The sequence below is a fragment of the Pseudophryne corroboree genome, chromosome 7 (genome assembly GCF_028390025.1).
Source record: "Pseudophryne corroboree isolate aPseCor3 chromosome 7, aPseCor3.hap2, whole genome shotgun sequence".
Lineage (NCBI taxonomy): Eukaryota > Metazoa > Chordata > Amphibia > Anura > Myobatrachidae > Pseudophryne > Pseudophryne corroboree.
This window is the reverse complement of record NC_086450.1, coordinates 101,912,481-102,056,659: the sequence shown is the minus strand read 5'-3', so window position 1 is coordinate 102,056,659 and position 144,179 is coordinate 101,912,481. Positions and strand designations below refer to the sequence as shown.

The 144,179-nt window shown below is 47.4% G+C and overlaps 1 protein-coding gene and 1 long non-coding RNA gene across 3 annotated transcripts; one reads left to right on the top strand and one right to left on the bottom strand.

The window, feature by feature from the left end:
- The first annotated feature begins 26,488 nt into the window (after positions 1-26,488).
- ERICH2 (glutamate rich 2) lies at positions 26,489-120,064 on the top strand. Of its 2 annotated transcripts, XM_063933497.1 has the most exons (7): positions 26,491-26,761; positions 32,794-32,836; positions 48,921-48,954; positions 91,533-91,666; positions 95,205-95,262; positions 116,759-116,830; positions 119,486-120,064. In XM_063933497.1, exons 1-7 carry the CDS (start codon positions 26,724-26,726, stop codon positions 119,629-119,631), a joined length of 525 nt encoding a protein of 174 aa, XP_063789567.1. In that variant the 5' UTR covers positions 26,491-26,723; the 3' UTR covers positions 119,632-120,064. The 2 variants fall into 2 exon arrangements, with proteins under 2 accessions (XP_063789568.1, XP_063789567.1); XM_063933498.1 differs by lacking the exon at positions 32,794-32,836 and having other exon boundaries at positions 26,489-26,761.
- On the bottom strand, positions 72,278-73,900 carry LOC134943428 (uncharacterized). Its single transcript, XR_010181526.1, has 3 exons — positions 73,861-73,900; positions 73,573-73,785; positions 72,278-72,954 (listed from the first exon to the last, which is right to left on the bottom strand). It is a non-coding gene; the product is annotated as an uncharacterized LOC134943428 (long non-coding RNA).
- Positions 120,065-144,179: the final 24,115 nt, after the last annotated feature.

Genomic DNA, 144,179 nt, shown 5'->3' with positions numbered 1-144,179 from the left:
AAAATAATAAGAATTTACTTACCGATAATTCTATTTCTCGTAGTCCGTAGTGGATGCTGGGAACTCCGTAAGGACCATGGGGAATAGCGGCTCCGCAGGAGACTGGGCACAAAAGAAAAGCTTTAGGACTACCTGGTGTGCACTGGCTCCTCCCCCTATGACCCTCCTCCAAGCCTCAGTTAGGATACTGTGCCCGGACGAGCGTACACAATAAGGAAGGATTTTGATTCCCGGGTAAGACTCATACCAGCCACACCAATCACACCGTACAACTTGTGATATGAACCCAGTTAACAGCATGATAACAGAGGAGCCTCTGGATAGATGGCTCACAACAACAATAACCCGAATTGTTAACAATAACTATGTACAAGTATTGCAGATAATCCGCACTTGGGATGGGCGCCCAGCATCCACTACGGACTACGAGAAATAGAATTATCGGTAAGTAAATTCTTAATTTCTCTGACGTCCTAGTGGATGCTGGGAACTCCGTAAGGACCATGGGGATTATACCAAAGCTCCCAAACGGGCGGGAGAGTGCGGATGACTCTGCAGCACCGAATGAGAGAACTCAAGGTCCTCCTCAGCCAGAGTGTCAAATTTGTAAAATTTTACAAAGGTATTTGACCCTGACCAAGTAGCAGCTCGGCAAAGTTGTAACGCCGAGACCCCTCGGGCAGCCGCCCAGGATGAGCCCACCTTCCTTGTGGAGTGGGCATTTACAGATTTTGGCTGTGGCAGGCCTGCCACAGAACGCGCAAGCTGAATTGTATTACAGATCCAGCGAGCAATGGTCTGCTTAGAAGCAGGAGCACCCAGCTTGTTGGGTGCGTACAGGATAACCAGCGAGTCAGATTTTCTGACTCCAGCCGTCCTGGAAACATATATTTTCAGGGCCCTGACAACGTCTAGCAACTTGGAGTCCTCCAAGTCCCTAGTAGCTGCAGGCACCACAATAGGCTGGTTCAGGTGAAACGCTGACACCACCTTAGGGAGAAACTGAGGACGAGTCCTCAATTCCGCCCTGTCCGAATGGAAAATCAGATAAGGGCTTTTACAGGATAAAGCCGCCAATTCTGACACGCGCCTGGCCGAAGCCAGGGCCAACAGCATGACCACTTTCCATGTGAGATATTTTAAATCCACAGATTTAAGCGGTTCAAACCAATGTGATTTGAGGAACCCCAAAACTACATTGAGATCCCAAGGTGCCACTGGAGGCACAAAAGGAGGCTGTATATGCAGCACCCCCTTGACAAACGTCTGAACTTCAGGAACTGAAGCCAGTTCTTTCTGGAAGAAAATCGACAGGGCCGAAATCTGAACCTTAATGGATCCCAATTTGAGGCCCATAGACACTCCTGTTTGCAGGAAATGCAGGAATCGACCCAGTGGAAATTCCTCCGTTGGGGCCTTCCTGGCCTCGCACCACGCAACATATTTTCGCCAAATGCTGTGATAATGCTTTGCGGTTACATCCTTCCTGGCTTTGATCAGGGTAGGGATGACTTCCTCCGGAATGCCTTTTTCCTTCAGGATCCGGCGTTCAACCGCCATGCCGTCAAACGCAGCCGCGGTAAGTCTTGGAACAGACAGGGTCCTTGCTGGAGCAAGTCCCTTCTTAGAGGTAGAGGCCACGGGTCCTCTGTGAGCATCTCTTGAAGTTCCGGGTACCAAGTCCTTCTTGGCCAATCCGGAGCCACGAGTATAGTTCTTACTCCTCTCCGTCTTATAATTCTCAGTACCTTGGGTATGAGAGGCAGAGGAGGGAACACATACACTGACTGGTACACCCACGGTGTTACCAGAGCGTCCACAGCTATTGCCTGAGGGTCCCTTGACCTGGCGCAATACCTGTCCAGTTTTTTGTTGAGGCGGGACGCCATCATGTCCACCTTTGGTTTTTCCCAACGGTTTACAATCATGTGGAAGACTTCTGGGTGAAGTCCCCACTCTCCCGGGTGCAGGTCGTGCCTGCTGAGGAAGTCTGCTTCCCAGTTGTCCACTCCCGGAATGAACACTGCTGACAGTGCTATCACATGATTTTCCGCCCAGCGCAGAATCCTTGCAGCTTCTGCCATTGCCCTCCTGCTTCTTGTGCCGCCCTGTCTGTTTACGTGGGCGACTGCCGTGATGTTGTCCGACTGGATCAGCACCGGCTGACCCTGAAGCAGAGGTCTTGCTTGGCTTAGAGCATTGTAAATGGCCCTTAACTCCAGGATATTTATGTGAAGTGATGTCTCCAGGCTTGACCACAAGCCCTGGAAATTTCTTCCCTGTGTGACTGCTCCCCAGCCTCGCAGGCTGGCATCTGTGGTCACCATGACCCAGTCCTGAATGCCGAATCTGCGGCCCTCTAGAAGATGAGCACTCTGCAACCACCACAGGAGAGACACCCTTGTCCTTGGTGACAGGGTTATCCGCCGATGCATCTGAAGATGCGATCCGGACCATTTGTCCAGCAGGTCCCACTGGAATGTTCTTGCGTGGAATCTGTCGAATGGGATTGCTTCGTAAGAAGCCACCATTTTTCCCAGGACCCTTGTGCATTGATGCACTGAGACTTGGCCTGGTTTTAGGAGGTTTCTGACTAGCTCGGATAACTCCCTGGCTTTCTCCTCCGGGAGAAACACCTTTTTCTGGACTGTGTCCAGGATCATCCCTAGGAATAGAAGACGTGTCGTCGGGATCAGCTGCGATTTTGGGATATTGAGAATCCAACCGTGCTGCCGCAACACTACTAGAGATAGTGCTACCCCGACTACCAACTGTTCCCTGGATCTTGCCCTTATCAGGAGATCGTCCAAGTAAGGGATAATTAAAACTCCTTTCCTTCGGAGGAGTATCATCATTTCGGCCATTACTTTGGTAAAGACCCGGGGTGCCGTGGACAATCCAAACGGCAGCGTCTAAAACTGATAGTGGCAGTTCTGTACCACAAACCTGAGGTACCCTTGGTGAGAAGGGTAAATTGGGACACGGAGGTAAGCATCCTTGATGTCCAGAGACACCATATAATCCCCTTCTTCCAGGTTCGCAATCACCGCTCTGAGTGACTCCATCTTGAATTTGAACCTCTGTATGTAAGTGTTCAAGGATTTCAGATTTAAAATAGGTCTCACCGAGCCGTCCGGCTTCGGTACCACAAACAGCGTGGAATAATACCCCTTTCCCTGTTGCAGGAGGGGTACCTTGATTATCACCTGCTGAGAATACAGCTTGTGAATTGCTTCCAATACCGCCTCCCTGTCGGAGGGAGACGTCGGTAAAGCAGACTTTAGGAAACGGCGAGGGGGAGACGTCTCGAATTCCAATTTGTACCCCTGAGATACCACCTGAAGGATCCAGGGGTCCACTTGTGAGTGAGCCCACTGCGCGCTGAAATTCTTGAGACGGGCCCCCACTGTGCCTGAGTCCGCTTGTAAAGCCCCAGCGTCATGCTGAGGACTTGGCAGAAGCTGGAGAGGGCTTCTGTTCCTGGGAACTGGCTGTTTGCTGCAGCCTTTTTCCTCTCCCTCTGCCACGGGGCAGAAATGAGGAGCCTTTTGCCCGCTTGCCCTTATGGGGCCGAAAGGACTGCGCCTGATAATACGGCGTCTTCTTATGTTGAGAGGCTACCTGGGGTAAAAATGTGGAATTCCCAGCAGTTGCCGTGGCCACTAGGTCTGATAGACCTACCCCAAATAACTCCTCCCCTTTATAAGGCAATACTTCCATATGCCTTTTGGAATCCGCATCACCTGACCACTGCCGCGTCCATAACCCTCTTCTGGCAGAAATGGACAGCGCACTTACTCTTGATGCCAGTCGGCAAATATCCCTCTGTGCATCACGCATATATAAAAATGCATCTTTTAAATGCTCTATAGTCAGTAATATACTGTCCCTATCTAGGGTATCAATATTTTCAGTCAGGGAATCCGACCAAGCCACCCCAGCACTGCACATCCAGGCTGAGGCGATTGCTGGTCGCAGTATAACACCCGTGTGAGTGTATATACATTTTAGGATATTCTCCTGCTTTCTGTCAGCAGGTTCCTTTAGGGCGGCCGTATCAGGAGACGGTAGTGCCACCTGTTTAGACAAGCGTGTGAGCGCTTTATCCACCCTAGGGGGTGTTTCCCAACAAGCCCTATCCTCTGGCGGGAAGGGGTATGATGCCAATAACCTTTTAGGAATTATCAGTTTTTTATCGGGGGAAACCCACGCTTCATCACACACTTCATTTAATTCTTCAGATGCAGGAAAAACTACAGGTAGTTTTTTCTCACCAAACATAATACCCTTTTTAGTGGTACTTGTACTATCAGAAATGTGTAAAACATTTTTCATTGCCTCAATCATGTAACGTGTGGCCCTACTGGAAGTCACATTCGTCTCTTCATCGTCGACACTGGAGTCAGTATCCGTGTCGGCGTCTGTATCTGCCATCTGAGGTAACGGGCGTTTTAGAGCCCCTGATGGTCTTTGAGACGCCTGGACAGGCACAAGCTGAGTAGCCGGCTGTCTCATGTCATCAACCGTCTTTTGTAAAGAGCTGACACTGTCACGTAATTCCTTCCATAAGCCCATCCACTCAGGTGTCGACTCCCTAGGGGGTGACATCTCCATTACAGGCAATTGCTCCGCCTCCACATCCTCCTCATACATGTCGACACAATCGTACCGACACACAGCACACACACAGGGAATGCTCTGATAGAGGACAGGACCCCACTAGCCCTTTGGGGAGACAGAGGGAGAGTATGCCAGCACACACCAGAGCGCTATATATATATACTGGGATAACACTATACAGAGTGTTTTTCCCCTCATAGCTGCTGTTTATATTATTACTGCGCCTAATTAGTGCCCCCCCCCCTCTTGTTTTACCCTTTTCTGTAGTGCAGGACTGCAGGGGAGAGTCAGGGAGACGTCCTTCAAGCGGAGCTGTGAGGGAAAATGGCGCCCGTGTGCTGAGGAGATAGGCTCCGCCCCCTTCTCGGCAGACTTTTCTCCCGCTTTTTTCTGGAATCTGGCAGGGGTTAATATACATCCATATAGCCCTGGGGGTTATATGTGATGTATTTTTGCCAGCCAAGGTGTTTTTATTGCTGCTCAGGGCGCCCCCCCCCCCCAGCGCTCTGCACCCATCAGTGACCGCAGTGTGAGGTGTGCATGAGGAGCAATGGCGCACAGCTGCAGTGCTGTGCGCTACCTTGTTGAAGACTGATGTCTTCTGCCGCCGATTTTCCGGACCTCTTCTTGCTTCTGGCTCTGTAAGGGGGCCGGCGGCGCGGCTCTGGGACCGGACTCCGAGGCTGGGCCTGTGTTCGGTCCCTCTGGAGCTAATGGTGTCCAGTAGCCTAAGAAGCCCAAGCTGGCTGCAAGCAGGCAGGTTCGCTTCTTCTCCCCTTAGTCCCTCGATGCAGTGAGCCTGTTGCCAGCAGGTCTCACTGAAAATAAAAAAACCTAAAACTATCTTTTTTCTAAAGAGCTCAGGAGAGCCCCCTAGATTGCACCCTGCTCGGTCGGGCACAAAAATCTAACTGAGGCTTGGAGGAGGGTCATAGGGGGAGGAGCCAGTGCACACCAGGTAGTCCTAAAGCTTTTCTTTTGTGCCCAGTCTCCTGCGGAGCCGCTATTCCCCATGGTCCTTACGGAGTTCCCAGCATCCACTAGGACGTCAGAGAAATCCTATTTACTTTTCTACAATTTCTTTTACACATATCACCTTATTACAGGGACGTGCAGTCAGGGGAGGCAGTGCCTCCCTTGTCATAATGATTAAAATAATAAAAAGAAGATATTTATAACACAGTCTGTTATAAATCTTTTTTTATTATTTTAATAATTCCCCCCCCTGTGTATGTGGCTGCGTGTGAGGGTGGTAGGCAGCGGGAGAGGTGCCTCCCGCTGCTAACAACAAATTCCGGGCAGCAGGGGGCGGGCAGAGGGCGGGGCGCAGCAATGGGCTGTGAAAGCCCATTGAAAATGAATGGTGAAGCGGCACCTTTACTGGTGCCTCAATGACAGGGGCGTGCAATCAGCCCCGATGAATGCACGCCCCTGTCAGACCCCCAGATGTGATTGGCCCAGCGGATCCAGTGCTGGATCCGCTGTCCAATCACTAGCTATCCCCCTTCCTGGCTGCAGCAGGCGCCGTGGGCTGTGTGGGCGCCCGCTGCAGCCGGCGCCGCTGACTGACACTAAAGGTCATAATTGACCCCTAGTGTCTGAGCGGCACTACTATGGGAGAGACGTCATGAGTCATGACGTCTCTCCCGTAGTAGAGAGGAGCCGGCGGCCGGAGACGGAGGCAGCGCTGCAGGAGCGGTAAGTATGTGTGTGTTTTTTTTTATAAATGTGTGCTTGTTTGCGGCGCTACGGGGGCACTGGCACAGCAACTGGGGGCACAGCAACTAGGGGCACAGCTACAGGGGGCACTGCTACGAGGGGAATAGCTACAGGGGGCACTGCCACAAGGGGCACGGCTACAAGGGGCACAGCAACTAGGGGTACAGCTACAGGGGGCACTGCTACAAGGGGCACAGCAACTGGGGGCACGGCTACAAGGGGCACAGCTACAGGGGGCACTGCTACAAGGGGCACAGCAACTGGGACACTGCTACAAGGGGCACAGCAACTGGGGGCACTGCTACAATGGGCACAGCTACAGGGGGTACAGCAACTGGGTGCACAACTACAGGGGTCAACTACTGGGGGCACAGCGAGGTGGCACAGCAACTGGAGTCACAACTACAGTGGTCACAACTACTGGGGGTACAGCTACAAGGGGCACAGCGAGGGGGCACAACTACTGGGGCACAGCTACAGGGGGCACAGCGACTGGAGGCACAACTACAACTTTTAACCCATTCAGACCCTTCTCCATTAAGTTAATGGAAGCCCGGGACAACAAAATTGCATTCATGTCCTCCTACCACTCCCTTCCCAGTCCCAAACACTAATTTTTATTTTTTTCTATAAAAATGTACAATATATCACAAGTATGATGAGCAGGCAGGCAGCGGGCATTGGCGGCATCGGACTGAGATGCAAATTAGTAGCGGAGGGCTGGGTCAGTTGATGGTGGGCAAGTTTGTAAGCCATTGGCGGTGGCATCGGCTCAGAGGCAGTAGCGGGCATTGGCTCGGCGGCGGTAGGGGTCATCGGCAGGATCCGGTGGACATTATGGCTGTAGTGCCTCATCAGCCACTGACCTCACCGCACGCCACTGCCTTATTACAAGGGAGGATATAATGCCTTCTATATTTTCACCAATTTACAGCACTTGTTGAATTGCCTAGATGTAGCTCAATAGCATAAATAATGCATCACAATCACCAGCTCATTTGCATAAATAACGCATCACAAGCTCCAGCTCCTTTGCATAAATAACGCATCACAATCACCAGCTCCTTTGCATAAATAACGCATCACAGTGATGTCACAATGCCTCAGTAAGCAGAGAAAAGCTCTACCTACAACCTGCTGGACTCAGTTGCTGCCTAGTGTTGAACCAGGCAGCATCACTTGCTGGAAACAGACCATAGCTATTGGATTACTTTCTACAATCAGACTCACCACAGATCACAGCCCCCGGATTTGCTGGCATTCCTTCAATAGGGATGTGGAACTGTTTGACATTCCCGTGCTGCAACAAGGCGAGCCGGCCTGATGAGGACTCATCAAGTGGGAACCATCGCACTGAGAACAGCGAGACTGCAAGACCCGTCAATAGACATTCACTCATCGCGCGCTTAAGAAGATTCATGTCTAAGAGGAGGCAAGGCAAAATGGGTGGTACCAACATTACCCACCTCATCGCTGAGAACACAAAGGATTCACTGCTATCCTGTGTAGATCTATCAGCCTTTGTACATGCCTCACATGAAGCTCCTGCCAAGGAACCTGGTAACGACTAGGAAGTGTGCTCAGCTGAAAAATCCAAGACAGTGCTGGCATCCACCAGCAAGCTGCTCAGCTCAGTGTCGGAACTAGTGAGCGGTGGGCCCATGTGCGACAAAATGCTTTGGCCCCCCCCATAACCACCCCCCATCCAAGTCCACCCCCTCCCCCCTGGAGAGGATCTGGTGAGGGGGACCTGCTCAGGGCCAGGGAAATGGATACCTAGCAACAGTGCCGTAATTAGACATTTTAGTGCTGTGTAAAAGAAACGGCATTGGAGCCCCCCCCCCCTCTATGTAAAACAGGAGCAGTGCACGGCGTAGGTGCGCGCATAAAAAAATAGGGGCATGGCTTTGTGGGAATAGGTGTGGCCACAAAATAATACCAATTCATATAACGGTGCACAGTAGTCTCCATTATTCAAATTACGCCGCACGGTAGCACCACTACACCAGGTAGAGCCCCTTTTGCACCTTACGGCGGACAGATTCCCCTTTTTACACATTACAGCAGACAGCGTCAACCTTTTACACATTACGACAGACAGCGTCCCATTTTTACACATTACGGCAGACAGCGTCCCATTTTTACACATAACGGCAGACAGCGCCACCTTTTTGCACATAACGGCAGACAGCGTCCCCTTTTTTACACATTACGGCAGACAGCGTCCCCTTTTTACACATTACGGCAGACAGCGCCCCCTTTTTGCACATAACGGCAGACAGCGTCCCCTTTTTACACATTACGACAGACAGCGTCCCCCTTTTTACACATAACGGCAGACAGCGTCCCCTTTTTTACACATTACGGCAGACAGCGTCCCCTTTTTACACATTACGGCAGACAGCGCCCCCTTTTTGCACATAACGGCAGACAGCGTCCCCTTTTTACACATTACGGCAGACAGCGTCCCCCTTTTTACACATAACGGCAGACAGCGTCCTCTTTTTACACATAACGGCAGACAGCGTCCCCTTTATTACGGCAAACAGCGTCCCTTTTTTACACATTAAGGCACACAGAATAAATAGATAGAATAGATAGATAGAATAGATAAAATAGATTTACTTACTCTTTCCACTGGCCTCGTGCAGCTTCTGGCAGATCCCGGGCAGGGGGGAAGGAGGAGGATGGAGCCGCAGCAGCACAGGGTAATTGGTGAAGGCGCTGCTGCTGCTTTCCCTCTCCTTCACCATAGGCTGCCCTCCACCGCTGTGAATGCTGGCATGCGCTCCTCAGCATTCACAGCGGTGGAGGGCAGCCTAAGGTAAAGGAGAGGGAAAGCAGCAGCAGCGCCTCCACCAATTACATAGCGCTGCTGCGGTTCCCTCCTCCACCTCCCTCCTCCTCCTAAACCACCCCCCTTTCCCGTAGCGCTCCTCTCCTCGGCGGCGGCTCACAGTGGCAGCCAGGCGGCATGTAATGAGTCAGTTTGACTCATTACATGCCGCTCTGGCTTTGGGCCCCTGGACAGTGGCGGGCCCCAGTGCAAGACGCTGCTTGCACTGGCGGTAGTTCCGCCACTGGCTCAGCTGTCTTACAGAGTTCATCTGCCGCAGGTGTAAGCAGTCCCATCTTATATCACCCACAGACATTGCTGAATGGATCACCGCTGTAGACAGCTGCCTCTCTGAAAACTGGCAGACGGTCGGTTTCATCACTCCGGCCAATATAGTGTTTCTCTACATGCTCTGCCGAGAGGTCATGTCATCAGAGCTGCTCAGTGGGCAAGAACTATTGGCATATCTATCGACATGCCTGTATTTATCCTACGCATATGTGGGCAGTATGACCACCTACCCACTGGAGACGTTCCTTGATGAAAGCTCGAAGAAAGCCTTTTGGAGCCGTTGCCTCTATGTTATCAACCTAATGAGGGCAAAGATGCTCTGCTTCCACGCTGACCCCCAGTATTTTGCCCAGGTCTTTGAGGATCTTAAAGCTGAGGGTGGACAGCAGGATATAACATCAGCTTAAAATCGTTACCTGAGCCGGCGGAGCGGTCAGCCTCCCATCAGAGGTGGTAGAGGCTAATACAGTAACCAGCAACTGTGGTGAGCATTGATGAAAATTCTGTTGCCATGAATTAAAGCAACAGCTCTGGCTTGAGAACCATAAAGAAGCTCAAATTCAGGCTTGGGAATCTAAGGCAAAAGAAACCCTATTTAAGGCTCGGTAACCTAGCCTTGGTGATGCGGTTACCAGTTCTTTAAGAACTGGTAGTAACACAGCCACCATGGACCAACAGAATATTCATTTTTTTGTTAAGTTAGAACAGTCTATGGGCTTAATTCAGGCTTGATCTTAGATGTGCGAAAAAAATGCACATCTACGATCAATGTCTTTGACATGCTGGGGGACGCCCAGCACAGAGCAAGTTGGCCCCACATGCCACACACACACACACACACACACACACACACACACACACAGATATGCAGTAGCATCGCACTGTGGCAATGCTTTTGCATGTGTCGAGTGGCCCTCTACCTGCACAGCCTAGCTGAGCTGCAAAGGCAGATGGCTACCCGCCAAGTTAAGGGTCGCAGTGGCTGCATTTGAGGTCACACAGCCACCATGGCTCGCTTCCAACGGAGGTGTGGCCGGACTGCGCCCATAAAATGGAGTGTCAACACCCACAAAATGCAGCAGCGATGCCCCGTTCCCGCCCCCCTCCAGGTCTTAAACTGCATTCTGAAGAGAACGCAGTTTAGGACCTTGCACATGCGTGTACCGGAATACGCGCATGCGCAGAAATGGCTTCATGGCAATTTTTGCACGCCAAGGTCTCAATCGACCACATAATGCGCTGTCAGACTTGCCATGACAGACTTTCTGGACAACTTTCAGCTGAATTTGCAAAAAGAGGATTGTGGAACACGAGACCATGGGATTGCAGGATTGGCTTGAATTTGGCACTCAAATTACTGCAATTTTAATTCTAAGATCCTCCCCCTGCAACCCCACAATACTAGTACTTCTTGTAAAAGAGTCCGGTAAGGAGTAGCAGTAACACGGTGAAACTGTTAAACACACAAACCAGCAGGGAAATTACATTCAGGAACCTGCATGTGAGGGAGGGAACATATTGTCACACAAACTGCTCCAAAGAAAAGGATTCGATGGGAAGTGGCCAAAAATTCTCTTTTCTGTGTCAGCAAGGCTAGTGGAACACTGGCAGGGCCATCTTAACAGCAGTGTAGGCCCTTGGGCAAAGCAATGCACTGGGGCCCCTACCCATCCTCCAGGGGTAGGAGCGACAGGTGCTATCAGCGGCAGCTTTGATGTCCCGCGGGCGGTAGGGGGTGTTCTATCTTCCGCTCAGCATGTAGGACCTGGAGCAGTAATTTCTGCTAATTACTCCTTTACTGCACAGATGGGGCGGGCGGGAGAAAACTAAACTGTAGAAGGGGGCATTGGACTGAATGAAGGGGCCCTGGTACATGACTTCCATGGTGGTAGGGGATGTTTAATACGTAGGGGAGGGGTTTATAATGGAGTGTGCTTAATATTAGATTTCTTTGCTTTTAATGATGTAAAACACTAGAGAGTCCCACCTTTCAGGGGGTACTGGGGACTTGGGGATCAGAGTTCAGGAGCCAGAGCAATCCATCATGAAAATATAAAACTGCATATTAGGTGTGTGAAGCTGGAGCAGGGACCAGCTGCTGGAAGGCTGATATCTCTGGTTCTGGGCATAGTAGAGACAAGCTGTCAGCGTCCACTGACAGGGGAGACCCTCAGCTTTTAGAGTATATTTTCAGAATAACTCAGAACCCAAGATATCTGTCTGGAAAGATAAAATAAGAATTTACTCACCGGTAATTCTATTTCTCGTAGTCCGTAGTGGATGCTGGGAACTCCGTAAGGACCATGGGGAATAGCGGGCTCCGAAGGAGGCTGGGCACTCTAGAAAGATTTAGGACTACCTGGTGTGCACTGGCTCCTCCCACTATGACCCTCCTCCAAGCCTCAGTTAGGACACCGTGCCCGGACGAGCAGACATAATAAGGAAGGATTTAGAATCCCGGGTAAGACTCTTACCAGCCACACCGTACAACTCGTGATACAATATCCAGTTTGACAGTATGAAAACAACTGAGCCTCTCAACAGATGGCTCAACAATAACCCTTTTATTAACAATAACTATTTACAAGTATTGCAGACAATCCGCACTTGGGATGGGCGCCCAGCATCCACTACGGACTACGAGAAATAGAATTACCGGTGAGTAAATTCTTATTTTCTCTAACGTCCTAGTGGATGCTGGGAACTCCGTAAGGACCATGGGGATTATACCAAAGCTCCCAAACGGGCGGGAGAGTGCGGATGACTCTGTAGCACCGAATGAGAGAACTCCAGGTCCTCCTCAGCCAGGGTATCAAATCTGTAGAATTTTGCAAACGTATTTGCCCCTGACCAAGTAGCTGCTCGGCAAAGTTGTAAAGCCGAGACCCCTCGGGCAGCCGCCCAAGATGAGCCCACCTTCCTTGTGGAATGAGCCTTTACAGATTTTGGCTGTGGCATGCCTGCCACAGAATGTGCAAGCTGAATTGTACTACAAATCCAGCGAGCAATAGACTGCTTACAAGCAGGAGCACCCAACTTGTTGGGTGCATACAGGATAAACAGCGAGTCAGATTTTCTGACTCCAGCCGTCCTGGAAACATATATTTTCAGGGCCCTGACAACGTCTAGCAACTTGGAGTCCTCCAATTCACTAGTAGCCGCCGGCACCACAATAGGCTGGTTCAGGTGAAACGCTGACACCACCTTAGGGAGAAATTGGGGACGAGTCCTCAACTCTGCCCTATCCATATGGAAAATCAGATAAGGGCTTTTACATGATAAAGCCGCCAATTCTGACACTCGCCTGGCTGAAGCCAAGGCTAATAACATGACCACTTTCCACGTGAGATATTTCAGATCCACGGTTTTTAGTGGCTCAAACCAATGTGATTTTAAGAAACTCAACATCATGTTGAGATCCCAAGGTGCCACTGGAGGCACAAACGGGGGCTGAATATGCAGCACTCCTTTTACAAAAGTCTGAACTTCAGGTACTGAAGCTAGTTCTTTTTGAAAGAAAATCGACAGAGCCGAGATCTGTACTTTAATGGAGCCTAGTTTTAGGCCCATATCCACTCCTGCTTGCAGGAAATGCAGAAATCGACCTAGTTGAAATTCCTCTGTTGGGGCCTTATTGGCCTCGCACCATGCAACATATTTTCGCCATATGCGGTGATAATGCGTTGCCGTAACATCTTTCCTGGCCTTAATAAGCGTAGGAATGACTTCTTCCGGAATACCCTTTTCCTTTAGGATCCGGTGTTCAACCGCCATGCCGTCAAACGCAGCCGCGGTAAGTCTTGGAACAGACAGGGCCCCTGCTGCAGCAGGTCCTGTCTGAGCGGTAGAGGCCACGGGTCCTCTGAGAGCATCTCTTGAAGTTCCGGGTACCACGCTCGTCTTGGCCAATCCGGAACCACGAGAATTGTGTTTACTCCTCGCTTTCTTATTATTCTCAATACCTTTGGAATGAGAGGCAGAGGAGGGAACACATAAACCGCCTGGTACACCCACGGTGTTACTAGAGCGTCCACAGCTATCGCCTGAGGGTCCCTTGACCTGGCGCAATATTTTTTTAACTTTTTGTTGAGACGGGACGCCATCATGTCCACCTGTGGTTTTTCCCAATGGTTTACCAGCATCTGGAAGACTTCTGAGTGAAGTCCCCACTCCCCCGGGTGGAGGTCGTGTCTGCTGAGGAAGTCTGCTTCCCAGTTGTCCACTCCCGGAATGAACACTGCTGACAGTGCTAGTACATGATTCTCCGCCCATCGGAGAATTTTTGTGGCTTCTGCCATCGCCATCCTGCTTCTTGTGCCGCCCTGTCGATTTACATGGGCGACTGCCGTGATGTTGTCTGACTGGATCAGCACCGGCTGGTGTAGGAGCAGGGATTTTGCTTGACTTAGGGCATTGTAGATGGCCCTTAGTTCCAGAATATTTATGTGAAGGGAAGTCTCCTGACTCGACCATAGTCCTTGGAAGTTTCTTCCCTGTGTGACTGCCCCCCAGCCTCGAAGGCTGGCATCCGTGGTCACCAGGACCCAGTCCTGTATGCCGAACCTGCGGCCCTCTAGAAGATGAGCACTCTGCAGCCACCACAGTAGAGACACCCTGGTTCTTGGAGACAGGGTTATTAAGCGATGCATCTGAAGATGCGATCCGGACCACTGGTCCAACAGGTCCCACTGAAAGATTCTGGCATGGAACCTGCCGAAGGGAATTGCTTCGTAAGAAGCCACCATCTTTCCCAGGACCCGCGTGCAGTGATGCACTGATACCTGTTTTGGTTTCAGGAGGTCTCTGACTAGAGATGACAACTCCCTGGCTTTCTCCTCCGGGAGAAACACTTTTCTCTGGACTGTATCCAGAATCATACCCAGGAACAGTAGCCGTGTCGTCGGAACCAGCTGTGACTTTGGGATATTCAGAATCCAGCCGTGCTGGTGTAGCACTTCCTGGGATAGTGCTACTCCCACCAACAACTGTTCCTTGGACCTCGCTTTTATTAGGAGATCGTCCAAGTACGGGATAATTAAAACTCCCTTTCTTCGAAGGAGTATCATCATTTCCGCCATAACCTTGGTAAATACCCTCGGTGCCGTGGACAGTCCAAACGGCAGCGTCTGGAATTGGTAATGGCAATCCTGTACCACAAATCTGAGGTACTCCTGGTGAGGATGGTAAATGGGGACATGCAAGTAAGCATCCTTGATGTCCAGGGATACCATGTAATCCCCCTCGTCCAGGCTTGCAATAACCGCCCTGAGCGATTCCATCTTGAACTTGAATTTCTTTATGTATGTGTTCAAGGATTTCAAATTTAGAATGGGTCTCACCGAACCGTCCGGTTTCGGTACCACAAATAGTGTGGAATAATAACCCCGGCCTTGTTGAAGTAGGGGTACCTTGATTATCACCTGCTGAGAATACAGCTTGTGAATTGCCGTTAGCACCGCCTCCCTGTCTGAGGGAGCAATTGGCAAGGCAGATTTTAGGAACCGGTGGGGTGGGGACGCCTCGAATTCCAGCTTGTACCCCTGAGATACTATTTGCAGGATCCAGGGATCCACCTGTGAGCGAACCCACTGATCGCTGAAATTTTTGAGGCGACCCCCCACCGTACCTGGCTCCGCCTGTGGAGCCCCACCGTCATGCGGCGGACTTGGAAGAGGAAGCGGGGGAGGACTTTTGCTCCTGGGAACCTGCTGTTTGTTGCAGCCTTTTTCCCCTACCTCTGCCTCTGGACAGAAAGGACCCGCCTTTTCCACGCCTGTTTTTCTGGGTCCGAAAGGACTGAACCTGATAAAACGGCGCCTTCTTAGGCTGTGAGGGGACATGGGGTAAAAATGCTGACTTCCCAGACGTTGCTGTGGAAACTAGGTCCGAGAGACCATCCCCAAATAATTCCTCACCCTTATATGGCAACACTTCCATGTGCTTTTTAGAATCTGCATCTCCTGTCCACTGGCGAGTCCATAAGCCTCTCCTAGCAGAAATGGACAATGCACTTACTTTAGATGCCAGTCGGCAGATTTCCCTCTGTGCATCTCTCATATATAAGACTGAGTCTTTTATATGGTCTATGGTTAACAGGATCGTGTCTCTGTCTAATGTGTCAATATTTTCTGACAGTTTATCTGACCAAGCAGCGGCAGCACTGCACATCCAAGCTGACGCAATAGCTGGCCTAAGTATAATGCCTGTGTGTGTATATACAGACTTCAGGATCGCCTCCTGCTTTCTATCAGCAGGTTCCTTGAGGGCGGCCGTATCCGGAGACGGTAGTGCCACCTTTTTTGACAAACGTGTGAGCGCTTTATCCACTCTAGGGGGTGTTTCCCAACGTGACCTATCCTCTGGCGGGAAAGGGAACGCCATTAGTACCTTCTTTGGAATTACCAATTTTTTATCAGGGAAAGCCCACGCTTCTTCACACACTTCATTTAATTCATCTGATGGGGGAAAAACTACGGGTAGTTTTTTCTCTCCAAACATAATACCCTTTTTAGTGGTACCAGTAGTTATATCAGAAATGTTTAACACCTCTTTCATTGCCTCAATCATACAGTGAATGGCCTTAGTGGGCATCAGGTTTGACTCATCGTCGTCGACACTGGTGTCAGTATCAGTGTCGACATCTGGGTCTGCTTGAGGTAGCGGGCGTTTTAGAGCCCCGGACGACCCATGCGACGCCTGGGCAGGCACGAGCTGAGAAGTCGGCTGTCCCACATTTGGCATGTCGTCGATTTTCTTATATAAGGAGTCTATACGTGCACTCATTACTTTCCATAAGCCCATCCACTCAGGTGTCTGCCCCGCAGGGGGTGACATCCCTTCTAAAGGCATCTGCTCCGCCTCCACATCATTATCCTCATCAAACATGTCGACACAGCCGTACCGACACACCGCACACACACAAGGAATGCTCCGAATGAGGACAGGACCCACAAAAGCCCTTTGGGGGGACAGAGTGAGAGTATGCCAGCACACACCAGAGCGCCATATAATGCAGGGACTAACTGAGTTATGTCCCCTATAGCTGCTTTTTATATTATATATGTATTGCGCCCAAATTTAGTGCCCCCCCTCTCTGTTTTTACCCTGTTCTGAAGTGTAGACTGCAGGGGAGAGCCAGGGAGCTTCCTTCCAGCGGATCTGTGAAGGAGAAATGGCGCCAGTGTGTCTGAGGGAGATAGCTCCGCCCCTTTTCCACGGCCTATTCTCCCGCTTTTTTCAGGATTCTGGCAGGGGAATTTACCACATATATAGCCTCTAGGGCTATATATTGTGGTATTTTTGCCAGCCAAGGTGTTTTTATTGCAGCTCAGGGCGCCCCCCCCAGCGCCCTGCACCCTCAGTGACCGGAGTGTGAAGTGTGCATGAGGAGCAATGGCGCACAGCTGCAGTGCTGTGCGCTACCTTGGTGAAGACTGATGTCTTCTGCCGCCGTTTTTCCGGACCTCTTCTTGCTTCTGGCTCTGTAAGGGGGACGGCGGCGCGGCTCCGGGACCGAACACCAAGGACTGGGCCTGCGGTCGATCCCTCTGGAGCTAATGGTGTCCAGTAGCCTAAGAAGCCCAATCCGGCTGCAAGCAGGCGAGTTCGCTTCTTCTCCCCTTAGTCCCTCGCTGCAGTGAGCCTGTTGCCAGCAGGTCTCACTGAAAATAAAAAACCTAAAACTATACTTTCTTTCTAAGGGCTCAGGAGAGCCCCTAGTGTGCATCCAACCTCGGCCGGGCACGAAATCTAACTGAGGCTTGGAGGAGGGTCATAGTGGGAGGAGCCAGTGCACACCAGGTAGTCCTAAATCTTTCTAGAGTGCCCAGCCGCCTTCGGAGCCCGCTATTCCCCATGGTCCTTACGGAGTTCCCAGCATCCACTAGGACGTTAGAGAAATTAACAGGCTCAGATGGGGACCACTGCTTTGAAGTCAGATATCTCCGGTTCCCCAGGGACGAATTTCAAAAACCTGGTACCCCTGGAAAGAGGAGACCCTCAGCTATCAGCCTAGGGACCTTATACTCCTGGGGCCCTTGGGCAAGAGCCCACTGAGCCCATACGAAAAGGCAGCCCTGGACACTGGGCCATGGGGCGTTCAACAGCCACCCCCAGGGGAGAGATCACTCAGGCTGCTTGACTGTAGAACTGTACATCCAAAGTCTGACGCAGATAAAAATGAGTTAACGTGTGGACAGAGGACCAGGTAGCTGCGTCATAAAGTACAAGCAAACAATCTGTACGCCATACAGCAGAAGTCTTGTCCAAGTAAAGCAACGGAGCTCAAAAAATGTCTGGTAGAGCCACATTATCCAGGTCCCGGGAAGTGGGCGAAGGAGGAAAAGCCAGAAAGACAAGTCCCTGGTTTAAGTGAAAAGTTACAAATGAAAAGAAAAAGATCCATCTACAATGATAGTGTTAGGGTCTCCTGCCCTGTGCTGCCACGTCGTCGTGGCAACCGGGAGACAAGTGCTAGCGGAGTAACCATTAGCGCAGCTGATACTCCGGTTCGGGTCTTTTGCTGTGCAGTGGTTACAGGCTCTGTGCACGGCAGGGGATCCGGTGCTGGTTTTTGTGCTCACAGTCTGTGAGGTCTGAGTGGGGCGTGGACAGCACCTGCTATATAAGGCCTCTTCTCAGGTTAAGCAGATGCTGCTGAATCTTTGTTGGTTAGTCAGTTCCTAAAAGTTAGCCAGTACTGTGTAGCTTTGTATTTGTTGTTGCTTACTGCAAATAGGCCTGGGGATTTGGTATTACACTCTGCCAATCCAGACCTAGCAGTAAGACTGGAGTCAGTCGTTTAACTTGCTGGGGTTCTTTTGCTACTCTGTGAACTTAGCAAGTTTGCGGCTGTATTCTCAGAATTGCCTGCCTAAATCCTGTCTCACTGTGCAAGGTGTTCAGGGGTCAGTTTAGTGGCAGTAAGCTGAACCTGTGCACTGCAAGTGAGGATTAGGATTGTGGAGACTCTCCTTGTGTCTATCATTCCATCTCTGACCAAGGAGTTTACTGCCACACCCGTTGGTAACCCTTTAGGGTTTTGCTGTTGCCCTTAGCAACAGCATTTCGGGTTCTCTACGTATTAAAACACAACATCTTGCTTTTTCCATCTGAGCATTATTAATACTAGGGAGACACCCAGTTTCTTAGCCTCTGGGCTTCTCTGTTCACTTTGTGTTTATTTTGTTACCCTATCACCTTCTGTGTACGTAATGTCATATTCCCCAGTCTGTCTGTGAGTTCATTTGTTTTGCATCCCTATCCGTTCAGACACCAGTACATTCCTGCAGGCACTGGTGTGCATAGCAGTTCAAACACCAGTACATTCCTGCAGGCACTGGTGTGCATAACAGTTCAGACACCAGTACATTCCTGCAGGCACTGGTGTGCATAACATATTCAGCAGCCTAATACTCCTGTTGAAATTTTGTGGGAATATGGAGCATACCCCTCAAAATACGTTGCAACAGGTGGTCGATCAGGTGCAGGTCCTGACTCGACAATTTAATGATTTGTCCATTAAAATGCACACCTCCCAGGCCGCTGGCGAAGCTCCCGCAGCAGCAGCACCTTCAGGGGTTAAGGAGCCGAAAGTAAATCTCCCGGATCGTTTTTCTGGAGATCGCTCGCAGTTCTTTTGTTTCAAGGAGAGCTGCAAGCTATACTTCCGGCTTAGGCCTCAGTCTTCTGGGTCGGAGATTCAGCGGGTGGGCATAGTGATTTCCTTGCTACAAGGAGACCCACAGGTCTGGGCATATGGGTTGCAGCCTGACTGTCCGTCGCTTAAAAGTGTTGATGCTTTTTTTACGGCACTGGGCATGCTGTATGATGACCCTGACAAGACGGCCTCAGCCGAGGCTCAGATTTCGATCCTTAAGCAAGGGCGAAGGCCAGTTGAGGTTTACTGTACGGAGTTTCGGAGGTTGGCCCATGATACCCAGTGGAATGACCCAGCCCTGAGACACCAGTACCGAAGAGGTCTTTCTAACCAGATAAAAGACCAACTGGTACAATATCCCTTGCCTGATAGCTTGGATCAGCTCATGCAGTTATCCATCCGGGTGGATAGACGGCTGAGAGAGCGTAGGCTTGAAAGGGAGACCGAGGTTTCCTTCTTTCCCAAGGGAACCTCAGACTCTGAGGAATTTTCCGAGGAGCCTATGCAGATTGGGGCTACCCGCCTCTCCTCGCGTGAGAAGACGCGGAGGAGACAGCAGGGGTTGTGTTTGTACTGTGGGAATGGAGGTCATGTGGTAGTATCATGCCCAGAAAAGCCGGAAAACTTCAGGGCCTGAGGGTGATGGGAAATATCCTGTCAGGCCAGAAGTCAGAATTTCCCAAGAAGACTTTTATCATTCCGGTGACCTTGAAGATCCTCGGTCAAACTGTCAAGCCTAAGGCCTTTGTGGACAGTGGGGCCGACGGGGTTTTTATGGACCGCCAATTCGCCCTGAAACACTCTGTTCCCTTAGTACCCTTGGCATCGGAAATTGAGATTTGTGGGTTAAACGGGGAACCATTATCCCAAGGTAAAATTACCTCTTGCACTAGCCAGATTTCTTTGTTTATTGGAGCCACACACTCTGAAAAATTGTCCTTTTATGTGACTGTCTGTACTTTTGCCCCATTGGTGTTGGGGTTACCCTGGTTAAGGGCCCACAATCCTCAATTTGACTGGGTCTCTGGGGAGATTCTTAGTTGGGGTACTGATTGTTTCAGGAGTTGCTTGAGCCTTCCAGTCAGGCTCTCGCAGCTAAGTTTGCCAGGATTGCCAGGGTGTTATGCAGATTTTGCGGATGTGTTCTCCAAAAAAGTTGCAGAGGTACTACCTCCCCATCGCCCCTATGACTGTGCCATTGATTTGTTGCCAAATGCTAAGCTTCCCAAGAGCAGGTTGTACTCCCTGTCACGTCCTGAGACTCAGGCTATGGCAGAGTACATTCAGGAGAACTTGGCTAAGGGATTTATCAGACCTTCACAGTCTCCAGTTGGGTCGGGGTTCTTCTTCGTGGGTAAAAAGGATGGTTCGTTGCGACCCTGCATCGACTTCAGGGAATTGAACCGTATCACGATTAAAAACTCATACCCACTGCCTCTCATTTCGGTCTTGTTTGACCAGCTTCGTACTGCCACCATTTTTTCTAAGATTGACCTACGCGGTGCGTACAATCTAATCCGAATAAGAGAGGGGGATGAATGGAAGACTGCCTTTAATACCCACTCAGGGCATTATGAATATTTGGTGATGCCTTTTGGGCTCTGTAATGCCCCGGCAGTCTTCCAGGATTTCATGAATGATGTACTCAGGGAATATTTGGATAGATTCTTAGTTGTATACTTAGATGACATCCTAATCTTCTCCCATTCCCTGGAGGAACATCGGAAGCATGTACGCTTAGTCCTCCAGAAACTCAGAGACCACCAGCTTGGGGCGAAGCTGGAGAAGTGCGAATTTGAAGTTCAGCAAATCGCATTTCTAGGATATATTATCTCCCCAGAAGGTTTCCAAATGGAGGGTTCCAAGGTACAGGCAGTCCTGGATTGGGTGCAGCCCACTAGTTTGAAGGCGCTTCAGCGTTTCCTGGGCTTTGCAAATTTTTATAGACGATTTATCGCTGGATTTTCGTCTATAGTGGCGCCCTTGGTGGCACTCACTAAGAAAGGGGCGGATGTTGCTCACTGGTCTTGTGAGGCTAAAGCGGCTTTTGCCCGTCTCAAAAGGGCATTTGTATCGGCCAAGGTGCTGCGACACCCAGATCCAGAGCGTCCTTTTGTGGTGGAGGTGGATGCCTCTGAGATTGGTATTGGGGCAGTGCTCTCTCAGATGGGAGTGTCTGATAATCGCCTTCATCCCTGTGCTTACTTTTCCCGTAAATTTTCGCCTGCCGAGATGAATTATGACGTGGGTAACCGGGAATTGTTGGCTATTAAGGATGCACTCGAGGAGTGGAGACACTGGCTTGAGGGGGCTAAGTTTGTGGTCTCAATTCTCACCGACCATAAGAATCTGGCATATTTAGAGTCAGCGAAGCGTCTCAATGCCAGGCAGGCACGATGGGCTTTGTTTTTTGCTCGCTTTAATTTTTTGATAACATATCGCCCTGGGTCAAAAAAACATCAAGGCTGATGCGCTCTCGCGGAGTTTTGCTCCAATCCAGGAGACCACCGAGGAGCCGTTGCCCATTGTGTCCCCATCATGTATTAAAGTGGGCATTACCCAGGACCTCTTATCATTAGTCCTTAGAGCACAGGAGCAGGCTCCTCCAGACCTTCCGGTAGGTCTTTTGTTTGTGCCTCCTAGGTTAAGACAGCGAGTGTTCCTGGAATTCCATGCCAAGAAGTCGGCAGGTCACCCGGGTATTGCCAGAACTTTGGAGTTGCTATCTAGGGCGGTGTGGTGGCCCTCGGTGGCTAAGGATGTGGATCAGTGGGTTCGGGCATGTGACATCTGTGCCCGAAATAAGACTCCTAGAGGGGTTCCTGTTGGCCCATTACATCCACTCTCTATCCCATCTAAGCCATGGACCCACATTTCAATGGATTTTGTGGTGGACTTGCCCAAATCCTCGGGGATGACAGCCATCTGGGTTGTCGTTGACAGGTTTTCGAAGATGGCGCACTTCGTTCCACTGGTTGGGCTGCCATCGGCCAGACGCCTGTCTGAATTATTTATGCTGCATGTTGTGCGTCTCCACGGGTTGCCACTTGATGTGGTCTCTGACCGCGGATCCCAGTTTGTGGCCAAATTCTGGAGGGCATTTTGTTCCGATCTCCAGATTTCTGTCAGCTTGTCGTCAGGCTACCATCCGCAGTCTAATGGGCAGACTGAAAGGGTGAACCAGTCCTTGGAGCAGTTCCTCAGGTGTTATGTCTCCAAGTGTCAGACTGACTGGGTTGCTCATCTGTCCATGGCGGAGTTTGCCTATAACAACGCGGCTCGCTCTGCTACAGGGAATCTCTCCCTTCCTTTGTGTGTATGGGCATCATCCTAAGGCCAATTCTTTTGACCCCCTGGACTCCACGCCTGGTGGTTCCTCTGTGGTTTCGGTCCTTAGAGGTATTTGGAGGAAAGTGAAGAAAGCCCTTGTGTCTGTGTCATTAGTGACCAAAAGGGTTTTTGATAAGCGGAAAAGACCCTGCAGCTTCAAATTAGGAGACTTCGTCTGGTTGTCTACCAAGAATTTGAAGTTGAGACAGCCATCTCATAAGTTAGGCCCCCGGTTCATCGGCCCTTATAAGATCACCAGGGTTATCAATCCGGTGGCATTTCAGTTAGATCTGCCCCGTTCTTTGGGTATCAATAAAACATTTCATTGTTCCCTTTTAAAACGGGCGATTAGTAATCCTTCTTCCAGTGGAAGACCTTCTCCTCTTCTGATACGTGGCCAGAGGGAGTTTGTTGTTGAAAGGATTCTTGACTCCAAGATGGTTCGGGGTCGGCTGTCATTTTTGGTGCACTGGAAGGGGTATGGCCCGGAGGAGCGGTCGTGGGTGCGCAGTTGTGATCTTCATGCCCCCAGACTGATACGCTCTTTCTTCTCGCAGTTCCCCGATAAACCCGGTGGTAGGGATTCTTTGACCCCTCGTCAGAGGGGGGGTACTGTTAGGGTCTCCTGCCCTGTGCTGCCACGTCGTCGTGGCAACCGGGAGACAAGTGCTAGCGGAGTAACCTGAGTGCAGCTGATACTCCGGTTCGGGTCTTTTGCTGTGCAGTGGTTACAGGCTCTGTGCACGGCAGGGGATCCGGTGCTGGTTTTTGTGCTCACAGTCTGTGAGGTCTGAGTGGGGCGTGGACAGCACCTGCTATATAAGGCCTCTTCTCAGGTTAAGCAGATGCTGCTGAATCTTTGTTGGTTAGTCAGTTCCTAAAAGTTAGCCAGTACTGTGTAGCTTTGTATTTGTTGTTGCTTACTGCAAATAGGCCTGGGGATTTGGTATTACACTCTGCCAGTCCAGACCTAGCAGTAAGACTGGAGTCAGTCGTTTAACTTGCTGGGGTTCTTTTGCTACTCTGTGAACTTAGCAAGTTTGCGGCTGTATTCTCAGAATTGCCTGCCTAAATCCTGTCTCACTGTGCAAGGTGTTCAGGGGTCAGTTTAGTGGCAGTAAGCTGAACCTGTGCACTGCAAGTGAGGATTAGGATTGTGGAGACTCTCCTTGTGTCTATCATTCCATCTCTGACCAAGGAGTTTACTGCCACACCCGTTGGTAACCCTTTAGGGTTTTGCTGTTGCCCTTAGCAACAGCATTTCGGGTTCTCTACGTATTAAAACACAACATCTTGCTTTTTCCATCTGAGCATTATTAATACTAGGGAGACACCCAGTTTCTTAGCCTCTGGGCTTCTCTGTTCACTTTGTGTTTATTTTGTTACCCTATCACCTTCTGTGTACGTAATGTCATATTCCCCAGTCTGTCTGTGAGTTCATTTGTTTTGCATCCCTATCCGTTCAGACACCAGTACATTCCTGCAGGCACTGGTGTGCATAGCAGTTCAAACACCAGTACATTCCTGCAGGCACTGGTGTGCATAACAGTTCAGACACCAGTACATTCCTGCAGGCACTGGTGTGCATAACAGATAGCCATCTAAATCGTGCCCTATCTCCTGAGGCGCCTAAAAGAACTGGCATGCTGGGGTTGCGGGAGGGGAGGACCTTAGAATTAAAGTTACAGTAGCTTAAGAGGTATATTCAATTACAGTCGAAACTGACGTCTTGCCGGAAAGACGGCAGTTTTCTACTTTTTAAAGTTGTACGGGGTTCGACCTATTCAATTCCCCCTTTAGTTTTCCGACAAGTCCCATTGGTAAGAGCCCATTGAGCCCATACAAAAAGACAGCCCTGCTCCAATGTTCAAGGACTATGGTGTCCACTTTTAGTGCCTGTGCCTGCTGTAATACTGTTTGTTGCGTCCTTATACACCAACATCGGCCGTACCATCAAAACTTGCACTAGCCCTTTGGCAGGTGCAGCTTCTCCGTCTGACTACGGCCTCCTGTGCTTGTGGCTCTGCATCTGTGAACGCAGCTGCTTGCATTGACAAGCCTGCAACACTCCCATAATACATCCACTGAACTTACCATTGGTGCATGCACAACTGGCCACCTCCCAGTCACCACCCAGGAATGCCCATCACTTTGCCGCCACATTTCTGATACCGTCTGACCCAATCGCAACAGCAGCTTTGTGTGTACTTTGAAAACCTGTGCGGGGCATGCGTGACACAAAGCTTTTCATGCATGCGCAGTTGCAAATAATCGCTCAACTACATAACAATCGGCATTGCATCGGTCAATCTAGGAGACGGAAAATATATCAAGTGGCGCAATGTGTCAGTAGGAAAGTGTACAATGCCCTAACACCACCTCTTTCATTCAATTATATTTATTATTTTTCTGCTAACTTGCAGTAACTGCTTTGTTTAGCTTCATTTTCTCATTTACAGCTTATATTAATGACGAAAGTAATGGGACATCATATATATTATAGTTTTTTTTTATTTGAAGTTTTTTCTATATTGGGCAAAGGGTTCTACAACACAAATGCAAGGTACAATTGTACCCTATTAAAAATCTAGGAGGAGCTTCACCAGTTTTCAGCTGGTGCGAAATGTAAGTCCTTTTGGAAAATTGCACTTCTGCACAACGACAAACGCCCCTTAAAAATGCTCCTTGGGCACACCTTTAACCAATTTCAATCATTTTGTGCCGCAAAATGAAATCTTGTTTTTACACAGCACTGCGAATGTAGGCCAGTAACCAGGAATGCTATTGCTCCACCCAATTCTGCCCATATCAGGTGCAAACTCTGCAAACACAGATACCCTCCAGCATGACCCCCATCCACAAGGTAAAGTATGGTCTGCTCCTGGATTTCCCTCCAGCATGTCCCCCATCCACTAGGTAAAGTATTGTCTGCTCCTGGATTTCCCATGAATGCTGTCTCACTAAAAACTGTTCATATCAATGAATTGACCAACACAGGTGGCTGTAATCCAAGTGAGAAGTGCCTGTGGAAGGGTTGATGTTGGAGGGTCTGCAAACACTGCCATCTACTGTAAGGGCTAAAACACACTACCCGGCATTTGCCGGCCGGGAAAAAGCCGGCCGGCTTTTTCCCGTGCCGGCATTGTAGTTAACAGTGTGAGGGCTAGGGTCCCTTCACACTGCACGGCCCCGGCCCGGCTGCCGGGTTGCAGCCGGGTCTCACCACTGGAAGGTCCGGCGGCCGCCGGGCCGTCTTTGGAGCCAGTAAACCATGTGTGTGAAGGGGAGCTTTCACACACAACGTTTTTTTCTGAAGCCGTGTCTGATGCTGCGCATGCGCACAGCATCCCACACGGCTCAAAGCCGTCCTGTGTGACAGACACTGCCGGTTTCTCCCGGATGGCAAAAAGCCGGACAAACTTTGTCCGGCTTTTTGCCATCCGGGAAAAACCGGAGTGTGTGTTTCAGCCCTTTCAGCACTTACAATTCAAACTTGCGCAATTTTGGTGGAAACCTACCTAGGCACACTTGCGCAAATCATTTTGCAGTTTGTGAAAAATAATCAGTGTCTATGTTTTTCTAAGTGTAAAAATAAATTTTTATGAAATGCTCACCTGTGAAAACAAGCTTAATGATTTTAAATAAATTACCTAATTCAGTCCAGGTAGTATACGTGGGAAAAGCAGATGAAGCACTGCAGCTATGGGTCTTCAACCTGCGGCCCTCCATCTGCTGCGGAACTACACATCCCAGCATTACCTCCCTCAGTTTTAAAATGAAATAATAGCAAAACTGTGGCAGGGGATGCTGGGATGTGTAGTTCCACAACAGCTGGAGGGCCACAGATTGAAGACCAATGCGACTGTGAAAACTGAGTTAAGCCGTCAAGTCATACAGAGATAGCACGTGTCTGCTTCACCTGGTTGCTATTTTAGGGCTTAATGTTATCAAACAGTCGGATTGTCAGTGCTGAACCATATTTACTGATTAGCAGTATATAATCACTGATGACCACATCGTAGCTTTCGCCTGTGCACAGCAACAGCAGGAGCACCAGCAGCACCTCTGATCGTGGAACCTCTCCTGCATTCTCTGTTTCTGTACGAGCTGTGTTCTTGGCTGCACCCAGCACCGAGTGTAACCATGGTGACCGGGCTAAACATTTTCTGTACCTTTCCTTCCACTGCCGATATCTTGTGTATATATACTGACTGACCTGATGCAGAATCCTCCAGGAAATCCTGATAGTACCTTATATTTTATGTATTAATGTTGGAGGATCGTCTTTCATGTCAGAGGATGAGCAGGTAACGTTATTACACAGCTCACTGTCATTATTAGACAAGCCACTGCTTAGATGACACGATTACACTATTTCTTTTACCTGTTTTGGCAGGGTGCATTACTAGAGTGTCAGTGTCAGAGTGTTGACTCAGAGATATATATATATATAATTTCTCTGACGTCCTAGTGGATGCTGGGGACTCCGTAAGGACCATGGGGAATTGCGGCTCCGCAGGAGACTGGGCACGGCTAAGAAAGATTTAGGACTACCTGGTGTGCACTGGCTCCTCCCACTATGACCCTCCTCCAGACTTCAGTTAGAATCCTGTGCCCGGCTGAGCTGGATGCACACTAGGGGCTCTCCTGAGCTCCTAGAGAGAAAGTATATTTTAGGTTTTTTATTTTACAGTGAGATCTGCTGGCAACAGACTCACTGCAGCGAGGGACTAAGGGGAGAAGAAGCGAACCTACCTAACTGGTGGTAGCTTGGGCTTCTTAGGCTACTGGACACCATTAGCTCCAGAGGGATCGACCGCATGGAACCGGCCATTGATGTTCGGTCCCGGAGCCGCGCCGCCGGCCCCCTTACAGAGCCAGAAGCAAGAAGAATCCGGAAAATCGGCGGCAGAAGACATCAGTCTTCACCAAGGTAGCGCACAGCACTGCAGCTGTGCGCCATTGCTCCTCATACACACTTCACACTCCGGTCACTGAGGGTGCAGGGCGCTGGGGGGGGGGGGGGGGGGGGGGGGGGGGCGCCCTGAGAAGCAATAAAAACACCTTGGCTGGCAAAAATATCACAATATATAGCCGCAGAGGCTATATATGTGATAAATACCCCTGCCAGAATCCATAAAAAAGCGGGAGAAAAGTCAGCCGAAAAAGGGGCGGAGCTATCTCCCTCAGCACACTGGCGCCATTTCTCCCTCACAGCTCCGCTGGAAGGAAGCTCCCTGGCTCTCCCCTGCAGTCTACACTACAGAAAAGGGTTAAAAAGAGAGGGGGGGCACTAAATTTAGGCGCAATATACATATAGCAGCTATAAGGGGATATAATTTAGTTAATCCCTGATTTATATAGCGCTCTGGTGTGTGCTGGCATACTCTCTCTCTGTCTCCCCAAAGGGCTTTGTGGGGTCCTGTCTTCTGTCAGAGCATTCCCTGTGTGTGTGCGGTGTGTCGGTACGGCTGTGTCGACATGTTTGATGAGGAGACTTATGTGGAGGAGGAGCAGGTGCCTATAAATGTGTTGTCACCCCCTGCGGGGCAGACACCGGAGTGGATGGACTTGTGGAAGGAATTACGCGAAAGTGTCGACTCCTTACATAAAAAATTTGACGACATGCCAAATGCGGGACAGCCGGCTTCTCAGCCCGTGCCTGCCCAGACGTCTCAAAAGTCATCAGGGGCTCTAAAACGCCCGCTACCTCAGATGGCAGACACAGATGTCGACACGGATACTGATACCAGTGTCGACGACGAAGAGACTAGTGTAATGTCCAATAGGGCCACTCGTTATATGATTGAGGCAATGAAAAATGTTTTACACATTTCTGAGGTGACCCCAGGTACCACAAAAAAGGGTATTATGTTTGGGGAGAAAAAGCTACCAGTAGTTTTTCCCCCTTCTGAAGAATTAAATGAAGTGTGTGAACTAGCGTGGGCTTCCCCCGATAAAAAATTGGTAATTTCAAAAAAATTACTAATGGCGTACCCTTTCCCGCCAGAGGATAGGTCACGTTGGGAAACACCCCCTAGGGTGGATAAAGCACTTACCTTACACTTACTTATCAAAAAAGGTGGCACTGCCGTCCCAGGATACGGCCGCCCTAAAGGAACCTGCTGACAGAAAGCAGGAGGCTCTCCAGAAAGCTATATATACACACACTGGTATTATACTGAGACCAGCTATTGCCTCAGCATGGATGTGCAGTGCTGCAGCTGCATGGTCAGACTCCCTGTCAGAAAACATTGACACCCTAGACAGGGACACTATATTGCTAAACGTAGAGCATATTAAAGACGCTGTCTTCTACATAAGAGATGCACAGAGGGATATTTGCCGGCTGGCATCTAAAATAAGTACACTGTCCATTTCTGCCAGGAGACGGTTATGGACCCGGCAGTGGACAGGTGATGCAGATTCTAAAAGGCACATGGAAGTTTTGCCTTATAAGGGTGAGGAGTTGTTCGGGGATGGTCTTTCGGACTTAGTGTCCACAGCAACAGCTGGGAAATCAGCATTTTTGCCACATGTCCCCTCACAACCAAAGAGAGCACCGTATTATCAGGTACAGTCCTTTCGCCCCCAAAAGAGCAGACGGGGTAGAGGCGCGTCCTTTCTGCCCAGAGGCAGAGGTAGGGGAAAAAAGCTGCAGCATACAGCCACTTCCCAGGAACAAAAGTCCTCCCCCGCTTCTTCTGCTAAGTCCGCCGCATGACGCTGGGGCTCAACAGGCGGAGCCAGGTACGGTGGGGGGCCGTCTCAAAAACTTCAGCAATCAGTGGGCTCGCTCACAGGTAGATCCCTGGATCCTTCAAGTGGTATCTCAGGGGTACAGGCTGGAATTCGAGACATCCCCCCCCCCGCCGTTTCCTTAAATCTGCCTTACCAACGACTCCTTCAGAAAGGGAGGCTGTGTTAGAGGCAATTCACAAGCTGTATTCCCAGCAGGTGATAGTCAAGGTGCCCCTACTTCAACAAGGACGGGGTTACTATTCCACAATGTTTGTGGTACCGAAACCGGACGGTTCGGTGAGACCCATTTTAAATTTGAAATCCTTGAACACATATTTAAGAAAATTCAAGTTCAAGATGGAATCGCTCAGGGCGGTTATTGCAAGCCTGGAAGAGGGAGATTACATGGTATCTCTGGACATCAAGGATGCTTACCTGCATGTCCCCATTTACCATCCTCACCAGGAGTACCTCAGATTTGTGGTACAGGATTGTCATTACCAATTCCAGACGTTGCCGTTCGGCCTGTCCACGGCACCGAGGGTATTTACCAAGGTAATGGCCGAAATGATGATACTCCTTCGGAAAAAGGGAGTTTTAATTATCCCATACTTGGACGATCTCCTGATAAGGGCGAGGTCCAGAGAGCAGTGGTTGGTCGGCGTAGCATTATCTCAGGAGGTGCTACACCAGCACGGTTGGATTTTGAATATTCCAAAGTCTCAGCTGGTTCCGGCGACACGTCTACTGTTCCTGGGGATGATTCTGGACACAGTCCAGAAAAAAGTGTTTCTCCCAGAGGAGAAAGCCAAGAAGCTGTCATCTCTAGTCAGATGCCTCCTGAAACCAAAACAGGTGTCGGTGCATCATTGCACGCGAGTCCTGGGAAAGATGGTAGCTTCCTACGAAGCGATTCCATTCGGCAGGTTCCATGCCAGAACCTTTCAGTGGGACCTGTTGGACCAATGGTCCGGATCGCATCTTCAAATGCATCGGTTGATAACCCTGTCTCCAAGGACCAGGGTGTCTCTGCTGTGGTGGCTGCAGAGTGCTCATCTCAGAGAGGGCCGCAGATTCGTCATACAGGACTGGGTCCTGGTGACCACGGATGCCAGCCTTCGGGGCTGGGGAGCAGTCACACGGGGAAGAAACTTCCAAGGACTTTGGTCAAGTCAGGAGACTTCCCTACACATAAATGTTCTAGAACTGAGGGCCATTTACAATGCCCTAAGTCAGGCAAAGCCCCTGCTTCAAAACCAGCCGGTTCTGATCCAGTCAGACAACATCACGGCAGTCGCCCATGTAAATCGACAGGGCGGCACAAGAAGCAGGACGGCGATGGCAGAAGCCACAAGGATTCTCCGATGGGCGGAAAATCAGTGTTAGCACTGTCAGCAGTGTTCATTCCGGGAGTGGACAACTGGGAAGCAGACTTCCTCAGCAGGCACGACCTCCACCCGGGAGAGTGGGGACTTCATCCAGAAGTCTTCCAACTGATTGTAAACCGTTGGAAAAGGGCACAGGTGGACATGATGGCGTCCCGCTTTAACAAAAAGCTAGAAAAATATTGCGCCAGGTCAAGAGACCCTCAGGCGATAGCTGTGGACGCTCTAGTGACACCGTGGGTGTACCGGTCGGTTTATGTGTTCCCTCCTCTTCCTCTCATACCCAAGGTACTGAGGATAATAAGGAAAAGAGGAGTAAGAACTATTCTCATTGTTCCAGATTGGCCAAGAAGGTCTTGGTACCCGGAACTTCAAGAATTAATCTCAGAGGACCCATGGCCTCTGCCGCTCAGACAGGACCTGCTGCTGCAGGGGCCCTGTCTGTTCCAAGACTTACCGCGGCTGCGTTTGACGGCATGGCGGTTGAACACCGGATCCTAAAAGAAAAGGGTATTCCGGAGGAAGTCATTCCTACGCTCATTAAAGCTAGAAAAGATGTAACCGTACAACATTATCACCACATATGGTGAAAATATGTTGCGTGGTGTGAGGCCAGGAAGGCCCCAACGGAGGAATTCCAGCTAGGTCGATTTCTGCACTTCCTACAGTCAGGGGTGACTATGGGCCTAAAACTGGGTTCCATTAAGGTCCAGATTTCGGCTCTGTCGATTTTCTTCCAAAAAGAACTGGCTTCACTGCCTGAAGTTCAGACATTTGTCAAGGGAGTGCTGCGTATTCAGCCTCCTTTTGTGCCTCCAGTGGCACCGTGGGACCTCAACGTGGTGTTGGGTTTCCTAAAGTCACATTGGTTTGAGCCACTCAAAACCGTGGATTTAAAATATCTCACGTGGAAAGTGGTCATGCTTTTGGCCTTGGCTTCGGCAAGGCGTGTGTCAGAATTGGCGGCTTTGTCATGTAAAAGCCCCTATTTGATTTTCCATATGGATAGGGCAGAATTGAGGACTCGTCCCCAGTTTCTTCCTAAGGTGGTATCAGCTTTTCACTTGAACCAACCTATCGTGGTGCCTGCGGCTACTAGGGACTTGGAGGATTCCAAGTTACTGGACGTAGTCAGGGCCCTGAAAATTTATGTTTCCAGGACGGCTGGAGTCAGGAAGACTGACTCGCTATTTATCCTGTATGCATCAAACAAGATGGGTGCTCCTGCTTCAAAGCAGACTATTGCTCGCTGGATTTGTAGCACAATTCAGCTTGCGCATTCTGTGGCTGGCCTGCCGCAGCCTAAATCTGTAAAAGCCCATTCCACGAGGAAAGTGGGCTCTTCTTGGGCGGCTGCCCGAGGGGTCTCGGCTTTACAACTTTGCCGAGCTGCTACTTGGTCAGGGGCAAACACGTTTGCAAAATTCTACAAATTTGATACCCTGGCTGAGGAGGACCTTGAGTTCTCTCATTCCGTGCTGCAGAGTCATCCGCACTCTCCCGCCCGTTTGGGAGCTTTGGTATAATCCCCATGGTCCTTACGGAGTCCCCAGCATCCACTAGGACGTCAGAGAAAATAAGATTTTACTCACCGGTAAATCTATTTCTCGTAGTCCGTAGTGGATGCTGGGCGCCCGTCCCAAGTGCGGACTGTCTGCAATACTTGTATATAGTTATTGTTAACTACAAGGGTTATTGTTGAGCCATCTTTTGAGAGGCTCAGTTATATTTCATACTGTTAACTGGGTATATTATCACGCGTTATACGGTGTGATTGGTGTGGTTGGTATGAGGCTTACCCGGGATTCAAAATCCTTCCTTATTGTGTCAGCTCTTCCGGGCACAGTATCCTTACTGAAGTCTGGAGGAGGGTCATAGTGGGAGGAGCCAGTTTACACCAGGTAGTCCTAAATCTTTCTTAGCTGTGCCCAGTCTCCTGCGGAGCCGCTATTCCCCATGGTCCTTACGGAGTACCCAGCATCCACTACGGACTACGAGAAATAGATTTACCGGTGAGTAAAATCTTATTTTCTGCTATCTTAAATGCTGTGATCTTGCACTGCTGAACTCACAATACTGGCCATGTACCACCCAAACATATACAGTAGCAGCTTGTGTGACCCACGCTCATACACTAGTAGCCATGTCCATATTTGGTTTGGTTCTGTCTTAAGTGAAACTACATTCAGATATTGTTTATTATCCTTTATTAGGGTTGAAGTATGTGGAGCAGCTTCCAGAGCAATTGTGTGCAAGGTGAGGAATGAAACTGGTTGTCATTGAACTGTGTGCACTTTACAACAAGAAGAATGTCTGACCTTCTCCCCAAAGTTACCTGTCTATAGGTGCACCCATCTTGCATTGTGTTTGCCCATAAAGTACTAACAACTGTCTTATTTCATTAGGGCTACAATACTAGAGGGAGGAGAGAGCAAGGAGCATTCAGAGGTCAGGGACGTGGCCAGTGCCCTGGGCAGTTCCAGCAGTCACGCTGCCGTCAATACTGCCCTGGGCACCTCAGTTGCAATTTAGTAATAGCCACTGGTTGCTAAATAGTAATTTAATGACCCATGCTATCAGTTTACAGAATGGGTCATTACACCGCTGCCTGTCTCCTTTTCCCTTATCATCTCTCTACCTCTGCTGTCCTCTCTGCCAGTCGCTCCACTGGCTCCTTGTCCTACTCAGAATTAAGCTCCAACTCCTCTCTCACCTAAAAAAGCTCCCTACCTCTGTTCTCAATATATCTTCAGACTCATTCCCTCCCACATACTCTGCTCTGCAATCACTGTCGCCTCATGTCTTCCCTGATCGCCTCTTCCCATGTCCACCTCTGTGATCCCTCCCATGCTAACATTTGGAATGCCCTCAGATAATCAATTAAATTAAATTAAGCTTCAGAGCCTTTAAATATGCCCTTAAAGCTCTTCATTCAAGTCTACCACCTCTCTTCTAATTCTCCATCCTCTGCGCTCCCCACCTTTGATCCTCTCCCCCTTTGCGTGTCCACCCATAGTCCCACTAGAATGTAAGCTCTTGCAAGCAGGGTCCTCTCTCCTTTGCAGTCTCTAAATGGTGTAATTTGCAGCTTATAATTATGGGGGTAATTCAGACCTGATCGTAGTAGCAAATATGTTAGCAGTTGGGTAAAACCATGTGCACTGCAGGGGAGGCAGATATAACATGTGCAGAGAGAGATAGATTTGGGTGGGGTGTGTTCAAACTGAAATCTAAATTGCAGTGTAAAAATAAAGCAGCCAGTATTTACTCTGCACAGAAACAAAATAACCTACCCAAATCGAACTCTCTCTGCACATGTTATATCTGCCCCCCTGCAGTGCACATGGTTTTGCCCAACTGCTAACAAATTTGCGGCTACGATCAGGTTTGAATTACCCCCTATGTTTGCTACGATTAGGTTTGAATTACCCCCTATGTTTCCCTATTCCCAATTCTACGGAACCTATCAATAAAATATAATAATACATTTTCTCATACGTCCTAGAGGATGCTGGGGACACTTCAAGAACCATGGGGTATAGACGGGATCCGCAGGAGACATGGGCACTTTAAGACTTTGAAGGGGTGTGAATTTGCTCCTCCCTCTATGCCCCTCCTCCAGACTCCAGTTTTAGAATTGTGCCCAGGGAGACTGGTCACACACAGGGGAGCTCTACTGAGTTTCTCTGAAAAGTCTTTATGTTAGGTTTTTTATTTTCAGGGAGACTGCTGGCAACAGTCTCCCTGCCACGTTGGACTGAGGGGAGAGAAGTCAGACCTACTTCTAATGAGTTTAAAGGCTCTGCTTCTTGGCTACTGGACACCATTATCTCCTGAGGGTTTGGAACACTAGGTACGCCTAGGCAGAGCCAGCCCTAACCAATATGATGCCCTAGGCAAGATTTTGGCTGGTGCCCCCTAGCACCATCGCTGGTTCCGCCTCTGACCTTGCACCTCTTTCCCAGCACCATCACCCCTCACCCATAGCAGTCCTTATTTTGGTGTTTGTACCCCCTCTATTTTAAATAGGAACAGTTCGCACATTTGGCGTACAGCCCAAAAAGGGGTGTGTTTTTGCTGGCAAGGGGCATGGCCACACAATAGTGACCCCAATTCCAATTACGCCACACAGTACTGCAACTTTATTCACATTTTATCATGCGATAGTATCCATAATTCATATTACATCCCACAGTAGTATCACTTTACCTTATAAACGTTACTCCTCACAGTAGAGCCCCTTATTCACATTACATCACACTAAATTGCTCCTTATTCACATTACACCACACCCTATTGCTCTTTATTCACATTAGACGACACAGTAGTGCCCTTTCTATACGCAACGCCACATAGTAGAGCACCTTATACACATAATGCCACACATTAGTAATGCATTTATACACAATTCCACACAGTAATGCCCTTTACACATATGAGACACATTAATGTCCTTATATACATAATGCGCCTTACACATTATGACAACCTTTATTAATGCCCTTTTACACATAATGTCCCTTACACATATGCCGCACATTATTAATGCCCTTATACACATAATGACACACACAGTGCCCCCTACACATTTGTTGCACATTATTACTGCCCCTATACACATAATGACACACATACAGTAGTACCCTGTTACACATATGCCGCACATTATTAATGCCCTTATACACATAATGACACACATAGTGCCCCTTTACACATATGTTGCACATTATTAATGCATTTTTACATGACACACATAATGCTCCTTACACATATTCCGAACACTGCTGCACAACCAACCCACTCACATGCACACAGCACTCACACTGCCACTAACACTGTGAACTCTGCCTCTGCTTGAATACAGATGTGTTCTCATAAATCTTGCCTCAGTGCTAATGTCTGGCACCTTTTTTTTATGAAAATGCATCTTATTTGCATTGCTATGTGGCTAGGATGCACAAGCCGCTTCTGCTGATTAAACTGATATGCAGCATGCCTATATACTGTGTGAGACTGTGGCTGTATCTGCATATGAAATGCTACATACAGAATATAGGCATGCCGCATATCATTTTAATCAGCAGAAGCTGCTGATGCCCCATGGCATATCAAATGCCCTAGGCAATTGCCTAGTTTGCCTATGCCTATGGCCGGCTCTGCGCCCAGGGGTTCACTCCCAAAGACCGCCGTCACCCCCCTTGCAGAGCCAGAAGTCAGAAGACAGGTGAGTAGAAGAAGATAGAAGATTTCAGTGACGGCTTTCTGAGGTACCGCACAGCGATCGCGCTGCGCGCCATGCTCCCACACACACAGACGCACTGCAGGGTGCAGGGCGCGGGGGCGGCGCCCTGGGCAGCATAAAGTCCTCATTTTCAGGCTGGCAAAAGTGGAAGAGAGTGCCTGGGCACAGAATCCGAACCCCCGCCAGTATATTATATTAAGAAATTAGCGGGGCTGAAGCGCGACATTAAGGGGGCGGGGCTTAGCCCTCACAGCTCTCATCAGCGCCATTTTCTCTTCACAGAAGCTGCAGAGACGCTGGTCCTCTCCTCCAAACACTGCTGTACAAGTAACAGGGTGCAAAACGGGGGGGGGGGGCGCACATAATTTGGTGCAAATATAAAAGCGCTACTGGTCTGGGGCTTTATATTAGAGTTTCAGATCTGGGATTGAGCGCTGGGTTGTGAGCTGGCAAACTTCCTCTGTGTTTCTCTGACAGGCTTTGCTGTGGGTCTGTCCCCTATTTGCCCAGTGTGTCTGTGGGTGTCAGTATGCATGTCTGAGGCTGAGTGCTCTTCCCAGGAGGAGACTGTGGTAGGGACAGAAACGGCTGTGGGAGTGACCCTGTCGGCACCGCCGACTCCTGATTGGGCAAATGTGTTGAATGCCTTGAATGCTAATGTGGCTCTTATTAATAAAAGATTAGATAAATCTGAATCGCAGAACCAGGCATGGGAGAAATCTGTGGAGGATGTGTTATCACAGGTCCAGACCCCCTCGGGGTCACATAAACGTTCATTTGCTCAGTTGGCAGACACAGATACCGACACGTACAATGACTCCAGTGTCGACTATAGTGATGCCAGATTAGACCCAAAATTGTCTAAGAACATTCAGTACATGATTGTGGCAATAAAAGACGTGTTACATATCACTGAGGACCCTGCTGTTCCTGATACTTGGGTCTGTATGTTTAAGGGAAAGAAACCTGAGGTAACATTTCCGCCCTCTCATGAACTGAATACCTTTTTTGAAAAAATGTGGGGAAGTCCTGACAAAAAGTTTCTGATTCCCAAAAGGATTCAGGTGGCGTATCCGTTCCCCTCTGGGGATAGAGATAAGTGGGAATCATCCCCCATTGTGGACAAGGCCCTATCACGATTGTCTAAAAAGGTGGCTTTACCGTCTCCTGACACGGCAGCCCTTAAGGATCCTGCGGATCGTAGACAGGAGAATACGTTAAAATCCATTTACGTCGCCACAGGTACGCTGCTCAGGCCAACCATTGCATCGGCGTGGGTGAGTTCTGCTATTGAAAAATGGGCAGATAACTTGTCATCTGATATAGATACCCTAGATAGGGATAGCATCCTGTTAACTCTGGGTTATATCAGGGACGCTGCGGCCTACCTAAAGGCGGCGGCGAGAGATATTGGCATTTTGGGATCAAGAGCCAATGTCATGGCAATTTCAGCTAGACGAGCATTGTGGATTCATCAATGGAATGCTAATGCTGACTCTAAGAAAGCTATGGAGTCTCTCCCATATAAAGGTAGTGTCTTGTTTGGTGAGGGTCTCACTGATTTGGTATCTACGGCTACCGCGGGTAAGTCATCATTTTTGCCTTATGTTCCTCCACAACAAAAGAAAGCTCACCATTTTCAGATACAGTCCTTTCGGCCAAATAAATACAAAAAAGGCAGAGGTTATTCCTTCCTTGCCAATAGAGGAAGAGGAAAAGGTAAAAGATCTCCGGCCGTGGCAGGTTCCCAGGAGCAGAAGTCCTCCCCGGCTTATGCCAAAGCCACCGCATTACGCTGGGGCTCCTCTGCGGGAGTCCGCACCGGTGGGGGCACGTCTCAAGCTCTTCAGTCAATTCTGGGCTCGTTCGGCCCTGGACCCATGGGTTTTAGAAATAGTGTCCCAGGGGAACAAACTGGAGTTTCAAGACGTTCCCCCTCACCGATTTTTCAAATCAGCCTTACCAGCTTTTCTTCCGGACAGGAAGGTTGTATGCGGTGCAATACAGAAGTTGTGTCTAAATCAAGTCATTATCAGGGTTCCCCCGTCACAGCAGGGAGAAGGCTTTTATTCAAGCCTGTTTGTGGTCCCGAAACCGGACGGCTCGGTCAGACCAATTCTGAACCTAAAGTCCCTCAATTTTTACCTAAGAAAATTCAAATTCAAGATGGAGTCTCTCCAAGCAGTGATCTTCAGTCTGGAGGAAGGGGATTTCATGGTGTCGGTCGACATAAAGGATGCCTACTTACACTTCCCCATATATCCTCCGCATCAGGCTTACCTGAGGTTTGCTATTCAGGATTGTCATTACCAATTTCAGATGTTGCCGTTTGGTCTGCCCACGGCTCCGAGGATTTTCACTAAGGTAATGGCAGAAATGATGGTTCTCCTTCGCAAACAAGGAGTCACAATTATCCCTTACTTGGACGATCCCCTGATAAAGGCGAGATCCAAAGACAAGCTGGAGCAGGACATTGCGCTCTCCCTGACAGTTCTACAGCAACATGGTTGTCTCCTAAACTTTTCGAAGTCACAGTTGAATCCGACGAAATGGCTGTCGTTTTGGGAATGATTCTGGACACGGAATTGCAGAGAGTTTTTTTTTCCAGAAGAGAAGACTCTGGAAATTCAGGGTTTGGTCAAACAAATTCTGAAACCAGCGAGAGTATCAGTACATCAATCAACTCGATTGCTGGGGAAGATGGTGGTGGCCTACGAGGCCATTCAATTTGGCAGATTCCATACCAGAGTGTTTCAGTGGGACCTATTGGACAAGTGGTCCGGATCCCATCTGCGCATGCACTGGAAAATAATCCTGTCCTCCAAGACCAGAATCTCACTCTTGTGGTGGCTGCACAGCTCTCACCTCCTAGAGGGATGCAGGATCGGGATCCAGGACTAGATCCTAGTAACCACGGATGCGAGTCTCCGAGGCTGGGGAGCTGGAAACCTTCCATGGAAATTGGTCAAGCCAGGAAGTTTGTTTACACATAAACGTTCTAGAGTTAAGAGCCATTTACAACGGCCTCCTTCAAGCGGAACGTCTTCTTCGCAACCTGCCCGTCCTAATACAGTCGGACAACATAACAGCAGTAGCGCACATAAACCGCCAGGGCGGAACAAAGAGCAGGGCGGCAATGGCAGAGGCCACAAAAGTTCTCCGCTGGGCGGACAGACATACAAGCGCTCTGTCAGCAATCTTCTTTCCAGGAGTGGACAACTGGGAAGCAGACTTCCTCAGCAGACACGATCTCCATCCAGGAGAGTGGGGTCTTCATCAAGAGGTCTTCACAGAAGTGACAAGTCTTTGGGGAATTCCTCAAATAGACATGATGGCGTCCCGCCTCAACAAGAAACTTCAGAGATATTGTTCCATGTCGAGGGACCCTCAAGCAATAGCAGTGGACGCGCTGGTGACACCATGGGTGTTTCAGTCGGTGTACGTGTTCCCTCCACTTCCACTCATTCCAAAGGTGGTAAAGATCATAAGAAGAACAAAGGTTCAGGCGATCCTCATTGTTCCGGACTGGCGAAGGAGGGCTTGGTATCCAGATCTTCAGGAATTACTCATAAGAGATCCCTGACCTCTTCCTCTACGAGTGGATCTGTTACAGCAGGGGCCGTGTGTATATCAAGACTTACCGTGGCTACGTTTGACGGCTTGGCGGTTGAACACCGGATCCCAGCCCGAAAGGGTATTCCCAGTGAAGTCATTCCAACTCTACTTCAGGCTAGAAAAGGAGTAACGTCTCAACATTATCACCGTATTTGGAGAAAATATGTGTCTTGGTGTGAATCCAAGAAGGCTCCTACGGAAGAATTTCAGCTAGGGCGTTTTCTCCTTTTCCTGCAAGCAGGTGTGGATGCGGGCCTTAAGTTGGGCTCGATTAAAGTACAAATTTCGGCCTTATCGGTTTTCTTTCAAAAACAATTTGCCTCCCTTCCAGAAGTTCAGACTTTCGTGAATGGAGTTTTGCACATCCAACCTCCATTTATGCCCTCAGTGGCACCATGGGATCTTAACGTGGTGTTGCATTTTCTTCAATCACATTGGTTTGAACCTTTACAGAAGGTTGAGTTGAAATTTCTCACTTGGAAAGTGGTCATGCTATTGGCCTTAGCATCCGCAAGGCGGGTGTCTGAGTTAGCGGCTTTGTCTCACAAGAGCCCTTATTTGATCTTCCATGAGGAAAGAGCGAAGTTGAGGACTTGTCAACAATTTCTGCCGAAGGTGGTTTCATCGTTCCACATGAACCAGCCTATTGTGGTACCAGTGGCTGCTGACGCCTTCGCAGAGTCAAAATCTCTCGATGTTGTCAGGGCCTTGAAGATTTATGTCGCCAGAACGGCTCAATTTAGGAATACGGAAACTCTGTTTATCCTTTGTGCTGCCAACAAGATTGGAACGCCTGCTTCAAAGCAGACTATTGCGCGCTGGATTTGCAATACGATTCAGCATGCTGATTCTACGGCTGGATTGCCGTTACCGAAATCAGTGAAGGCCCACTCTACCAGGAAAGTGGGCTCATCCTGGGCAGCTGCCCGCGGAGTCTCGGCATTACAACTCTGCCAAGCAGCTACTTGGTCGGGTTCAAACACTTTTGCGAAATTTTACAAGTTTGATACCCTGGCTGATGAGGACCTCATGTTTGGTCAATCGGTGCTGCAGAGTCATCCGCACTCTCCCGCCCGTTCTAGAGCTTTGGTATAAACCCCATGGTTCTTGAAGTGTCCCCAGCATCCTCTAGGACTTATGAGAAAATAGGATTTTAATACCTACCGGTAAATCCTTTTCTCTTAGTCCGTAGAGGATGCTGGGCGCCCGTCCCAGTGCGTACTGTATCTGCACTTATTAGTTATTAGTTATGTTTACACACAGGTTGTGTTTCTGTTATAGTCAGCCTGTTGCTGACATGGTTCATGCCGTTGACTGGAGTTCTGTTAAATGCCATGTTGTACGGCGTGTTTGAGGTGTGAGCTGGTATGTATCTCACCTTAGTTTAACAATAAATCCTTTTCCTCGAAATGTTCGTCTCCCTTGGCACAGTTCCTATAACTGGAGTCTGGAGGAGGGGCATAGAGGGAGGAGCCAGTTCACACTCCTTCAAAGTCTTAAAGTGCCCATGTCTCCTGCGGATCCCGTCTATACCCCATGGTTCTTGAAGTGTCCCCAGCATCCTCTACGGACTAAGAGAAAAGGATTTTCCGGTAGGTATTAAAATCCTATTATTATTATTATCAATTGACCGCCTGTCGGGATCCCGACACCAGCTGAAATACCGACGGTCGGACTCCTGGCCTCCGGCTAGTTACCCCTCTTGGGTGGTGGTCCATGTCACCACCCAGAGGGTTGCCACTGGGGCCCGAAGCATGGCGAGCGCAGCGAGCCCGTGAGGGGACACGCTGCACTCGCTGCCGGGATCCTGGCATCGGTCTCCTGACCGCCGGGATCCCGACCATCGAGATCTCATACTAATCCCTAATAAATAATAATCTACAGTGTGTGGGACACACAGCATTGATCAACAAGCTTTCTTTGACGTCCTAAGTGGATGCTGGGACTCCGTAAGGACCATGGGGAATAGCGGCTCCGCAGGAGACTGGGCACAACTATAAAGAAAGCTTTAGACTACTGGTGTGCACTGGCTCCTCCCACTATGACCCTCCTCCAGACCTCAGTTAGAATCCTGTGCCCGGCTGAGCTGGATGCACACTAGGGGCTCTCCTGAGCTCCTAGAAAGAAAGTATATTTTAGGTTTTTTATTTTACAGTGAGATCTGCTGGCAACAGACTCACTGCAGCGAGGGACTAAGGGGAGAAGAAGCGAACCTACCTAACTGGTGGTAGTTTGGGCTTCTTACGCTACTGGACACCATTAGCTCCAGAGGGATCGACCGCAGGACCCGACCTTGGTGTTCGTTCCCGGAGCCGCGCCGCCGGCCCCCTTACAGAGCCAGAAGCAAGAAGTGTTCCGGAAAATCGGCGGCAGAAGACTTCAGTCTTCAACAAGGTAGCGCACAGCACTGCAGCTGTGCGCCATTGCTCCTCATGCACACCTCACACTCCGGTCACTGATGGGTGCAGGGCGCTGGGGGGGGGGGGGGGGCGCCCTGAGGGCAATATAAGACACTTTGGCTGGCAAATCTACACCATATATAGTCAGGAAGGCTATATAGGTGTAAAAATACCCCTGCCAGAATTCCAGAAAAAGCGGGAGAAGTCCGCCGGAAAAGGGGCGGGGCCATCTCCCTCAGCACACTGGCGCCATTTTTCCCTCACAGCTCCGCTGGAAGGAAGCTCCCTGGCTCTCCCCTGCAGTCTACAAGCTACAGAAGGGTAAAAAAGAGAGGGGGGGCACTAAATTTAGGCGCAGTATATATGTAAAATAAGCAGCTATAAGGGAAAACACTCATTTATAGTGGGATCCCTGTGTTATATAGCGCTCTGGTGTGTGCTGGCATACTCTCTCTCTGTCTCCCCAAAGGGCTTTGTGGGGTCCTGTCCTCTGTCAGAGCATTCCCTGTGTGTATGCGGTGTGTCGGTACGGCTGTGTCGACATGTTTGATGAGGAGGCTTATGTGGAGGCGGAGCAGATGCCTATAAATATGATGTCACCCCCTGCGGGGTCGACACCTGAGTGGATGGTGCTGTGGAAGGAATTACGTGACAGTGTCGACTCCTTGCATAAAAGGTTTGACGACATACCAAATGTGGGACAGCCGGCTTCTCAGCCTGTGCCTGCCCAGGCGTCTCAAAAGCCATCAGGGGCTCTAAAACGCCCGCTACCTCAGATGGCAGACACAGATGTCGACATGGATACTGACTCCAGTGTCGACGACGATGAGACTAATGTAACTTCCAGTAGGGCCACACGTTACATGATTGAGGCAATGAAAAATGTGTTGCACATTTCTGATGTTACCCCCGGTACCACAAAAAAGGGTATTATGTTTGGAGAGAAAAAACTACCAGTAGCTTTTCCTCCATCTGAGGAGTTAAATGAAGTGTGTGAAGAAGCGTGGGCTTCCCCTGATAAGAAACTGGTAATTTCTAAGAGGTTACTAATGGCGTACCCTTTCCCGCCAGAGGATAGGTCACGTTGGGAAACATCCCCTAGGGTGGATAAAGCGCTCACACGCTTGTCAAAGAAGGTGGCACTACCGTCTCCGGATACGGCCGCCCTGAAGGAATCTGCTGATAGAAAGCAGGAGGCTATCCTGAAGTCTATATATACACACACAGGTGTTATACTGAGACCAGCTATTGCTTCAGCATGGATGTGCAGTGCTGCAGCTGCATGGTCAGATTCCCTGTCGGAAAATATTGATACCCTAGACAGGGACACTATATTGCTAACCGTAGAGCATATTAAAGACGCACTTTTATACATGAGGGATGCACAGAGGGATATTTGCCGGCTGGCATCTAAAATTAGTGCAATGTCCATTTCTGCCAGAAGAGGGTTATGGACTCGGCAGTGGACAGGAGATGCAGATTCCAAAAGGCACATGGAAGTTCTGCCTTATAAAGGTGAGGAGTTGTTCGGGGATGGTCTCTCGGGCCTCGTTTCCACAGCAACAGCTGGGAAGTCTACATTTTTACCCCATGTTCCCTCACAGCCAAAGAAAGCACCGTATTATCAGGTACAGTCCTTTCGGCCCAATAGGGGCAAGCGGGTTAAGGGCGTGTCCTTTCTGCCCAGAGGCAGAGGTAGGGCGAAAAAGCTGCAGCATACAGCCAGTTCCCAGGAGCAAAAGTCCTCCCCCGCTTCCTCTAAGTCCACAGCATGACGCTGGGGCTCCACAGGCGGAGCCAGGTACGGTGGGGGCCCATCTCAAATATTTCAGCAATCAGTGGGCTCGCTCACGGGTGGATCCCTGGATCTTTTAAGTAGTATCTCAGGGGTACAAGCTGGAATTCGAGACGTCTCCCCCCCGCCGTTTCCTCAAATCTGCCTTACCAACCACTCCCTCAGGCAGGGAGGCAGTATTACAGGCAATTCACAAGCTGTATTCACAACAGGTGATAGTAAAGGTGCCCCTACTTCAACAAGGACGGGGTTACTATTCCACAATGTTGTGGTACCGAAACCGGACGGTTCGGTGAGACCCATTTTAAATTTGAAATCCTTGAACACATATATAAAAAAATTCAAGTTCAAGATGGAATCGCTCAGGGCGGTTATTGCAAGCCTGGACGAGGGGGATTACATGGTATCACTGGACATCAAGGATGCTTACCTGCATGTCCCCATTTACCATCCTCACCAGGAGTACCTCAGATTTGTGGTACAGGATTGTCATTACCAATTCCAGACGTTGCCGTTCGGTCTATCCACGGCTCCGAGGGTCTTTACCAAGGTAATGGCCGAAATGATGATACTCCTTCGAAAGAAGGGAGTTTTAATTATCCCGTACTTGGACGATCTCCTGATAAAGGCGAGGTCCAGGGAGCAGTTGTTGGTCGGGGTAGCACTATCTTGGGAGGTGCTACAACAGCACGGCTGGATTCTAAATATTCCGAAGTCACAGCTGGTCCCTACGACATGTCTACTGTTCCTGGGGATGGTTCTGGACACAGAACAGAAAAAAGTGTTTCTCCCGGAGGAGAAGGCCAAGGAGCTGTCATCTCTAGTCAGAGGCCTCCTAAAACCAAAACAGGTGTCGGTGCATCACTGCACGCGGATCCTGGGAAAGATGGTAGCTTCCTACGAAGCAATTCCATTCGGCAGGTTCCATGCAAGAACCTTTCAGTGGGACCTGTTGGACAAGTGGTCCGGATCGCATCTTCAGATGCATCGGCTGATAACCCTGTCTCCAAGGACAAGGGTGTCTCTGCTGTGGTGGCTGCAGAGTGCTCATCTTCAAGAGGGCCGCAGATTCGGCATACAGGACTGGGTCCTGGTGACCACGGATGCCAGCCTTCGAGGCTGGGGGGCAGTCACACAGGGAAGAAATTTCCAAGGACTATGGTCAAGTCAGGAGACTTCCCTGCACATAAATATTCTGGAACTAAGGGCCATTTACAATGCCCTAAGTCAGGCAAAACCCCTGCTTCAAAACCAGCCGGTACTGATCCAGTCAGACAACATCACGGCGGTCGCCCATGTAAACCGACAGAGCGGCACGAGAAGCAGGACGGCAATGGCAGAAGCCACAAGGATTCTCCGATGGGCGGAAAATCACGTGTTAGCACTGTCAGCAGTGTTCATTCCGGGAGTGGACAACTGGGAAGCAGACTTCCTCAGCAGGCACGACCTCCACCCGGGAGAGTGGGGACTTCATCCAGAAGTCTTCCAAATGATTGGGAAAGGCCACAGGTGGACATGATGGCGTCCCGCCTCAACAAAAAGCTAGAAAAGTATTGTGCCAGGTCAAGAGACCCGCAGGCGATAGCTGTGGACGCTCTAGTGACACCGTGGGTGTACCGGTCGGTTTATGTGTTCCCTCCTCTTCCTCTCATACTAAAGGTACTGAGGATAATAAGGAGAAGAGGAGTAAGAACTATACTCATTGTTCCGGATTGGCCAAGAAGAGCTTGGTACCCGGAACTTCAAGAAATTATCTCAGAGGACCCATGGCCTCTGCCGCTCAGACAGGACCTGCTGCAGCAGGGGCCCTGTCTGTTCCAAGACTTACCGCGGCTGCGTTTGACGGCATGGCGGTTGAACACCGGATCCTGAAGGAAAAGGGCATTCCGGAGGAAGTAATTCCTACGCTGATTAAAGCTAGGAAAGAAGTAACGGCAAACCATTATCACCGCATATGGCGAAAATATGTTGCGTGGTGCGAGGCCAGGAAGGCCCCAACGGAAGAATTTCAGCTGGGCCGTTTCCTGCACTTTCTACAGTCAGGGGTGACTATGGGCCTAAAATTGCGTTCAATTAAGGTCCAGATTTCGGCTCTATCGATTTTCTTCCAGAGAGAACTGGCTTCACTACCTGAAGTTCAAACTTTTGTTAAGGGAGTGCTGCATATTCAGCCCCCTTTTGTGCCTCCAGTGGCACCTTGGGATCTCAACGTGGTGTTAGATTTCCTAAAGTCACATTGGTTTGAGCCACTTAAGACCGTGGAATTGAAATATCTCACGTGGAAAGTGGTCATGTTGTTGGCATTGGCTTCGGCCAGGCGTGTATCAGAATTGGCGGCTTTGTCATGTAAAAGCCCTTATCTGATTTTCCATATGGATAGGGCAGAATTGAGGACTCGTCCCCAATTTCTCCCTAAGATGGTATCAGCTTTTCATCTGAACCAACCTATCGTGGTGCCTGCGGCTACTAAAGACTTGGAGGCTTCCAAGTTATTGGACGTAGTCAGGGCCCTGAAAATTTCTGTTTCCAGGACAGCTGGAGTCAGGAAGACTGACTCGCTATTTATCCTGTACGCGCCCAACAAGTTGGGTGCACCTGCTTCAAAGCAGACTATTGCTCGCTGGATTTGTAGTACGATTCAGCTTGCACATTCTGCGGCTGGACTGCCGCATCCTAAATCAGTGAAAGCCCATTCCACGAGGAAGGTGGGCTCTTCTTGGGCGGCTGCCCGAGGGGTCTCGGCTCTACAACTTTGCAGAGCAGCTACTTGGTCGGGGTCAAACACGTTTGCTAAATTCTACAAGTTTGACACCCTGGCTGAGGAGGACCTAGAGTTTGCCCATTCGGTGCTGCAGAGTCATCCGCACTCTCCCGCCCGTTTGGGAGCTTTGGTATAATCCCCATGGTCCTTACGGAGTCCCAGCATCCACTTAGGACGTCAGAGAAAATAAGAATTTACTCACCGGTAATTCTATTTCTCGTAGTCCGTAGTGGATGCTGGGCGCCCATCCCAAGTGCGGATTGTCTGCAATACTTGTATATAGTTATTGTTTAACTAAAGGGTTATTGTTGAGTCATCTGTTGAGAGGCTCAGTTGTTATCATACTGTTAACTGGGTATTGTATCACGAGTTATACGGTGTGACTGGTATGAGTCTTACCCGGGATTCAAAATCCTTCCTTATTGTGTCAGCTCTTCCGGGCACAGTATCCTAACTGAAGTCTGGAGGAGGGTCATAGTGGGAGGAGCCAGTGCACACCAGTAGTCTAAAGCTTTCTTTATAGTTGTGCCCAGTCTCCTGCGGAGCCGCTATTCCCCATGGTCCTTACGGAGTCCCAGCATCCACTACGGACTACGAGAAATAGAATTACCGGTGAGTAAATTCTTATTATTCCTATGATCCTGTTGTGTATTACCAACTAATTACCAACTATGGGGGGTACCCAAGTAGCCGCGAAAATGCAGCAAATTGTTTTTTTTATTCCCCCTACCTTATTATTTCCCTCTAAATAAACTTGTTTTTTGCATGAAAATACATAGTGAGCCTAATTCCCTAATTCAGACCTGATAGCTGACAGGTAATTTTTGTCCGGCTGTGATCAGATAGTCGCTGCCTATATGGGGAGTGTATTTTAGCTGTGCAGGTCTGCGAACGCATGTGTAGCAGAGCTCTACAAACAGATCTTGTGCAGTTTTGCGCAGCCCTGGACTTACTCAGCCGCTGCGATCACTTCAGCCTGTCCGAGACCGGATTTTACGTCAGGAACCCTCCCTGCAAACGCTTAAACACCCCTGCGTTTTACCAACCACTCCTTGAAAACGGTCAGTTTCCACCCACAAACGCCCTCTTCCTGTCAATCTCCTTGTGTTCGCCGATGCGAATGAATTATTCGCAGAAACCCATCGCTGAGCGACAGTCCGCTTTGTACCCGTGCGTTGCGCCTGCGCATTGCGATGCATACACATGCGCAGTTTAGACCTGATCGCAGGCTGTACGAAAATGCAGCCTAGCGATCAGGTCTGAATTACCCCCAGTGCCCTCGAAAAGCTGCGGACCTATGTATTTTCGTGGCACTTTTTTTACTGAAAAATGGTCACTTATCTGGGATTTGGCTTCACCTGCCTGAGGCAGGCAAAACCAGTTCCCGATAAGTGCCGGCATCGGGGGATAAGCGATGGCTATCAGGGCTAATATTGTACCCCCCTTATGTCTTAATACTGTGTTATGTATTAATTATTATACTATTTACAAATATTCATAACTTGTACACAACAATAAAGTAAGCATGTATATTACCAATTAGGCCTCATCTGTAGTATTTACTGTACCTGTACAAAAACAGAGTAGTCATTTGTTGCTATGGGCAACTTCTCTATTGGTCCTTTTCTCCACTGTTTTCACTGCTTCATGAATAGACCCATTATTTAGCTGAATCAGACAAGATCAGGTCCATTATTGCTCTGGCCAAATGACCAGATGACTTCCGGCCTCCCTGCAGCCTGCTAGGGTGGTTACACAACCACACAAATATGACATTTATTACTTCAGCTGGTGCATTATAATGTGCACAGCTTAATACAGAATACAGGTTGAATCCGATGGGCATTTTTACTCTTTTCAACTTCATCAACTGTGTTACTATGGGAGTCATTCCGACCCGTTCGCACGCAGCAGAAAATGCGCATGCACGGTGGACGCTTTGTGCACGCGCGTCGTTGCCTGGCAACGATCGTCACTGGGCAACGACGCCGCCAGTAACAAATGTGATTGCAGCGGCGATCGCAAGAAGATGGACAGGCAGGAGGCATTCCGGGGCGGATACTCACCGTTTCCAGACGTTTTTAGGCAGTGGTAAGAAAAACGCAGGCGTGTCCAGGCGTTTGGAAGGCGGATGTCTGACGTCAAATCCGGGACCTGCATCGCTGGATCTGTTGCACAGGGTAAGTAGGTCTAGGGCCAATCTTGTTTGTGTGAAACTTTTTTAGCATAGCAGGGCTGCACATGCGACGCAGCCCTGCTATGCTAAAACACATTCCCCCATAGGCAGAGATTAGTTGATCGCACCAGCAGCAAAAAGTTGCTTGGTGCGATCAACTCGGAATGAGGGCCTATGTTACTATGACAGAAGCTGTTATCTCCCGAGCCCATTGGCCACCATGTGCAATAATGAGCCTATCAGATTTGGTGGAATGACTATAAGGCATCACTGTCATTTTGAGTCTGTATGCAATGTGATGCTGCAGATTTCAGTATCCATTTCTAAGTTTTTGCCTCTTTATTTGTTTCAGGCATCTGGAAATTTGGAAGTTCTTGAGCCAGAAGGTATTTCTATATATCTTTATAAGAATGCCTTATATGGGATCAGATGCAGCATGATCCAGTAATCATTATTGTGTATCCCCATTAAATTATGCCTGAAACATAATTCTGTATAATGTATGAGAGAAGTGTGGTGGATGGGTGCTACCTAAATAGCTTTATGTACGTTTTCTAGGTAAGAGTGTGTAGGTCCGTAGTATAACACAATTAAGTGTTCATGATGTTAAAAAACTCTAATAATCATAAATTAGCATAAAAACATACACATTTCATATAGATCTGTAAACATAATACTTATGCAGTCTGCAAGATTAATTCAGCAGAAACAAAAACTGATTGTTGTAGACATAAAAATCATAGTTGATTAATAAAGAATTAACTAAGTAAATTACCGCTGAAGGCATAAAATTGGTTGCAGTTATAAATAAAGCACAATCCGTGGTCAGTGGCGGCTTTAGGTGTGGGCGGGGGCACGGGGCTCTGCAGCTGGAAGCCGTGGCCATAGTCACCCTGCCAGCGCCATCTGAATTGCATGTGCCTGCCCGCATCGGCTGCCCCCACCTTCCACTGGTCCCCCGTGTCTGCCCCCCACTGGCTGCCCCCCCTCCTTGGCTCTACCTGGTTTAATGTGTAAAAAAGGGGTTCTACCTGGCGTAACTTGTATAAAAGAGGCTCTACCTGGAATAATGTATATAGGGCTCTACCTGGTGCAGTGTGTATAAGGGACTCTACCTGGCGTGTGTAAGGGGTACTACTGTATGGTGTAATGTGACTGACGGACACTTCTGTGCAGTGTAATGTGTATTGGTGCTTCTGTGGTCACGCCCCTTTTCCATGAAACCACGCCCCTATATTTTTTACACGCGCCTTCAGCTCACGCTGTCCCTGTTTTAATGGGGATGAGGGGCACTAAAGGAAACGTTCACCCTAGGCGCCACAAGGTCTAGAACCGCTCCTGTCCGTGGTACTAAATGACATGGTACAAATAAATACTAAATTACCTCTGAAAAATAAAGAATACAAATATAATTTCTGCAGCGGGGTACACTGTGTTCCACAGCGAATACATTGGGGTGTAGAAATGGATCTTGATCCAGAGGCACCAACAGGCTAAAGCTTTAGATTGTCCCAGGATGCATTGCGGGCTCTCCTCTATAACCCCGCCTCCGGGCACTGTGAGCTCAGTTTTAGAGTTGGTGCCTACATAAGCAGGTCACTTAACAGGGAGGCTGCACTAGGCAGCCCTGAAAAAGCTATTTAGAAGACTTCAAGGGCTGCAGCACTTCATATGTCAGTGTAACATACTGAGCTGCGGTTCCATCACCTCCCCAGCGGCGTCGCATACTCCCGCTGGCTCTGTTACCGGGTACTTGCGGCGGAGATGCTCCGGTTCCTAGGCACACCACCGCAGACGATCTCCTGGATTGCGTGGCTGCTACTACTGGAGGAGGTAAAAGGGTCCCCCAGGCGGGACCCGCCATTAAATCGCATTATGGTTGCGGTCTAAGGAGATGGACCGCGACGCTGGCGTGGACACGGTGGCCGAGCAGGGACCCCACTATATCCACCAGGGCATGGGAGCACAGGTCGGATATTACATTATCCATTATCCATAGTACCCGGTGGTGAGGACCAGCATAGGGGATAAGGCGCTTGACCTGTAGCCCCTCCCCGAGCGCCATCTACTGCTGGTGTTCCCGCCCTGGAGCTGCCTCACACTCTCCCTCACTCCCTGACTGAGACTCTGGGCGCCACCTTCTCACAGTAGCTGCGACTGGTCTCCGGGACTGCAGGGCGAGGTCTCCTCTGTAAATCCGCCTGATTCATCAGCGCTGTGATTTTACAGACACTTAAGTATTCTACATGTCATTCTAAGACGGTGTTAGTTAAGAACAACTGTACCTCTACCAGAATATGTTGTACGAGTATTCTGATATATACATCCGGTCTCGGACCGCACATTGTTTTATATATATATATATATATATATATATATATATATATTTACTAGTCCAGTGCAGTGTTATTGTCTGACTAAAATAATTATCTGCATTGTCACTGTAACTGTGTGTGCCTGTATCTGCTGTGTGGATTTCACTTTCAGTGTATTACAGCTATAGCTATCACTGTATTCTGTACCCTAAGGGACTAGGTGCGTCATGGTCTATTATATAGTTCTGCGCAGTATTTACAGTTAAGTGTATTTTACTGTGTATTTCAGTCACCTCATACCGCATTTATTCTCTGTTTGTGTTCTGTATATACTGTCACACAAATAGGGGATTTATTTGCAGGTATTGTATTTGTCTGGCTGTATCATACTCTTATGCTCTACGGTTACATTCACTATAATATCTACCACAAAGGGTGGGAAATCCGCGGACGCTCCTGCATCATGTGCCAAGGATTTGCCTGAGGGGAAAGTTTTGAAGTATGGTCTGTGACATATGTGCCATACATCTTCCAGTCAGCCCGCCACGCCTGTAGCCAATCAGGAGCCACCTTGGGCTGCGTTCTCAAATATGCTAAATACGCTTGTGACACACCTTACGCCCCCTATGGGACCTCCTGTGCCATTACAGCCACATATTGTCCCTGTGATAAATCCGCCTTGGGCGTGTACGCTGTCTATCCAGATACAACAAGTGAGTCAATCTTTGGTTAGACAAAAAACTACCCCACGTCCCTCTGGGGTCAAAGGATCATCTAAGCGGGCCGCTTCCTCCTCACAATCCACTAATATCTCAGATGATACTTCTGATGAGGATGGTGAATATACTGATCCATCCGACACTGATACAGTTGCTTCTGATGAGGAACCTACAATGCAGGTTGATGTTCCTGACCTAGTGGAGGCTATTAACCACTTAACTGGCATGGTCAGATTTCATGCAACTGCGCCGTCCCACCCTATCCCCCCGTTTTTGACAAGGAAATCCGTTCTGCAGATGTGCATAATATAATGTTTAAATATTTTTAAAAATACTTTTTCGACTTTATTAAATAAAATACATTTTAAAAAATGTTGTTAACGCTTTTGAAGGGAAAAATCGTCAGTTAAGTGGTTAAGCTGATTCTACAAATTATAAAGCTTATAAAGCTGAGCTTGCTCATTTAGATACTCAAACCTCATCTTCATACATAGTTTTAAACTAGAAATAATATCAGTGCGGTGAGGTGAGGCAGAGCCTTTCCTGTCATACTAACGTATACACCAGAGTTTTCACCTATATAAAGTACACTGCTCAAAAAAATGAAGGGAACACTTAAACAACACAATGTAACTCCAAGTCAATCACACTTCTGTGAAATCAAACTGTCCACTTAGGAAGCAACACTGATTGACAATCAATTTCACATGCTGTTGTGCAAATGGAATAGACAACAGGTGGAAATTATAGACAATTAGCAAGACACCCCCAATAAAGGAGTTGTTCTTCAGGTGGTGACCACAGACCACTTCTCAGCTCCTATGCTTTCTGGCTGATGTTTTGGTCACTTTTGAAAGCTTGCGGTGCTTTCACTCTAGTGGTAGCATGAGACGGAGTCTACAACCCACACAAGTGGCTCAGGTAGTGCAGCTCATCCAGGATGGCACATCAATGCGAGCTGTGGCAAGAAGGTTTGCTGTGTCTGTCAGCGTAGTGTCCAGAGCAGGGAGGCGCTATCAGGAGACAGGCCAGTACATCAGGAGACGTGGAGGAGGCCGTAGGAGGGCAACAACCCAGCAGCAGGACCGTTACCTCCTCCTTTGTGCAAGGAGGAATAGGAGGAGCACTGCCAGAGCCCTGCAAAATGACCTCCAGCAAGCCACAAATGTGCATGTGTCTACTCAAACGATCAGAAACAGACTCCATGAGGGTGGTATGAGGGCCCGACGTCCACAGGTGGGGGTTGTGCTTACAGCCCAACACCGTGCAGGACGTTTGGCATTTGCCAGAGAACACCAAGATTGGCAAATTCACCACTGGCGCCCTGTGCTCTTCACAGATGAAAGCAATTTCTCACTGAGCACATGTGACAGACGTGACAAAGTCTGGAGACGCCAAGGAAAACGTTCTGCTGCCTGCAACATCCTCCAGCATGACCGGTTTGGCAGTGGGTCAGTAATGGTGTGGGGTGGCATTTCTTTGGGGGGCCGCACAGCCCTCCATGTGGTCGCCAGAGGTAGCCTGACTGCCATTAGGTACCGAGATGAGATCCTCAGACCCCTTGTGAGACCATATGCTGGTGCGGTTGGCCCTGGGTTCCTCCTAATGCAAGACAATGCTAGACCTCATGTGGCTGGAGTGTGTCAGCAGTTCCTGCAAGACGAAGGCATTGATGCTATGGACTGGCCCGCCTGTTCCCCAGACCTGAATCCAATTGAGCACATCTGGGACATCATGTCTCGCTCCATCCACCAACGCCGCGTTGCACCACAGACTGTCCAGGAGTTGGCGGATGCTTTAGTCCAGGTCTGGGAGGAGATCCCTCAGGAGACCATCCGCCACCTCATCAGCATGCCCAGGCGTTGTAGGGAGGTCATACAGGCACGTGGAGGCCACACACACTACTGAGCCTCATTTTGACTTGTTTTAAGGACATTACATCAAAGTTGGATCAGCCTATAGTGTGTTTTTCCACTTTAATTTTGAGTGTGACTCCAAATCCAGACCTCCATGAGTTGATAAATTTGATTTCCATTGATAATTGTTGTGTGATTTTGGTGTCAGCACATTCAACTATGTAAAGAACAAAGTATTTAATAAGAATATTTCATTCATTCAGATCTAGGATGTGTTATTTTAGTGTTCCCTTTATTTTTTTGAGCAGTGTATATGAAAAATACGAAAGATATATTGGAAATATCTTCTTTGTATTATTCTAATCATTTTTATAGTCAAAACTCTGGAGTAATAAGTCTATGGCAGGTGAGGCATCCCCAGTCTATCTTGTCCACACATCTCTGATCAAAACTCACCAAATTTCCAGAAGTATATACTGCTGCATCTGTGTATAATGCCCGCATGCACCCTTGGGCTCATATATTGTGTGTAAATCTGGCTCTGGTACCAGCCAGTGCTTCCTCAGCCATTTACCTCACCGTATGATCCTGAATAATAGTATGTAAAGCTGCAGAAGTAACAGTTTGATAATACTCCCACACGCTGAAATTCCGCCACCATCCCCTATTACAGAGAGGACTGATGTTTCCTACTTGTCCTGTAGTACCTAGAGATAAGGGCGCACAGGCTAAAGTACAGATAAGTATTGTTTAAGCAAAAGACCCCCAGAAAAAAATATTAATTTAGTTTCACTCTAAAGTTATCACAAGAAATGGGGGGTGCTACCACGGACACAAAGACTATAATCACATGATTCAAGAAGAAGAGGAAAATGTCCAAAATGTGGTGCACAGAAAATTACATAGTAGCTAAAATATAACTTTTATTAGTATTCTAAGTAAAAGATATGCGTAAAAAGCGAAAAATTAATTTAAAAGAAAAAGTGTAGAAGTGTCAAAGATAATGAAAATGTGTATTAAAAAATCGCTATATGTGAAAAGACTCCATGAAACATTTCTTCTGAAGAAATTCAGGAAATAGAAGGAGAGCAAAGAATCTGTGCCCAGTGTATTAATATATCGTGATGTAATATCCGATCTTGGGTACAGTATGATCTCCAATAAATATATATCAATCACTATTAAGTCTGTGGGACCTTATGGGTTCATTTTTCATATAACTTTACGTCTTAAAATATGCCCTAATAGGTTGTCCTGTAGTACTCAGGTCCCACAAGTAACAATGGGTGTGGCATGGAAGGTAGATAGTAACTAGGTCGACAGTGTCTAGGTCGACAACTATTGGTTGACAGTAACTAGGTCGACAGGGTCTTTAGGTCGACATGGTCTAGGTCAAAAGGTCAACATGAGTTTTTTTTATGTTTTTTTTGGTGTCGTTTTCTTTGTAGAGTGACCGGGAACCCCAATTGGTGCACCATGTCCCCTTGCATGGCTCGCTTCGCTCGCCGTGCTTCCAGCAAGGTGCCTCGCTTCGCTCGGCACAGATTACCGTTTCAATCGTAGTCCACGTAGATCGCTAAGTATGAAAAGGTTCAAAAAAAGAAAAAAATTGTGAAAACCTCATGTCGACCTTTTGACCTGCCGACCTAGAACATGTCGACCTAGAGACCCTGTCGACCTAGGAACCCTGTCGACCTAGTTACTGTCGACCAATAGTGGTCGACCTAGACACTGTCGACCTAGTTACTGTCGACCTAGAGACTGGATCCCAGTAACAATCTGCTAATGCTCCCACACTCTTGAGATTCCACCACCATCCCCTATAATTACAGAGAGGACTGATGTCTCCTACTTGTCCTGTACTACTCAGGTCCCACAAGTAACAGTCTGCTAACACTCCCAGGGCGGGATGTACTAAGGGAAAAATGCGGTAAAACCCCTGTTTCTCTAACGTCCTAAGTGGATGCTGGGGACTCCGTAAGGACCATGGGGGGGGGGAATAGCGGCTCCGCAGGAGACTGGGCACATCTAAAGAAAGCTTTAGGACTAACTGGTGTGCACTGGGTCCTCCCCCTATGACCCTCCTCCAAGCCTCAGTTAGATTTCTGTGCCCGACGAGAAGGGTGCACACTAGGGGCTCTCCTGAGCTTCTTAGTGAAAGTTTTAGTTTAGGTTTGTTATTTTCAGTGAGACCTGCTGGCAACAGGCTCACTGCATCGAGGGACTAAGGGGAGAAGAAGCGAACTCACCTGCGTGCAGAGTGGATTGGGCTTCTTGGCTACTGGACATTAGCTCCAGAGGGACGATCACAGGTTCAGCCTGGATGGGTCCCGGAGCCGCGCCGCCGGCCCCCTTACAGAGCCAGAAGAGCGAAGAGGTCCGGAAAAATCGGCGGCAGAAGACGTTCCTGTCTTCAATAAGGTAGCGCACAGCACTGCAGCTGTGCGCCATTGCTCTCAGCACACTTCATACTCCGGTCACTGAGGGTGCAGGGCGCTGGGGGGGGCGCCCTGAGACGCAATAAAACACGATAAAAATACCTTACATGGCAAAAAATGCATCACATATAGCTCCTGGGCTATATGGATGCATTTAACCCCTGCCAGAATATACAGAAAAACGGGTGATAAGGCCGCCGAAAAGGGGGCGGGGCCTATCTCCTCAGCACACTGGCGCCATTTTCCCTCACAGCTCAGTTGGAGGGAAGCTCCCTGGCTCTTCCCTGCACTACAGAAAGGGTTAAAAAAAGAGAGGGGGACACTAATTAGGCGCAGTATTAAAACATACAGCAGCTATAAGGGGAAAAACACTTATATAAGGTTATCCCTGTATATATATATATATAGCGCTCTGGTGTGTGCTGGCATACTCTCCCTCTGTCTCCCCAAAGGGCTAGTGGGGTCCTGTCCTCTATCAGAGCATTCCCTGTGTGTGTGCTGTGTGTCGGTACGTTTGTGTCGACATGTATGAGGAGAAAAATGATGTGGAGACGGAGCAGAGTGTCTGTAACAGTGATGTCACCACCTAGGGGGTCGACACCTGAGTGGATGTACTGTTGAAAATTACGTGACAGTGTCAGCTCTGTATAAAAAAACAGTGGTTGACATGAGACAGCCGGCTACTCAGCTTGTGCCTGTCCAGACGTCTCATAGGCCGTCAGGGGCTCTAAAGCGCCCGTTACCTCAGATGGCAGATACAGACGCCGACACGGATACTGACTCCTGTGTCGACGGTGAAGAGACAACCGTGATTTCCAGTAGGGCCACACGTTACATGATTGAGACAATGGAAAATGTTTTATACATTTCTGATAATACGAGTACCACCAAAAAGGGGTATTATGTTCGGTGAGGGAAAAACTACCTGTAGTTTTCCTGAATCTGAAAAATAAAATGAGTTGTGTGATGATACGTGGGTTTCCCCCCGATAACAATTGATAATTTCTTAAAAAGTATTGGCTGTATACCCTTTCCCGCCAGAGGTTAGGGTGCGTTGGGAAACACCCCCTAGGGGGGATAAGGCGCTCACACGCTTGTAAGAACAAGGGCTCTACCTTCTCATGAGATGGCCGCCCTTAAGGATCCTGCTGAGGAGGGTATCCAAAAATGTATTCACACACATACTGGTGTTATACTGCGACCAGCAATCGCCTCAGCCTGGAGGTGCAGTGCTGGGTTGGCATGGTCGGATTCCCTGACTGGAAATATTGATATCCTAGATAAGGATAGTATATTATTGCCTATAGAGCATTTAAAAGATGCATTTCTATATATGCATGATGCACAGCGGAATATTTGCCGACTGGCATCAAGTATAAGTGCGTTGTCCAATTCTACCAGTAAAATGGTCAGGTGATGCGGATTCCAAACGGCATTTGGAAGTATTGCCTTTAAAAGGGGACATTTGGGGTCGGTCTTTTAGACCTGGTGGCCACGGCAACAACTGGGAAATCCACGTTTGTACCCCAGGTCGCCTCTCAAAATAAGACGCCGTATTATCAGGCGCAGTCCTTTGTTGGCAAGCGGACAAAAGGTTCCTCTTTTCTGCTCGTGACAGAGGGAGAGGAAAAAGGCTGAAGAGATTACCCAGTTCCCAGGAACAGAAATCCTTTCCCGCCTCTGCAAAAGCACTCAGTATGACGCTAGGGCCTTACAAACTCAGGCACGGTGGGGGCCCGTTCTCAATGAATTTCAGTGCGCAGTGGGCTCACTCGCAAGTAGACCCCTGGGTCCTTCAGGTAATATCTCAAGGGTACATATTGTAATTCGAGACGTCTCCCCCTCGCCGTTTCCAAAAGTCGGCTTTACCGACGTCTCCCTCTGACAGGGAGGCAGTTTTGGAAGCCATTCACCCAGCAGGTGATAATCAAGGTACCCCTCCTGCAACAGGGAACGGGGTATTAGTCCACACTATTGTGGTACCGAAGCCAGACGGCCCGGTGAAACCGATTCTAAATCTAAAATCTTTGAACACTTACATACAGAGGTTCAAATTCAAGATTGAGTCACTCAGAGCAGTGATTGCGAACCTGGAAGAAGGGGACTACATGATGTCTTGGGACATCAAGGATGCTTACCTTCATGTCAAAGTTTACCCTTCTCACCAAGGGTACCTCAGGTTATGGTACAGAACTGTCACTATCAGTTCAGACGCTGCCGTAGGGATGGTCCACGGCACCCCGGGTCTTTACCAAGGTAATGGCCGAAATTATATCCCTTCGAAGGAAGGGAATTTTAGTTATCCCTTACTTGGACGATTCCCTGATAAGGGTAAGATCCAGGGAACAGTTGGAAGTCGGGGTAGCACTATCTCAGGTAGTGTTGCGGCAGCACGATTGGATTCTCAATATTCCAAAATCGCAGCTGGTTCCGACGACTTGTCTTCTGTTTCCTAGGGATGGTCCTGGACACAGTCCAGAAAAAAGGTGTTTCTCCCGGAAGAGAAAACCAGGGAGTTATTCGAGCTAGTCAGGAACCTCCTAAAACCGAACCAAGTCTCAGTGCATCAATGCACAAGGGTTCTGGGTAAAAATGGTGGCTTCCTACGAAGCAATCCCATTCGTTAGATTCCACGCAAGAACTTTCCAGTGGAACCTACTGGACAAATGGTCCGGGTCGCATTTTCAGATGCATCAGCGGATAACCCTGTCACCAAGGACAAGGGTATCCATCATGTGGTGGTTGCAGAGTGCTCATCTTCTAGAGGGCCGCAGATTCGGCATTCAGGACTGGGTCCTGGTGACCACGGATGCCAGCCTGCGAGGCTGGGGAGCAGTCACACAGGGAAGGAATATCCAGGGCTTACGGTCAAGCCTGGATACATCACTTCACATAAATATCCTGAAGCTAAGGGCCATTTACAATGCTCTAAGCTTAGCAAGACCTCTGCTTCAAGGTCAGCCGGTGTTGATCCAGTCGGACAACATCATGGCAGTCACCCACGTAAACAGACAGGGTGGCACAAGAAGCAGGAGGGCAATGGCAGAAGCTGCAGGGATTCTTCGCTGGGCGGAAAATCATGTGATAGCACTGTCAACAGTATTCATTCCGGGAGTGGACAACTGGGAAGCAGACTTCCTCAGCACGACCTCCACCCGGGAGAGTGGGGACTTCACCCAGAAGTCGTCCACATGATTAAAAAAAAAAACTCGACAGGTATTGCGCCAGGTCAAGAGACCCTCAGGCAATAGTTGTAGACGCTCTGGTAACACCGTGGGTGTACCAGTCAGTGTATGTGTTCCCTCCTCTGCCTCTCATACCCAAGGTACTGAGATTGATAAGATGGAGAGGAGAAAACACTATATTCGTGGCTCCGGATTGGCCAAGAAGGACTTGGTAACCGGAACTTCAAGAGATGCTCACGGAGGATCCGTGGCTTCTACCTCTAAGAAGGGACCTGCTCCAGCAAGGACCCTGTCTGTTCCAAGACTTACCGCGGCTGCGTTTGACGGCATGGCGGTTGAACGCCGGATCCTGAAGGAAAAAAGGCTTTCCGGATGAAGTCATTCCTATCCTGATCAAAGCCAGGAAGGATGTAACCGTAAAAACATTATCACCGCAATTGGCGAAAATATGTTGCGTGGTGCGAGGCCAGTAAGGCCCGACGGAGGAAATTCAACTGGGTCAATTCCTACATTTCCTGCAAACAGGAGTGTCTATGGGCCTGAAATTGGGGTCCATTAAGGTTCAAATTTGCGGCCCTGTCAATTTTCTTCCAAAAAAGAACTAGCTTCAGTCCCTGAAGTTCAGACGTTTGTAAAAGGGGTACTGCATATACAGCCTCCTTTTGTGCCTCCAGTGGCACTTTGGGATCTCAATGTAGTTTTGGGTTCCAAAAGTCACATTGGTTTGAACCACTTAAATCTGTGGAGTTAAAATATCTCACATGGAAAGTGGTCATGCTGTTGGCCCTGGCTTGGGCCAGGCGCGTGTCAGAATTGACGGCTTTATCCTGAAAAAGCCCTTATCTGATTTTCCATTCGGACAGGGCGGAATTGAGGACTCGTCCTCAGTTTCTCCCCAAGGTGGTTTCAGCGTCTCACCTGAACCAACCTATTGGTGGTGCCTGCGGCTACTAGGGACTTGGAGGCCTCCAAGTTGCTAGACATTGTCAGTGCCCTAAAAATATATGTTTCCAGGACGGCTGGAGTCAGGAAATCTGACTCGCTGTTTATCCTGTGTGCACCCAACAAGCTGGGTGCTCCTGCTTCTAAGCAGACTATTGCTCGTTGGATTTGTAGTACAATTCAGCTTGCACATTCTGTGGCAGGCCTGCCACAACCAAAAATCTGTAAATGCCCACTCCACAAGGAAGGTGGGCTCATCTTGGGCGGCTGCCCGAGGGGTCTCGGCTTTACAACTTTGCCGAGCAGCTACTTGGTCAGGAGCAAATACGTTTGTAAAATTCTACAAAATTAATATCCTGGCTGAGGAGGACCTGGAGTTCTCTCATTTGGTGCTGCAGAGTCATCCGCACTCTCCCGCCCGTTTGGGAGCTTTGGTATAATCCCCATGGTCCTTACGGAGTCCCCAGCATCCACTTAGGACGTTAGAGAAAATAAGAATTTACTTACCGATAATTCTATTTCTCATAGTCCGTAGTGGATGCTGGGCGCCCATCCCAAGTGCGGATTGTCTGCAATACTTGTACATAGTTATTGTTACAAAAATCGGGTTATTATTGTTGTGAGCCATCTTTCAGAGGCTCCTCTGTTATCATACTGTTAACTGGGTTCAGGTCACAGGTTATACGGTGTGATTGGTGTGGCTGGTATGAGTCTTACCCGGGATTCAAAATCCTTCCTTATTGTGTACGCTCGTCCGGGCACAGTATCCTAACTGAGGCTTGGAGGAGGGTCATAGGGGGAGGAGCCAGTGCACACCAGTTAGTCCTAAAGCTTTCTTTAGATGTGCCCAGTCTCCTGCGGAGCCGCTATTCCCCCCCCATGGTCCTTACGGAGTCCCCAGCATCCACTACGGACTATGAGAAATAGAATTATCGGTAAGTAAATTCTTATTTTTCGGGGGTTTTACCGCGTTTTCAAATGTACTAAGACCCCGCCGCCAATTTTTCACCACCCAGGGTATTGCCATCTCTGGATGGCGATACCCTATAGAAGCCTATGGGCTTCTTATCGTCGGCCAGAGTCGGCCCTAGGCATAGGCAAACTAGGCAATTGCCTAGGGCATCTGGTATGCCTAGGGGCACAAGCAGCTTCTGCTGATTAAAATGATATGTGGCATGTCTATATTCTGTGTGTAGCATTTCGTATGCAGATACAGTCAGTCACACACAGTATATAGGCATGCTGCATATCATTTTAATCAGCAGAAGCTGCTTGTGCATCCTAGCCACATAGCAATACAAATAAGATGCATTTTCATAAAAAGTAGGCACCCGACGTTAGCAGAGCTGCCAGTTGACTCATGCCAGGAACTACATGTGTCATTATGTGTATAAGGGCATTAATAATGTGTAACATATATGTAAGGGGCACTATGTGTGTCATTATGTGTATAAGGTCACTAATAATGTGCGGCATATGTGTAAGGAAAATTATGTGTATAAGGGCATTAATAAGGGTTGGCATAATGTGTAAGGCGCATTATGTTTATAAGAACATTAATAATGTGTGTCATATGTGTAAGGGGCATTACTGTGTGGTATTATGTGTATAAATGCATTACCAATGTGTGGCATAATGTGTATAAGGTGCTCTACTGTCTAGTGTAACGTATAGAAAGGGAACTACTGTGTGGTCTAATGTGAATAAAGAGCAATATGGTGTGGTGTAATGTGAATAAGGAGCAATATGGTGTGGTGTAATGTGAATAAGGAGAAATTCAGTATGATGTAATGTGAATGAGGGGCACTACTGGGAGGAGTAACGTATATAAGGTAAAGTGGTACTACTGTGTGAATAAGGGACACTATCGTATGATACAGATGTAGCCACCTTTATCTTGACTGATTCTCCGCCTAGACGGACGTTTAGTCACGCTAAGGCGATAGCTTAGCTTGCTGAGTTTAATCACAGGCAGGCGATTCTAGATACTAAGCATGCATTACACATCTCCACTACTGGGTGGCTAATGTTCCACTAATCCAGTACTTTTGATCGTATAGCGGCGGATTGATCTACAGCTCTGGCAAATGGTCAGTGACGACTGTAATGTTAATAGATGGTGACCGATGGTCAGACGGTGAGAGTTCTCAATATAAATAAATAGTTTATACAGACACAAATGAACATGTTAAAACACTTGTGTATGCAGACGCAAGATTGTGTATGGAGATGCAACTAATTGTGTAAAAGGAAGTATGTACAATGCATAAACACCGTGCTTTTGAAATACATGTACAGTATGAGCGTCCGAGTTCCCGTGACATTCACTTTATAAATTTTTCTTTTCTTTGTTAAACATTCAATGGAAGGGTGCACACAGGTTTCACATAAATCTTGTCTTGTAACCTGATCGGAACTCCCTACCTGTCTACTGCATGAACTGTGCAGGCTCCCAGGGGGGAAGGGGAAAGTGGGATGTGGGTAGGGCGAGGCAGTGGAAAATACCATGTTCAAAGAACGGGCCAATGCTGAAGGAGCGTCAGAATCCCCTAGCTAAAATACACAGGGTCAATAGGGATAAGCGAGGTCTTTGCACATAACGATACACCAGACCCCATCGCATCACAAAGTGACCCACCTTTTAGCATTAGCACCTCGCTTAGCCCTATCGCCCCTGTGTATTTTAGCTAGGGGATTCCGACGCTCCTTCAGCACTGCCCCGAAGCCTGCAAAACCTATGCCGTCACTCGCTCCATAGCTGAGTGCTGACACAAGGTGGATGTTCATGTGCCTTGGACATTTTGTCACTTTGTTATGCGATGGGGTCTGGGGTATCGTTAAGTGCATAGACCTCGCTTATCCCTATCGACCCTGTGTATTTTAGCTAGGGGATTCTGACGCTCTTTCAGCATTGCCCCGTGACCTACAAAATCTGTGCTGTTACTTGCTCCATAGCCGAGGGCCTCCATGGGGCAAGTAGTCACAGGCGGTAGCCATTTCAATTGAGTCTGCCCTGCTATAGAATTGTATGTGTACCGTATGGTGCATAGAACCTTAACAGTACAACTGCTCCTGCAGCTTTGCCATAGTTTATGTGAATAACTTCCTCCCTGTCTACTTCATGACCTGTGCAGGCTCCCAGGGGGGAAGGGCGATGGGCTAGCGGGAGGCGGTGGAAAATACCGTGCTTTTGAAATGCAAGTACTGTATGAGTCAGAGTCCCCAGTATGTTCTTCTAGTGTACTAATTAGCACAAACAGCTTGTAACGTACAGTGGCAAGTTTAATCTTTCTATGTATAATGGAGAGATAATGGAGAGATAAAAGCTCCTCCCTAAATTCCTAGATGCCAAATCACCGTCCTTAGTATCTCTGTACAGTATGTTCTACTAGTGTACTAATTAGCACGAACAGCTTTTAACTGGATGCCAAATCACCGTACTTAGTATCTCTGTACAGTATGTTCTATTAGGGTACTAATTAGCACGAACAGCTTGTAAAGTACAGCGGCAAGTTTAATCTTTCTATGTATAATGGAGAGAGATAAAAGCTCCTCAGTAAGTTCCTGGATGCCAAATCACCGTACTTAGTATCTCTGTACAGTATGTTCTATTAGGGTACTAATTAGCTGTTCGTGCTAATTAGCACCGTAATAGAAAATACTATACAGAGATACTAAGGATGGTGATTTGGCAACCAGGAACTTAGGGAGGAGCTTTTATCTCTCTCCATTATACATAGAAAGATTAAACTTGCCGCTGTATGTTACAAGCTGTTCGTGCTAATTAGTACCCTAATAGAACATACTGTACAGAGATACTAAGTACGGTGATTTGGCATCCAGTTAAAAGCTGTTCGTGCTAATTAGTACACTAGTAGAACATACTGTACAGAGATACTAAGGATGGTGATTTGGCATCCAGGAACTTAGGGAGGAGCTTTTATCTCTCTCCATTGTAATCTTTCTAAGTATAATGGAGAGAGATAAAAGCTCCTCCCTAAGTGCGCAGTGGTGATTGTAAAAAGCGACATCTGGTGGATGATCGCAGGTATTACACGTAAAGGTAACGCCAAACGCTCTGTCTGCCTCCGTGCGATTAGGTACGCCTCTATGTGACTAGGCGCGCCTCCCTACGCCCCAGTACGCTGCGTATGCTCGATCGGGACAAACGCCTCAGCCAGTCAAGATAAAGGTGGCTACATCTGTAAATTGTGAATAAAGTTGCACTACTGTGAAGCATAAATTGAATTGGGGCTACTATTGTGTGGCCATGCCCCTTGCCAGCAAAAACACATACCTTTTTGGGCTGTACGCCGAATGTGCACACTGTTCTTATTTAAATTACAGGGGGTAGGAAAAAAAATAAAAGGACTGCTATGGGTGGGGGGTGATGGTGCTGGGAAAGGGGTGCAGGGTCAGAGGCGGAACTAGCGGTGGTACTAGGGGGCACCAGCCAAAATCTTGCCTAGGGCATCACATTGGTTAGGGCCGGCTCTGTCGTCGGCCGCCGCAACCCACCGCCCCCACCGCAGACGCCGACCCCCCCCCCTCCTCCCGGCATACCTCCAGGAAGGTAATCTGCTCCTCCCCCTAGCAATGCATCCGGAGGTCCTTCCGGGTGCAGGGGGGAGGAGGAGGCACCGGCCTGCTGCTGCTTTCCGACGTGCGGGCAGTGTGGAGACCCCTGGGAGGTGACGGAGTCCCCCGCACACCATCTCACAGGTATCGGGGGGGCCTCCTTCTCCGCATTGCGATGTTGATCGCATATGTAAGTACATATGCGATCAACATCGCTGCGGTAGGTGGCGAGGGGCGGCGATGTATTTTAATACATCCTGCCCCCACACTCTAAGGTTCTGCCACCATCCCCTATAATTACAGAGAGGATTGATGTCTCCTACTTGTCTTGCAGTACTCAAGTGCCACAAAAAAAGGTTGTTTACAAATGGTTAAGCCTGCAGCATAAATTGTAGATATAGTGGGCGGGATGTACTATGGTGTGGCGGAATATTCAGCCACACTTCGCCTACATACTGATCGCATATGTACTAACATATGCGATCAGTATAGCAACGGACAGCTCCCCCCGATAAGAGCTGTCCTTTGCGATGCTGCTGAGGCGGGTGTAGACTCCGGGGGAAGGAGGGACAGAGATGCCGGCTCCTCCCCCGCTGCTGACACCAAAGGCTGCACCAATCAGCGCAGCCTGGGGCCGGGAAAGGAGGTGCCTGTATGGCATGAAGATTTGCTGCCAGGCGAGGCCGGAGGAGGAGGGCGACTAGAGCAGGGGAACATCGTGCCGGCAGTTACCGGAGTTGGGCGCTGGACGGAGCTACAGACGGAGGACTCCTCCGCCCGGCGCCCAAAGGTACAATCCCTCAGGATGACTGCAGAAAGAAGGTCCATAGGCTTCTATAGGGTAACACCAGCTAAAGCTGGCGGTACCCTCCGCACCGAAAACCCTGCGGCCAGGCATTAGTACATCTAAAAATGCGGTAAAAACCCTGAAAACTTGGGTTTTACCGCATTTTCTCTTTCGTACATCCCGCCCAGTATGTCCTATTGGTGTAGCATAGGCGCTAGCAGAATGTGAAATGGAGATTAGGCCAGACATTTATCCTTAAGCAACTTTATTCAGAGGTAACACAATGTAATACAGAGTAATTGGGTATGTCACCATAGACAGCGATATCGGTGATTACCGCGGTACTACCTACCCGGGGTAACATGTGCTGCACGTCATTGCAGTACATCACACAGGGGTCTATTCATACAGAAAACGAAAACAGAATTGCTACTTATCACTATACATCGCATCGCTTCGATGCGATGTATAGCTGTAATAAGTAGCAATTCATGTATACTCACCCTTCCGATGATGCGCTGCGGTGTCTGGGGCTCCTGCGGTGAGGTCATCTCCAGCGGTCCTTCACATAGATACGGAAAGCCCGTACCACATCCAAAGACCGTTCTTTGGAAGACAAATCAGGAGAGGCAAAGGCAGGAACCACAATCTCCTGATTAAGGTGGAAAGAAGACACCACCTTAGGTAAATACCCGGGACGTGTTCTAAGAACCGCCCGATCACAGTGAAAAATCAGATATGGTGACCTACAAGACACCCATATCCGACACCCGTCTAGCAGAGGCAATAGCCAGCAGAAACAATACCTTAAGAGAAAGCCACTTAAGGTCTGCAGATTGAAGAGGCTCAAACGTGGACTCTTGCAACGCCTCCAGAACCACCGACAAGTCCCAAGGAGTCACCGGCGGTTCATAAGGAGGTTGAATCCGCAACACACCCTGAGTGAACGTATGCACATCAGGTAAGGTCGCAATTTTTCTCTGAAACCAAACCGACAAGGCAGAAATATGAACCTTGATGGAGGCCAGACAAAGGCCCAAGTCCAGGCCTTGTTGTAGAAAGGCCAAAAGTTTGGCCGTACTAAACTTGTAAGCGTCATGAATGTTAGATGCGCACCAAGCAGAGTAAGAAATACAGACCCTATGATAAATCCGAGCAGAGGCCGGTTTCCGGGCCTTCAACATGGTTTGACTGACCACCTCAAAAATCCTTTGGCCCCTAAGACGGAAGCTTCAAGAGCCACGTCGTCAAAGCCAATCGGGCTAAATCCTGATATACACAGGGGCCCTGAACGAGGAGATCTGGGCACTGCAGAAGTAGAAGGGGACGCTCTATCAAGAGACCCTGAAGGTCTGAGAACCAGTGCTGTCTGGGCCACGTTGGAGCGATCAGAAGTAGGATTCCTCCTTCTTGCTTGAACTTCCTTATTACTCTGGGCAGGAGTGACACCGGAGGGAACACGTATGGCAGCCGAAAGTTCCATAATATTGCCAGTGCGTCCACAAACGCTGCTTGAGGATCCCTTGTCCTTGCTCCGAAGACCGGAACCTTGTGATTGTGTCGAGACGCCATCAGGTTCACATCTGGAAGGCCCCACTTGTCTACGAGGAGTTGAAACACTTCTGGATGGAGGCTCCACTCTCCGGTATGTACGTCCTGATGACTGAGAAAGTCCGCTTCCCAGTTTAGGACCCCCAGAATGAACACTGCCGATATGGCTGGCAGATGGCGTTCTGCCTACTGAAGAATCCGTAATACTTCCCTCATTGCCATGCGGCTTCGAGTGCCGCCTTGATGATTGATGTACGCCACCGTGGTGGCGTTGTCCGACTGTACTTGAACAGGTCTGTTCTGTATTAAACGCTGGCCCAAGTTCAATGAGTTGAACACTGCCCGCAATTCCAGAATGTTTATTGGGAGGAGAGACTCTTCCTTGGTCCACCGACCCTGAAGGGAGTATTGCTCCAACACCGTGCCCCAACGCCTCAGACTGGCGTCCGTCGTCAGAAGGACCCAGTTGGAGGTGCAGAAGGGATGACCCATGCTCTCAATCGTTGGTCCTGAAGCCACCAGCTCAGTGACAGACGGACCTCCGGAGACAATGAGATCATTTGAGACCTGATCCGGTGAGGCAGGCCATACCACTTGGCAAGAATCAGCCTCTGGAGAGGGCGGGAATGGAAATGAGCGTACTCCACCATGTTGACAGCCTACACCAGGCTTTCCCAACCACGGTCCTCAAGGCACACCAACAGTGCATGTTTTAGTGATATCCAGGCTTCAGCACAGGTGACTTAATTAGTAGCTCAGTTATTTTGATTGAACCATCTGTGCTGCAGCCTGGATATCACTAAAACCTGCACTGTTGGTGTGCCTTGAGGACCGTGGTTGGGAAAGCCTGGCCTACACCATGAGACCTAGCACTTGCATTGCCGAATGTATCGACACTTGCAGATGAGATATGAAGCATCAAATCCTGTCCTGAAGCTTCAGGACTTTCTCCTGAGACAAGAACAGCCGCTGGTTGTGAGTGTCCAACAACGCTCCCAGGTGCACCATGCTCTGACCAGGGACCAGGGAGGATTTCTTCCAGTTGATGAGCCACCCGTGGGCTTGCAGAAACTGGATAGTCAGATCCAGATGACGTAGGAGAATCTCTGGGGAATTTGCCAGGATCAACAAGTCGTCTAAGTGCGGTAGGATCCGGACCCCTCGACGGCGGAGTACAGCCGTCATTACCGCCATGACCTTGGGGAAGACTCGCGGAGCAGTGGTCAAACCAAAAGGTAACGCCCGAAACTGATAATGGAGGTTGCCAAACGCAAACCTCAGGTACTGCTGATGCGACACTGCAATGGGAATATGCAGGTAAGCATCCTGTATGTCCAGTTAGACCATATAGTCCCCAGGCTCCAAGGCCAGAACAATAGAACAAAGAGTTTCCATACGAAACTTTGAGACCTTCACAAATTTGTTTAAGGACTTGAGGTTGAGAATGGGCCGGGAAGACCAATTCGGTTTCGGGACTAGGAATAGCTGTCAATAGTACCCATTGCCTCTCTGAGCAAGAGGCATCTGTACTATCACTCCTGTGTCCAGGAGGGACTGTACCACCGAATGAAGAGTATTTGCCTTCACCTGATCCAAAGGGACGTCTGTCAGGCAAAATCAATGAGGGAGATGATTCTTGAAGGATATGGCATAACCTCGAGTGACGACTTCTCGTACCCAGGCATCGGAAGTGGTCTTCAACCATTCCTGGGTAAACCGTAGAAGTCGGCCCCCCACTTTGGAATCCCCCAGACGGGAGGCCCGTCCCGTCATGCAGCAGGCTTGTCAGTTTTGGAAGCAGGCAGCCCAGGCCCGTTTAGGTTTGGGCTTATTGGGTTTGGAAGTGCGAACCTGTTTTGGGTACGCCTGACCTTTTGCTTTCCCTGAAGGACGAAAGGAGTGAAAGGAAGTACTCTTAGCCTTCGGCACCGAAGGAGCGGTACTAGGAAGACATGCTGTTTTAGCAGGCACTAAGTCAGCCTCTATCTTGTTAAGGTCTTTTCCGAAAAGAATGTCTCCTTTGAAGAGGAGTACCTCCAGGGTTTTCTTATAGTCCATGTCCACAGACCAGGACCGAAACCAGAGAATTCGGCTAGCCAAAATGGACGTAGTGGAAGCCTTGGCCGCCAGAATACCAGCATCAGAATCCGCCTCTTTAATGTAATGGTACGCTGTAACAATATACGACAGGCATTGTCTAGCATGATCAGAAGCATTGGAAAGCCACTCCACCTCCAGCTCCTGAGCCCACGCTTCCACAGCTTCTGCAGCCCATGTCGCTGCAATAGTGGGCCTATGCACCGCACCGTTTAGGGTGTAGATTGCCTTCAAACAACCCTCCAAATGCTTGTCCGTCGGCTCTCTCAAGGACGTGACAGTCGTTACAGGCAGAGCTGAGGATACTACCAGCCGCGCCACTTGCGAATCCACTGGCGGGGGTGTTTCCCAATTTTTACTAAGCTCCGCATGGAGCGGGTATTGAGCCAGCATATTCTTGTGAGGCGTGAACTTCTTTCCTGGATTTTCCCAGGACTCCTGACATATGTCAACTAAATGCTCAGAGTGAGGTAAAACTTGTTTAACCACCTTCTGACATTTAAACCTGTCCGGTTTCTTAGGGGCAGTGTCAGTGTCATCATCAACCTGAAGAATGAGCCTGATGGTCTCTAACAAGTCAGGAACATCCACTTGCGAAACAACTTTCCCATCAGAAGCATCAGGATCAGAATCTGTGGGGTCCGTATAAACGCCATCCTCATCAGACGAGGTGTCTGGGACGTTGGTGGATTGTGAGGAAGTAATTGCCCGCTTAGAGGACCCCTTGGTATTAGGCGGGCGAGGGTTAGACTTTTGAGCAGTCAGTGATTGGTTCAATTGCTGTAACTGATTGGACCGTTGATCTGCCCACAGCGGGTTAACCGCGGGGGCCATTAGCGGTTGTACCAGCACAGGAGGTCCCATAGGGGGCATTATTCTAGTTACCAGCGCATTCAATAGCGTGGAGAAGGTAGCCCAAGGTGGGTCATTTTGCACCCCCGTTGCTACAGTCCCACTGGGGGGGTAAGTAACCCCCAGAACCTGAACCCTTAGTTGCTATGTTTTCCTCAAATGTGTCTGCAGCGTCAACACCATGCAATGTGGGATCAGCCCCAGCTCTGTTGCCCTTTGTAGCTGACATAATCAAAAACTCAATGCAAGGCAACACAATACAATATCAGCAGCACAATACCTGACAAGAACCCCCTGTGCAGTGTATCAGCACAAACAGGGAATTCAAGAGGTATATGGTGACTAAAGATCACAGAGAAAAATACACACAGAGGGGGAAATTTACTAAGCTCCCGATTTTGACCGAGATGGCGTTTTTTCATCAAAGTGTCATCTCGGTAATTTACTAAACTCAAATCACGGCAGTGATGTGGTCATTCGTAATATTTTGGAAGTTCAAGGTAAAAATCACGAATGAATACACCATCGGTCAAAATACGCCTGTTTAGATATGAATCTCGGTCATTTACTAACCATTCGTAATTGTAATTTCTGCCGTGAAAATGCATTTGCGGCCGCGAAAAAATACAATTCGTAAAAAATTCCTAAAAAAAAACGCGCCAGCTTTTGAAAAGCGTGTTTACATGTGTACTCAATTATCCATTACTCACACCTGAATGTTTGGCCCTATAAAAGTGTTCCAGGCACATTTTGAATTTCTCTCACTCTGAAATGGCGGCTGTGGTGTGTGCCAATGAATTTATGTTTGCTGTGGGATACCTTAGACTGCTCCATGAGGCTTCCAGGAATCAGGCCCAGGTAAGTGAACATGGTCAGCAGGTTGTCCAGGTGCCGCGGAGGCTGCGCCAGCCTCGTTTTTTTAGAGGTCGTTTAAACTTAAACGCATTGTCCGATGATAGGGTCATACAGATGTTCCGCCTAAATAGAACCAACATTTTCCACCTGTATGACCTTGTCAAACTGGGCATAGACCCTGAGACAGCACGCTCTCGCTCTGTCTCAGGCCTACACAAACTCCTGGCTGTGTTACACTTTATGGCTACTGGGAGCTTCCAGGCTGTGGCAGGCGACGTGATTGGTATCTCACAGCCCACCTTTTCAAGATATTTGAATCAGGTGAGTCTAAAAATACATAGGCGGTTATGTCTAAGTGTTGCTTCTGTAAGTACAAACAACACAGTATTGTATAGAATACCTAACATGACACTCACCTTAGCTTGTTTAATGTCCACTCAGGTTTTGGATGTCTTGGATCCACCTATTAATGCCTCAATCTGCTTCCCTACCGAGGAGTCGGAGTGGCGTGCTGTCAGGGTAGCTTTCTATGAGCTTGCTGGCATGCCCAATGTGCTGGGGGCCATAGATTGCACACACGTTCAGCTGAGATCACCTAGGGGCCGCCAATACATATATACGAATAGACATCTGGCCCAATCAACTAATGTCCAGGTGGTCTGTGATGCAAACTTTAAAATTATGAGTGTTGTTGCAGGTTACCCTGGTGGCTGCCATGACTCCTTCATCCTCAGTCAGTCATCGCTCTTCGATAAATTTGAGGCCGGACAAATGCCTGATGGCTGGCTGTTGGGTATGTATAAAATGTTTGGTGTGTATGTCTTTTAACCACAAACTCTAGTTTTGACTAGGGGAATGAATAATCTAACACATGTAGTAATGTTGACTATATCTGTTTTTCAGGTGATGGGGGTTACGGCTGCTACTCTTGGCTCCTTACTCCATTGTCCCAACCTGATTCTCCTGCTGAACACAGTTACAATCATGCACATAAGGCTACGCGGAATGTGATAGAAAGATGTTTTGGTGTGCTGAAGTCACGGTTTCGGTGTCTGGATAAATCTGCAGGCCTTTTGTTGTATAGTCCCTCAAAGGTGACTAGAATTGTGTTCTGCTGCTGTTTTCTCCATAATCTGTGTTTAAGTCAACATCTGGCACATGATGAGGGAGAAAGCAGTCAGCAAGCAGAGGAGTTAGAACCATCTGGTGACAGTGTGAGTACATATGTAGGGAGGCAGGTACGGCAAGAAGTGATCCAGCGGTATTTTTCTGGTAAGTTTTTTGCGGATGTAATTATCCTTGACTAAACACTTTGCAATACTTTCAATTGTGTGTTTTGTTACTTACTGTTTGTTGTTTATAGTGGTGTGTACATTGTACTTAGTTTATGTTATAAATACATTTTCAGTCATTACCCATGAAAAACATACATACATACATAGCAGCTTCTACAATGTTTGAGACGGACACAGGAAGTTGTGTGTTTGTCAAATCAAAATTTTTATTGCATAAATCTAATGTGTCAAAAGTCTTATTTTTTCCGCTTGTGTGTGCTGGGTGCTGTGCTTTGTGCTGGCTCACTGGCACGTGCTCGGGAGGAACGCCGAACAGGGGAGGTTACTGGCGTTTGGATAGGGGTCGTGGTTCCAGAGCTGGAGGTCACTTGTTGAGCTGCCATCAATGTTATGTTGTTGCTCAAATTATTTATGCTAGCATTAAGTTGTGTGTTGGTTGCAGTGTGGCTGGCTACAATCCGGGATAAAGACTCATTCACAACCTGGTTGTGCTGAATGAGTTGTACGAGTGCCTGCTGATGGCGCTGTTGCTCATCAATGATGCGCGTTAAATGAGCCAGCATTTGGTTGTTGTCTGCCCGTATTTGCTCCATCGATGTTGCGATTCGGCCTACTTGGACAATCAGTCTGCCCGAGTTGCGACTAATGCGCGGTAGATGATGGGGCAGACTGGCAAGGTGTTGGGTATGTGCGGTCAGGCTGGCATTGCTTTGTGCCTGTTGGCTTGTCCAACTGGCCCAAAAGTCATCTGGTATTTGTGGCTGGGGTGGAGCTTGTGCCAGTTGTGGACTCATGGAGGCTTGGGGGATATCCTGCAGCTGTATTGGCTGGCTCGGGTCAACAGGTGTTAGTTGCAGTGTGAAGGTTGCCTGTTGGTCTTGTCCCTGCTGGTCCACGTCGGCCATCAAGCTGGGCTCTGTATGGGGTGGCCAACATGCAATGTTTATTTTTCTTAAAATATATTTGCTAGTTCTACACATTACTACATTCATAATACTCCATTTCTCAAGTTTTTAGAGTTGTTTTTCTAAACATATAATTTGTTTTTTCTCCAAAAACATATATACCATCACAGGCGTGCACATAGACAGACTTGCGTAATCCTCACCTAACTACCTCCCCTCCACAGCATTACAGTGTTATGTCACCTCCCCTGTCCACGATATAGACTGCTTACCTGGATAGTCCAGAGGAGCGGAGCAAGTAAGCAGTCTACATACCGGACAGGGGAGATGTGTGAACACTATAATGTTGTGGAGGGTGGTTTTTTTTTTTTGTTTTTTTTGTTTTTTAAAATATTTTTATGTGCACGTGTGTGGCCAATATTTTAACAAATGTATGTTAGATTTTAAAAATGATGTTGGCGATATCAACCACTAAGACATAGAAAAATTAAGCATTTGCACCTTTAACAATTGAAGACGTAACATCACATTGCTTGTTATGGCAAACATGTAATCTCAACTCCAACTCACAACATAGTAACTGTACTGTGTAGATTATTTGCTATGTGTTTAGTTTCTGTTTTGACCACCAGATAACTGAGGTGATCGGGGCTCATCACTCTGTGGACTCGCCAATAGTGCCAGTGGTGGCTGGGGTGACACTGCAGAAATGCGCCGCCTGGGTGGGGAAGATGGATCCGCAGATTCCGTGCCAAGACGCCGTGTCTTACTTGGCCTCCTGGGTAAGTGCCCCGAGCCCTGTGATGGGCGCCTTACAGGAGGTCGGCTTACAGAAGCAGAACCTATGAGAATATATAAACATTAATATTTTGTACTTCTATGTGTTTGCAGAATATGTGACTACAGTGAAGTCTTACCTGCAATCCCAGCATCATCCTGAGTTGTCTGAGGCCTGTCTGGGCGGCTGGTCTGTCGGACTGTAGAAAAAGTGGAGCAAACATTATTACCATGCTTTGTGTAAAAATTATAACTGCAAAGCCTTAGTGTACTGTAACCATATATTAGGTATTCTAATTTAAACTAATTTCTGCTTAAGATCTTCGTGCTTCCTTAATTTGTGGTGTATATCAAAATGTACATGGTGTTGCACCAAATAAATCAGTTACATTTGAGAATTATGTGTCAGATATTGCATAGATTGAATACTTGCAAATTTAACCACAATGAAATTTTGAATTTGTAGGAACCTTTTTTTTGAAGTAAATAAATAAAATATTTAAAAATGCTATTAGATACAACACCGATGTCCAAGCAATATCGCAAAATTATTATTGCAAATACACATACCAACAGGCATTGCACCTGTTTTTGTGCAAAATTAAATAAAAAAATACAGCCAAGGCAAGATGGAAAATGCAATTTCTAAACACAAACACACCTTAAGGGTGCATAGGCCTGCAATATCTGACCAACAATTTTTGCATCCTTTAACCTTAAAAAAAAAAAAAAAAAAAAACATTTAGAGGACATTTTAAAATAAATTTAACAAATCCAACTCACCATCCTGCGTGGGTCGGTCCGAATCCCGGACATGAGTTGCAGACACCACTTCTGCAGGAATCAATGCCCGCACAGGCTCCTCCCACTCCCGATAGGTTGCTCGGAAAGGGGGGCCACCTCCGGTTTTGCGGGCTGATTTTGCCTCTTTGGCCATCTTCGCCTTGACACGCCGCTTTATGTCATAGAACCTCTTGCGACACGTGTCCTCAGTCCGCCTCACCACACCCTCACTATTGACGGCAACTATTACTTGCCCCCACAGGACAGACTTCCTGCGGGAGGACACCTTGCCAGCATCCTGACCAAACAATTGGCGATGGTGCTTCATCAGCTCACGCACCAACGCCATGTTTTCAGCATAGCTGAACTTAATATTCCTGCCAGTCTTGGTAGTGGTGCGTGGCTGCGGAGCCACAACACCATCACTATCACTGGAGAATGCAGCAACAGGCACCCCCTCCTCCTCCCTCTCACTAACCTCCTCCCTCTCACTAACCTCCTCCCTCTCACTAACCCCCTCCACCTCACTAACAGCCTCCACCTCACTACCAGCCTCCACCTCACTAACCTCCGCCACCACACTGACCTCTGAGTCTGACATGAGGACAAACGACAAAAAACACTGAAAAATAAATACACAAAACACACTCCTCCACTACTACTACTACACACCACACAGCCAACACACACGCTCACTCACTCACTCACAAACAATGACAAAAGACTAAAAAAAAATAACAAGGACAAAAAAGTTGACAAACTGAGAAAAAACAATACTACAAATATGACAAGACTACTTACACACACAGTACAGCACTCAACAATCACAAAACTCCTCCCCAAATCCTCCAAAAACTCCACCAAACTCACCAACTCCAAATACACCTTCCTCTCTCCTCTCCACTAGCTAAACCCACGAGGTGCGGTGTGTTTGGGGCGGTTTTATAGTACTGTGCACAGACACTCCTCCTTCACGAATACAACCAATCACGGACGCGTGACAAAAACGAAACTTAGGACTAAAAACGCGGCCGCAATATCAAAATCACTGCCGTAACAGACATGTGACGCAGTCGTAAAAAAACCCACAAACACGGCCGCGAAACAACAAAATCGGCCGCATTCTACAGCAGAAAACCACGAATGACATCGACATCGGAACAAAAGAAAAACACGAATACGACAGCTTAGTAAATTAGTCGTAATCAATTCAAAAAGTTGCAATTTTACACTGTCGATGTCAGTCGTGATTGCACTTGGACCTGAAACTGGAAAATACGAATCTTAGTAAATTTACCCCAGAGTATATCCTGTGAACTGCCTGTATTATGATAAACCTGACACACTTAGCCCCCTCAGGTTATACAATATAGGGATAGCAATCTGAGTGAAATACAAAAAATGAAGGTCACACAGCAGCCATATGCACACACACAGTCAGTTTGTACAATGCAGAAATGATGACATGCAATAAAACTGCACTGGACTAGCAATACAGAGTAGTACTATGTATAGCTATACACTTAATAGATATAACAATGCACAGTAAAGACTGGATGTATATCACAGGGTACTTGTACTAAATAACCCTGACTAAGGCCCTCATTCCGAGTTGTTCGCTCGCAAGCTGCTTTTAGCAGCTTTGCACACGCTAAGCCGCCGCCTACTGGGAGTGAATCTTAGCTTCTTAAAATTGCGAACGAAAGATTCGCAATATTGCGATAAGACATCTCTGTGCAGTTTCTGAGTAACTCAATACTTACTTTGCCAGTGCGATCAGTTCAGTGCTTGTCGTTCCTGGTTTGACGTCACAAACACACCCAGCGTTCGCCCAGACACTCCTCCGTTTCTCCAGCCACTCCCGCGTTTTTCCCAGAAACGGTAGCGTTTTTTCACACACTCCCATAAAACGGCCTGTTTCCGCCCAGAAACACCCACTTCCTGTCAATCACATTACGATCACCAGAACGAGGAAAAAACCGTGAGTAAAATTCCTAACTGCATAGCAAATTTACTTGGCGCAGTCGCAGTGCGAACATTGCGCATGCGCACTAAGCGGAAAATCGCTGCAATGCGAAGAAATTTACAGAGCGAACAACTCGGAATGACCCCCTAAATGCACTTTTTCTTAACTAACACTGTCAGCAGACATGTAGAATACTTAAGTGTCCTGTAAAATGCACAGCGCTGACAGGCAGGCGGCTTTACAGAGGAGGATTTGCCCAAACAGTCCCAGGATCAGCTCTGCTTGCTATAATGGCGCCCAAACGCTGACAGGGAGTGAGGGAGAGAGAGAGATGCAGCTCCAGGGCGGGAACATTTACTCTAACTGGTGCCCTGGGGCTGGGGGAGGGGCTACAGGTCAAAGCCTTATCCCCCTGCTGGACTTCACCACCGAGTACTGGGGGCTTAATAAAACGGTTTTATGAGAGAAAACCAACCTGTGCCCATGCCCTGGTGCTCTAGTGGGGTCCCTGTACTACCACAGTGTCCACGCCAGCGCGTGCGGCCCGCCTCCCACTGGCTGCGCGATATCGCGATTTACAGCGGGTCCCATCGAGGGGACCCCTTACCTCCTCCCTGAGTGCGGCCACGTGATCGGGAGAGCAGCGGTCGTGTGTGTGACTAACTTGGAAGAAAACCAGAGTCTCCGCTGTAGGTACCCGGCAACCAGGGAGCTGGAGTGTACAGCGCCGCTGGGGGAGGTGATGGAGCTGCAGCAGTAGATGTCTGACTGTCATCTAACACAGTCAGTGTCTCTGCTGCAGCCCTTGAAGTCTTCAATATTCTTTAAAAGCTTCTCTCAGGGCTGCTGGAGCAGCCCCCCTGTTGTATGCCTGCTTACTGCATGGCACCAACTACAAAACTGAGCTCCTGTGCACGGAGGCGGGGTGATATAGGAGGTGGCGCTATGCATCTTGGGAAGAAGGTCAAAGCTTTGAGCCTGTTGTTGCCTCAGATCAAGATCCTACTCTACACCCCGATGTTAATCCTTGTGTACAAATACACCAATTTTTTTGGAAGGTATATCACCCTGGGCGCTTGTGTTCAAAATGAGGAAAATGGCGGTATGATACAGTCACTTATTCAGAAGGTTTCAGATGTCGTCCCTTCAATTAGCTGTGTGCTCAATTCCAGTTCAAGAAGAAATGGTGCATGAAACAAAAAAAAAAACGTATATAGTGTAACACAGTTTTAAGTAATCAAAGGGTTTTATCTTCGTAACACAAAGGAACTCTGTGCATGACTTTTATCCAATATTAGTCAAAGCGTACCCCACTCACTATATAAATGTTGTGGAAAAAGCATATAAAGGTATCTTTAATCATATGAAGGATGGCATACCCCACTCACAGTGTAATGTATGGTATAAAGCTCATCAAGGTATATTTCTTGTGGGATTAGGGACTCGTCTTCCTGCCCAGACAATTTGGATCCACGTGTACCCAGAAAAAGGAACAATTTTCCAATGTGTAGTAAGGTTTAACACAACCACATACGGTATGCAATAACTGAGATGCCGTACTTATTAACAATCTTGGTATTTTAAAGAAATAAGCATACCCCACTCACAATAATGAAAGGATTTCTATACACATCAAGGTATCTTTAGTTATCTTGTATTCAAAAGTATAGAATGCGTACCCAACTCACAATTTAAACGAGATTTGTAAAGCCCATCAAGGTTTCTTTCACTTTCAGATTCCTCCCAAGGAGAAAAAAAGGCTGAATGTTCTTAAAAACCATGAAAAATTTATTGCACAAAGCCCCAAACGGAAGGGGAAAATTCCAACATGACATACAATGAAGTTCCAAAAATAAAAAAATTAAAATTCCAGAAAAAATAATAAACAATTAAAAACGTAAACCATCCATGCTGAAACTCAGGGGTATATCTAAAAAAAAAAAAGAAATAGTTTAAAAATAGAGATTACCTGGTCCAGAGTTCAGCTATGTTTCATGGGGTGTGGTATGGTATGCCGGCGGTCGGGCTCCCGGCGACCAGCATACCGGCACCGGGAGCCCGACCGCCGGCTTACCGACCAGTGTGGCGAGCGCAAATGAGCCCCTTGCGGGCTTGCTGCGCTCGCCACGGTGCGGGCACGGTGGCGCGTATTTTATTCTCACACCAGGGGGTGAACAAGTGTCGGTATGCCGGCTGTCGGGATTCCGGCGCCGGTATACTGTGCGCCGGGATCCCGACAGCCGGCATACTGAAGACCACCCGTTTCATGGATGGAAGAGGAAAAGCTGGCTGTCCACACTCCTGTTTGTCAGTCAATGCATTTCGGTCTAAATGACCTTTTTCAAGACATGGGTGGAGTGTGGAATACCCAGCTATTTAAATGGTGAACAGCCAATCACATTTCAAGAGGAAATGACATCATTTAATTCCTAATTAAAATCTTCTTAAATGATCCATATAAATACACACAACTATCATTATGCATAATACAATGGATTTTAAACTTCTGTGTACATCACCAAAAAGAAATTACAAAACAAAACTTAAGTACAGTTATTTCGAAGATTTTCTCGTCTGGTTGCCATGGTTACCGGTCACCGCTGTGTAAATGTACTCATATAGTATACATATATGCTTTAATGATGTGGAACGGCTCCAATTGCCCTGGAGATTCTAATGCTCCACTTTGAGACTTTCCTGTTGGCTAAAAGCGGAAATTAAATATGAATCCGTCCACATTATCATAACAGCCCGGTGATAACGTATGCGAAACAGAGCGGAAGTGTCGCTCCTATTTGCCCGCGTTGTCATGGAGACCAAACCCGGAAGTTACGCGCTCGCTGCTGACCTCCTGTATGCCCGCGTTGTCATGGAGACCAAACCGGAAATGACGCACTCGCCGCGGACTTCTTCATACCACGTCCAGGAGCGTGAACCAACTAATGGTGTAGCTTTGAAATTGTACTGCCGGAAGTGTCGCTCCTGAAATATTACCCATCTTGGAACGCACTTCTGGAACTACCCAGCGTGGACCGCATGGTGAACAGGAACTGTATTACGCATTCCCGGAGTGTAGCCATGGCAACCGTCCGTCACAACTCGCCGCGGACTTCTTCATACCACGTCCAGGAGCGTGAACCAACTAATGGTGTAGCTTTGAAATTGTACTGCCGGAAGTGTCGCTCCTGAAAGATTACCCATCTTGGAACGCACTTCTGGAACTACCCAGCGTGGACCGCATGGTGAACAGGAACTGTATTACGCATTCCCGGAGTGTAGCCATGGCAACCGTCCGTCACAATCTATTTCATTCTATCAAAACAAGTAAAAAAAAGGGGGTTTAGATAAAACAAATAATACATTCAACTCCGAATCCCAATAAAGACCATTTTATCCCTAGGTCCCTATCATTGGAACCACTTTAATTCGAAGTCGGAGCGACACTTCCGGCGGTACAATTTCAAAGCTAGTTGGTTCACGCTCCTGGACGTGGTATGAAGAAGTCCACGGCGAGTGCGTCATTTCCGGTTTGGTCTCCATGACAACGCGGGCATACAGGAGGTCAGCGGCGAGTGCGTCACTTCCGGGTTTGGTCTCCATGACAACGCGGGCACATAGGAGCGACACTTATCGGAGAGAGTAGCCTAGAAGTCGGCAAGTATGCCTTATATCTATATATCTCCCTACCTTATATCTATATATCTCATATCTATCTCCCTACCTTATATCTATATATCTCCGTACCTTATATCTATATATCTCATATCTATCTCCCTACCTTATATCTATATATCTCCCTACCTTATATCTATATATCTCATATCTATCTTCTATCTCCTATCTATCTACGGGTTGGGAATGAAATACCGGCTGTCAGGATGCTGTCAGTATGCCTGCAGTCCCATGACAGACTGTGGCATCCCAACACCAAACAGGGGTAAGTATTTTACCCCTCTCATGCCCCCTAGCCTAACCCGTGGAGGGTGACATCTAGGGCTAACCCGAGGGGGGTGGCGTCTACGGCTAACAACTTCTCTATTGCCTAACCCCATAAATTCGGCATTCCGGTAGTTGGTGTTCCAGTGTCTGTCACATGACTGCCGGCTTACAGGCCGCTAGGATGCTGACCACATCCCCTATCTATTTATTAATTAATTAATTATTTATTTAGTAACAGTTTCTTATATAGTGCAGCAAATTATGTTGCGCTTTACAATTGGAAACAACAGAGTTAAAACAAAACTGGGTAATAAGTCATAGAGGTAGGAGGGCCCTGCTCGCAAGCTTATACACTATAGGATCTATCTAAAGCTATTGCTTATATTTCTGATATTTATGTATTTATCACTTTATCATATCTATCTAAGGGCAGATTAGATGGGCCAAATGGTTCTTATCTGTCATCATTTTCTATGCATCCAAGAGGGTGGTACTCCCTAAACTTTTATACATTTTCCATAACTCACCAGCTCTTCTCCTCTCTGCTATTTACCGACAGATAAAGTATCTAATTTCTTTCCCAGTGTGGGCGGAACGTGCTCAAATCTTTTACTGTCGAGGACACCCATAGAGTGGTAATCAGCTACCTCGCCGGTATAGGTTCCCGGATCCCGGCGTCTTTATTGTGACAGCCGTGATCCCGACAAGCGGATTCCTGTGCTGGAACAGTAAGCCTGATGGATTCAGACCTCCACAAAGGAAGACCTAAAGTGCCCACCTTGCTTCCCTCTGCCAACGTAATAACATTTCATAATTCTAGCTACAATATTAATTACAAATCTGGCTTTCAAATGTTACTTCATTGGCAGTTATTCTGTATAGAAAGCATATGCTGTATTTATTATTACCAATTATTTAGTGAACACATATTCCACAGAACTTTACATAGAATATTTGGCCAGTGACATCAGTCCCTGCCCATTGGAGCTTACACTCTTAATTTTTATCAGAACCTATACTTTTGGAGTGTGGGAGGAAACCGGAGTAACCGGAGTAAACCCACACAAGTGCTGGGAGAATATACAAACTCCACTCCATACGGGTTATAGCAGCTACATGAATTCTCCCCTATGTGTAATTATTAGAAATCTGCACATATACATAGAAATATACAAATGAAAATACAGGTTCAGTATCCCATATCCAAATATTCAGAAATATGGATTTTTTTGAGTGAGACTGAGATATTGAAACCTTTGTTTCTCTGACGTCCTAAGTGGATGCTGGGGACTCCGTCAGGACCATGGGGATTAGCGGCTCCGCAGGAGACAGGGCACAAAAGTAAAAGCTTTAGGACTAGGTGGTGTGCACTGGCTCCTCCCCCTATGACCCTCCTCCAAGCCTCAGTTAGGTTTTTGTGCCCGGCCGAGAAGGGTGCAATCTAGGTAGCTCTCCTGAGCTGCTTAGAATAAAAGTATAGACTTAGGTTTTTTTATTTTCAGTGAGTCCTGCTGGCAACAGGCTCACTGCATCGAGGGACTAAGGGGAGAAGAAGCGAACTCACCTGCGTGCAGAGTGGATTGGGCTTCTTGGCTACTGGACATTAGCTCCAGAGGGACGATCACAGGCCCAGCCATGGATGGGTCCCGGAGCCGCGCCGCCGGCCCCCTTACAGAGCCAGAAGAGTGAAGAGGTCCAGAAATCGGCGGCAGAAGGCATCTTGTCTTCAAGAAAGGTAGCGCACAGCACTGCAGCTGTGCGCCATTGCTCTCAGCACACTTCACACACTGAGGGTGCAGGGCGCTGGGGGGGGGGCGCCCTGAGACGCAATGAAAACACTATTTATGGTAAAAAATACATCACATATAGCTCCTGGGCTATATGGATGTATTTAACCCCTGCCATTTTACCTCATAAAAAGCGGGAGAAAGGCCGCCGTGAAGGGGGCGGAGCCTATCTCCTCAGCACACAAGCGCCTTTTTCCCTCACAGCTCCGCTGGAAGGACGTCTCCCTGACTCTCCCCTGCAGTCCTGCACTACAGAAACAGGGTAAAAAAGAGAGGGGGGGGGCACTAATTTGGCATATAAAAACATATATAGCAGCTATAAGGGAGAAACACTTATTTATAAGGTTGTCCCTATACATATATAGCGCTCTGGTGTGTGCTGGCAAACTCTCCCTCTGTCTCCCCAAAGGGCTAGTGGGGTCCTGTCCTCTATCAGAGCATTCCCTGTGTGTGTGCTGTGTGTCGGTACGCGTGTGTCGACATGTATGAGGAGGAAAATGGTGTGGAGGCGGAGCAATTGCCTGTATTAGTGATGTCACCCCCTAGGGAGTCGACACCTGACTGGATGGTCTTATTTAAGGAATTACGTGATAGTGTCAGCACTTTACAAAAAACTGTTGACGACATGAGACAGCCGGCAAGTCAGTTAGTGCCTGTCCAGGCGTCTCAAACACCGTCAGGGGCTCTAAAGCGCCCATTACCTCAGTCGGTCGACACAGACACGGACACTGACTCCAGTGTCGACGGTGAAGAAACAAACGTATTTTCCAGTAGGGCCACACGTTACATGATCACGGCAATGAAGGAGGCTTTGCATATTTCTGATACTACAAGTACCACAAAAAAGGGTATTATGTGGGGTGTGAAAAAACTACCCGTAGTTTTTCCTGAATCAGAAGAATTAAATGAAGTGTGTGATGATGCGTGGGTCTCCCCCGATAAAAAATTGCTGATATCTAAGAAATTATTGGCATTATACCCTTTCCCGCCAGAAGTTAGGGCGCGTTGGGAAACACCCCCTAGGGTGGATAAGGCACTCACACGCTTATCAAAACAAGTGGCGTTACCGTCTCCTGATACGGCCGCCCTCAAGGAGCCAGTTGATAGGAAGCTGGAAAATGTCCTAAAAAGTATATACACACATACTGGTGTTATACTGCGACCAGCGATTGCCTCAGCCTGGATGTGCAGCGCTGGGGTGGCGTGGTCGGAGTCCCTGACTGAAAATATTGATACCCTTGACAGGTACAGTATTTTATTGACTATAGAGCGTTTAAAAGATGCGTTTCTATATATGCGTGATGCACAGAGGGATATTTGCACCCTGGCATCAAGAGTAAGTGCGATGTCCATTTCTGCCAGAAGATGTTTATGGACACGACAGTGGTCAGGTGATGCGGATTCCAAACGGCATATGGAAGTATTGCCGTATAAAGGGGAGGAGTTATTTTGGGTCGGTCTTTCGGACCTGGTGGCCACGGCAACAGCTGGAAAATCCACCTTTTTACCCCAACTCACCTCTCAGCAGAAAAAGACACCGTCTTTTCAGCCTCAGTCCTTTCGTCCCCATAAGGGCAAGCGGGCAAAAGGCCAGTCATATCTGCCCCGGGGTAGAGGAAAGGGAAAAAGACTGCAGCAGACGGCCTCTTCCCAGGAACAGAAGCCCTCCACCGCTTCTGCCAAGTCCTCAGCATGACGCGGGGGCCTTACAAGCGGACTCAGGTGCGGTGGGGGGTCGTCTCAAGAGTTTCAGCGCGCAGTGGGCTCACTCGCAAGTGGACCCCTGGATCCTACAGGTAGTATCCCAGGGGTACAGATTGGAATTCGAGACGTCTCCCCCTCGCAGGTTCCTGAAGTCTGCTTTACCAACGTCTCCCTCCAACAGGGAGGCAGTATTGGAAGCAATTCACAAGCTGTATTCCCAGCAGGTGATAATCAAAGTACCCCTCCTACAACAGGGAAAGGGGTATTATTACACACTATTTGTGGTACCGAAGCCAGACGGCTCGGTGAGACCTATTCTAAATCTGAAATCTTTGAACACTTACATACAAAGGTTCAAATTCAAGATGGAGTCACTCAGAGCAGTGATAGCGAACCTGGAAGAAGGGGACTATATGGTGTCCCTGGACATCAAGGATGCTTACCTTCATGTCCCAATTTGCCCTTCTCACCAAGGGTACCTCAGGTTCGTAGTACAGAACTGTCATTATCAGTTTCAGACGCTGCCGTTTGGATTGTCCACGGCACCCCGGGTCTTTACCAAGGTAATGGCCGAAATGATGATTCTTCTTCGAAGAAAAGGCGTCTTAATTATCCCTTACTTGGACGATCTCCTGATAAGGGCAAAGTCCAGGGAACAGTTGGAGGTCGGAGTAGCACTATCTCGGGTACTGCTACAACAGCACGGGTGGATTCTAAATATTCCAAAATCGCAGCTGATCCCGACGACACGTCTGCTGTTCCTAGGGATGATTCTGGACACAGTCCAGAAAAAGGTGTTTCTCCCGGAGGAGAAAGCCAGGGAGTTATCCGAGCTAGTCAGGAACCTCCTAAAACCAGGAAAAGTGTCAGTGCATCATTGCACAAGGGTCCTGGGAAAAATGGTGGCTTCTTACGAAGCGATTCCATTAGGCAGATTTCACGCAAGAACTTTTCAGTGGGATCTGCTGGACAAATGGTCCGGATCGCATCTTCAGATGCATCAGCGGATAACCCTGTCTCCGAGGACAAGGGTGTCTCTTCTGTGGTGGCTGCAGAGTGCTCATCTACTAGAGGGCCGCAGATTCGGCATTCAGGATTGGATCCTGGTGACCACGGATGCCAGCCTGAGAGGCTGGGGAGCAGTCACACAGGGAAGAAATTTCCAGGGAACGTGGTCAAGTCTAGAGACTTCTCTCCACATAAATATACTGGAGCTAAGGGCAATTTACAATGCTCTATGCCTAGCAAGACCTCTGCTTCAAGGTCAGCCGGTGCTGATCCAGTCGGACAACATCACGGCAGTCGCCCACGTAAACAGACAGGGCGGCACAAGAAGCAGGAGGGCAATGGCAGAAGCTGCAAGGATTCTTCGCTGGGCGGAAAATCATGTGATAGCACTGTCAGCAGTGTTCATTCCGGGAGTGGACAACTGGGAAGCAGACTTCCTCAGCAGGCACGACCTCCACCCGGGAGAGTGGGGACTTCACACGGAAGTCTTCCACATGATTGTGAACCATTGGGAAAAACCAAAGGTGGACATGATGGCGTCCCGCCTCAACAAAAAACTGGACAGTTATTGCGCCAGGTCAAGGGACCCTCAGGCAATAGCTGTGGACGCTCTGGTAACACCGTGGGTGTACCAGTCAGTGTATGTGTTCCCTCCTCTTCCTCTCATACCCAAGGTACTGAGAATTATAAGACGGAGAGGAGTAAGAACTATACTCGTGGCTCCGGATTGGCCAAGGAGGACTTGGTACCCGGAACTTCAAGAGATGCTCACAGAGGACCCATGGCCTCTGCCGTTAAGAAGGGACTTGCTTCAGCAAGGACCCTGTCTGTTCCAAGACTTACCGCGGCTGCGTTTGACGGCATGGCGGTTGAACGCCGGATCCTAAGGGAAAAAGGCATTCCGGAAGAGGTCATACCTACCCTGGTCAAAGCCAGGAAGGAGGTGACCGCACAACATTATCACCGCATTTGGCGAAAATATGTTGCGTGGTGTGAGGCCAGGAAGGCCCCCACGGAGGAATTTCAACTCTGTCGATTCCTGCATTTCCTGCAAACAGGAGTGTCTATGGGCCTCAAATTGGGGTCCATTAAGGTTCAAATTTCGGCCCTGTCGATTTTCTTCCAGAAAGAATTGGCTTCAGTTCCTGAAGTCCAGACATTCGTCAAGGGAGTACTGCATATACAACCCCCTTTTGTGCCTCCAGTGGCACCGTGGGATCTCAACGTAGTTCTGGGATTCCTCAAATCACATTGGTTTGAACCGCTCAAATCTGTGGATTTGAAATATCTCACATGGAAAGTGACCATGCTGTTGGCCCTGGCCTCGGCCAGGCGAGTGTCAGAATTGGCGGCTTTGTCTCACAAAAGCCCATATCTGATTTTCCATTCGGACAGGGCAGAACTGCGGACTCGTCCCCAGTTTCTCCCTAAGGTGGTGTCAGCGTTGCACCTGAACCAACCCATTGTGGTGCCTGCGGCTACTAGGGACTTGGAGGACTCCAAGTTGCTAGACGTTGTCAGGGCCCTGAAAATATATATTCCAGGACGGCTGGAGTCAGGAAAACTGACTCGCTGTTTATCCTGTATGCACCCAACAAGCTGGGTGCTCCTGCTTCTAAGCAGACGATTGCTCGTTGGATTTGTAGTACAAGTCAGCTTGCACATTCTGTGGCAGGCCTGCCACAGCCAAAATCTGTAAATGCCCATTCCACAAGGAAGGTGGGCTCATCTTGGGCGGCTGCCCGAGGGGTCTCGGCTTTACAACTTTGCCGAGCTGCTACTTGGTCAGGGGCAAACACGTTTGCAAAATTCTACAAATTTGATACCCTGGCTGAGGAGGACCTGGAGTTCTCTCATTTGGTGCTGCAGAGTCATCCGCACTCTCCCGCCCGTTTGGGAGCTTTGGTATAATCCCCATGGTCCTGACGGAGTCCCCAGCATCCACTTAGGACGTCAGAGAAAATAAGAATTTACTTACCGATAATTCTATTTTTCGTAGTCCGTAGTGGATGCTGGGCGCCCATCCCAAGTGCGGATTGTCTGCAATACTTGTACATAGTTATTGTTACAAAAATCGGGTTATTATTGTTGTGAGCCATCTTTTCAGAGGCTCCTCTGTTATCATGCTGTTAACTGGGTTCAGATCACAGGTTGTACAGTGTGATTGGTGTGGCTGGTATGAGTCTTACCCGGGATTCAAAATCTTTCCTTATTGTGTACGATCGTCCGGGCACAGTATCCTAACTGAGGCTTGGAGGAGGGTCATAGGGGGAGGAGCCAGTGCACACCACCTAGTCCTAAAGCTTTTACTTTTGGGCCCTGTCTCCTGAGGAGCCGCTAATCGCCATGGTCCTGACGGAGTCCCCAGCATCCACTACGGACTACGAGAAATAGAATTATCGGTAAGTAAATTCTTATTTTTCTGATGGCTCAGTGTACAAAAACTTTGTTCAATGCACAAAGTTATTAAAAATATTTTATTAAATGACCTTCAGGCTATGTGTACAAGGTGTATATGAAACATAAATGAATTGTGTGAATGAACACAAACTTTGTTTAATGCACAAAGTTATTAAAAATATTGGCTAAAATTACATTCAGGCTGTGTGTATAAGGTAAAAATGGAAAAAACAATCACAATGTGCTACCAATGGTGTAGGAGCAGCCTACCACTGACACAGGAACCTTCACCAAAATTCCAAGATATACATATACAAAGAAAAATGGAAAGTGGTGGGCGCAACACCATATAATCTTACATATAAGAAAACGATGGACTGAAGGATTCTCTCTTAGTCCGACAGCAAGGGCTTAGTGGGTCTGAAGTGAATTCTCTCTGTATGTCTTCTTAAGGTATGGTTTTTATCTCGGTATGAAGAGACAAATCATAGAACAGAGCAGTTGGACAAAAGACAATAGATTTAATCAGACTAAGCACTCACAATTTGACAGTTAAAACGAGCATGTAACCACATGTTAAGTGGATGGGGCTAGCTGGCATCTGGTACTCAAATTACCCTCCCAAAAGGTACTGGAAACTCCGGAATCCACAGCACAACAGGTGAAAACGACAGTCCAGGTCAAACAGCTAGAGCCCTTCACAATCGAACGCCACCAGCTTAACGCGTTTCGGACTATACAAGCATGCATGCTTCTGAGGAAGGACTTGTATAGTCCGAAACGCGTTAAGCTGGTGGCGTTCGATTGTGAAGGGCTCTAGCTCAAAAACTGTGAGGCCTAGAGAAGAAAAAATGGACATGGGTTAGTATCTACGTGGTAGTGTCAAGTGTACAAAGTATCATGCCTGGGTGAACTGACATGAAATGACCCAAGTGTTTACCAACAGGAAGAAATTTCAGACATTGTTATCTGTATTGCTACAGACTAAGATTTGTCTATCTGTCAGCAAGGCTGGTGGGACACTGAACCATGGGATTGAAAGCCGGATCATTTTCCAACATGCATTTGTCGAAATGGATCCGACAAGCCTTATTCAATAAGCGGCCAAATCCGACTGTCGGATTTGAGCCATATCCGACTGTCGGATTTGGCCGTTCCTGGTGTCTCATCCTGCTGCTGCTGTCAGTGGCGGCTGGGGTGCGCTGTCAGCGGCGGCCGGGGTACGCTGCTGGGAGTGAGAAACTTGGCCGGGGGGACGCCCTGCTCAATCCGACTTTTTTTAAAGTTCTATTGAGATTGTCGGAAAGGGGGCCAAAACCTGTCGGATTAGGCCCCTTTTCTGACAGAAGCATGCAAATCGGTGGCTATTCTGCCGAGCCACGTGCTTTCCGACAAGTCCATTTTCCCGACTTCTCGGAAAACTGAACGGGGGATTGAATAGGTCGGAACCCCTTACGACCTTAAAAAGTCGAAAACTGACGTCTTTCCGACAAGACAGCAGTTTCGACTGTAATTGACTATACCTCTTAAGCTACTGTAACTTTAATTCTAAGATCCTCCCCCTCCTACAACCCCAGCATTCCAGTTTCTTTTAGGCGCCTCAGGAGATAGGGCACGATTTAGATGGCTGTCATTGTAGATGGTTCTTTTTCTTTTCATTTGTAACTTTTCACTTAAACCAGGGAATTGTCTTTCTGGCTTTTCCTCCTTTGCCCACTTCCCGGGACCTGGATAATCTGGCTCTACCAGACATTTTTTGAGCTCCATGGCTTTACTTGGACAAGACTCCTGTTGTATGGCGTACAGATTGTTTTCTTATACTTTATGACGCAGCTACCTGGTCCTCTGTCCACATGTTGACTCATTTTTATCTACGTCAGGTGATGCCACTTTGGGTGTACAGTTCTCCAGTCAGGCAGTGTTAAGTTCCCTTAAATTTCAGGAAAAACCAATACATTATTGCACAGTGGTTCGGATCGCTGCGGCCGCTAAGTGTATGCGCTAAACCTTTATGAATATGTATGCATGTTTTGCGTAAGCACGCCGACACGCTGTGAGCACAATGTAGCTACACGTGTGGCTGAGTACACCGTAAACCCTTAACAGAAATGAAATGCGACACCAGTAGTTATATGTTATGTTGTGGTCCAACGCAGCAACAAATATTTACTTAAAAAGGGGTAAACACAGAAATACAATACTATCACAGAGAAGAAGCTACAACCAATGGATACATACGTTTGGTCGTCTGCGCCACCCAGATCCAGTCCTCAGTCAACCTGGAAAGATGACCTTCAGAGAATAGACCGAGGCCGGCCAGGAGACTTGGCTTTTATACAATAGCCCAAAGCATGAAACAAAGGAAACTGTTAGCTCTTCATCCATAGGTCAAGGGGCAGGTCATTTAAAGTGAGGGGGTCATAGGTTGGTTTGAACAGGTGGGCGATGCTTAGTCCAAGTGTACTGGCAGATGTCTTCCACTGGGTTCTCGCCGAATATCAGGAGTACCGTACATACAGTGAGATATGAATATTGTATTCCTGCGCATAACTATGCGCAGGAGCATGTGATTATCTGCAAACTGCGATCGGAATATTGCCCTTGAATTACTGTACATGTGGATACCAAACACTATGTTCTGACCTAGTTCTGTCCCCTCACATCCTGTAAAGTTGAATATCTCTATTGTTCCATTTCTAAAGTAAATGTAACTCGCTGGTGTGGTGTGTGTGGGTTATGTGTAAATTATGCACTATGTGGATGAAATATCAGTTATGTCTTTGTGGATTTTCCATGTGAATGCGTATGCTACCGTATTTACTCATACCACGTGCTAATACGCAGGGCTTCGTGAGCCAATGTACGCAGCGTACGGGCATGCGCACGCACGGCAGCACAAGCACCCACGTGGAGGCCACTCTGTGTGGTGTTTGTACTTGATGCATGTGAGTATAATATTTTCAATTTCGACAGCAGCCTGAGCAATCCCTGCCCTGGGGACGGCTGTTGAACGCTCCATGGCCCTGTGTCCAGGGCCATCTTTTCGTATGGGGTCAGTGGGCTCTTGCCCAAGAACCCCAGGAGTATAAGGGCCCTAGGCTGATAGCTGAGGGTCTCCTCTTTCCAGGGGTACCAGGTTTTTTAAACTCGGCCCTGGGGAACCGGCGATATCTGACTTCAAAGCAGTGTTCCCCATCCGAGACTGTTATTTTATCTCTCCAGCCAGATATCTTGGGTTCTGTCTGACTTAGAGTTTTTCTGAGGGTATACTCCAAAAGCGGAGACTCTACCCTGTCAGTGGACGCTGACAGCTTGTCTCTACTATGCCCAGAAGCAGAGATATCGGCCTTCCAGTAGTTGGTCCCTGCTTTAGCTCCAACGTACCTAATATGCAGTTTTATATTTGCTCTGGCTCCTGAACTCTGATCCCCAAGTCCCCAGTACCCCTGAAAGGTGGGACTCTGTAGTGTTTTGCCTCATTAAAAGCTAAGAAATCTATTTCCAGGAACTGGAGATATCTGCAGTCAAGCACGCTGCCCTTCCACCAGAAAATGATGAATATTAAGCCAACTCAAATATCCAACCCTCCCCTGCATATTAAACACCCCCTACCACCATGAAAGTCATGTACCAGGGCCCCTTCATTCAGTCCAATGCCCCCTTCTACAGTTGAGCGTTCTTCCTCCCATCCCATCTGTGCAGTAAAGGAGTAATTAGCAGAAATTACTGCTCCAGGTCCAACATGCTGAGCGGAAGATAGACCACCCCCTATCGCCCACGTGACATCAAAGCTGCCGCTGATAGCACCCACCACTTCTACCCCTGGAGGATGGGTAGGGGCCCCAGTGCATTGCTTTGCCCAAGGGCCTACGCTGCTGTTAAGACAGCCCTGCCTATAATTAGAGATGATTTAATGGGATGTAGTCAGAATCCCAGCAGCAGCAGCATCCCAATGGTCAAAATTCCAACGGAGAGTATTAGGGTTAGATATAGGGTTAGAGCTAGGCACTAGAGGGAGGGTTAGGGGTAGGCTGTCAAAAGGGATGGTTAGGTTTAGGCTGTGAGAGGGATGGGTTAGGGTTAGGGTTAGAGTTACTCACCAAAAATCGCTCTGATTTTGACCATCGGGATGCCACTGCCGGGATTATGACCATTGGGATGGCCACTGCTGTAATATCATACTCAACCTGATTTAACTATACTTGTCTGATTATCATTAATATAGATGAGAAAGTAACTGCAGGACTTCAGTCACCATCTATTCATAACAAAACCATCATAGAGCAACCAGAGGAGTCTAGTGGTGAAGATGAGAGCGATGATGAAGCAGGACGTGCACCCATAGAGCTACTTGCAGAGGTGACATGAGTTTGGGTGAATGAGGGGTTGGGAGTGTAACAGGAGTAACTGTGAGCACAAACTGTATCACCTGAGGCGGGAGAATCTAGGAATGTCAGTAGAGACAGGCAGCCAGGGGGCTCCCAATAGTTTGGGACTGCATGAGCTGTTCCCAGCCAGCATTTGTCTTTAAAGCGGGAAGAACAATAGGTGCTGCAGTCTTGTTCTATGTTTTCCTGTAAACTGTTAGGAAACAAAACCTTATATCCAATAAGTTATTGTTTCTGTTGTCACCTAGCTGTATGGAGGTCGTGTTCTACCTTGTAATTGACATTGCATGTTTGCGGAAGTTGCTTGGTATAACAGTTTATTATTGTATGCTGTCTGGTGTTTATCTCCTTTGATCATTTGGCCATTTGTGGTCAGGTGTACTATATCTTTATATTTAGTGAGGTGTAGTCGTGGTGTAAAGGACAGAGTGTGATTCCTGATTAGTAAAAAAAAAAAAAAAATCAAACACTGAGCAACATCACCAAACAGGTAAGTTACTATAAACTTGTCATTTATTTTGTACTTTCTGGACATGCTTACTAGTAACAGATGCACAGACAAAATTCTTAAAGCTATGTGTGCAAATGCTAGGAGCTTAGGAGACAAAATTCCAGAGCTAATTGCGATAATGACAAGGGATAACCTGGATATTGTGGCAATTACAGAGTCATGGTGCAATGAGAATTAAGACTGGGACATAGCTATACCAGGATACAAATTTATTTAGGAAGAATAGAATGGGAAGAATAGGAGAAAGAGTAGCATGTATATGAAAAAAAGCATAAATGCTACTTTAATACAAAATATTGAAGACAAAACTGAGGCCCTTTGAGTCACCACAGAAACCGGGGAGAGGGACATTATTCGCATTGCAGTGATCTACAGACCACCAGGCCAGGGGCAGGATTTGGACAGGAACCTATTGTTCGACATCACTAAAATGGCTTAAAGGGAGAAGTCATAATCATGGGAGACTTTAATTTACCTGATGTAAATTGGGAAGGGTCTTTTGCAAGTTCAGCTACAAGTAGCAAATTTCTAAATTCCTTACAGGAAGCATCTCTCAAGCAATTGGTGAGGGAACCCACTCGCAAAGACTCAGTATTAGATTTAATTATCACAAATAGTGACAGGATATCAGACATATATGCGAGTGAGCACCTGGGATCCAGTGATCAGCAAGCAGTATGGTTTAGTATAAAGACAGGATCCTACTCCTGTCACACAAAAACAAAGGTGTTGGATTTTAGAATGCTGACTTTGCAAAAATGGGGAGATGTTTAAGTGATTCATTGGCGGACTGGAGGGACTTGGAAGGAGTGCAGTAGAGGTGGGAAAACTGAAAAGTGCAATACTAAGGGCAACAGACCTTTGTATCAAAAGCGTTAGGAAAAGCAGCAGGAAAAGGAAGTCAGTGTGGTTACAAAAGAAGTATCAACTAGTGTGAATGCAAAAAGATGGCTTTTAGGAAATACAAATAGACTCAAAATAATAATGACAAAGAGGTGTATCTTGACAGACGGAAGGATGCTAAGAAAGTGATCAGACGTGTAAAGGCAGAAGCTGAGGAGTAAAATGGTCAGTAGATAAAGGGGGCAAAACTTTTTTTAGGTATATAAATGAAAGGAGAAAATCAAATGGAGGAATAATAAGACTTAAGACAGAGAGTGAGAATTTGGTGGAGGGAGACAAGGCAATAGCAGATCACCTAAATAATTTTTTTGCTCAGTATTTACTACAGAAGGAGAATGGAAGGGGCCACAGTTAAGTTGCAAAGACATTCATAAAAATAAGGTAGATGAAACTACATTTACAGAGGAGAAGGTCCTAACAGAACTTTCAAAACTAAGAGTGGATAAATAGATGGGGCCAGATGGGATACACCCAAGGATCCTAACAGAGCTGAAAGATGTGCTGGTGGCACAATTAACACAATTATTTAACCAGTCACTAAATACAGGTGCCATTCCAGTGGACTGGAAAAGAGCAAATGTAGTTCCACTGTACAAAAGTGGAAGCAAGGAAGAAGCCAGTAACTACAGACCAGTAAGTCTTACATCTGTAGTAGGGAAAGTAATGGAAAAACTATTAAAAGAAAGAGTTGTGGAATATCTTAAATCAAACAACATACAAGATCCAAAACAACATGGATTTACTGGTGGGAGATCATGACAAACAAATCTTATTGACTTTTTTTTTTACTCTGTGATGAAAATAATAGATCAAGAGGGAGCTGTAGCTGTAGCATATCTAGACTTTAGTAAGGCATTTGTCACTGTCCCACATCGCAGACTGCTATATAAACTTGAAAGCATGGGGGTGGATTATAAAGCAGTTGAATGGATAAGAACCTGGTTGCAGCATAGGAAACAGACAGTTGTAGTAAATGGAGTGTTCTATGGAAGAAATGTTACCATGGAAGTACCCCAGGGATCTGTACTTGGACCAGTTCTTTTTAATATCTTTGTTGGTGACATTGCAAATGATATTGAAGGGAAACTATGCCGTTTTGCAGATGATACAAAGATTTGCAACAGGGTAGACACACCGGGAGGGGAAAACAAACGATTGATGACCTAGCTAGGCTTGAGAAATGGTCAAGAACAATGCAACTACAGTTTAATGCTACAAAAAGCAAAATCACGCACTTGGGTCTCAAAAAACCAAAGGCTAAATATAGTTTTAAGGGTACTATAATGTAAACTACTGAGGAGGAAAGGGATTTAGAAATAAACTATTTCAAGTGACTTAAAGGCAGGAAAGCAATGCAACAAAGCAGTGAGAAAGGCAAGTCAGATGCTTGGTTGCATAGCGAGAGGAATCGGTAGCAGGAAAAAATAAGTAATAATGCCACTGTATAGGTCATTGGTACAGCCTCATCTGGAATAATGTGTCCAGTTCTGGAAACCATATCTCCAGAAGGATATAAATACATTAGAGAGTGTACAAAGAAGGGCAACTAAAATGGTGCATGGCCTACATCACAAAACTTACCCGGAAAGGCTAAAAGATCTTAACATGTATAGTTTGCAGGAGAGAAGGGAAAGGGGGGACATGATAGAAAGTTTCAAGTATACCAAGGGTTTTAACAAAGTTCAGGAGGAAAACATTCTTCAAAGGAAGAGAAGTATTAGAACTCAAGGACATACACTGAAACTGGAGAGAGGCAGGTTCAAGGGAAATTTAAGGAAAAATTACTTCACAGAAAGGGTAGTGGACAAGTGGAATAGCCTCCCATCAGAGGTGGTAGAGGCTAAGACTGTAGAGCAATTTAAACATGCTTGGGATAGGCATATGAATATCCTTACAAAGAATTAAGGTTCAAAAAGGGTTGAGATTACCTAAAGGATAAAAAAAGGGGCAGACTAGATGGGCCAAGTGGTTCTTATCTGCCGTCAAATTCTATGTTTCTATGTTACCAGTTAGACAGTGCTGGTTTGTCTAATACCCGACCACTCATTATGCCGTATACAGAGTTATTTGAATGTATATTGTTGGGTTTTTTCAGTTCCTTAAAGCTGTCATGGATGAGGATTACCAGATGGCACAGAAGCTTTGCCAAATGGGTATGTAATATGTATTTAGTTTTCACAGCTAGCAGTATGGCTACTCTTATTGTGCGATGGTGGACAGCAGGTATTCTGCTTGCCATCATCAAAGCTATGCTATGGCAAATTCTATGATTCTCTCTCTCTCTCTCTCTCTCTCTCTCTCTCTTTCTCTGTCTTTCCAAGCGGTCCCTTCCTTCATCATGTTACCACGAGCTTACTGCATATGTGTATACCAGATTAGTGCAGCTGTGGTGGTTCTACCTGCTGTAGGGCAGGGGTGTGGTGCATATGAGGTATGAATTGAAAGAACACTTTGGAAGACAGATTTTGGAAAGCAGAGGGCTGGGGGTTGTTTTAGGACAAGTGGGATGCACATAATGCTAATGGGGTTCTAAAGGGTATAAGCTGCTGCTTTGACAAATGGGCATTGTGTTGGTCCTGAGCAGGTGCCTGTCCAGAACAAAATGACAGGAAGGGCACCATGCCAACCTTCTCACCCACTCCCCAGCTCATGCCAACCTTTGCCTCTTCAGTCCTCACCCACTCCTTTCAGCAGCCACATCACATCCAGGCTCCTCTCCCCATGTTCTGGCCTCCAAATGACAGTCCCCCTTCCCCCTTCCCTCCTCTTCCCTCACACAGCACTGGTCAGCTCCTGACTGCTTTTCTGAAGACAGGGAGAGGCAGTGGGTGATGCCAGAGAGAGGCAGTGGGTGAAGCCAAGGAATTGCTGACAGGGGAGGCAAGTGGGTGACATAGAGGATGACGGTAAGAGATAGTGGGAGACGGAAAAGCAGAGGGTGACGGGGAGAGGGTAATGCCTTTGAGAGGTAGAGGGTGACAGGGGAGAGAGGGTATTGGAAGATAGTGACAGAGGGTATGCAGTTAAATTATCGGCAGTCAGGGTACCAACGCCGGAATCCTGACAGCCGGGGAAATGCCGGCGGACAGAATCCCAACCCAACCCTAGTATTCCCACTCGGGTATGGTCCATGTCACCACCTGAGGGTGATTATACTAATGTGGCAGCCGAAGGTCGCCACCGAGCCCAAGGCGTGGCGAGCGTAGTGAGCACACGAGGGGACATGCTGAGCTCACTGCCGGGATTCTGGCTGTCGGTTTCCTGCCGTCGGTCTCCTGACCTCCAGGGATCCCACACCGATCCCAGACAGCGGGTAAGTGGAAGATGGGGAGAGATAGTGAGAAATGGAGAGGCAGTAGGTGACGGGGAGAGGCAGAGGGTGGCAGGAGAGGGTGAAAGGGAGAGGCAGTGGATGATGCCAAGGAGAGACAGAGGGTGACAGGGAAAAGGTGACAGGGAGAGGGTGACTGGGAAAGTGGGATGAAGCCAGGAAGAAGATGACAGGCAGTGGGTGAGAGGGCGGCGCGGTGGGAGTGTTGTTGCTGCATTATAATAAAGATTCTTCTAAATGACCGGAGGTTAGGGACGCATGTGCTTTGATCCCCCCCACCCCCTGAATCCGCCACTATTCCTGAGTGATGTTTTGGGGTGAGGGGTTTGAGATATATATGAGGAAATCAGATGGCTGTTTTGGAGTACATATGGGATCTGTTCTAAAGCTATGGCTGTGATTAAACTGATATGTGCTAGAGCAGGGGTGGCCAACCAGTCAGAGGCAAAGAGCCAGAAAAGATCTGTAGTCAAGGGCAAGAGCCAGTGTGCGCGCACTCAAAAATGGGGGAGTGGCCTAGTTTTCACAAAGCCACACCCCATTTTGTGCGCACACCTTTCGTTATGATGTTTGTAGGAGTATGACCTTCTGTCATAACTCCGTTTTTAGGCATGTTGTACAGTGCCACATACATATAATGCTCCAGTACAGTGGCACATACATATAAAAATTTCAAAAAATGGGTGCCTCCACACTCCCAGAAACATATGTCCCCACAGTGCCACATACACATATGTCCCCACAGTGCCAGATACATATATGCCCCACAGTGCCAGATACATATATGCCTCACAGTGCCAGATGCACATTTCCCCCCAGTGCCAGATATGCCCCCAGTGCCAGATATATATGTCCTCAAAGTGCCAGCTATGCCCCCAATGCAGTGTCCCCACAGTGCCAGATATGCCCCCAGTGCCAGACATACATGTCCCCCCACTGTGCCAGCTCTGCCCCCAGTGCCAGATATACATGCCCCCCCAGTGCCAGATATACATTTCCTCCCAGTGCCAGCTATGCCCCGTGCCAGATATGCTCCCAGTGCCAGATATATATGTCCCCAAAGTGCCAGCTATGCCCCCAATGCCAGTGTCCCCACAGTGCCAGATATGCCCCCAGTGCCAGATATACATTTCCCCCCAGTGCCAGCTATGCCCCCAATGCCAGTGTCCCCACAGTGCCAGATATGCCCCCCAGTGCCAGATATATATGTATCCCTAGTGCCAGCTATGCCCCCGTGCCAGATATGCCCCCAGTGCCAGATATATATGTCCCCGAAGTGCCAGCTATGCCCCCAATGCCAGTGTCCCCACAGTGCCAGATATGCCCCCAGTGCCAGATATACATTTCCCCCCAGTGCCAGATATACATTTCCCCCCAGTGCCAGATATGCCCCCAATGCCAGTGTCCCCACAGTGCCAGATATATATGTCTCCCTAGTGCCAGCAATGCCCCAGTGCCAGTGTCCCCACAGTGCCAGATATGCCCCCCAGTGCCAGATATATATGTCTCCCTAGGGCCAGCAATGCCCCCAGTGCCAGTGTCCCCACAGTGCCAGATATGCCCCCCAGTGCCAGATATATATGTCTCCCTAGTGCCAGCAATGCCCCCAGTGCCAGTGTCCCCACAGTGCCAAATATGCCCCCCAGTGCCAGATATATATGTCTCCCTAGTGCCAGCTATACATGACGAAGACCCCCACCCCCTTCCCCCGTGCTGCTCACCGTGTGGCTGCTGTCTGTGAGGGGAGGAGAGCGCAGCGTGCGCCTCTCCTACCCCTCACTCTCCGGCGGCTGTGTCTCTCTCTTCTAGGCACCGGTCCGTGAGTCAATCAAAGCTCGCGGACCGGCAGCCTTAGCTGCCGGTCCGCAAGCTCTGATTGGCTCAAGGACCAGCGCCGGAGAGTGAGGGGCAGGAGAGGCGCACGCTGCGCTCTCCTCCCCTCACAGACAGCAGCAGCACGGGAGTAGGGGAGGCCAGGGCAGCGGTGGCCAGGAGCCGGCTGAGCCGCATGCAGCTCGAGAGCCGCTGGTTGGCCACCCCTGTGCTAGAGAGTCACAATGTGGACCTTGTGTCAGCGTCCGGAGTCTTACCGGTACGCTGGGGCCGCGGGGCTGGCTTCCTTGGCGTAGTGCGGGCAGCGGCAGAGGTGGGCTGCTGCGCCGGATCCGTGGGCAGCAGTAGCGGAGGTGAGGGGGTCCGCTCGTGGCGGCGGGACGCCGCTACAGCGGGTCGCTCTTGCTGAACCGTTGCTTGGAGACCAGGGGCAGTGAGCAATGTGGCTTTGCAAAAAGGTCTGCATTACTGGGCGCCGCCATGTTGGAGACCAAGTTTTAAGCATAGTTCCTGTTTCCTGTTTCTTCCAGCCAATCCAGGGGAAGCTCTCCCTATAAAAGGGGGCTGGTTTAGGACAGGGATGCCAGTGCTTCAAGTTACAACCCTGTTGTAGGTGCTTTAGCCTGTGCTCCCAGGATTCCTGCTGTATCTTAGTTCCTCCTGATCCTGCTTGGTCGGTTTTCTGTTGCTGCTGCAGCCCTGCCGTTTCTTGCCTGCTACTGCCTGTGGAAGTGCTCCTGGAAAACCCGGTCCAGTAAGACTCTTTGGGCACAGTCGGCCCCGGGTCTTCTGCCTCGTCTTTCAAGCCACACTCCACAGATCTACTTCACCAGCCACGCCTTTGTACCACTGACCACAGCCTGCAGATTATTATCTTCAAGCCTCGTTTACCACAGTCCACAGTCCTTGTCTCCAGCCACGTTTTCAACTACCATCCACAGTTCCACAGTTCATCATCTACAATCTCGTCTTTCAAATCACAGTCCGCAGTTCTTCACCTCCAGCCACGTCTTTAACCATTGTGCTTCAGCCTCAGTTCCCTACCTCAGCCCTGTACATAATAAATACTTTCCATTGACTCTCAAACCCCGCCTACGTTCTTCATTGCTCCGTGTCCCATGCGAAGGAACTATATCCAGCCCCCTCATCTGGTTCATTCATAGCCTGCTACCTCCTCGGGCAAATCTCAGCTGCCGGATCCTCAAACCCTGCCAGACGTGACACCTTTGAGTGCATCATGTTGTAGAAGTTGAAATCAAATATCTTATTGTTGGACAGTGCTGTACCCCGGCGTATCCAGGTGAAATGCCCCGATATGTGTAATATAGAGATCAGTATGTGCTGGAAATGTCGCCCTTTATCTTTCTGCATCCTGCCATTGATCTTTCTGTTGCTTCTGCTACAAACGTTGTCATTGATCTCTTTGAAGCCCATAGTTAACATATGTGACATTACTGCTATTATACAGCTGCCCATTGATAATTTTCAGCACAATTTACAAACAGATGTCAACCTCGCGCAGAAAAGGAGCAGCTGGGAATCTCTTCCAGTGTTATCAAACTGGACATATACAGTATATCAAGTACACACAACAATGACATTGCGCGCTCCCCTAAACGAAATACAGTACTGAATAACCACTGATAGTCCACATCAGATCCCACTTCTAGAGACCAGATTGTACCATGTGGGATCAGATAACTAAAGATACCTTTATATGCATGAAATATACAGAAGCACTGATGTGAGCGTCTCTGAGATGTATACTATATTGCACACTGGGTGTTCCCGGCTCTGATCTCTTGACACGTATTGCATGACCTATTAAGATTTAAGGGAGTGTACACACGGAGAGATCCGTGCTTAAATTCTAAGCAATCTTGACTAGATTGCTTAGAAATTAAGCACAGATCTCTCCTTGTATATGCCCATAGCGATAGCGATGCGCGACCCCGCACGTCGCTATCGCTGACAAATCTAGTTAGATTGCTCATTTCAGCGCTGGGTGAAATGAGCGTCCCCCAGTCTCCCCCCCCCCCCCTTCCCCCCCTCGCTCAGCACACATCACGCTGAGTGCTAAGCGGTCTGTTGCTAGGTCGCTCAGCACAGATCTCCCCCTTGTGTACGGGGCTTTAGACTCTGGGTCTATCCTGACTTTTTGACGCATATATTCTGGAACATGCTACACTATCATTTCTCTGACGTCCTAAGTGGATGCTGGGGACTCCGTCAGGACCATGGGGAACAGCGGCTCCGCAGGAGACAGGGCACAAAATTAAAAGTTTGACCACTAGGTGGTGTGCACTGGCTCCTCCCCCCATGACCCTCATCCAAGCCTCAGTTAGGTTTTTGTGCCCGGCCGAGAAGGGTGCAATCTAGGTGGCTCTCCTAAAGAGCTGCTTAGAATAAAAGTTTGTTAGGTTTTTTATTTTCAGTGAGTCCTGCTGGCAACAGGCTCACTGCAACGCGGGGCTAAGGGGAGAAGAAGCGAACTCACCTGCGTGCAGGATGGATTGGCTTCTTAGGCTACTGGACACTAGCTCCAGAGGGACGATCACAGGTACAGCCTAGATGGGTCACCGGAGCCGTGCCGCCGGCCCCCTTACAGATGCTGAAGAGAGAAGAGGTCCAGAAATCGGCGGCTGAAGACTTCCCAGTCTTCTTATGGTAGCGCACAGCACTGCAGCTGTGCGCCATTGCTCTCAGCACACTTCACACCGCGGTCACTGAGGGTGCAGGGCGCTGGGGGGGGGGCGCCCTGGGCAGCAATGTAATTACCTTTACTGGCTAAAAATACATCACATATAGCCCCTGGGCTATATGGATGTATTTAACCCCTGCCAGGATTACAGAAAAAAACGGGAGAAGAGCCCGCCGTGAAGGGGGCGGGGCCTATCTCCTCAGCACACAGCGCCATTTTTCCCACACAGATCCGCTGGTGGGAAGGCTCCCAGGCTCTCCCCTGCACTGCACTACAGAAACAGGGTTAAAACAGAGAGGGGGGGCATTTTTTTGGCGATATTATTATATATATTAAGCTGCTATAAGGGAAAACACTTACTATAAGGTGGTCCCTGTATAATTATAGCGCTTTGGTGTGTGCTGGCAAACTCTCCCTCTGTCTCCCCAAAGGGCTAGTGGGGTCCTGTCCTCTATCAGAGCATTCCCTGTGTGTGTGCTGTGTGTCGGTACGTGTGTGTCGACAGGTATGAGGACGATGTTGGTGTGGAGGCGGAGCAATTGCCTGTAATGGGATGTCACCCCCTAGGGAGTCGACACCGGAATGGATGGCTTTATTTATGGAATTACGTGATAGTGTCAACACGCTACAAGGTCGGTTGACGATATGAGACGGCCGGCAAACCAATTAGTACCTGTCCAGGCGTCTCAAACACCGTCAGGGGCTTTAAAACGCCCATTACCTCAGTCGGTCGACAGACACGGACACTGACTCCAGTGTCGACGGTGAAGAAACAAACGTATTTTCCAGTAGGGCCACACGTTACATAATCACGGCAATGAAGGAGGCGTTACATATTTCTGATACTACAAGTACCACAAAAATGGGTATTATGTGGGGTGTGAAAAAACTACCTGTAGTTTTTCCTGAAATCAGATGAATTGATTGAAGTGTGTGATGAAGCGTGGGTTACCCCCGATAGGAAGTTGCTAATTTCAGAGAAGTTATTGGCATTATACCCTTTCCCGCCAGAGGTTAGGGCGCGCTGGGAAACACCCTCTAGGGTAGATAAGGCGCTCACACGCTTATCAAAACAAGTGGCGTTACCGTCTCCTGATACGGCCGCCCTCAAAATCCAGCTGATAGGAGGCTGGAAAATACTCTAAAAAGTATATACACACATACTGATGTTATACTGCGACCAGCAATCGCCCCAGCATGGATGTGCAGTGCTGGGGGGGTTTGGTCGGAATCTCTGACTGGAAATATTGATACCCTGAATAGCGACAATATTTTATTGACTATAGAGCATTTAAAGGATGCATTTTCTTTTTATGCGAGATGCACAGAGGGATATTTGCACTCTGGCATCAAGGGTAAGTGCGCTGTCCATTTCTGCCAGAAGAAGTTTATGGACGCGACAGTGGTCAGGTGATGCGGATTCCAAGCGGCATATGGAAGTTTGCCGTATAAAGGGGAGGAATTATTTGGGGTCGGTCTATCGGACTTGGTGGCCACGGCAACAGCCGGAAAATCCACCTTTTTTACCTCAGGTCACCTCCCAACAGAAAAAGACACCGTCTTTTCAGCCTCAGTCCTTTCGTTCTCATAAGAACAAGCGGGCAAAAGGCCATTCATATCTGCCCGAGGCAAAGGAAAGGGTAAGAGACTGCAGCAAGCAGCTCCTTCCCAGGAGCAGAAGCACTCCCCCGCTTCTGAAAAGTCCTCAGCATGTCGCTGGGGCCTTACAAGCGGACTCAGGTCCGGTGGGGGGGTCGTCTCAAGAATTTCAGCGCGCTGTGGGCTCACTCGCAAGTCGACCCCTGGATCCTGCAGGTAGTATCACAGGGGTACAGATTGGAATTCGAGACGTCTCTTCCTCGCAGATTCCTGAAGTCTGCTTTACCAACATCTCCCTCCGACAGGGAGACGGTGTTGGAAGCTATTCACAAGCTGTATTCCCAGCAAGTAATAGTCAAGGTACCCCTACTACAACAAGGAAAGGGGTATTATTCCACGCTGTTTGTGGTACCGAAGCCGGACGGCTCGGTGAGACCTATTCTAAGTCTGAAATCTTTTGAACACTTACATACAAAGGTTCAAGTTCAAGATGAAATCACTCAGAGCAGTGATAGCGAATCTGGAAGAAGGGGACTTTATGGTGTCCTTGGACATCAAGGATGCTTACCTCCATGTCCCAATTTGCCCTTCAAACCAAGGGTACCTCAGGTTCGTGGTACAAAACTGTCACTATCAGTTTCAGACGTTGCCGTTTGGATTGTCCACGGCACCCCGGGTCTTTACCAAGGTAATGGCCGAAATTATGATTCTTCTTCGAAGAAAAGGCGTATTAATTATCCCTTACTTGGACGATCTCCTGATAAGGGCAAGGTCCAGAGAACAGTTAGAGGCCGGTGTAGCACTAACCCAAGTAGTGCTGCAACAGCACGGGTGGATTCTAAATTTTCCAAAATCCCAGCTGAGCCCGACGACACGTCTGCTGTTCCTAGGGATGATTCTGGACACAGTTCAGAAAAAGGTTTTTCTCCCGGAGGAGAAAGCCAGGGAGTTATCCGAGCTAGTCAGGAACCTCCTAAAACCAGGAAAAGTGTCAGTGCATCAATGCACAAGAGTCCTGGGTAAATGATGGCTTCTTACGAAGCGATTCCATTCGGCAGATTCCACGCAAGAACTTTTCAGTGGAATCTGCTGGACGAATGGTCCGGATCGCATCTTCAGATGCATCAGCGGATAGCCCCGTCTCCAAGGACAAGGGGGTCTCTTCTGTGGTGGTTGCAGAGTGCTCACCTTTTTGGAGGGCCGCAGATTCGGCATTCAGGACTGGGTCCTGGTGACCACGAATGCCAGCCTGAGAGGCTGGGGAGCAGTCACACAGGGAAGAAATTTCCAGGGAGTGTGGTCAAGCCTGGAGACTTCACTTCACATAAATATACTGGAGCTAAGGGCAATTTACAATGCTCTAAGCCTGGCAAGGCCTCTGCTTCAGGGTCAGCCGGTGTTGTACCAGTAGGGCAACACTACGGCAGTCGCCCACGTAAACAGACAGGGCGACACAAGAAGCAGGAGGGCAATGGCAGAAGCTGCAAGGATTTTTCACTGGGCAGAAAATCATGTGATAGCACTGTCAGCAGTGTTCATTCCGGGAGTGGACAACTGGGAAGCAGACTTCCTCAGCAGACACGATCACCACCCGGGAGAGTGGGGACTTCATCCAGAAGTCTTCCACATGATTGTGAACCGTTGGGAAAAACCAAAGGTGGACATGATGGCGTCCCGCCTCAACAAAAAACTGGACAGGTATTGCGCCAGGTCAAGAGACCCTCAGGCAATAGCTGTGGATGCGTTGGTAACACCATGGGTGTACCAGCCAATGTATGTGTTCCCCCCTCTGCCTCTCATACCCAAGGTACTGAGAATTATAAGGCGAAGGGGAGTAAGAACGATACTCGTGGTTCCGGATTTGCCAAGAAAGACTTGGTACCCGGAACTTCAAGAGATGCGCACGGAGGATCCGTGCACTCTACCTCTAGACTTACCGCGGCTGCGTTTGACGGCATGGCGGTTGAACGCCGGATCCTGAAGGAGAGGGCTCCGACGGAGGAATTTCAACTGGGTCGATTCCTACATTTCCTGCAAACAGGATTGTCTATGGGCCTCAAATTGGGGTCCATTAAGGTTCAAATTTCGGCCCTGTCGATTTTCTTCCAGAAAGAATTGGCTTCAGTTCCTGAAGTCCAAGCTTTTGTCAAAGGAGTACTACATATACAGCCCGGTTGTGCCTCCAGTGGCACCGTGGGATCTCAATGTAGTTTTGGGATCCCTCAAATCCCATTGGTTTGAGCCACTCAAATCGGTGGATTTGAAATATCTTACATGGAAAGTGACCATGCTACTGGCCCTGGCTTCGGCCAGGAGAGTGTCAGAATTGGCGGCTTTTTCGTACAAAAGCCATATCTGATTTTCCATTGGGACAGGGCAGAACTGCGGACGCGTCCTCAGTTTCTCCCTAAGGTGGTATCAGCGTTTCACCTGAACCAACCTATTGTAGTGCCTGCGGCTTCTAGCGACTTGGAGGACTCCAAGTTGTTCAACGTTGTCAGAGCCTTAAAAAAAAAAAAAAAATATATATATATATATATATATACAGAAGTCATACCGGCACTCCCAGAGACGACAACGAGTTTCTTTGCTGCGGTGCCCTCCAAGTCAGCAATGTGACTAGCATAGGTAGTGAATGAACGGCGGCACTCAAGCAGACTTAGTCGTTATGAAGATAAAATTTCCTTTAATCGCCTACATGTTTCGGGGAAAATCACCCCGTCCTCAGGGCTCAAACAACAATAAAAGCATCTACATATGACATTTATATACACCACAGACAAAACAACATTAGTACAAAGATTGTACTCACCTGTCCTCACGGCGCCGCCGCCCGCCCGCACATGCTGCACGCTTCCGTGTCGCAGAGTGATGACGTCACGGTGCGCCGCGGGACAGGGAGATCGTCATAGTAACCAACACTAAACAATTGCAGGCATCCGAAGGGCCTGTACAAAGAACATAATACATTTAAAAAGACAACACAATTAAAATACACATAAAGCATCGCTAATGAGGAGGACAGCAATACCTAGTCAAAATAGTATAGCTATCTCAATGGTAATATATTAAATACCTCTGTTATTAATCCAACAGAGTATTAACCATTAATATTTAGCAATAAACAATTTAACCAATAGCAGAATCCCACAACAGAATTAGATGTATATTATGTGGCCCTAAAGAAAACAAAGGAGGCCCAAATTCTCATTGAGGCCACCAGGGGATAATGTTCCCAACCTAAAAATCCAACGGGACTCCTTCTGTAGGAGTAATCTATCCCTATTGCCACCCCTCAAAGAAGTAGGGGTATGGTCAATAAGGATAGCCCGAATGCTAGCCACCCCATGTTTGGCTGTCAGACAATGACGTGCAAAGGGCTGGTCACTTGTGCCCTTCTCAAACGCTTTTTTGATGGCACTCCTATGTAGTGCCATCCTTTCCCTAAACTGTCGTATAGTTTTGCCTATATAGGCTAGACCACAGGGACATGTAAGCAAATAAATTACATGGGTTGTAGTGCACGTTAGACGATGTCTAATAGGGATCTTCTGACCCGTTTGGGGATGATTAAAAGTAGTGCCGGTTTGTAAAGTGTTACATGTGGCACATCCCAGGCATTTGTAGCACCCCATCTTAGGTCTAAGGAAATGGGACTGATTACTTTTGGCCAAATTTGTGACATCAAGGCGAACAATGTGATCTCCTATGTTGCTACCCCTAGTGTGACTGGGAAGTAGTCTAGTATTAGATAGACTACTTAAAGCAGAATCGGTTTGTATGATGGGCCACAATTGTTTGGCCTTGCTCACTATTCGTTTAGTGCTCGTAGTGAATCTGCTTACCCATGGTAGTCTATCGCCCCCCAAGTTCTGATCAGGTCTGGGGTTCAATAATTGTTGCCTAGGAATACGGAGGACCGCCTCCTTAGATTTCTCAAGTTCCCTGATGGGGTACCCCCTTTGTGCAAATCTCAGTAACATTGCATTAAGGGCCACAATGGTCTCCTGAGGGTCCGATGTAATACGCCGCACCCGCAAAAATTGTGAGTACGGCAACCCTTTCTTAAGGGCCAATGGATGAAAACTTTGATGATTCAAAAATGTATTCCTGTCGGTATCTTTAACAAAAATGGAAGTACTAAGCTGACCAGAGCTAAGGGTAATGGAAACATCTAAGTAATTAACATGCTTCTCATCAATCACATATGTAAATTTTACTACATGCTCTGAGGCATTATGTTGTTCCCACAAACTGGTAAGCTCCTCCCTAGAACCACCCCAACAGACCAGAAGATCGTCAATATAACGCCTGTAATAGACGACTTTGGACTTAACTGAAGGGTTAAGGTAAAACATGATATTTTCAAGTTGGTACATGAAGGCATTAGCGTACGATGGAGCCACAGCGGACCCCATCGCACAACCAGAAGACTGTAAGAAAAACTCCCCATTAAAGACAAAATAATTTCTTGTAAGGACCAGATTCAATAAACGTAAAAAGAAAGACACATCTGGACCCTGGTATAAAACATTGCCCTCAATAAGCACTCTGACAGCCTCCACACCTGCATCATGTGGGATGCAGGTGTAGAGGCTGATCACATCAGCACTACATAAAAGGGTATCAGTGGGTATCGACTCCACTTGCTGTAATTGCAGCAAAAGAGACGATGTGTCCTTTAAGTAGGAAGGCAAAGCTTGAACACAGGGGTTAAGGAAGGCATCCAGGTAGACCGCTATGGGCTGATATAACGAGCCCCTTGCTGACACAATAGGTCGACCTGGGGGATTCTCTAAGGTCTTGTGTACCTTAGGCAAGGTGTAAAAAAGCGGTACTACCGGGAAGTCTACCGTAAGGGCAGTACGAACATCTTGTGATATTATACCCAAATCACTGGATTCCTTTAAATAGATGTCCAGCTCTTTCTTAAAGTCCTTAGTAGGATCTTTCATGAGACGGGAATAAACAGATAAGTCCCTTAATTGGCGCTCACACTCAGCAATATAAGCCCCAATGTCTTGAACAACTATTGACCCACCTTTATCCGCCTTACGAATTATGATGTCGTTTCTGGTAGATAAATTCTTTAATGTAGTACGTTCTGCAAGAGTAAGATTTAGGTATACTGGCTCATTCATAGCCTGTACACCTTCTTGCTCCACCATGCGGATAAATGTCCTAATTGACGAATTCTGACTGGGGGGGTCAAATTGAGACTTGGGGACTATTTTTGAAAGCTGTCTCGGTATTGCTGAAGAGGCCACCTCCCATGGTGTCTGACATGGGACTTTGTTATTGAAATATTCCTTACGTTTCAACGTCCTATTGAGATGATAGACCTCCGTCTTCCATTCCAGTGGGTCTGGGATCGTTGTGGGGACAAAGGAAAGTCCTTTAGCCAAAAGGCCATACTCTTGGTCGGAAAGAGGGGTTGATGAAAGATTGAAGACAAGCTCTTTTAGTGACGAGGCGGTCTTAGCTCGTACGATCCTTTGATTTTGCTTGGACCTCCTCGTCCTCTGCCGCGGCCGCTTGTAGGATTGCGATTGGGGCGTCCTTGGACCCCCTTCTGAGTCTGTCCTAAAGGGACCGCTCTCTCAGTAGAGGTTGAAGGTGCTGAGGTCATATCCGAGTCACTCGCCGAGGATGACATGCCAGGTTGTTCCCTGCGTCGCCAATTCTGCTGTCGACGTCTAGAGAAGGTTTGTTGCTGATTAGACCTGGAGCTGCCCAGCCAGGGATAAACTTGCCTTTGTGAATAGTCTCTTTGGACTTTTGCAAGCTTATCTTTTTTAAACCGTATAAGGTCTTGACGGTATTTATCCATCTGGGTGTTCAATTTATTCATCCAGTCGGTCTGTGTATCCGCACAGATAGTGGTTTTATGTTGTAACTCAAAAGACTGGATCTGCTCTTTAACCAGGTTTAACTCCCGGGTAGATTCCTCCACCACTAATAGAATAAGGTCCATCGAGCACTTATTTAAAATTGCCACCCACCGGCGACAAAAAAGTGCATTGTAGCGGCCTATCGTCGGTGAATTGGATATTCTGAAGCCACGAGGGATTAAATTACTCCGATAATAGTCGGATAATGTAATACCATGGTACATGAAATCACATTCCCTTTGCTTCAGTTTACTCCATTGTCGGTACAACTCCTCATTAGTGTTAGGCACAGTCTCATCAACCAATCTCCTTGCAACCAGGATGGCATTAGCTTCTGCATCAGAGAAACTTAAACGTTCACGTGCGTCCTGATGTACCAGGTCAAGGGTAGCATCCATATCAGGATTAATCTCCATCTTGCCACACAGACCTCAATAATGTTGGAGACTATTAACATAAAACAGGGATTGCATATACCACGCTCCACCAGCGATGAATGGATTTTAAAAGGCTGCCAGTGAGTACAGCCAAAGCAAATGTCGATGTCCTGGGAAGATTTTATAAAGTGCTGGGTGCCATGCAAGGAGAGACCACACAGTGGAAGTCAAACCATAAATATACAGAAGTCATACCGGCACTCCCAGAGACGACAACGAGTTTCTTTGCTGCGGTGCCCTCCAAGTCAGCAATGTGACTAGCATAGGTAGTGAATGAACGGCGGCACTCAAGCAGACTTAGTCGTTATGAAGATAAAATTTCCTTTAATCGCCTACATGTTTCGGGGAAAATCACCCCGTCCTCAGGGCTCAAACAACAATAAAAGCATCTACATATGACATTTATATACACCACAGACAAAACAACATTAGTACAAAGATTGTACTCACCTGTCCTCACGGCGCCGCCGCCCGCCCGCACATGCTGCACGCTTCCGTGTCGCAGAGTGATGACGTCACGGTGCGCCGCGGGACAGGGAGATCGTCATAGTAACCAACACTAAACAATTGCAGGCATCCGAAGGGCCTGTACAAAGAACATAATACATTTAAAAAGACAACACAATTAAAATACACATAAAGCATCGCTAATGAGGAGGACAGCAATACCTAGTCAAAATAGTATAGCTATCTCAATGGTAGACCTGATCAGAACTTGGGGGGCGATAGACTACCATGGGTAAGCAGATTCACTACGAGCACTAAACGAATAGTGAGCAAGGCCAAACAATTGTGGCCCATCATACAAACCGATTCTGCTTTAAGTAGTCTATCTAATACTAGACTACTTCCCAGTCACACTAGGGGTAGCAACATAGGAGATCACATTGTTCGCCTTGATGTCACAAATTTGGCCAAAAGTAATCAGTCCCATTTCCTTAGACCTAAGATGGGGTGCTACAAATGCCTGGGATGTGCCACATGTAACACTTTACAAACCGGCACTACTTTTAATCATCCCCAAACGGGTCAGAAGATCCCTATTAGACATCGTCTAACGTGCACTACAACCCATGTAATTTATTTGCTTACATGTCCCTGTGGTCTAGCCTATATAGGCAAAACTATACGACAGTTTAGGGAAAGGATGGCACTACATAGGAGTGCCATCAAAAAAGCGTTTGAGAAGGGCACAAGTGACCAGCCCTTTGCACGTCATTGTCTGACAGCCAAACATGGGGTGGCTAGCATTCGGGCTATCCTTATTGACCATACCCCTACTTCTTTGAGGGGTGGCAATAGGGATAGATTACTCCTACAGAAGGAGTCCCGTTGGATTTTTAGGTTGGGAACATTATCCCCTGGTGGCCTCAATGAGAATTTGGGCCTCCTTTGTTTTCTTTAGGGCCACATAATATACATCTAATTCTGTTGTGGGATTCTGCTATTGGTTAAATTGTTTATTGCTAAATATTAATGGTTAATACTCTGTTGGATTAATAACAGAGGTATTTAATATATTACCATTGAGATAGCTATACTATTTTGACTAGGTATTGCTGTCCTCCTCATTAGCGATGCTTTATGTGTATTTTAATTGTGTTGTCTTTTTAAATGTATTATGTTCTTTGTACAGGCCCTTCGGATGCCTGCAATTGTTTAGTGTTGGTTACTATGACGATCTCCCTGTCCCGCGGCGCACCGTGACGTCATCACTCTGCGACACGGAAGCGTGCAGCATGTGCGGGCGGGCGGCGGCGCCGTGAGGACAGGTGAGTACAATCTTTGTACTAATGTTGTTTTGTCTGTGGTGTATATAAATGTCATATGTAGATGCTTTTATTGTTGTTTGAGCCCTGAGGACGGGGTGATTTTCCCCGAAACATGTAGGCGATTAAAGGAAATTTTATCTTCATAACGACTAAGTCTGCTTGAGTGCCGCCGTTCATTCACTACCTATGCTAGTCACATTGCTGACTTGGAGGGCACCGCAGCAAAGAAACTCGTTGTCGTCTCTGGGAGTGCCGGTATGACTTCTGTATATTTATGGTTTGACTTCCACTGTGTGGTCTCTCCTTGCATGGCACCCAGCACTTTATAAAATCTTCCCAGGACATCGACATTTGCTTTGGCTGTACTCACTGGCAGCCTTTTAAAATCCATTCATCGCTGGTGGAGCGTGGTATATGCAATCCCTGTTTTATGTTAATAGTCTCCAACATTATTGAGGTCTGTGTGGCAAGATGGAGATTAATCCTGATATGGATGCTACCCTTGACCTGGTACATCAGGACGCACGTGAACGTTTAAGTTTCTCTGATGCAGAAGCTAATGCCATCCTGGTTGCAAGGAGATTGGTTGATGAGACTGTGCCTAACACTAATGAGGAGTTGTACCGACAATGGAGTAAACTGAAGCAAAGGGAATGTGATTTCATGTACCATGGTATTACATTATCCGACTATTATCGGAGTAATTTAATCCCTCGTGGCTTCAGAATATCCAATTCACCGACGATAGGCCGCTACAATGCACTTTTTTGTCGCCGGTGGGTGGCAATTTTAAATAAGTGCTCGATGGACCTTATTCTATTAGTGGTGGAGGAATCTACCCGGGAGTTAAACCTGGTTAAAGAGCAGATCCAGTCTTTTGAGTTACAACATAAAACCACTATCTGTGCGGATACACAGACCGACTGGATGAATAAATTGAACACCCAGATGGATAAATACCGTCAAGACCTTATACGGTTTAAAAAAGATAAGCTTGCAAAAGTCCAAAGAGACTATTCACAAAGGCAAGTTTATCCCTGGCTGGGCAGCTCCAGGTCTAATCAGCAACAAACCTTCTCTAGACGTCGACAGCAGAATTGGCGACGCAGGGAACAACCTGGCATGTCATCCTCGGCGAGTGACTCGGATATGACCTCAGCACCTTCAACCTCTACTGAGAGAGCGGTCCCTTTAGGACAGACTCAGAAGGGGGTCCAAGGACGCCCCAATCGCAATCCTACAAGCGGCCGCGGCAGAGGACGAGGAGGTCCAAGCAAAATCAAAGGATCGTACGAGCTAAGACCGCCTCGTCACTAAAAGAGCTTGTCTTCAATCTTTCATCAACCCCTCTTTCCGACCAAGAGTATGGCCTTTTGGCTAAAGGACTTTCCTTTGTCCCCACAACGATCCCAGACCCACTGGAATGGAAGACGGAGGTCTATCATCTCAATAGGACGTTGAAACGTAAGGAATATTTCAATAACAAAGTCCCATGTCAGACACCATGGGAGGTGGCCTCTTCAGCAATACCGAGACAGCTTTCAAAAATAGTCCCCAAGTCTCAATTTGACCCCCCCAGTCAGAATTCGTCAATTAGGACATTTATCCGCATGGTGGAGCAAGAAGGTGTACAGGCTATGAATGAGCCAGTATACCTAAATCTTACTCTTGCAGAACGTACTACATTAAAGAATTTATCTACCAGAAACGACATCATAATTCGTAAGGCGGATAAAGGTGGGTCAATAGTTGTTCAAGACATTGGGGCTTATATTGCTGAGTGTGAGCGCCAATTAAGGGACTTATCTGTTTATTCCCGTCTCATGAAAGATCCTACTAAGGACTTTAAGAAAGAGCTGGACATCTATTTAAAGGAATCCAGTGATTTGGGTATAATATCACAAGATGTTCGTACTGCCCTTACGGTAGACTTCCCGGTAGTACCGCTTTTTTACACCTTGCCTAAGGTACACAAGACCTTAGAGAATCCCCCAGGTCGACCTATTGTGTCAGCAAGGGGCTCGTTATATCAGCCCATAGCGGTCTACCTGGATGCCTTCCTTAACCCCTGTGTTCAAGCTTTGCCTTCCTACTTAAAGGACACATCGTCTCTTTTGCTGCAATTACAGCAAGTGGAGTCGATACCCACTGATACCCTTTTATGTAGTGCTGATGTGATCAGCCTCTACACCTGCATCCCACATGATGCAGGTGTGGAGGCTGTCAGAGTGCTTATTGAGGGCAATGTTTTATACCAGGGTCCAGATGTGTCTTTCTTTTTACGTTTATTGAATCTGGTCCTTACAAGAAATTATTTTGTCTTTAATGGGGAGTTTTTCTTACAGTCTTCTGGTTGTGCGATGGGGTCCGCTGTGGCTCCATCGTACGCTAATGCCTTCATGTACCAACTTGAAAATATCATGTTTTACCTTAACCCTTCAGTTAAGTCCAAAGTCGTCTATTACAGGCGTTATATTGACGATCTTCTGGTCTGTTGGGGTGGTTCTAGGGAGGAGCTTACCAGTTTGTGGGAACAACATAATGCCTCAGAGCATGTAGTAAAATTTACATATGTGATTGATGAGAAGCATGTTAATTACTTAGATGTTTCCATTACCCTTAGCTCTGGTCAGCTTAGTACTTCCATTTTTGTTAAAGATACCGACAGGAATACATTTTTGAATCATCAAAGTTTTCATCCATTGGCCCTTAAGAAAGGGTTGCCGTACTCACAATTTTTGCGGGTGCGGCGTATTACATCGGACCCTCAGGAGACCATTGTGGCCCTTAATGCAATGTTACTGAGATTTGCACAAAGGGGGTACCCCATCAGGGAACTTGAGAAATCTAAGGAGGCGGTCCTCCGTATTCCTAGGCAACAATTATTGAACCCCAGACCTGATCAGAACTTGGGGGGCGATAGACTACCATGGGTAAGCAGATTCACTACGAGCACTAAACGAATAGTGAGCAAGGCCAAACAATTGTGGCCCATCATACAAACCGATTCTGCTTTAAGTAGTCTATCTAATACTAGACTACTTCCCAGTCACACTAGGGGTAGCAACATAGGAGATCACATTGTTCGCCTTGATGTCACAAATTTGGCCAAAAGTAATCAGTCCCATTTCCTTAGACCTAAGATGGGGTGCTACAAATGCCTGGGATGTGCCACATGTAACACTTTACAAACCGGCACTACTTTTAATCATCCCCAAACGGGTCAGAAGATCCCTATTAGACATCGTCTAACGTGCACTACAACCCATGTAATTTATTTGCTTACATGTCCCTGTGGTCTAGCCTATATAGGCAAAACTATACGACAGTTTAGGGAAAGGATGGCACTACATAGGAGTGCCATCAAAAAAGCGTTTGAGAAGGGCACAAGTGACCAGCCCTTTGCACGTCATTGTCTGACAGCCAAACATGGGGTGGCTAGCATTCGGGCTATCCTTATTGACCATACCCCTACTTCTTTGAGGGGTGGCAATAGGGATAGATTACTCCTACAGAAGGAGTCCCGTTGGATTTTTAGGTTGGGAACATTATCCCCTGGTGGCCTCAATGAGAATTTGGGCCTCCTTTGTTTTCTTTAGGGCCACATAATATACATCTAATTCTGTTGTGGGATTCTGCTATTGGTTAAATTGTTTATTGCTAAATATTAATGGTTAATACTCTGTTGGATTAATAACAGAGGTATTTAATATATTACCATTGAGATAGCTATACTATTTTGACTAGGTATTGCTGTCCTCCTCATTAGCGATGCTTTATGTGTATTTTAATTGTGTTGTCTTTTTAAATGTATTATGTTCTTTGTACAGGCCCTTCGGATGCCTGCAATTGTTTAGTGTTGGTTACTATGACGATCTCCCTGTCCCGCGGCGCACCGTGACGTCATCACTCTGCGACACGGAAGCGTGCAGCATGTGCGGGCGGGCGGCGGCGCCGTGAGGACAGGTGAGTACAATCTTTGTACTAATGTTGTTTTGTCTGTGGTGTATATAAATGTCATATGTAGATGCTTTTATTGTTGTTTGAGCCCTGAGGACGGGGTGATTTTCCCCGAAACATGTAGGCGATTAAAGGAAATTTTATCTTCATAACGACTAAGTCTGCTTGAGTGCCGCCGTTCATTCACTACCTATATATATATATATATATATTTCAAGGACGGCTGGAGTCAGAAAGTCTGACTCGCTGTTTATACTGTATGCACCCAACAAGCTGGGTGTTCCTGCGTCTAAGCAGACGATTGCTCGTTGGATTTGTAGCACAATTCAACTTGCACATTCTGTGGCAGGCCTGCCACAGCCAAAATCTGTAAATGCCCACTCCACAAGGAAGGTGGGCTCACCTTGGGCGGCTGCCCGAGGGGTCTCGGCATTACAACGCTGCCGAGCAGTTACGTGGTCAGGGGAGAACACGTTTGTAAAATTCTACAAATTTGATACCCTGGCTAAGGAGGACCTGGAGTTCTCTCATTCGGTGCTGCAGAGTCATCCGCACTCTCCCGCCCGTTTGGGAGCTTTGGTATAATCCCCATGGTCCTGACGGAGTCCCCAGCATCCACTTAGGACGTCAGAGAAAATAAGAATTTACTTACCGATAATTCTATTTCTCGTAGTCCGTAGTGGATGCTGGGCGCCCATCCCAAGTGCGGATTGTCTGCAATACTTGTACATAGTTATTGTTACAAAAATCGGGTTATTATTGTTGGAAGCCATCTTTTCAGAGGCTCCTCTGTTATCATGCTGTTAACTGGGTTCAGATCTCAAGTTGTACAGTGTGATTGGTGTGGCTGGTATGAGTCTTACCCGGGATTCAAAATCCGTCCTTATTGTGTACGCTCGTCCGGGCACAGTATCCTGACTGAGGCTTGGAGGAGGGTCATGGGGGGAGGAGCCAGTGCACACCACCTAGTGGTCAAACTTTTAATTTTGTGCCCTGTCTCCTGCGGAGCCGCTGTTCCCCATGGTCCTGACGGAGTCCCCAGCATCCACTACGGACTACGAGAAATAGAATTATCGGTGAGTAAATTCTTATTTTTTGTCTTTCCTTTTTATATCTGGGAGTAACTCTGTGGAACATATTAAAAACTTGGAAAACTTGGATGAAATAGAAGATAAGGTTAATATTACAGCCCTGTCTGAGGACTGTAAATGTTTATTCAGTACTGTATTCCTTCAGTGGAGTGCGAAATGTCATTGTCGTGTGTATTTAAAATACAGTACAATATCTACAAACTGCATTGCCAGTGTACACTGATCAGGTGTGCGACATTTGTACATCTATGACGGAGTCTGAATCTCTGATGCAGCGGCCGCAGCTGTTCTCACGCCAGGTCCCGTTGTGCGGCATCTGCGACTTTGGGGCTAATTCAGACCTGATCGCTGCTGTGCATTTTCGCACAGCAGCCGATCAGGTCTGAACTGCACATGCGCTTCAAGTAGCCGATGGCCATCAACAAGTAGCTCCCTGCCAGCGCGCAGCAGCTGCACAGATAGGGAGCTACTTGTCAAGTACAAAAGCATCGCCGCTGTGTGATGCTTTTGTAATTGTGTGTGTGGGTAGGGGGGGTAGGGCCTGAAATTTGGGGCGGATTAGCCCTGTGCTGGGCGTCCCCCCGTGTGTCTGAGTAACTGATCGTAGCCGTGCAAAATTTTGCACGGCTACGATCAAGTCTGAATTAGGCCCTTTGTACATTTGTATAACTAATTAATGTGCAGCTAATGTTGCAGCCCAGTGTCTCCAGTACACTGTGAGCGGTTTTCTGCTGTGTCTGCGATGCGATGAAGAATTATACGGTACGCTACACCTCATTGCAGCATCTCACATAAGCCAGGCATCTTGTGTACATATGGCCGGTGAGCGAGGTTACAGCGGTACATTAATACCCCGCTGTTTTCACCACTGACAGTCTCTGAAGGAGTTCTGTATTCTCATACATTCTTTTCAGATCCATGCAGACTTGGCTTCCTGACTGCATGGAGTGATTGGTTTTATAGTGATAGTGTTAGTAGTGTTACCACATTTATACCCTGCACATTAACTAAATACATTTCTTTCCACATTTTAGTGCTTATCTATGAGCCAGAAAATCCAGAGGCAAAGGAATTCTCACCTCTTATTGAGAAGATGCTGCAACATGGTAAGAGAGGGGACTTTTTCTAGAATTATCTTTTCCTCTAGATGTAGGATATTGCAGTATATTGTGACAGGACATCATACTTAAATGTATCCCCCGTATTTACATGTTTTTGCAGTAAAAGCTTAAAGACAACTGATCATATACCCTGTGCTTCTCTTAGATTGGAGAAAGTTATGGTGAATTTTGGCGACACAAAGTGCCTGATTCTGAGTTACCGTATGTCTGGACGCAATTTCTAACAAACTGCGCATGTGTCACTGTCGACATATGCAACTCAGAGCAGCTCCGACAGCAGCGTGCGCGTTACAGGGTCGCCACTGGGTGACAGTGGGGTGCTGCATGTAAGGGAAGCCTCCCATGGGTGTACGTCTTCTGTACCAAGCATGGGGTATATGTAAGTGCCATTACTAGTGATATCGGCTGCTCTTGCAGCTGGAGGGCTGGGGGCAATGCTGCTGCATAAATGCTTCTGACTCAGGATATGGGCAGATAATTACATAGGACTTCCGATCGCTGGAGGCGCCTGGAATTGCAGCCGCATTACATGTGACTGAGAATCAGACCCATAATAAAATATCCTTCACAGTGATTCAGGTCTTTGATTTTGATACCTTTCTACTTTGACTGTCTGTAAGGAATGTAGTTATGTGACCGGCGGTCAGAAGACTGCCGGTCACATTACCTCCCCCTACATCCCGCCCACTCACTGTCCCGACGGTCGGCATGCCGATCAACAGGGACTATTCCCAACCGTGGGTCGCCACCGAGCCCGCAGCTTGACGAGCGCAGCAAGCCCGCAATGGGCTTGCTACACTCCCCCCCTCCCCCCCCCCCCCTGCTGGTATTCTGCGGCCGGGATCCGGAACGCCGGCAACGCAATACACACCCGTCAGTAATGCACGTCTGCTCCACACATGCCATAAGTAGCTTAAACTTTCAGAATGTAAATAATAATACAGTTTAATTTGTGGTTACAGAGACCATGCCTACAGGTGAAACTGCTATGTTGTGTAATATTAGAGTAAGCCACTATTATCACAGGGGCTGATCCTGGCTAAGGGGGTCATTCTGACCCGATCGCACGCTGCAGTTTATCGCAGTGGCATGATCAGGTCGCTACGATCGCCCCTGCCTTATTGACAGGCAGAGGCAGGCGGGGGGCGGAATGGCGGCGTTTGGCCGCCGTTTTGTGGGTGTAGTCCAGCCAACGCAGGCATGGCCGGACCGTGCGGGGGGCGGACCGCAGCGGCTGCGTGACGTCACATGCAGCCGCTGCGGGCCGGGGAGCGACGAGTAGCTCCCGGCCAGCACGCTAAAGCTGCGCTGGCCAGGAGCTACTCCTGAAGTGCAAAAGCATCGCCGCTGTGTGATGCTTTTGCACTTCTGCGGGGGGGGAGGGGCGTCACTGACATGCGAGGCAAGATAGCACTGTGCTGGGCGTCCCCCCGCATGTCTATGGACATGATCGTAGCCCTGCAAAATTTTGCAGGGCTACGATCAACTCGGAATGACCCCCTAAGTGACTGCATCACTTTCCCAGTCTGCCACATTGGTGGGTGAAGCTGAGAAACAGGATAGCCTCCTGACCACAAATGCAATAGCAGCCATCTCCTGCCAACATTTACCAGCATCCACAATGCTTACCCCATCAATTACCCTAGAATTACCAGGCTTCTGGGTTATTAAGGCCAGCTATGGTCCTATTTACCGTATCCTAACGGTATCCAGTTGATAGACAGTGTCTAGTTAGACAGTCAATAGATAGACACCATATGTTAGACAGACATTAGGTCGACAGGGTCAAAAGGCCGACAGGGTCAAAAGGTCGACATGAAAAAGGTAGACAGTACAAAAGGTTGACAGGGTCAAAAGGTTTACATAAAAAAGATAGAATTTTTTTTTTTTTATAAATTGAACATGATTTTGGACTATTTCATACCTTCTCTATCCATGTCAGCAAAGAGTTGGTTACAAACCTTGTGGCGAGGGTATGCCTTTCTAAAATGGGGGTCCCAGATGAGAAAAATATCCACACAAACCACAAAAATGCAAAAAACTTGGTTTCTAACTTTTTTATGTCGACCATTTTCATGTTGACCTTTTGACCTTGTCGACCTAATGTCTGTCTAACATATGGTGTCTATCTATTGACTGTCTAACTAGACACTATCTATCTTTTATACCAAACCGATCCTAACTGCTTACTTATATCTAGTCCTCTAACGTCATTTAGAGATAGGTCTATATATATTTGGACATTAACACAATTTTCCTAGTTTTTGCTCTGTGAGCCATCACAATGGGTTAGAAATTAAACAATGGAGATGCAACTGAAATCTTAACTTTCAGTTTTAATTCAAGGGGATAAACCAAAATATTTTATGAAACGTTTGTCCAATTCCCTTGAAAAAGTGAGGACTACATAGTAAACAGCTGCAATTTCTAATCCCTTTCTCCAATGTGGATGTGAATGCCCTCAAATGAAAGATGATAGTCTGCATGTTAAAAAAAAAAACATATTTATTATATAACTGTAACTTACAGTAAATATATTTTGGAAAACAGCTAAACTGACAAAAATTGTGTCAGTGTCCAAACTTATATGGACCTAACTGTATGATAGAATGAGTTGTAACACAGTTATATACGTTGTAGAAGAACAGCAAAGCAGTGAGGATGAGGACAGCGAAGAGACTGATGATGATGAGGATGATGACGACGAAGATAGCGACACTGATGACAGCGATGACCAATCTAATGTTACCTCGGAGGATTCCAGTGAAGATGAATTGGATAAATAGAACTGTTATTTATTTTATTTTTTATTTTTTAAAGAATTTATTTAGTGGGTGGTACTGTTACACATAAAATACAAAAAAAAACATAAGAAGAGGTGAAAACAATTCATTCAGGTATTGTTATAAACAAGACACCAAGGAATATCGGAACAATTAGCACTAGCAGATCCAATAATCAAGTGTGAAACAATTAAGATCAGTGAACAAGCAAAAGTGAACAAAATTTGACAATAGGAATAGGCAATGTAGGGCAGAGTAGCAATCTGCAGGGAAGAAAAAGGGGAAGGGGGTGAGGGATTAGGGGATGGGGGCATGGACCCAGACTGGAAAGACTAGCAAACAAGGCAAGTAATCAGATAAACTGTGGTTGTACCTGAAAAAAGGAGGTTCCGGGGGTCCCACGTTTTAATAAATGACAAAGCTGTGTTACAAAAAATGCTTGACATGTATTCCATTTTGTAAATGTGCCACATTCTAGGTAGGGTGACTTGAAGCAAGGGGGCAGATGGTTTCTTCAAATCTGCAGAAATTTGACACGTAGCTGCTAATAATAGGCAGATCAGTTTGGATTGATGACAAGATGCCCCAGGAATCTCGGATTGCAAAAGATAGAATCTCAAGAAAAGAAGTTATCAAATTTCCAATTTCTTTTTTTTTTATTACTTTTTTATTGAGGTATAAAAAAAAAAAAAAAAAAAAAAAAAAGGAAAAACAGCAACAGAAAATATTGCAAACAATAAATCAATAGACCACAACAATCACCGTACATAATCACAGAGAGTTGGGTGGAGAAATTACAAGCATGCCGATATATGTGGTAGGAAGTTGGTAGGGTCAGAGAGTAGCATGAATATACAATATCAATATAGACTCGTACAGTATTAGTCACGTCCGGAGCTCGGGGGAGATCAAAGCAACGTAATTGGCGGGTCTTGTATCGCTAACCTCGTGAGATACCATACAGTGTTTTTTAGGCTGTGATGTAAAATTTCCAATTTCTGACCAAAATGGACATTGCCACCAGATGTGAAGAAATGTGCCCTTCATCAGCAGGAGTGTGAGGTGGGGTGTATTTTATAGAGTCAGGTGGGAACATAATACCACCTATACAACAGTTTGTATACGTTTTTCCTTAATCCGGACATAAATTGAACTAGAGGCTGTCCGGGCATACATATCCTCCAATAGAACTACTATTTTTTACAAAACCCTCTATCCATATGGCTACTTCTTAGGGGCCCCCCATGCATCAGTGATGGATTGGGGCAATGGCCCGACAGTCACATTGGGGAATTGTGATTTTTAAACATGTTTGGAAATCCCAATTCCCTGATCCTGATTGGAAACGGTCAGGAACAGCAAATCGGGCATGGTTAATTTTTCTGATTCCCAGACAAATCGCCGATCATCAATGGCGGGCGGATCCGGTTGGTGGATCAGCGTTTCCAGCAGGATCAGAGAATTGCCACATAGATTATGAGGGCCTTAAATATCAAAATATTATAAACAAGGTTACAACACACACACAATCGTACTGCAGTGTTCAAATGGGGTTAAAGTCTCTTATCTTGCATTTCTTTTTCACATTTACAGTCACAGTATATGTTATTAGAACTTTTAACAAATTTTAAGACTTGTTCCACAGCGCAAACAAAAAATACATCCATTTCAATTGGTGTTATGTAAAGGGCAGTTAGATAAAGTCTCTACTAATTTTAACATTGAAGTATTTAGGTTCTGTAAAATAGATGGCATATTTTGAAAGTATTTTACGTTTGCAGCAACATGATGTGCCTGTAAGCGGAGCTGGTCACACTATCACACTCAGCTGATGCCGGCCTAGCTGTGTCCAGGGGCTTCATGACGCACTAGCAATGGTGTATCTTCCAGCTATCACTGTCCTTGTCATGAGCCAACGCAGTAAGAATCCGCTCAGGGGCTGCCAATGGGGTCTCGCTTTGCTGATGGAGGAAATGACTTGTAGGAAAAATACAAAAGTTGTCTTCTAAAGCAACAAAAATTATAGCTATAAATGTTTGTTTCTGTATTTTTGTTTAATGTACATAGGTGGTCATTCACAGTTATTCGCTAGCTGTTTTCATTCGCAGCGCAGCGATTAGGCAAAAAAGCGGCACTTCTGCGCATGCGTATGCGGCGCAGTGCGCATGCGTGACGTACTTTCACAACAGCCATTTGTTTTTTACACAAGGTCTAGCGAAGCTTTTCAGCCGCACTGCTGGCCGCAGAGTGATTGACAGGAAGAGGGCGTTTCTGGGTGTCAACTGACCATTTTCAGGGAGTGTTCGAAAAAACGCAGGCGTGCCAGGAAAAACGCAGGCGTGGCTGGCCGAACGCAGGGCGCGTTTGTGACGTCAAAACAGGAACTGAATGGTCTGAAGTGATCGCAAGCTAGGAGTAGGTCTGAAGCTACTCTGAAACTGCTCAAAAATATTTTGGTGCCGCTCTGCGATCCTTTCGTTCGCACTTCTGCTAAGCTAAGATACACTCCCAGAGGGCGGCGGCTTAGCGTTTGCACGGCTGCTAAAAGCAGCTAGCGAGCGAACAACTCGGAATGAGGGCCATAAAACAGAGTGATTGATACAATTTAATACTAAAAAGAGAGTAATAATAGATTTTGAATGAAAGATGGATGATGCAGCCTTTTTATAGCAAAGCATAGAAGGTGGTTTATTTATAACGTAGTGGAGACAATAGGTAATACACTATATATGAGGCCAAGGCCCTCTATCATGCCATTCCCTTATCTTGCCTGTGCTCATTGTTTATGTGCTGCGTTATAAATAAAAGCCTCTATATCTTTCTGACCGTGCACTGGATAATCAACATTTGGTTGTGCTTTATGGTGGTCTTGGCTCTCACTGGATGATGTTTCTTTGTAGCTTTTTGGATAACTGTCCAATAGTGCTAAATTATTTTACTGAGCATAACTAACCCATCAGTAAGACTTACTACATTAATTTCATATTGGCTTCCTGTACAAGCCATAACATTGCTTGTACAGGACATTTCACAAAAGAACAGCATGAAATGTCTGTTTATTGGGTCTTATTCAGGTTTGTTAGCAAACCAAAAAAGTTAGCAATTGGGGAAAACCATGCTGCACTGCAGGTGGGGCAGATGTAAGATGTGCAGAGAGAGTTAGATTTGGGTGGGGTGTGTTCAAACTGAAATCTAAATTGCACTGTAGAAATTAAGCAGCCAGTATTTACCCTGCACAGAAACAAAATAACCCACCCAAATCTAACTCTCTCTGCACATTATACATCTGCCCCCCCTGCAGTGCAACATGGTTTTGCCCACTTGCCAACTTCTTTGGTTTGCTAACAAACCAGAATAACCCCCACTGACCTCTTTTATAGAACTTTGCAATTCATTTATAAGATGGAGTGTGATTCTTCTATTAGTTACAGTGTTTCTCTTATCGTTATTCTAGTCATTGCACTGTCACTTATTCTACATGCTTTTTTATCTTTACACATCTATAACCCCCATCAGAGCCGGCCATAGGCATAGGCAAACTAGGCAATTGCCTAGGGCATTTGATATGCCTAGGGGTATCAGCAGCTTCTGCTGATTAAAATGATATGCGGCATGCCTATATTCTGTGTGTAGCATTTCATATGCAGATACAGCCACAGTCTCACACAGTATATAGGCATGCTGCATATCATTTTAATCAGCAGAAGCTGCTTGTGCATCCTAGCACATAGCAATGCAAATAAGATGCATTTTCATTTAAAAAAAATGAGCCCGACGTTAGCATTGAGGCAAGATTTATGAGGACACATCTGTATCCAAGCAGAGGGCAAAGGTCACATTGTTAGTGGCAGTGTGAGTGCTGTGTGCATGTGAGTGGGTTGGTTGTGCAGTAGTGTTCAGAATATGTGTAAGAAGCATTATGTGTGTCATGTAAAAATGCATTAATAATGTGCAACATACTGTATGTGTAAGGGGCACTATGTCTATCATAATGTGTATAAGGGCATTAATAATGTGCAGCATATGTGTAACAGGGTACTACTGTATGTGTGTCATTATGTGTATAGGGGCAGTAATAATGTGCAGCAAATGTGTAGGGGGAGCTATGTGTGTCATTATGTGTATAAGGGCATTATGTGCAGCATATGTGTAAGGGACATTATGTGTAAAAGGGCATTAATAAAGGTTGTCATAATGTGTAAGGCACATTATGTTTATTAGGACATTAATAATGTGTCTCATATGTGTAAGGGGCATTACTGTGTGGCATTATGTGTATAAGGTGCTCTACTATGTGGCATTGTGTATAGAGAGGGCACTACTGTGTCGTCTAATGTGAATAAAGAGCAATAGGGTGTGATGTAATGTGAATAAGGGGCTCTATTGTGAGGAGTAACGTTTATAAGGTATAGTGATGCTACTGTGGTATGCAATATGAATTATGGACACTATCGCATGATCAAATGTGAATAAAGTTGCAGTACTGTGTGGCGTAATTGGAATTGGGGTTACTATTGTGTGGCCATGCCCCTTGCCAGCAAAAACACATTCCTTTTTGGGCTGTGCGCCAAATGTGCGAACTGTTCCTATTTAAAATATAGGGGGTACAAACACCAAAATAAGGACTGCTATGGGTGAGGGGTGATGGTGCTGGAAAAGAGGTGCAAGGTCAGAGGCGGAACCAGCGGTGGTGCTAGGGGGCACCAGCCAAAATCTTGCCTAGGGCATCATAATGGTTAGGGCCGGCTCTGACCCCCATCCCCCCCATGGGTTGGTGAGGTTAGGCTCTCTCATAGGGTGATCACAGTCTGAATTGCTGTGAGGAGTGCGCATGCGCACCCCAGGAGCCCAGGGAGATGCTATCAGCAGGCGGCTGTCGTGGCCGCCTGAGAACATCGAGGCTGTGGAATCCCGTGGCAACTGGTAAGATAGGGAGAGTTAGTTTTCGGAGTCCCCGCTCAAATCTGAGTACTACCAACCAAATGCTCCAAAAAAGAGTTGTAAACAAATTGTTTTTAAACATATATAACTAATACCTTTTTTCACAGGTGCCACTCACTTTATACCATTAGTGCTTGTTTTTCCTACTCCATTGTTATCAATCTAATCTGAGCAGCTTTTATTTTATTAAAGCGCAGAACACAATTTTATTCCTATTGTACATATTTAGTACCAGTTATTTATATAATGAATACATATTCCTCAACGCTTTACACAGAATATTTAGCCATTCACACCAGTCCCTGAAGAAGAACAGGGAGAGTATACAAACTCCAAACAGATAGTGGAATAAAAAAATTGATACTTTGCATTCAAACACTGGGCCGGATTCACATTTGGGCACTATTCCAAGATACCTAAGCGGTGGCACTTGCAGTGATTGACAGTCAGGGATCATTTAGGTAGTGGGGAGTGGTGACAATAACGCAGGCTTGCTGATACCATTTTCAGGGCGTGTCTCAGCTTACAACTGATCCCCTACACAGGAAGCATGGCGCCAGCGTGTCAGTTCCTGTGACCATGCAGCATGTTTGTACGCAGTTGCTTGGCTCTGCGAAGCTGCCGGTGGGCGTCTCAGTGCACCTCTCGATGGCAGCAGCAGTAGCATGTTTTGCACATTAGTTGCGTACAAACTCGAAGCTGCAAATGCATTAGCATTCATCTCTAAACTAGGCCCAATGCATTTTTACTTCACAGTTTTCTAAAAATTTCTATTTTGCATTTTAATTGTCCAGTGAAGTCAGTTTGTGACCCCAAATAACTGATATCGGGTCTTTACTCACTGGGAGGCTGTTGCAGAGTGAGTACTATGTGTATCTTGCATGAATTTGCATTGCACATGCCCAGAATGACTGTATTCACGCTCACCAACATATTAGCATTATTTATTTATTACCAGTTATTTATATAGCGCACACATATTCCGTAGCACTTTACAGAGAATATTTGCTCATTCACATCAGTCCCTGCCCCAGTGGAGCTTACAATCTATATTCCCTACCACATGTACACGTAGACACATTCACACCTAGGGTAATTTTGTTGGGCACCAATTAACCTACCAGTATATTTTTGGATTGTGGGAGGAAACCGGAGTACCCGGAGGAAACCCACGCAAGTACGGGGAGAATATACAAACTCCACACAGTTGGGGCCATGGTGGGAATCGAACCCATGACCTCAGTGCTGTGAGGCAGTAATGCTAACCATTACACCATCTGTACTGCCCTGCATCTTACCCTATGGCCGGAGAGGTGTATCAGGAAGGGTCCCAGTATGAATGGTCGACCATGTTATGGTCGACAGTCATTAGGTCGACCACTATTGGTCGACATTGACATGGTCGACATGGACACATGGTCGACACATGAAAAGGTCGACATGATTTTTTTTAACTTTTTTTGGTGTCGTTTTTCGCTCGCCATGCTTCGGGCATGGTGCCTTCGCTCCGCTACCGCTTCGCTCGGCACAGATTACCGTTCCAATCGTAGTCCACGTGGATCGTAAAGTATGGAAAAGTTCCCCAAAAGAAAAAAGTTAAAAAAACTCATGTCGTCCTTTTCATGTGTCGACCTTTCATGTGTCGACCATTTTCATGTGTCGACCATGTGTCCATGTCGACCAATAGTGGTCGACTAATGACTGTCGACCATAACATGGTCAACCATGTGAACGGATACCATCAGGAAGGGATGATCTCATGTAGGCAAAGGTTAGTGTTCACATAAATACAGCTGCAGCAGATGCACCTGCTAGGAGGTTACTGTTAGTATGTATTGCACCTGTTACAGGGCGGGTGACAGTATACACTGAGGAGGAGGAGGAGGAGGATGGCAACAATCAGAAGCTAGGATAATTGGCTGCCCCTGCAGATGTGGATGCGGTGAGAGATGTGTACAGCTGGCCATATGTGGGCATATACGCCCTGTTTTGTTTTGAGCAGTTTACGCCCATCTTGCTATCAATTCTGATTCAGCTCCTTCATGTTTAAAACCAGACCTGTATAATGTGCATTCTCACACTCTGCAAGATAATGTTTATATATGTTTTGATAAAGAGTATTGATGTTGGATGCACTGTTTCTCTTATTCAACCAATCCAAACCGAGGGTCTAGTTTAGATTAAGATTTAGACATGCGGCTTTTGCATGCATCCAGTACACATTGTGCCCTTTCTGAAACTGTATTTCCAGTGGCGTGACATAGAATATGTGCATTAATATATAACATACATAAGTGCCTTAATATACCTAACATAAAAATTATGATACCCCCCCTGGAAGGTGTGCCATAAAGAAGGTGTAAGTCAGAATGGGACGCGTCTCTAAATTGCGTGGTTTCCTCTCTACATCCTTACTGCACTGACCTCACACACATGATCACCCCGTAAGCTGCCGGTCAATGAGCAAGAGTCACACTTTTCGTACTGCCGGTCAACGAGCAAGAGTCACACTTTTCGTACTCAGCGCAGGAAGGGATTCTTCACTGTAAGGGCAATACGAATATGGAATTCATTGCCAGTGAAGGCTGTAATGACGGACTCGGTCAATGCGTTTAAAAATGGGTTAGATAAACTTGTAGCAGAAAAAAATGTCCAAGGATATAGCCTTTAACCAGAATAGAATAGGGAATATAATATATTTCAGATTGAACTCGATGGACTACCGGTCTATTTTCAACCTCACCAACTATGTTACTTTCACATGACACAAACTGGCCCATGTTTCACACTATATTAGAGCCATTGTGTACCTCTAATGCACATCAACAATTGATAAATTATTAGGGAAAAGGAATATTTGGCAAGTTACTTTTTGACCTTGGTATATTTATTTTACTAAATAAATGTAAGGTTTTAGGTCATCATCGAAAGGAATATTTAAAGAATTATGTTTTAAAGGACTGTGGCCCTCATTCCGAGTTGTTCGCTCGCTAGCAGTGCACACGCTAAGCCGCCGCCCTCTGGGAGTGAATCTTAGCTTAGCAGAATTGCGAACGAAGTATTCGCAAAATTGCGAATAGACATTTCTTAGCAGTTTCTGAGTAGCTCGAGACTTACTCTTCCAGTGCGATCAGTTCAGTCAGTTTCGTTCCTGGTTTGACGTCACAAACACACCCAGCGTTCGCCCAGCCACTCCCCCGTTTTTTCCCAGAAACGGCAGCGTTTTTTCACACACTCCCATAAAACGCCCAGTTTCCGCCCAGAAACACCCACTTCCTGTCAATCACGCTCCGATCTCCAGAACGATGAAAAATCCTCGTAATGCGTGAGTAAAATATCTAACTTTTGAGTAAAATAACTAAGCGCATGCGCTCTGCGAACATTGCGCATGCGCAGTAAGCGACTAATCGCAATATAGAGAAAATCGTCAACGAGCGAACAACTCGGAATGACCAACTGTGTGCGTAACAGCTGATGGTTAGCCGGAACGTGCAACAGCTGCTGGGCGCCCACCACAAGCTGAAGGATGTGACACAAAACACAAGGTCATTTAAAGTAGAGATGAGCGCCTGAAATTTTTCGGGTTTTGTGTTTTGGTTTTGGGTTCGGTTCCGCGGCCGTGTTTTGGGTTCGAACGCGTTTTGGCAAAACCTCACCGAATTTTTTTTGTCGGATTCGGGTGTGTTTTGGATTCGGGTGTTTTTTTCAAAAAACACTAAAAAACAGCTTAAATCATAGAATTTGGGGGTCATTTTGATCCCAAAGTATTATTAACCTCAAAAACCATAATTTCCACTCATTTTCAGTCTATTCTGAATACCTCACACCTCACAATATTATTTTTAGTCCTAAAATTTGCACCGAGGTCGCTGTGTGAGTAAGATAAGCGACCCTAGTGGCCGACACAAACACCGGGCCCATCTAGGAGTGGCACTGCAGTGTCACGCAGGATGTCCCTTCCAAAAAACCCTCCCCAAACAGCACATGACGCAAAGAAAAAAAGAGGCGCAATGAGGTAGCTGTGTGAGTAAGATTAGCGACCCTAGTGGCCGACACAAACACCGGGCCCATCTAGGAGTGGCACTGCAGTGTCACGCAGGATGGCCCTTCCAAAAAACCCTCCCCAAACAGCACATGACGCAAAGAAAAAAAGAGGCGCAATGAGGTAGCTGTGTGAGTAAGATTAGCGACCCTAGTGGCCGACACAAACACCGGGCCCATCTAGGAGTGGCACTGCAGTGTCACGCAGGATGTCCCTTCCAAAAAACCCTCCCCAAACAGCACATGACGCAAAGAAAAAAAGAGGCGCAATGAGGTAGCTGTGTGAGTAAGATTAGCGCCCCTAGTGGCCGACACAAACACCGGGCCCATCTAGGAGTGGCACTGCAGTGTCACGCAGGATGTCCCTTCCAAAAAACCCTCCCCAAACAGCACATGACGCAAAGAAAAAAAGAGGCGCAATGAGGTAGCTGTGTGAGTAAGATTAGTGACCCTAGTGGCCGACACAAACACCGGGCCCATCTAGGAGTGGCACTGCAGTGTCACGCAGGATGTCCCTTCCAAAAAACCCTCCCCAAACAGCACATGACGCAAAGAAAAAAAGAGGCGCAATGAGGTAGCTGACTGTGTGAGTAAGATTAGCGACCCTAGTGGCCGACACAAACACCGGGCCCATCTAGGAGTGGCACTGCAGTGTCACGCAGGATGTCCCTTCCAAAAAAACCCTCCCCAATCAGCACATGATGCAAAGAAAAAGAAAAGAAAAAAGAGGTGCAAGATGGAATTGTCCTTGGGCCCTCCCACCCACCCTTATGTTGTATAAACAAAACAGGACATGCACACTTTAACCAACCCATCATTTCAGTGACAGGGTCTGCCACACGACTGTGACTGATATGACGGGTTGGTTTGGACCCCCCCCAAAAAAGAAGCAATTAATCTCTCCTTGCACAAACTGGCTCTACAGAGGCAAGATGTCCACCTCATCTTCACCCTCCGATATATCACCGTGTACATCCCCCTCCTCACAGATTATCAATTCGTCCCCACTGGAATCCACCATCTCAGCTCCCTGTGTACTTTGTGGAGGCAATTGCTGCTGGTCAATGTCTCCGCGGAGGAATTGATTATAATTCATTTTAATGAACATCATCTTCTCCACATTTTCTGGATGTAACCTCGTACGCCGATTGCTGACAAGGTGAGCGGCGGCACTAAACACTCTTTCGGAGTACACACTTGTGGGAGGGCAACTTAGGTAGAATAAAGCCAGTTTGTGCAAGGGCCTCCAAATTGCCTCTTTTTCCTGCCAGTATAAGTACGGACTGTGTGACGTGCCTACTTGGATGCGGTCACTCATATAATCCTCCACCATTCTATCAATGTTGAGAGAATCATATGCAGTGACAGTAGACGACATGTCCGTAATCGTTGTCAGGTCCTTCAGTCCGGACCAGATGTCAGCATCAGCAGTCGCTCCAGACTGCCCTGCATCACCGCCAGCGGGTGGGCTCGGAATTCTGAGCCTTTTCCTCGCACCCCCAGTTGCGGGAGAATGTGAAGGAGGAGATGTTGACAGGTCGCGTTCCGCTTGACTTGACAATTTTGTCACCAGCAGGTCTTTCAACCCCAGCAGACCTGTGTCTGCCGGAAAGAGAGATCCAAGGTAGGCTTTAAATCTAGGATCGAGCACGGTGGCCAAAATGTAGTGCTCTGATTTCAACAGATTGACCACCCGTGAATCCTTGTTAAGCGAATTAAGGGCTGCATCCACAAGTCCCACATGCCTAGCGGAATCGCTCCCTTTTAGCTCCTTCTTCAATGCCTCCAGCTTCTTCTGCAAAAGCCTGATGAGGGGAATGACCTGACTCAGGCTGGCAGTGTCTGAACTGACTTCACGTGTGGCAAGTTCAAAGGGCATCAGAACCTTGCACAACGTTGAAATCATTCTCCACTGCACTTGAGACAGGTGCATTCCACCTACTATATCGTGCTCAATTGTATAGGCTTGAATGGCCTTTTGCTGCTCCTCCAACCTCTGAAGCATATAGAGGGTTGAATTCCACCTCGTTACCACTTCTTGCTTCAGATGATGGCAGGGCAGGTTCAGTAGTTTTTGGTGGTGCTCCAGTTTTCTGTACGTGGTGCCTGTACGCCGAAAGTGTCCCGCAATTCTTCTGGCCACCGACAGCATCTCTTGCACGCCCCTGTCGTTTTTTAAAAAATTCTGCACCACCAAATTCAAGGTATGTGCAAAACATGGGACGTGCTGGAATTGGCCCAGATTTAATGCACACACAATATTGCTGGCGTTGTCCGATGTCACAAATCCACAGGAGAGTCCAATTGGGGTAAGCCATTCCGCGATGATCTTCCTCAGTTGCCGTAAGAGGTTTTCAGCTGTGTGCGTATTCTGGAAAGCGGTGATACAAAGCGTAGCCTGCCTAGGAAAGAGTTGGCGTTTGCGAGATGCTGCTACTGGTGCCGCCGCTGCTGTTCTTGCGGCGGGAGTCCATACATCTACCCAGTGGGCTGTCACAGTCATATAGTCCTGACCCTGCCCTGCTCCACTTGTCCACATGTCCGTGGTTAAGTGGACATTGGGTACAGCTGCATTTTTTAGGACACTGGTGACTCTTTTTCTGAGGTCTGTGTACATTTTCGGTATCGCCTGCCTAGAGAAATGGAACCTAGATGGTATTTGGTACCGGGGACACAGTACCTCCAACAAGTCTCTAGTTGGCTCTGCAGTAATGATGGATACCGGAACCACGTTTCTCACCACCCAGGATGCCAAGGCCTCAGTTATCCGCTTTGCAGTAGGATGACTGCTGTGATATTTCATCTTCCTCGCAAAGGACTGTTGAACAGTCAATTGCTTACTGGAAGTAGTACAAGTGGGCTTACGACTTCCCCTCTGGGATGACCATCGACTCCCAGCGGCAACAACAGCAGCGCCAGCAGCAGTAGGCGTTACACGCAAGGATGCATCGGAGGAATCCCAGGCAGGAGAGGACTCGTCAGAATTGCCAGTGACATGGCCTGCAGGACTATTGGCATTCCTGGGGAAGGAGGAAATTGACACTGAGGGAGTTGGTGGGGTGGTTTGCGTGAGCTTGGTTACAAGAGGAAGGGATTTACTGGTCAGTGGACTGCTTCCGCTGTCACCCAAAGTTTTTGAACTTGTCACTGACTTATTATGAATGCGCTGCAGGTGACGTATAAGGGAGGATGTTCCGAGGTGGTTAACGTCCTTACCCCTACTTATTACAGCTTGACAAAGGGAACACACGGCTTGACACCTGTTGTCCGCATTTCTGGTGAAATACCTCCACACCGAAGAGCTGATTTTTTTGGTATTTTCACCTGGCATGTCAACGGCCATATTCCTCCCACGGACAACAGGTGTCTCCCCGGGTGCCTGACTTAAACAAACCACCTCACCATCAGAATCCTCCTGGTCAATTTCCTCCCCAGCGCCAGCAACACCCATATCCTCCTCATCCTGGTGTACTTCAACACTGACATCTTCAATCTGACTATCAGGAACTGGACTGCGGGTGCTCCTTCCAGCACTTGCAGGGGGCGTGCAAATGGTGGAAGGCGCATGCTCTTCACGTCCAGTGTTGGGAAGGTCAGGCATCGCAACCGACACAATTGGACTCTCCTTGTGGATTTGGGATTTCAAAGAACGCACAGTTCTTTGCGGTGCTTTGCCTTTTGCCAGCTTGAGTCTTTTCAGTTTTCTAGCGAGAGGCTGAGTGCTTCCATCCTCATGTGAAGCTGAACCACTAGCCATGAACATAGGCCAGGGCCTCAGCCGTTCCTTGCCACTCCGTGTGGTAAATGGCATATTGGCAAGTTTACGCTTCTCCTCCGACAATTTTTTTTTAGGTTTTGGAGTCCTTTTTTTACTGATATTTGGTGTTTTGGTTTTGACATGCTCTGTACTATGCCATTGGGCATCGGCCTTGGCAGACGACGTTGCTGGCATTTCATCGTCTCGGCCATGACTAGTGGCAGCAGCTTCAGCACGAGGTGGAAGTGGATCTTGATCTTTCCCTAATTTTGGAACCTCAACATTTTTGTTCTCCATATTTTAATAGGCACAACTAAAAGGCACCTCAGGTAAACAATGGAGATGGATGGATTGGATACTAGTATACAATTATGGACGGGCTGCCGAGTGCCGACACAGAGGTAGCCACAGCCGTGAACTACCGCACTGTACTGTGTCTGCTGCTAATATATAGACTGGTTGATAAAGAGATAGTATACTCGTAACTAGTATGTATGTATAAAGAAAGAAAAAAAAACCACGGTTAGGTGGTATATACAATTATGGACGGGCTGCCGAGTGCCGACACAGAGGTAGCCACAGCCGTGAACTACCGCACTGTACTGTGTCTGCTGCTAATATATAGACTGGTTGATAAAGAGATAGTATACTCGTAACTAGTATGTATGTATAAAGAAAGAAAAAAAAACCACGGTTAGGTGGTATATACAATTATGGACGGGCTGCCGAGTGCCGACACAGAGGTAGCCACAGCCGTGAACTACCGCACTGTACTGTGTCTGCTGCTAATATATAGACTGGTTGATAAAGAGATAGTATACTCGTAACTAGTATGTATGTATAAAGAAAGAAAAAAAAACCACGGTTAGGTGGTATATACAATTATGGACGGGCTGCCGAGTGCCGACACAGAGGTAGCCACAGCCGTGAACTACCGCACTGTACTGTGTCTGCTGCTAATATAGACTGGTTGATAAAGAGATAGTATACTCGTAACTAGTATGTATGTATAAAGAAAGAAAAAAAAAACACGGTTAGGTGGTATATACAATTATGGACGGGCTGCCGAGTGCCGACACAGAGGTAGCCACAGCCGTGAACTACCGCACTGTACTGTGTCTGCTGCTAATATATAGACTGGTTGATAAAGAGATAGTATACTCGTAACTAGTATGTATGTATAAAGAAAGAAAAAAAAACCACGGTTAGGTGGTATATACAATTATGGACGGGCTGCCGAGTGCCGACACAGAGGTAGCCACAGCCGCGAACTACCGCACTGTACTGTGTCTGCTGCTAATATATAGACTGGTTGATAAAGAGATAGTATACTCGTAACTAGTATGTATGTATAAAGAAAGAAAAAAAAACCACGGTTAGGTGGTATATACAATTATGGACGGGCTGCCGAGTGCCGACACAGAGGTAGCCACAGCCGTGAACTACCGCACTGTACTGTGTCTGCTGCTAATATAGACTGGTTGATAAAGAGATAGTATACTCGTAACTAGTATGTATGTATAAAGAAAGAAAAAAAAACCACGGTTAGGTGGTATATACAATTATGGACGGGCTGCCGAGTGCCGACACAGAGGTAGCCACAGCCGTGAACTACCGCACTGTACTGTGTCTGCTGCTAATATATAGACTGGTTGATAAAGAGATAGTATACTCGTAACTAGTATGTATGTATAAAGAAAGAAAAAAAAACCACGGTTAGGTGGTATATACAATTATGGACGGGCTGCCGAGTGCCGACACAGAGGTAGCCACAGCCGTGAACTACCGCACTGTACTGTGTCTGCTGCTAATATAGACTGGTTGATAAAGAGATAGTATACTCGTAACTAGTATGTATGTATAAAGAAAGAAAAAAAAACCACGGTTAGGTGGTATATACAATTATGGACGGGCTGCCGAGTGCCGACACAGAGGTAGCCACAGCCGTGAACTACCGCACTGTACTGTGTCTGCTGCTAATATATAGACTGGTTGATAAAGAGATAGTATACTCGTAACTAGTATGTATGTATAAAGAAAGAAAAAAAAACCACGGTTAGGTGGTATATACAATTATGGACGGGCTGCCGAGTGCCGACACAGAGGTAGCCACAGCCGTGAACTACCGCACTGTACTGTGTCTGCTGCTAATATATAGACTGGTTGATAAAGAGATAGTATACTCGTAACTAGTATGTATGTATAAAGAAAGAAAAAAAAACCACGGTTAGGTGGTATATACAATTATGGACGGGCTGCCGAGTGCCGACACAGAGGTAGCCACAGCCGTGAACTACCGCACTGTACTGTGTCTGCTGCTAATATATAGACTGGTTGATAAAGAGATAGTATACTCGTAACTAGTATGTATGTATAAAGAAAGAAAAAAAAACCACGGTTAGGTGGTATATACAATTATGGACGGGCTGCCGAGTGCCGACACAGAGGTAGCCACAGCCGTGAACTACCGCACTGTACTGTGTCTGCTGCTAATATAGACTGGTTGATAAAGAGATAGTATACTCGTAACTAGTATGTATGTATAAAGAAAGAAAAAAAAACCACGGTTAGGTGGTATATACAATTATGGACGGGCTGCCGAGTGCCGACACAGAGGTAGCCACAGCCGTGAACTACCGCACTGTACTGTGTCTGCTGCTAATATATAGACTGGTTGATAAAGAGATAGTATACTCGTAACTAGTATGTATGTATAAAGAAAGAAAAAAAAACCACGGTTAGGTGGTATATACAATTATGGACGGGCTGCCGAGTGCCGACACAGAGGTAGCCACAGCCGCGAACTACCGCACTGTACTGTGTCTGCTGCTAATATATAGACTGGTTGATAAAGAGATAGTATACTCGTAACTAGTATGTATGTATAAAGAAAGAAAAAAAAACCACGGTTAGGTGGTATATACAATTATGGACGGGCTGCCGAGTGCCGACACAGAGGTAGCCACAGCCGTGAACTACCGCACTGTACTGTGTCTGCTGCTAATATAGACTGGTTGATAAAGAGATAGTATACTACTAATATTATATACTGGTGGTCAGGTCACTGGTCACTAGTCACACTGGCAGTGGCACTCCTGCAGCAAAAGTGTGCACTGTTTAATTTTAATATAATATTATGTACTCCTGGCTCCTGCTATAACCTATAACTGGCACTGCAGTAGTGCTCCCCAGTCTCCCCCACAATTATAAGCTGTGTGAGCTGAGCAGTCAGACAGATATATAATATATATAGATGATGCAGCACACTGGCCTGAGCCTGAGCAGTGCACACAGATATGGTATGTGACTGACTGAGTCACTGTGTGTATCGCTTTTTTCAGGCAGAGAACGGATATATTAAATAAACTGCACTGTGTGTCTGGTGGTCACTCACTATATAATATATTATGTACTCCTGGCTCCTGCTATAACCTATAACTGGCACTGCAGTAGTGCTCCCCAGTCTCCCCCACAATTATAAGCTGTGTGAGCTGAGCAGTCAGACAGATATATAATATTATATATAGATAATAGATGATGCAGCACACTGGCCTGAGCCTGAGCAGTGCACACAGATATGGTATGTGACTGAGTCACTGTGTGCTGTGTATCGCTTTTTTCAGGCAGAGAACGGATTATAAATAAAAGTGGTGGTCACTGGTCACTATCAGCAAAACTCTGCACTGTACACTACTGAGTACTCCTAATGCTCCCCAAAATTAGTAAATCAAGTGTCTAAACGGAGAGGACGCCAGCCACGTCCTCTCCCTATCAATCTCAATGCACGTGTGAAAATGGCGGCGACGCGCGGCTCCTTATATAGAATCCGAGTCTCGCGATAGAATCCGAGCCTCGCGAGAATCCGACAGCGTCATGATGACGTTCGGGCGCGCTCGGGTTAACCGAGCAAGGCGGGAAGATCCGAGTCGCTCGGACCCGTGAAAAAAAACATGAAGTTCTGGCGGAGTTCTGGCGGGTTCGGATTCAGAGAAACCGAACCCGCTCATCTCTAATTTAAAGTCATTACAAAGTTCTGCTTACAATGTTCTGCTGATGTGGCCAGCATCCTCTGTTACATCATCTATCCGAAATAAATATACAAATCATTTATACACTGATAACATTTAGAAAGTTTAGAGTTCTCTATTAAGGTTAGTTTTAGTTCCTGCTTACAGTGTTATAGTTCTGGATATATTACTCTGCAGTAAAGCAATGTCACCATAGCAGTTCAGCATTTGTGAGTATAATTATATAGGATGACAATAGTGACGGCTACAATTACAATCAATAACATAATTTACTACAAATATAAAACACTTAAATAGTGAAAATAATGGGAAAGTATTGCAGAAGAATCTTTGCAACAAAAACAAGGTTGTTCTGAGATTCTATTGGCTTAGCATGTTGTCCAACCGCTGGATGCACTGAGCTCAGCTGCAACTGCTGCTTTCTGTTCAACTACTGGCCAATAGTATTCTGTTCCCTAATGGCTTCATTTATAGTTGATCGCTAGTTGCCCTTTTATTTAGCACTTTCTGTTTCTAATGAATGGATCACTGCAAGGCCGCTAAGCTCCTCCATTGGTGATCTCCAGTGCCTTGGCTGCAGCAGATAATACTAACACCACTTTTGCACAATGCTTCAGATTTTTCCACGCCCCATAAAGACATGCACATTTTTACTAGGAGGCGATATCTCCAAACACTGGAAAGTAGGACCTTAACGTGCACTGACAAACCACATAGGCACCAGGACAAGAACAAACAACTGCAGCCAGCATGTAATTGCTGTGTAAATTACATTCATCGTCTTGGACCACAATTACAAGATATATAAAGGTACGGATTGTGGTGATGAAACAGAATTTAGATGTAGAAAATACTGTGTTTAAAAAATATGTCTAGAAATAATGAGGAAATCTCATTGGGACATGCCATCTCCCTCTTAGACATGCCTAGTGCTTCTGAAGCACTGCGCTGCATCCACTTCTCTCCCCAGTGGCTCAGAGCCATTGGGGTATATTTACAAAGATTCGTGTTTTTGCCGTTTTGAAGGGTGTTTGATTTCGAATGGTGCATTTTACTGCAACTTTTTGAATCCTGATACGGTCATTCACTAAGTTGCCGAGTTTTGCACATTTGTTTTTTCCGATGTCGATGTGATTCGTAATATCAGGCAGTGTTTTACGGGAGTGATGAGTAAAACACTGCCTGACAAAACACAAGGAATCCCGGCCGGATCTGTGAGATCCGTGCAGGGCTTCATTGTGTACCTTAAAAAGTTAATTAAAGTCTTAAAAAATGTAAAAAAAATTGCGTGGGGTCCCCCCTCCTAAGCATAACCAGCCTCGGGCTCTTTGAGCCGGTCCTGGTTGATAAAATATGGGGGAAAAATTGACAGGGGTTCCCCCATATTTAATCAACCAGCACCGGGCTCTGCGCCTGGTCCTGGTTCCAAAAATACGGGGGACTAAAAGCGTAGGGGTCCCCCGTATTTTTGAAACCAGCACCGGGCTCCACTAGCCAGGTACATAATGCCACAGCCGGGGGACACTTTTATAGTGGTCCCTGCGGCTCTGGCATTACATACCCAACTAGTCACCCCTGGCCGGGGTACCCTGGAGGAGTGGGAACCCCTTAAATCAAGGGGTCCCCCCCTCCAGCCACCCAAGGGCCAGGGGTGAAGCCCGAGGCTGTCCCCCCCTGTCCAAGGGCGGCGGATGGGGGGCTGATAGCCATGTGTAAAAAATGTGAATATTGTTTTTAGTAGCAGTACTACAAGTCCCAGCAAGCCTCCCCCGCAAGCTGGTACTTGGAGAACAACAAGTACCAGCACACGGTGGAAAACCGGGCCCGCTGGTACCCGTAGTACTACTACTAACAAAATACCCCCAAAAAAACAGGACACACACACACCGTGAAAGTATACTTTTATTACATACATGCACACCTCCAAACATACATACTTACCTATGTTCACACGAAGCTCGGTCCTCTTGTCCCTGTAGAATCCTTGGGGTACTTGTGAAAAAAATTATACTCACAGAATCCAGTGTAGAATCAGACCTTTCTATAATCCACGTACTTGGCAAAATAATAAAACGGAAACCCAACCACGCACTGAAAGGGGTCCCATGTTTACACATGGGACCCCTTTCCCCGACTGCCAGGACCCCCCCTGACTCCTGTCAAAGAGGGTCCCTTCAGCCAATCAGGGAGCGCCACGTCGTGGCACTCTCCTGATTGGCTGTGTGCTCCTGTAGTGTCTGTCAGGCAGCACACGGCACAGATACAATGTAGCGCCTATGCGCTCCATTGTAGCCAATGGTGGGAACTTTGCGGTCAGCGGTGAGGTCACTTTTGGTCAACCGCTGACCGCAAAGTTCCCACCATTAGCTACAATGGAGCGCATAGGCGCTACATTGTATCTGTGCCGTGTGCTGCCTGACAGACACTACAGGAGCACACAGCCAATCAGGAGAGTGCCACGACGTGGCGCTCCCTGATTGGCTGAAGGGACCCTCTTTGACAGGAGTCAGGGGGGGTCCTGGCAGTCAGGGAAAGGGGTCCCATGTGTAAACATGGGACCCCTTTCAGTGCGTGGTCGGGTTTCCGTTTTATTATTTTGCCAAGTACGTGGATTATACAAAGGTCTGATTCTACACTGGATTCTGTGAGTATAATTTTTTTCACAGGTACCCCAAGGATTCTACAGGGACAAGAGGACCGAGCCTCGTGTGAACATAGGTAAGTATGTATGTTTGGAGGTGTGCATGTATGTAATAAAATTATACTTTCACGGTGTGTGTGTCCTGTTTTTTTGGGGGTATTTTTTTAGTAGTAGTACTACAGGTACCAGCGGGCCCGGTTTTCCACCGCATGCTGGTACTTGTGGTTCTCCAAGTACCAGCTTGCGGGGAGGCTTGCTGGGACTTGTAGTCCTGCTACTAAAAACAATATTCACATTTTTTACACATGGCTATCAGCCCCCCATCCGCCGCCCTTGGATGGGGGGGGACAGCCTCGGGCTTCACCCGTGGCCCTTGGGTGGCTGAAGGGGGGGGACCCCTTGATTTAAGGGGTTCCCACTCCTCCAGGGTACCCCGGCCAGGGGTGAATAGTTGGGTATGTAATGCCAGGGCCGCAGGGACCACTATAAAAGTGTCCCCCGGCTGTGGTATTATGTACCTGGCTAGTGGAGCCCGGTGCTGGTTTCAAAAATACGGGGGACCCCTACGCTTTTTGTCCCCCGTATTTTTGGAACCAGGACCAGGCACAGAGCCCGGTGCTGGTTGATTAAATATGGGGGAACCCCTGTCAATTTTTCCCCCATATTTTATCAACCAGGACCGGCTCAAAGAGCCCGAAGCTGGTTATGCTTAGGAGGGGGGACCCCACGCAATTTTTTTTCCTGTTTTTACACTAAACAGACCCTTTCCCATAGATAACCATGCACAGATCTCACTGATCCGTGCATGGTTATCCAAACTCGCCTGGAAAAAGCAGGTCTATTTTTTTGCTGCTTTTTTTAACAAATCGAAGAAAAACAGACCCGCACTTGAGCACTCAGAGACTAACACCCAAATACGAATGAATAGTGAATGCCCGTATTGTATGAAATAACAGCCGCATTTGACCGATGGTCTATTCATTCGTATTTCTGAACTTTGCCAATCAAACCATTACAAATAGACCAGACACTGACGAGTTTTCTGCTTAGTGAATTCCCGGATTGGGACTTAGAAAAAAAAAACACAAATCGGCTAAACTCGGATTTTTACTAAATACTGGCCATTGAGTGGGGACACGCCTGGGTGCTGAGGTGTGCGGCCACATGGGTAAAGTGTGACCACGACCCCTACAAAACAAATGTGGAGAAAAACAATGCAATGCTCACCCAGGGATGGCTCTAGAAAGGGGGGGTAGGAGATGAGATCGGTGCAATCGCTGCCCTCTCCCAAGCATCATGCAGAGAGAGAAGAGACTGCTGCTTCTCAGTGGCAGTAGCCTCCCTGGACCCTCCTCAGCCAAGTACACAGCAGCTGGGCTGAGAGACCGCAACAGCACTCTCTTCTCTCTCCCTGCCTGATGTGAAGCTGACACTGATCCCAGAGGAGAGGACCCCGGCCACCAATGGGCCCAGGAGTACCCCCCTAGCTCTCTGTGCCCCTGCTGTAGAGCAGGACAGCCTCCTAGGATCAGGGCTTCCCTCATAAAAATGAATAGTTGGAAGAATGAAACTTATGTATTATTTTGGGGGAAAAAAACATGTCACTCTTTCTATATAAGCTTTAAGAGACAAGAGCGTGAAGAGATCAAAGTAAACGTCTTTCAGTTTTGTACCAGACTGAGTACATATTACAACCTGTTGTTATGGGCCTGTACGGACAAATTATTTTTCCTGCATCTTTCATCCTTTTCTTTCCTCTTAAAAAAATGGACCAGAAAAACAGATAACGACCTTCGCCTATAAGCAATAACAATGAATGATGTCTTGCTTCAGATTTCTTCCTTTTGTCTCTTAAAAATTGCAGCTTATTGCATATTTTACCCCTTTTCTAACAGAGTTTTTGGACAGACCTAAAAATGCATAATAGGCTTTTTCCATCCAGTTTAACATTAACATGCGGGTAATATGAGGGGGAAAAAAACTAAAAAGATGGTGAAAACACATAACTCAAGTCAAGGAAAACGTATAAAAAAACTATACACAAGTTTCTTTAGTTCATTGATTTCTATATGAGTTTGACGAGGATTCTGCTTGCCAGGTTTGATTTACTCTTAATACTGTACACTGGCCACCGCTGTGAATGCTGGGATGAGGGAAGCGCATCCCAGCATTCACAGCAGCGGCGGGCAGCCAATCCGGAAGGAGAGGGGACTGCTGCAGCGGCGCCTCTACCAATTACATAGCACTGCTGCGGCTCCAGTCCCCCTCCCTCCTCCTCCTCCCCTGCCTCCGGCGCTGCTGCTCTCCTCCCATGCCTCCGGCTTCAGCACGGCGCACACAGCAGAGGCGGCTTGTAATGAGTCAATTTGACTCATTACAAACCACTGGCCGTTGCGTCCCCAGGGCAACTGCGCTGTGTGCCAGGCACACCTGGCACAAACGTAGTTACGGCACTGTCCATTATAAACAGTATGTGAGTGTGTGTATATTTTACAAGTTTCATATATACAATTATTATCATGAAGCTATTAGTCATATAACTAATAAATGTATGATGTGACTTAAGAAGTACATATTTAAAGTTACCAATATTTTCAGAGATTTGATTTGAAGGTGTTATTGTGACATTTGCACAATTTATAGTGTAATATATAACAGAGATCCCAATGAAGCAGAAGAGATCCGGCTGCTTATCTCATGCACCAAATTCCCGACATTGGGCCTGATGAAGAGATTTAGATAATGCATTCCAAGCTGTGATCCAGTATGCAATGGATGTGTAGAACTATGCGAATGCTGCCGTCACTGGCGGTGTCACAGATCCCAGCAACTGTTTGCAAACATGCAGCGGTGACCACGAGATCCTTCCATAATCGCCTCCCCGGGTGGCCCTAGGGTAATGCAGAATGGCTGCTGGAACTGAGACGATAGTGCCATGTTTTGCAGGCTGAGACATGTCCTGAAAGTGGTCACGACACGCCTGTGTATTTGCTGCCACTCCCCAGTACGTCCCCAAGCGGTTCCTGACTGTCAATCACTCTGCAAAGAAATGCTCACTGTGAGCGGCATCGCTAAGGTACCTTGGCACATGCGCAGTTTACCGATTATCACTCAACTCCAGGATTATCGGCCCATTGTTACACCATCTTGTAACAGCCTCAATTGATCTGTGAAATCAAACATGTTGGACAACCTGATTTACCAATCCCAATCACCTCTTGGTTGGAATCTGTGAACCCCATAGCTTACAGATGTATTTATACAATCATCTACAAACTGTCAAATTGTCCCAATTGACTGCTGATGTATGGGGGCCTTTACTCTGTGCTTGCAGCTGGGCCGCAGGATTACTGATCAGTGACCCACAGCACTGCTGCTGCCTGGGTACAGGTCTGCCCAGTTAGAGCAGCCTTGTGAGCAGGTGCAAAGCCCAGGACGCCTGCAGGGATACTAGTGGAGTCATTCAGGAGTCTCTCCTATTCCTCTTGGCTTATAGAGCCTAAATCAAGGTTGATTGCAAAACAACATTTTCCTCTAATGGGCAAAACCATGTGCACTGCAGGTGGGGCAGATGTAACATATGCAGAGAGAGTTAGATTCGGGTGGGGTGTGTTCAAACTAAAATCTAAATTGCAGTGTAAAATAAAGCAGCCAGTATTTACCCTGCACAGAAACAAAATAACCCACCCAAATCTAACTCTCTCTGCACATGGTATATCTGTCCCCCTTCCCTTGCAGTGAACGTGGTTTTGCCCATTAGAGGAAAATGTTGTTTTGCAATCAACCTTGAACTAGGCCCACAATCTGCTTTCTCTGCAAGCAGGAGGATAATCCAGAGTTGTAGAGTGCAGACCGGGGTCAGGCTTTAATTATTTACTGATGACAAGGAATAATAGAAACACACATGTATTCCCCGGCTTTGCTGTCTCTGCAATAGATAAGGAAATGCGATGAGCATGTATTTATTAATTATGTATAAAGTGCATTACAGGAACAAATACTTTGACAGTTTTCTTCTGTTTTCAAGTATGTTCTGTAGATCTAATACAATTGTAAGATGGTAACAGACTGAGGGGAACATGTACTAAGCAGTGATAAAAGTGGAGAAGTGAGCCAGTGGAGAAGTTGCCCATGGCAACCAATAGGGTTACTACCTCATCCCTTTAATTCTGGACACATAGGCCCTCATTCCGAGTTGATTGCTCGCTAGCAGCAGTGCAAACGCTAAGCCGCCGCCCTCTGGGAGTGTATCTTAACTTAGCAGAAGTGTGAACGAAAGGATCGCAGGGCGACAGCAAAAAATTTTCAAGCAGTTTTAGAGTAGCTGCAGACCTACTCCTACCTTGCGATCACTTCAGACTATTTAGTTCCTGTTTTGACGTCACATACACGCCCTGCGTTCGGCCAGCCACTCCCCCGTTTCCCCAGGCACGCCTGCGTTTGTATCTGACACGCCTGCGTTTTTCAGCACACTCCCGGAAAACGGTCAGTTACCTCCCAGAAACGCCCCATTCCTGTCACTCACCGATCAGCAGTGCGACTGAAAAGCGTCGCTCGACCTTGTGTGAAACTGCATCGGCTTTTGTGAAAGTACTTCACACATGCGCAGAAGTGCCGATTTTTTGCCTGATCGCTGCGCTGCGAAAAACGGCAGCTAGCGATCAACTCGGAATGAGCCCCATAGTAATTACACAGGTTCTGTGGCTGATTAAAACCAGGTAAAATGGTGTCTTGAAGTCAGCCAGCCACAGAACATGTGTAATTAATGTGTCCAGAATTAAAGGGATGAGTCGGTAACCTTAGCAACCACTTAGCTGCCAGTGCCGTTACTAGACATTTTAGCGCTGTGTGCAAGACAGGGCATTGGCGCCCCCTCTATGTAAAAAAGGGGCAGTGCGCGCCGTAGGCGCGGGCAAAAAATATAGGGGTGTGGCTTCATGGGGAAGGGGTGTGGCACCAAAATAATACCAATTCACATTACATATTAAGTAGTCTCCATTATTCAAATTACGCCGCACAGTAGCACCACTACACCAGGTACAGCCCCTCTTACACATTACGGCGGACAGATTCCCCTTTTTACACATTACAGCAGACGGAGTCCCCTTTTTAAACATTACGGCAGACAGCGTCCCCCTTTTAC

What these genes read in the sequence shown, in the direction of transcription:
- ERICH2 (XM_063933497.1), top strand. Translation starts at nt 26,724, where the DNA reads ATGTTGGAGGATCGTCTTTCATGTCAGAGGATGAGCAG. An exon ending in TCATGTCAGAGGATGAGCAG is followed by an intron (nt 26,762 to 32,793) that starts GTAACGTTATTA and finishes ATCCTTTATTAG; the next exon opens with GGTTGAAGTATGTGGAGCAG. An exon ending in GGAAGTTCTTGAGCCAGAAG is followed by an intron (nt 48,955 to 91,532) that starts GTATTTCTATAT and finishes TCATTAATATAG; the next exon opens with ATGAGAAAGTAACTGCAGGA.